At 46.7% G+C, this 144,179-nt stretch overlaps 1 protein-coding gene across 2 annotated transcripts; it reads left to right on the forward strand.

The window, feature by feature from the left end:
• The first annotated feature begins 22,308 nt into the window (after positions 1-22,308).
• Positions 22,309-105,685, forward strand: LOC141191654 (uncharacterized). 2 transcript variants are annotated; one of them, XM_073661594.1, is made up of 7 exons: positions 22,309-22,369; positions 43,534-43,678; positions 43,808-43,987; positions 44,061-44,184; positions 99,961-100,058; positions 100,256-100,346; positions 103,647-105,685. In XM_073661594.1, the coding sequence occupies exons 1-7, from the start codon at positions 22,344-22,346 to the stop codon at positions 105,230-105,232; spliced, it is 2,250 nt and encodes a 749-aa protein (XP_073517695.1). In that variant the 5' UTR covers positions 22,309-22,343; the 3' UTR covers positions 105,233-105,685. The 2 variants fall into 2 exon arrangements, with proteins under 2 accessions (XP_073517695.1, XP_073517696.1); XM_073661595.1 differs by lacking the exons at positions 22,309-22,369; positions 43,534-43,678; positions 43,808-43,987; positions 44,061-44,184 and adding exons at positions 75,539-75,629; positions 99,326-99,445; positions 99,575-99,679; positions 99,754-99,877.
• Positions 105,686-144,179: the final 38,494 nt, after the last annotated feature.

A 144,179-nucleotide genomic window follows, 5' to 3' on the forward strand; every position in this document is an offset into this window, starting at 1 on the left:
AATCTGGCCATAGACTCCCCGCCCGGAGCCTCGGGCCCCCTGAAGGCTCGGGGCCCCGGGCGGTCGCCCGGATTGCCCTCATTATAATCCGCCTATGGTCCCATTGCTCCAGTCCGGCCCTGGTTACAGTTCATGCTAGTCCAGACAACAGAGTCGATCGCACATGTATCCAGTCAGCAACTACAGTCCTCACATACATAGTTCATCACATACAGACGATGGATACCATGACCGTAGAACATCTATCTAACTCCAGCAACATATAGTACAGTCTCAACTGGGGTTCTCCAAACTTATTTGTGGGTTCAGTGTTGGGCAGAGGAGCAGACCTGTATTCCACCAGATGGAGCCATGGTGTTTTGGACTGTTACTGAAGAGACCCTCTGGAGTGGAAGTCGGAGACTTTATACCCACAGTTCCCATTCAGGACATTCCTCCACAGGATTGGAGAAGTTGGGGGGAGGTGATACTTCACTGTTCAACTAACCAGCATATTTATCCTAAATTGTGTAATTAGTAAACTGCAGTGGGCTGATGCAATATATACTCAGCAGGCATTTACAAATGAACATACCACAAGAGTGAACGTACAGTCTCATATGAAACAATGACTCAATTGAGGCCTCTGAGAGACTAACAAGAGTAATGGAACGATTGATTTACCTGATTACCAATTTTGTGTCTGGCCTTATGGATACATAAGATCCAGCTTGCATGTCTTTCTCTGCTTACTATTACTGAATGGAAACAGTGATTCGTGATGCTGAACGCTCTCCAGGAGAGACCCGTGCACCTCAATCTCATGAGCAAGCAAATCTCCAATAAAACTCAACAATAAGACCGACATAACCAGTGCTCCGTGCTTGAAAAAGTCTGTATCCCTTAGAGACCTGCACTCTGCTCTACGTCCATTGGTCCAATAGTCTTTAGTCCGTGGCCAGCTCCTCACACTGATGAAACTGGTGTAACACCTGTACAAGAGATAGCAGCCACAACACTTATTACTCACATCTTCATCTGTTTTACATAGAGGCAGAATCATTTTATATCCTGGTGGTGGTGCTTCACTTGTAAATTACTTTAAAGCAGTACAGTTGCTGGGCCTGAAAACTCCATTCCTTTTTTTCTGCCCTTCACTGACCACTGTTCTTCCAGTAATTCCCTTGCCCCAGCCTGGAAAGTCCAGTATTTACTCACTATGACTCCCAGGTGTAGCCTACACGTTACCTTCTCTTCAGTGGTACTGTCCATTGACAATATGGAAAGGAGTCTGCTGCTCACTGAGCAGCTGCTCACTGGGGTAGATGTGGGGGAGGGTGGTAGTAGGGAGCTGCAGGACAGTGAGGGGGGGTAGAGGGAAGAGTACCAGGTAGGCTAGTCCTGATCTGGCACACCCCAATAAGTTTGCAAAGTTGGTATATGAGGGGGGTGACGGTACAGGGGTAGCACTGCTGCAGCAAGACAAGTCCCCTGAAAGCCAGAGGAGTGTCAGCTCCAGTAAGGAGGGAAATAGGAGAGCAGGGCACGCCAGGCAGGTGCTGGTAGTGGGGGACTCAATTATTAGGGAAACAGATAGGGCAATCTGTCACAAAGACAGGGATCGTCGAACAGTGTGCTGCCTACCTGGCGCTCGAGTCCGGCACATCGCTGATCGGGTTGACAGATTACTGGGAGGGGCTGGTGCGGACCCAGTGGTCATGGTGCACATTGGAACAAATGACAAAGTTAGAGGTAGGTGGAAGGTCCTTGAAGATGATTTCAGGGAATTAGGCTGCAAGCTGAAAGCAAGGACCTCCAAGGTGGTATTCTCTGAAATACTACCGGTACCACGTGCCACGCCAAAGAGGCAACCGGAGATTAGGAAGATAAATAAGTGGCTCAAGAACTGGTGTAGGAAGAAGGGATTTGGGTTCCTGGAGAACTGGGCTGACTTCTCAGTTGGCTACAGACTATACCTCAATGGGTGCTGGGGGAGAAAATGGCTAGAAGGTTGGAGGAGTGTTTAAACTAGGGATTGGGGGGAGGGTATTCATTTTATAGGTGGGGAAGATAGTGCAGATAGTGACCTGGGCACAAATAAAGAAATTGGGGGTGGGGTTAGAACAGTCAATAAAGTAAGAAGGAATAGTGGTACAGAGAGATACATAAAATGCATGTACACTAATGCCAGAAGCCTCACCAACAAAATGGAGGAATTAGAATTAATTTTGTTGGAAAATAATTATGACATGGTGGGGATAAGTCTCCAAAAATAATGGAAGCAGCGGAGAATATCCTCGTAAAGCAAATAGATGAAGCAGCAACTCAAGGAGAAGTCATTATTATGGGGGACTTCAACTACCCTGAAATACATTGGGGGACAGAAACCTGTAGTTCAAGCAAAGGTAATAGGTTTTTGACAACTATGAGAGACAATTACCTTTCACAACTGGTTCAGGACCCAACAAGAAGGGGGGCACTGCAAGACCTAATATTAACCAAAAGGCCAGACCGCATATCAAATATACGAGTTGGGGGTCACTTGGGTAATAGTGATCACAAAATAATACATTTTCATGTAATCTTTAATAAGATGTGTAGTAGAGAGGTTTCAAGGACACTAAACTTCAGGAAGGCAAATTTCCAACGGTTGAGAGATGATCTTAGTGCAATAAACTGGGACGATATCCTGAGACATAAAGCTACACAAAGCAAATGGGAGACATTTATTAGCATCCTGAATAGGACCTGTGCACAATATATACCCTATGGGAATAAACATGCTAGAAATAGGAGGAAACCACTATAGCTAAATAGAGCTGTAAGGGGCGCAATATGTGACAAAAATAAAGCATTTAGAGAACTAAAGCAAGTAGATAGTGATGAGGCATTAAATAAATATAGAAAATTAAATTAATTCTGTAAAAATCAAATCAAGGCAGCAAAGATTGAGGCAGAGAGAATCATTGCCAGAGAAAGTAAAAATAACCCCAAAATATTCTTTAGCTACATAAATAGTAAAAAACTAAAAAATGATAGTGTTGGCCCCCTTAAAAATAGTCTGGGGGAAATGGTGGATGAGGATGAGGAAAAAGCCAATATGCTAAATGATTTTTTTCAACCGTATTTACACAAGAAAATCGCATGACAGAAAACATGATCAGTGATAACAAAAATTCTCCATTAAATGTCACTTGCTTAACCCAGCAGGAAGTACGGCGGCGTCTAAAAATCACTAAAGTTGACAAATCCCCGGGCCCGAATGGGATACACCCGCGAGTACTGCAGGAATTAAGTAACGTCATAGATAGACCATTATTTTTAATCTTTAAAGATTCCATAATAACAGGGTCTGTACCATAGGACTGGCATATAGCAAATGTGGTGCCAATATTCAAAAAAGGGACAAAAACTGAACTTGGAAATTATAGGCCAGTAAGCTTAACCTCTACTGTGGGTAAAATCCTGGAGGGTTTCCTAAGAGATGCTATACTAGAGTATCTGAAGAAGAATAACCTCATGACTAGTGTTGAGCATTCCGATACTGAAATATCGGGTATCGGCCGATATTCACTGTATCGGAATTCCGATACTTAATTCCGATACTTTTATAATATCGAATACCGGAATCGGAAGTTCCCATAATGCCTGCGCTCTGCAGTGTCTCTGAAGGATGACAAGCTGGATGGCAGCGCTCAGCTGCGATCCAGCTTGTCATCAGAATGCCATCCCAGCGTGGGAGAATTCTCCTGATTGTTTAAAAGCCGGCGCGCGGTAAAAAGCCGCCGGCTTTTAAACAATCACGCAGCCCCATACTGCTTCCCCGCAGCCTCCCACCCCGATCCTCCGCTCCCCTCGCCACCTCCCATCCCGATCGTAAATTAGGACCGGGCGGGGAGCGCAGCACCAAGGAGCGAAGGACCCGGGCGGGGAAGCCGGCAGTGAAAAGACTTCACCGCCGGCTTTCCCGTTCTGTGCTGCGCTTTCCCGCCGGTTATTTCAAATGAACAGCTGAGGTATCAGGTGATGCCGATCAGCTGTTCATTTGAAGTAGCCGCGGTGCCCTCAGAGGGTTCATGTGAGTTCATGCTTCACTGCATGAACTCACATCAACTTTCCCACGGCCGCACAGGTCAGCCTCACCTCCCGGACCCGTCATGATTAGTGTGTGCGGGGTGTGTGTGCGGGTGTGTGTGTGTGCGGGTGTGTGTGTGCGGGTGTGTGTGTGTGTGCGGGGTGTGTGTGTGTGTGCGGGGTGTGTGTGTGCGGGGTGTGTGTGCGGGGTGTGTGTGTGCGGGTGTGTGTGTGCGGGTGTGTGTGCGGGCAGACATAGGCCGATGTGACACTACTACTCCCATCGGCCTATGTCTGTCCCCCGTCCACTCCTGCCAGCAGGATCAGCTCGATGGGAGCAGTAGTTCCCATCAGCCTGATCCTGCTATTTAAATTGCCCTACTGTGTCCCCAATAAATGTTAAATACATGTCATTGGTGGCCAGTGGTTACCTAAAAGAAATTAGTTCATACATTACCTGTCCCCGCCGATCGCCACCTAAAATAAAGTAAAAAATAAAAAACTACACCTATACTCACCAAGACACCTAATTCCCCGAAGCCATCGATCTCCTGTAATAAAATATAAAATAATAAACCACAACCTTATCCTTACCCCTCCGTAGCAGTCCACGAGTGTCCCACGAAGATCTCCAGTTCAGAGCGGCCACATAGAATGTGACCGCTCTGAACCGCTGCCGCCGCTAGAATGACGGGGCCGTAAGGGTTCACCAGAGTTCAGGCAGCGCTGCTCCGGTTAGCTCCTTTACGGCACTGCTGTATCGTGAGAAATTCCCACGGTACAGCACTGCCGTAAAGGAGGTCTCCGGAGCTGCGCTGCCTGAATGCACTCCGGTGACCTCAGTCAGTGGCTCCCGCTGCCGGGAGCGGACGTGTTCCCGGCAGCGTGAGCTTACAGCAGCCATGCACAGCTGTCACCATCTCCAGATGTGACAGCTGTGCATGGGAGATCAGCGCAGGAACGTGGACAGGTAACTATTTTTTTTTTAGTAAACTAAGAATTAAATAAAATGGTGTTTTATTTCAAATAAATTATTTTTTTCTGGGTGTAGTGTGTTTTTTCTTTTTAACACTTTGTAGGTTAGTAATGGGGGTGTCATATAGACGGCCATCATTACTAACCTGGGCTTCATGGCAGCTGGCGCTGACATGAACCCCACCACTATTACCCCCTGCCACCGCACCAGGGCAGCGTGGAAGAGCGAGGCTAAGTGCCAGAATTGGCGCATCCTATGGATGCGCCATTTCTGGGGCGGCTGACGGCTGGTGTTTCTAGCCTGGGAGGGGGCCAATATTCATGGCACCCTTCCTGAGCTATTAATATCAGCCCCCAGCTGTCTGCCTAGCCTTTGCTAGCTATTAAAATAGAGGGGACCCCACGTCATTTTTTTTTGGGGGGTCCCCCATTTTAATAGCTAGTAAAGGCTAGGTATTCAGCTGGGGGCTGATATTAGTAGCCTGGGAAGCTCCGTGGGTTTTACCCCCTTCCCAGGCTTCAAACATCTGCCCCAGCCGTCTGCTTAACCTCCGCTAGAGACTAAAATTATGGGGGATCCCACGCCATTTTTTTTTTAAATAAATCCTTTATTTTAACACTAAATGACATTTGAGGACTTAATAAAGATGCAGTCCCTAAATTATTATTTATTTTTTAATAAATTTTTCCCAAAACTTTTGACGTGGGCTTCGCCATATTTTTGTATGCCAGCCAGGTACAGCATCCAGCTTCTATGAACGCGCCATTTTCCGGGGCGGCCGCGGACTGCAATTTTCAGCGGGGGGGGGGAGGGCAAAAAGCTTGGGCCTCCCTGCGCTGCAGATTCCATCCCCCAGCTGCCTAGTTGTACCTGGCTGGACACAAAAATAGGGAGAAGCTCCACGTTTTTTTTTTTTTAATTATTTCATGAAATTCATGGAATAATTAAGAAAAAAAGGGCTTCCCTATATTGTTGTGTCCGGCTAGGTACAAATAGGCAGCTGGTGGTTGGGGGCAGCCCGTTCCTGCCTGCTGTACCTGGCTGGACACAAATATAGTGTGAAGCCCCACGTCAATTTTTTTTTAATTATTTCAGGAAATTCATGAAATAATTAAAAAAAAATTATGTGGGGCTTCGCCCTATAATTGTGTCCAGCCAGGTACAGCAGGCAGGAACGGGCTGCCCCCAACCACCAGCTGCCTATTTGTACCTAGCCGGACACAACAATATAGGGAAGCCCTTTTTTTCTTAATTATTCCATGAATTTCATGAAATAATTAAAAAAAAAAATGTGTGGCGCTTCGCCCTATTTTTGTGTCCAGCCAGGTACAACTAGGCAGCTGGGGGCTGGAATCTGCAGCGCAGGGAGACCCAAGCTTTCTGGGTCCCACCCGCTGCAAATTGCAGTCCGCAGCCGCCCCGGAAAATGGCGCGTTCATAGAAGCGCCATCTTCTGGCGCTGTACCCAACTCATCCAGGGCCCTGGTGCGGTGGCTCACTGGGTAATAAAGGGGTTAAGGCCAGCTTGGCATTATCAGCTGGCCCTAAGCCCGAAATTCATGGGGTCACGCCAATATTAGACATGACCGCCATGAATTTCTAGTAAAGTATTTAAAAAAAACACAAACACCCAGAAAAAAGTCCTTTAATTGAAATAAAGACACAATTCTTTATTGTTCTAAATTAAACCATACTTACCGCCACACCCATTCCAGCTGAAGCCAACGATCTCCTGCAATAAAAGTAAAATAATAAAGCAACCTCATCCTTACCTTTCCATGGTTCCCAGGACAGCTTCAGCTCTGCTACATCGAGATGACAGGCTGGACCGCAGCAGAACGCTGCCATCCAGCCTGTCATCCCGCGGACACTGAGAAGCGCAGGCATGCTTGCGCTCCTCAGTGTCTTTCTGTGACGTCATCCAGATGAGCCGAGGTCATGTCCAATGAACTCAGCTCACCTCATGCACGTCACTGACAGCGTGGGAAAATTCTCCTGCACTCAGCGCTTCAGCGTGAGAATTCTCCCACGCTGTCAGTGACGTGCATGAGGTGCGCCGAGTTCATGGGACACGACCTCACCTCATGCACGTCACTGACAGCGTGGGAAAATTCTCACGCTGAAGCGCTGAGTGCAGGAGAATTCTCCCACGCTGTCAGTGACGTACATGAGGTGAGCCGAGTTCATTGTCGGCTCATCTGGATGCCGTCACAGCCAGACACTGAGGAGTGGAAGTATGCCTGCGCTTCTCAGTGTCTGCGGGATGACAGGCTGGATGGCAGCGTTCTGCTGCGGTCCAGCCTGTCATCTCGATGTAGCAGAGCTGGAGCCGTCGTGGGAGCCATGGAAAGGTAAGGATGAGGTTGCTTTATTATTTTTCTTTTATTGCAGGAGATCGTTGGCTTCAGCTGGAATGGGCGTGATGGTAAGTATGGTTTAATTTAGAACAATAAAGAATTGTGTGTTTATTTCAATTAAAGGACTTTTTTCTGGGTGTTTGTGTTTTTTTTAAATACTTTACTAGAAATTCATGGTGGTCATGTCTAATATTGGCGTGACCCCATGAATTTCGAGCTTAGGGCCAGCTGATAATGCCAAGCTGGCCTTAACCCCTTTATTACCCAGTGAGCCACCGCATCAGGGCCCTGGATGAGTTGGGTACAGCGCCAGAAGATGGCGCTTCTATGAACGCGCCATTTTCCGGGGCGGCTGCGGACTGCAATTTGCAGCGGGTGGGGCCCAGAAAGCTTGGGCCTCCCTGCGCTGCAGATTCCAGCCCCCAGCTGCCTAGTTGTACCTGGCTGGACACAAAAATAGGGCGAAGCTCCACGTTTTTTTTTTTTTAAATTCATGAAATTCATGGAATAATTCAGAAAAAAAGGGCTTCCCTATATTGTTGTGTCCGGCTAGGTACAAATAGGCTGCTGGTGGTTGGGGGCAGCCCGTTCCTGCCTGCTGTACCTGACTGGACACAAATATAGGGCGAAGCCCCACATCAATTTTTTTAAATTATTTCATGAATTTCCTGAAATGATTTAAAAAAAATTGACGTGGGGCTTCGCACTATATTTGTGTCCAGCCAGGTACAGCAGGCAGGAACGGGCTGCCCCCAACCACCAGCTGCCTATTTGTACCTGGTTGGACACAACAATATAGGGAAGCCCTTTTTTTCTTAATTATTTCATGAATTTCATGAAATAATTAAAAAAAAAAAATACGTGAAGCTTCTCCCTATTTTTGTGTCCAGCCAGGTACAACTAGGCAGCTGGGGGATGGAATCTGCAGCGCAGGGAGGCCCAAGCTTTCTGCCCCCCCCCCCTCCCCCCGCTGAAAATTGCAGTGCGCAGCCACCCCGGAAAATGGCGCGTTCATAGAAGCTGGATGCTGTACCTGGCTGGCATACAAAAATATGGCGAAGCCCACGTCAAAAGTTTTGGGAAAAATTAATTAAAAAATAAATAATAATTTAGGGACTGCATCTTTATTAACTCCTCAAATGTCATTTAGTGTTAAAATAAAGGACTTATTTTAAAAAAAATTGACGTGGGGCTTCGCCCTATATTTGTGTCCAGCCAGGTACAGCAGGCAGGAACAGGCTGCCCCCAACCACCAGCTGCCTATTTGTACCTGGCCGGACACAACAATATAGGGAAGCCCTTTTTTAAAAAAATTATTTCATGAAATAATTAAAAAAAAATTGACGTGGGGCTTCGCACTATATTTGTGTCCAGCCAGGTACAGCAGGCAGGAATGGGCTGCCCCCAACCACCAGCTGCCTATTTGTACCTGGTTGGACACAACAATATAGGGAAGCCCTTTTTTTCTTAATTATTCCATGAATTTCATGAAATAATTTTAAAAAAAAATGCGTGGGGCTTCGCCCTATTTCTGTGCCCAGCCAGATACAACTAGGCAGCTGGGGGCTGGAATCCGCAGCGCAGGGAGACCCAAGCTTTCTGGGCCACCCCCGCTGCAAATTGCAGTCCGCAGCCGCCCCAGAAAATGGCGCGTTCATAGAAGCGCCATCTTCTGGCGCTGTACCCAACTCATCCAGGGCCCTGGTGCGGTGGCTCACTGGGTAATAAAGGGGTTAAGGCCAGCTTGGCATTATCAGCTGGCCCTAAGCCCAAAATTCATGGGGTCACGCCAATATTAGACATGACCACCATGAATTTCTAGTAAAGTATTTAAAAAAACACAACACCCAGAAAAAAGTCCTTTAATTGAAATAAACACACAATTCTTTATTGTTCTAAATTAAACCATACTTACCACCACGCCCATTCCAGCTGAAGCCAACGATCTCCTGCAATAAAAGTAAAATAATAAAGCAACCTCATCCTTACCTTTCCATGGTTCCCACGACAGCTTCAGCTCTGCTACATCGAGATGACAGGCTGGACCGCAGCAGAACGCTGCCATCCATCCTGTCATCCCGCAGACACTGAGAAGCGCAGGCATACTTCCACTCCTCAGTGTCTGGCTGTGACGGCATCCAGATGAGCCGAGGTCATGTCCAATGAACTCCGCTCACTTCATGTACGTCACTGACAGCGTGGGAAAATTCTCCTGCACTCAGCACTTCAGCGTGAGAATTTTCCCACGCTGTCAGTGACGTGCATGAGGTGAGCTGAGTTCATTGGACATGACCTCACCTCATGTATGTCACTGACAGCGTGGGAGAATTCTCACGCTGAAGCGCTGAGTGCAGGAGAATTTTCCCACGCTGTCAGTGACGTGCATGAGGTGAGCTGAGTTCATTGGACATGAACTCGGCTCATCTGGATGACGTCACAGAGAGACACTGAGGAGCGCAAGCATGCCTGCGCTTCTCAGTGTCTGCGGGATGACAGGCTGGATGGCAGCTTTCTGCTGCGGTCCAGCCTGTCATCTCGATGTAGCAGAGCTGGAGCTGTCCTGGGAACCATCGAAAGGTAAGGATGAGGTTGCTTTATTATTTTTCTTTTATTGCAGGAGATCGTTGGCTTCAGCTGGAATGGGCGTGATGGTAAGTATGGTTTAATTTAGAACAATAAAGAATTGTGTCTTTATTTCAATTAAAGGACTTTACTCTGGGTGTTTGTGTTTTCTTTTAACTTTGACTATGGGGTTAGTAATGGGGGTGTCTTATAGACGCCTCTCCATTACTAACCTGGGCTTGATGTCAGCTGGCATTATAAGCTGACATCAACCCCAACCCTATTACCCCCTGCCACCGCACCAGGGCAGCGTGGAAGAGCGAGGCTAAGTGCCAGAATTGGCGCATCCTATGGATGCGCCATTTCTGGGGCGGCTGACGGCTGGTGTTTCTAGCCTGGGAGGGGGCCAATATTCATGGCACCCTTCCTGGGCTATTAATATCAGCCCCCAGCTGTCTGCCTAGCCTGTGCTAGCTATTAAATTAGGGGGGACCCCACGTCATTTTTTTGGGGGGGTCCCCCATTTTAATAGCTAGTAAAGGCTAGGTATTCAGCTGGGGGCTGATATTAGTAGCCTGGGAAGCTCCGTGGGTATTACCCCCTTCCCAGGCTTCAAACATTTGCCCCAGCTGTCTGCTTAACCTCCGCTAGAGCCTAAAATTAAGGGGAACCCCACGCCAATTTTTTTTTAAATAAATCCTTTATTTTAACACTAAATGACAAGTACAGTAATCAACACTGTCACTGTACTTCATATATATGTGACTGACATGTTTCTATCTATCTAATCTATGTGTGATTCTCTATTCCTTCTATTCTAAATTGTCGGGTACAGATGCTGAATTGCCGGCCGGCTTTCTTAAAGAGACGGTGCATGAAAACACTATTATTTTTTTAAATAAATCCTTTACACTAAATGACAAGTTCTGTAAGCAACACTGTCACTGTACTTCTTATATATGTGACTGACATGTTTCTATCTATCTAATCTATGTGTGAAGCTCTATTCTGTCTGTTATAAATTGTCGGGTACAGATGCTGAATTGCCGGCCGGCTTTTTTAAAGAGACGGTGCACGAAAACACTAATATTTTTTTTAATAAATCCTTTACACTAAATGACAAGTACAGTAAGCAACACTGTCACTGTACTTCATATATATGTGACTGACATGTTTCTATCTATCTAATCTATGTGTGAAGCTCTATTCTTTCTGTTGTAAATTGTCGGGTACCGGTGAATGCCGCTGATGAATTGCCGGCTTTTCATGTCATTCTACATTATTCTTAGTTGTTTTACTTCATGTAGAATTAACCTACAAGGAAAGAAAGGGTTTATTTTCATTCCGATATTTGTGTCCCATTGACTTGCATTGGTTTCCGGTATCGGAATCGGCGATATCCGATACTTTTTGGGTATCGGCCCGATCCAATCCGATACGATATTTCCTGATATCGGAAGGTATCGCTCAACACTACTCATGACTAGTGTTGAGCGATACCTTCCGATATCAGGAAATATCGTATCGGATTGGATCGGGCCGATACCCAAAAAGTATCGGATATCGCCGATTCCGATACCGGAAACCAATGCAAGTCAATGGGACACAAATATCGGAATGAAAATAAACCCTTTCTTTCCTTGTAGGTTAATTCTACATGAAGTAAAACAACTAAGAATAATGTAGAATGACATGAAAAGCCGGCAATTCATCAGCGGCATACACCGGTACCCGACAATTTACAACAGAAAGAATAGAGCATCACACATAGATTAGATAGATAGAAACATGTCAGTCACATATATATGAAGTACAGTGACAGTGTTGCTTACTGTACTTGTCATTTAGTGTAAAGGATTTATTAAAAAAAATATTAGTGTTTTCGTGCACCGTCTCTTTAAAAAAGCCGGCCGGCAATTCAGCAGCGGTACCCGACAATTTATAACAGAAAGAATAGAGCTTCACACATAGATTAGATAGATAGAAACATGTCAGTCACATATATATGAAGTACAGTGACAGTGTTGCTTACTGTACTTGTCATTTAGTGTAAAGGATTTATTAAAAAAAATATTAGTGTTTTCGTGCACCGTCTCTTTAAAAAAGCCGGCCGGCAATTCAGCAGCGGTACCCGACAATTTATAACAGAAAGAATAGAGCTTCACACATAGATTAGATAGATAGAAACATGTCAGTCACATATATATGAAGTACAGTGACAGTGTTGCTTACTGTACTTGTCATTTAGTGTAAAGGATTTATTTAAAAAAATATTAGTGTTTTCATGCACCGTCTCTTTAAGAAAGCCGGCCGGCAATTCAGCAGCGGTACCCGACAATTTAGAACAGAAAGAATAGAGAATCACACATAGATTAGATAGATAGAAACATGTCAGTCACATATATATGAAGTACAGTGACAGTGTTGATTACTGTACTTGTCATTTAGTGTTAAAATAAAGGATTTATTTAAAAAAAAAATTGGCGTGGGGTTCCCCTTAATTTTAGGCTCTAGCGGAGGTTAAGCAGACAGCTGGGGCAAATGTTTGAAGCCTGGGAAGGGGGTAATACCCACGGAGCTTCCCAGGCTACTAATATCAGCCCCCAGCTGAATACCTAGCCTTTACTAGCTATTAAAATGGGGGAACCCCCCCAAAAAAATAACGTGGGGTCCCCCCTAATTTAATAGCTAGCACAGGCTAGGCAGACAGCTGGGGGCTGATATTAATAGCCCAGGAAGGGTGCCATGAATATTGGCCCCCTCCCAGGCTAGAAACACCAGCCGTCAGCCGCCCCAGAAATGGCGCATCCATAGGATGCGCCAATTCTGGCACTTAGCCTCGCTCTTCCACGCTGCCCTGGTGCGGTGGCAGGGGGTAATAGGGTTGGGGTTGATGTCAGCTTATAATGCCAGCTGACATCAAGCCCAGGTTAGTAATGGAGAGGCGTCTATAAGACACCCCCATTACTAACCCCATAGTCAAAGTTAAAAGAAAACACAAACACCCAGAATAAAGTCCTTTAATTGAAATAAAGACACAATTCTTTATTGTTCTAAATTAAACCATACTTACCATCACGCCCATTCCAGCTGAAGCCAACGATCTCCTGCAATAAAAGTAAAATAATAAAGCAACCTCATCCTTACCTTTCCATGGTTCCCACGACAGCTTCAGCTCTGCTACATCGAGATGACAGGCTGGACCGCAGCAGAACGCTGCCATCCAGCCTGTCATCCCGCAGACACTGAGAAGCGCAGGCATGCTTGCGCTCCTCAGTGTCTCTCTGTGACGTCATCCAGATGAGCCGAGTTCATGTCCAATGAACTCAGCTCACCTCATGCACGTCACTGACAGCGTGGGAAAATTCTCCTGCACTCAGCGCTTCAGCGTGAGAATTCTCCCACGCTGTCAGTGACATACATGAGGTGAGGTCATGTCCAATGAACTCAGCTCACCTCATGCACGTCACTGACAGCGTGGGAAAATTCTCACGCTGAAGTGCTGAGTGCAGGAGAATTTTCCCACGCTGTCAGTGACGTACATGAGGTGAGCTGAGTTCATTGGACATGACCTCGGCTCATCTGGATGCCGTCACAGCCAGACACTGAGGAGTGGAAGTATGCCTGCGCTTCTCAGTGTCTGCGGGATGACAGGATGGATGGCAGCGTTCTGCTGCGGTCCAGCCTGTCATCTCGATGTAGCAGAGCTGAAGCTGTCGTGGGAACCATGGAAAGGTAAGGATGATGTTGCTTTATTATTTTACTTTTATTGCAGGAGATCGTTGGCTTCAGCTGGAATGGGCGTGATGGTAAGTATGGTTTAATTTAGAACAATAAAGAATTGTGTGTTTATTTCAATTAAAGGACTTTTTTCTGGGTGTTGTGTTTTTTTAAATACTTTACTAGAAATTCATGGTGGTCATGTCTAATATTGGCGTGACCCCATGAATTTCGGGCTTAGGGCCAGCTGATAATGCCAAGCTGGCCTTAACCCCTTTATTACCCAGTGAGCCACCGCACCAGGGCCCTGGATGAGTTGGGTACAGCGCCAGAAGATGGCGCTTCTATGAACGCGCCATTTTCTGGGGCGGCTGCGGACTGCAATTTGCAGCGGGGGTGGCCCAGAAAGCTTGGGTCTCCCTGCGCTGCGGATTCCAGCCCCCAGCTGCCTAGTTGTATCTGGCTGGGCACAAAAATAGGGCGAAGCCCCACGCATTTTTTTTTTAAATTATTTCATGAAATTCATGGAATAATTAAGAAAAAAAGGGCTTCCCTATATTGTTGTGTCCAACCAGGTACAAATAGGCAGCTGGTGGTTGGGGGCAGCCCATTCCTGCCTGCTGTACCTGGCTGGACACAAATATAGTGCGAAGCCCCACGTCAATTTTTTTTTAATTATTTCATGAAATAATTTTTTTAAAAAAGGGCTTCCCTATATTGTTGTGTCCGGCCAGGTACAAATAGGCAGCTGGTGGTTGGGGGCAGCCTGTTCCTGCCTGCTGTACCTGGCTGGACACAAATATAGGGCGAAGCCCCACGTCAATTTTTTTTAAAATAAATCCTTTATTTTAACACTAAATGACATTTGAGGAGTTAATAAAGATGCAGTCCCTAAATTATTATTTATTTTTTAATTAATTTTTCCCAAAACTTTTGACGTGGGCTTCGCCATATTTTTGTATGCCAGCCAGGTACAGCATCCAGCTTCTATGAACGCGCCATTTTCCGGGGTGGCTGCGGACTGCAATTTTCAGCGGGGGGGGGCGGGGGGGGGGGGGGGGCAGAAAGCTTGGGCCTCCCTGCGCTGCAGATTCCATCCCCCAGCTGCCTAGTTGTACCTGGCTGGACACAAAAATAGGGAGAAGCTTCACGTATTTTTTTTTTTAAATTATTTCATGAAATTCATGAAATAATTAAGAAAAAAAGGGCTTCCCTATATTGTTGTGTCCAACCAGGTACAAATAGGCAGCTGGTGGTTGGGGGCAGCCCGTTCCTGCCTGCTGTACCTGGCTGGACACAAATATAGTGCGAAGCCCCACGTCAATTTTTTTTAAATCATTTCAGGAAATTCATGAAATAATTAAAAAAAATTGACGTGGGGCTTCGCCCTATATTTGTGTCCAGTCAGGTACAGCAGGCAGGAACGGGCTGCCCCCAACCACCAGCTGCCTATTTGTACCTAGCCGGACACAACAATATAGGGAAGCCCTTTTTTTCTTAATTATTCCATGAATTTCATGAATTTAAAAAAAAAAAACGTGGAGCTTCGCCCTATTTTTGTGTCCAGCCAGGTACAACTAGGCAGCTGGGGGCTGGAATCTGCAGCGCAGGGAGGCCCAAGCTTTCTGGGCCCCACCCGCTGCAAATTGCAGTCCGCAGCCGCCCCGGAAAATGGCGCGTTCATAGAAGCGCCATCTTCTGGCGCTGTACCCAACTCATCCAGGGCCCTGGTGCGGTGGCTCACTGGGTAATAAAGGGGTTAAGGCCAGCTTGGCATTATCAGCTGGCCCTAAGCCCGAAATTCATGGGGTCACGCCAATATTAGACATGACCACCATGAATTTCTAGTAAAGTATTTAAAAAAAACACAAACACCCAGAAAAAAGTCCTTTAATTGAAATAAACACACAATTCTTTATTGTTCTAAATTAAACCATACTTACCATCACGCCCATTCCAGCTGAAGCCAACGATCTCCTGCAATAAAAGAAAAATAATAAAGCAACCTCATCCTTACCTTTCCATGGCTCCCACGACGGCTCCAGCTCTGCTACATCGAGATGACAGGCTGGACCGCAGCAGAACGCTGCCATCCAGCCTGTCATCCCGCAGACACTGAGAAGCGCAGGCATACTTCCACTCCTCAGTGTCTGGCTGTGACGGCATCCAGATGAGCCGACAATGAACTCGGCTCACCTCATGTACGTCACTGACAGCGTGGGAGAATTCTCCTGCACTCAGCGCTTCAGCGTGAGAATTTTCCCACGCTGTCAGTGACGTGTATGAGGTGAGGTCATGTCCAATGAACTCGGCGCACCTCATGCACGTCACTGACAGCGTGGGAAAATTCTCACGCTGAAGCGCTGAGTGCAGGAGAATTTTCCCACGCTGTCAGTGACGTGCATGAGGTGAGCTGAGTTCATTGGACATGACCTCGGCTCATCTGGATGCCGTCACAGCGAGACACTGAGGAGCGCAAGCATGCCTGCGCTTCTCAGTGTCTGCGGGATGACAGGCTGGATGGCAGCGTTCTGCTGCGGTCCAGCCTGTCATCTCGATGTAGCAGAGCTGAAGCTGTCCTGGGAACCATGGAAAGGTAAGGATGAGGTTGCTTTATTATTTTACTTTTATTGCAGGAGATCGTTGGCTTCAGCTGGAATGGGCGTGACTGTAAGTATGGTTTAATTTAGAACAATAAAGAATTGTGTGTTTATTTCAATTAAAGGACTTTTTTCTGGGTGTTGTGTTTTTTTAAATACTTTACTAGAAATTCATGGTGGTCATGTCTAATATTGGCGTGACCCCATGAATTTCGGGCTTAGGGCCAGCTGATAATGCCAAGCTGGCCTTAACCCCTTTATTACCCAGTGAGCCACCGCACCAGGGCCCTGGATGAGTTGGGTACAGCGCCAGAAGATGGCGCTTCTATGAACGCGCCATTTTCCGGGGCGGCTGCGGACTGCAATTTGCAGCGGGTGGGGCCCAGAAAGCTTGGGCCTCCCTGCGCTGCGGATTCCAGCCCCCAGCTGCCTTGTTGTACCTGGCTGGACACAAAAATAGGGCGAAGCCCCACGTATTTTTTTTTTTAATTATTTCATGAAATTCATGGAATAATTAAGAAAAAAAGGGCTTCCCTATATTGTTGTGTCCGGCTAGGTACAAATAGGCAGCTGGTGGTTGGGGGCAGCCCGTTCCTGCCTGCTGTACCTGACTGGACACAAATATAGGGCGAAGCCCCACATAATTTTTTTTTAATTATTTCATGAATTTCCTGAAATAATTAAAAAAAAATTGACGTGGGGCTTTGCACTATATTTGGGTCCAGCCAGGTACAGCAGGCAGGAACGGGCTGCCCCCAACCACCAGCTGCCTATTTGTACCTGGTTGGACACAACAATATAGGGAAGCCCTTTTTTTCTTAATTATTCCATGAATTTCATGAAATAATTAAAAAAAAAAAAACGTGGAGCTTCTCCCTATTTTTGTGTCCAGCCAGGTACAACTAGGCAGCTGGGGGATGGAATCTGCAGCGCAGGGAGGCCCAAGCTTTCTGCCCCCCGCTGAAAATTGCAGTCCGCAGCCGCCCCGGAAAATGGCGCGTTCATAGAAGCTGGATGCTGTACCTGGCTGGCATACAAAAATATGGCGAAGCTCACGTCAAAAGTTTTGGGAAAAATTAATTAAAAAATAAATAATAATTTAGGGACTGCATCTTTATTAACTCCTCAAATGTCATTTAGTGTTAAAATAATGGATTTATTTAAAAAAAAAATGGCGTGGGATCCCCCATAATTTTAGTCTCTAGCGGAGGTTAAGCAGACGGCTGGGGCAGATGTTTGAAGCCTGGGAAGGGGGTAAAACCCACGGAGCTTCCCAGGCTACTAATATCAGCCCCCAGCTGAATACCTAGCCTTTACTAGCTATTAAAATGGGGGACCCCCCCAAAAAAAATGACGTGGGGTCCCCCCTATTTTAATAGCTAGCAAAGGCTAGGCAGACAGCTGGGGGCTGATATTAATAGCCCAGGAAGGGTGCCATGAATATTGGCCCCCTCCCAGGCTAGAAACACCAGTCGTCAGCCGCCCCAGAAATGGCGCATCCATAGGATGCGCCAACTCTGGCACTTAGCCTCGCTCTTCCACGCTGCCCTGGTGCGGTGGCAGGGGGTAATAGTGGTGGGGTTCATGTCAGCGCCAGCTGCCATGAAGCCCAGGTTAGTAATGATGGGCGTCTATAAGACACCCCCATTACTAACCTACAAAGTGTTAAAAAGAAAAAACACACTACACCCAGAAAAAAATAATTTATTTGAAATAAAACACACAATTTTATTTAATTCTTAGTTTACTAAAAATAATAGTTACCTGTCCACGTTCCTGCGCTGATCTCCCATGCACAGCTGTCACATCTGGAGATGGTGACAGCTGTGCATGGCTGCTGTAAGCTCACGCTGCCGGGAACACGTCCGCTCCCGGCAGCGGGAGCCACTGACTGAGGTCACCGGAGTGCATTCAGGCAGCGCAGCTCCGGAGACCTCCTTTACGGCACTGCTGTACCGTGGGAATTTCTCACGATACAGCAGGGCCGTAAAGGAGCTAACCGGAGCAGCGCTGCCTGAACTCCGGTGAACCCTTACGGCCCCGTCATTCTAGCGGCGGCAGCGGTCCAGAGCGGTCACATTCTATGTGGCTGCTCTGAATTGGAGATCTTCGTGGGACACTCGTGGACTGCTACGGAGGGGTAAGGATAAGGTTGTGGTTTATTATTTTATATTTTATTACAGGAGATCGATGGCTTCGGGGAATTAGGTGTCTTGGTGAGTATAGGTGTAGTTTTTTATTTTTTACTTTATTTTAGGTGGCGATCGGCGGGGACAGGTAATGTATGAACTAATTTCTTTTAGGTAACCACTGGCCACCAATGACATGTATTTAAAATTTATTGGGGACACAGTAGGGCAATTTAAATAGCAGGATCAGTCTGATGGGAACTACTGCTCCCATCGAGCTGATCCTGCTGGCAGGAGTGGACGGGGGACAGACATAGGCCGATGGGAGTAGTAGTGTCACATCGGCCTATGTCTGCCTGCACGCACACACCCGCACACACCCGCACACATCGCACAGACACCGCGCACACCCGCACAAACATCGCGCACACACCCCGCACACACACTAATCATGACGGTCTGATCGTCTGGGAGGTGAGGCTGACCTGTGCGGCCGTGGGAAAGTTCATGTGAGTTCATGCAGTCAAGCGTGAACTCACATGAACCCTCTGAGGGCACCGCGGCTAATTCAAATGAACAGCTGATCGGCATCAGCTGATACCTCAGCTGTTCATTTGAAATAACCGGCGGGAAAGCGCAGCACAGAACGGGAAAGCCGGCGGTGAAGTCTTTTCACTGCCGGCTTCCCCGCCCGGGTCCTTCACTCCCCGCTCCTTGGAGCTGCGCTCCCCGCCCGGTCCTAACTTACGATCGGGATGGGAGGTGGCGAGGGGAGCGGAGGATCGGGGTGGGAGGCTGCGGGGAAGCAGTATGGGGCTGTGTGATTGTTTAAAAGCCGGCGGCTTTATACCGCCCGCCGGCTTTTAAACAATCAGGAGAATTCTCCCCCGCTGGGATGGTATTCTGATGACAGGCTGGATCGCGCTGCCATCCAACTTGTCATCCTTCACAGACACTGCAGAGCGCAGGCATTATGGGAACTTCCGATTCCGGTATCCGATATTGTAAAAGTATCGGAATTAAGTATCGGAATTCCGATACCGCGAATATCGTCCGATACCCGATATTACAGTATCGGAATGCTCAACACTAGTTATGAGAGCTAACCTTCTGAGACAAGGTATCACTGCGCTGTGTGAATTGTCACATTAAGCTTTGCTACATCTATACATAGTGAAGTTCAGGATCAAAATGCTGCAGGTCCCATCTCTTCTACAGAACAATCCCATGGAAATAAAGCTGATCATTTTATCAGATGGGATCATTAGAACTTAACTGGTTGGATCCTTTGTTTCTGGTGGTTTCTTTCCCAGGTCGTCATTAAGGCCCTTTACAATAAGCTCCAAAAACTCATCGGACTTTCTGAATCTTTCAAGCGTTTTCTCAATCACAGAAAGGACAGAAAGGAGGCGCTTATCTTGGCAGAAGAGAATCACAGATATATTGTTCTACATCTTCCAGATGTTTGGATTTATTTACAGACTAATGATTAATCTCGCATGAAGAATGATAATATTATAAGAAATCACAATTTTGGGGTAAAATTATTCAATTTTAAAAAAATATATATATATATCTAAAGCAATTACATTATTCTGACAAGACCAATTTTTTGTTTTTTTCTTCCCCTTTTTCCCAAAAAATATAACTTTGTTTTTTCATTCACATAGATGGAGGGCTTGTGTTTTGTGGGACTAGTTGTTGTTTGGAATGACAACATTCAATTTACCACATAAAGTATTGAAAAATGGGGAAAAAAATCAAAGTAAGGTTATTATTTATGTTTGTTTGGGTTTTTTTATGAACATTTAAAAAAATATATGGTTTGTGAGACCATTTTCATCTTGCGAAGACCTAATTTTATAAAGTGATCCCATTGATGGAGTTGTCGGCTTTTTCTTGTGGAGAGATCAGTAGTTACAAGTTTCTGATTGCATTTTTGGGAGAGAAGTGGAGAGACCCAAAAACCACAACCATGACACTTTACTGTCCTTTACAGCATTGACCCGACGTGTAATAGATTTATATATAATGAAAGATTGTACTTATGTCAATGCAGCAGCAACAAATATTGTTTTACGCTTTTTCTTTTTTATAGTTGGCCAGAAAACCGCAGAACCTTAAGCAGAAAATGACATGAATGAGAACATCTGCCCGGCTTGTACCGGATCCGGGGGTGTTATGTACAAGACGAAGTTCCCAGAATAAGGATTTGCTTCATTTTGGTGCAGAGTTTCTAGTAGTTTCTGGTTACTACTGTTACAGGCAGATGCCGTCTGCATAATACAGCCAGCACCGCCTCAACCCCCTCCATGCATGTGGACCCCGGCACAAACACTCAGGTACATCCTTTTATGCTAAGACATTAATAATTCTACAATTATCACACACAACTTATATACAGAAACCTCCCAACCGTCCCAGATCCAATGGGACTGTCCGGCTGTCGCTGGAGGTCGGGGCCATGTCCTGATGAGCTGTGTTCTGTCAGGACAGTCTGTGTAGTACAAGAAAGTATCATGCCGTGCTGCTGTGATCGCTCCTGGAGAGGGGCAGCATCCGCTCCGCACGCCTCGTACACGCCCGGCTCCGCTCCGCACGCCTCGTACACGCCCGGCTCCGCTCCGCACGCCTCGTACACGCGCGGCTCCGCTCCGCACGCCTCGTACAAGCGCGGCTCCGCTCCGCACGCCTCGTACACGCCCGGCTCCGCTCCGCACGCCTCGTACACGCCCGGCTTCGCTCCGTACGCCTCGTACACGCCCGGCTCCGCACGCCTCGTACACGCGCGGCTCCGCTCCGTACGCCTCGTACACGCGCGGCTCCGCTCCGTACGCCTCGTACACGCCCGGCTCCGCTCCGTACGCCTCGTACACGCGCGGCTCCGCTCCGTACGCCTCGTACACGCGCGGCTCCGCTCTGTATGCCTCGTACACGCGCGGCTCCGCTCGCCTCGTACACGCGCGGCTCCGCTCCGCACGCTTCGTACACGCGCGGCTCCGCTCCGCACGCCTCGTACACGCCCGGCTCCGCTCCGCACGCCTCGTACACGCCCGGCTCCGCTCCGCACGCCTCGTACACGCGCGGCTCCGCACGCCTCGTACACGCGCGGCTCCGCTCCGCACGCCTCGTACACGCGCGGCTCCGCTCCGTACGCCTCGTACACGCACGGCTCCGCTCCGTAGCCCTCGTACACGCGCGGCTCCGCTCCGTAGCCCTCGTACACGCGCGGCTCCGCTCCGTAGCCCTCGTACACGCGCGGCTCCGCTCCGTAGCCCTCGTACACGCGCGGCTCCGCTCCGTACGCCTCGTACACGCGCGGCTCCGCTCCGTACGCCTCGTACACGCGCGGCTCCGCTCCGTACGCCTCGTACACGCGCGGCTCCGCTCCGTACGCCTCGTACACGCGCGGCTCCGCTCAGTACGCCTCGTACACGCGCGGCTCCGCTCAGTACGCCTCGTACACGCGCGGCTCCGCTCCGTACGCCTCGTACACGCGCGGCTCCGCACGCCTCGTACACGCGCGGCTCTGCTCCGTACGCCTCGTACACGCGCGGCTCCGCTCCGTACACCTCGTACACGCGCGGCTCCGCTCCGTACACCTCGTACACGCGCGGCTCTGCTCCGTACACCTCGTACACGCGCGGCTCCGCTCCATACACCTCGTACACACGCGGCTCCGCTCCGTACACCTCGTACACACGCGGCTCCGCTCCGTACACCTCGTACACACGCGGCTCCGCTCCGTACACCTCGTACACACACGGCTCTGCTACATCCACACTGTAAACCCCTCCTGACCCCACACATAAACTTCAGCTCATCCAGCACCATGACAACCAGCACAGCAGAGTCCTGCATCCACTGAGGCCCCTGATCATGTGACCCCTGACTCCTCCCCTCCTGTGACCTCATCACAGCTCCTGTGCGCACAGAGCAGCCATATATGTGGTGGCGGCTCTGCAGGTGGAGGTATGTGGAGACCCCGTTGCTATTGGCTCGGCTCCTTCTGTGCACTGGGCTTTCGCTTTCTCACACACAGTCGCTATTTGCGCATGCGCAGTGGGACCTCGTCCTTTACCAGCCTTGTACTTCTCCTGCTGTATATAAGATGCTGACTCCCAGTAGACAGTGGACACTTATTGTCTGTAGATCTATATGAATCCAGTAATGTTATATTTCACAGTAATATTGAGCCGCAGACTAGATGTGATGTCTGATTACAGATATATATATACAGGTGACGTTTATACGCTGGATTCCCCCTGGTTGCCGTCTGTACAGTCTCCTGCGCTGATCTCATCCGCGTCCCGTCTCATTTGCTGGTGATCATTTTGTAGATCATTCGACCACAGATATTTTCCATGCTTGTAGTGTTTTAACCCTCGGGCGATTTTCCATTTTTTTCCTTCCCATAACGTTTTGATTTTCCATCCACATCGCCGTTGAGGGTTTTATTTATTTTGTTGGGGCGTTTTTACTGATACCATTTTGGGGTAGATCCGATGTTTTGATCACCTCTTATTCCATTTTATTGCAATGTTGCAGCGACCAAAAAACGTAATTCTGGCGTTTTGATTTTTTTCTCGTTACGCCGTTTACCAATCAGATTATATTTTGATTGATCAGACCTTTCTGAACACGTGAATTCCAAATTTGTGTATTTTTTTTTAATGGAGCAAAAGGGATATACAGTACAGACCAAAAGTTTGGACACACCTTCTCATTTAAAGATTTTTCTGTATTTTCATGACTATGAAAATTGTACATTCACACTGAAGGCATCAAAACTATGAATTACCACATGTGGAATTATATACTTAACAAAAAAGTGTGAAAGAACTGAAAATATGTCTTATATTCTAGGTTCTTCAAAGTAGCTACCTTTTGCTTTGATGACTGCTTTGCACACTGTTAGCTTTCTCGTGATGAGCTTCAAGAGGTAGTCACCGGAAATAGTCTTCCAACAATCTTTAAGGAGTTCCCAGAGATGCTTAGCACTTGTTGGCCCTTTTGCCTTCACTCTGCGGTCCACCTCACCCCAAACCATCTCTCGATTGGGTTCAGGTCTGGTGACTGTGGTGGCCAGGTCATCTGGCGTAGCACCCCATCACTCTCCTTCTTGGTCAAATAGCCCTTACACAGCCTGGAGGTGTGTTTTGGGTCATTGTCCTGTTGAAAAATAAATGATGGTCCAACTAAATGCAAACCGGATGGAATAGCATGCCGCTGCAAGATGCTTTGGTAACCATGCTGGCTCAGTATGCCTTAAATTTTGAACAAATCCCCAATAGTGTCACCAGCAAAGCACCCCCACACCATCACACCTCCTCCTCCATGCTTCACGGTGGGAACCAGGCATGTAGAGTCCTTCCGTTCACCTTTTCTGTGTCGCACAAAGACACGGTGGTTGGAACCAAAGATCTCAAATTTGGACTCATCAGACCAAAGCACAGATTTCCACTGGTCTAATGTCCATTCTTTGTGTTCTTTAGCCCAAACAAGTCTCTTCTGCTTGTTTCCTGTCCTTAGCAGTGGTTTCCTAGCAGCTATTTTACCATGAAGGCCTGCTGCACAAAGTCTCCTCTTAACAGTTGTTGAAGACACGTGTCTGCTGCTTGAACTCTGTGTGGCATTGACCTGGTCTCTAATCTGAGCTGCTGTTAACCTGCGATTTCTGAGGCTGGTGACTCGGATAAACTTATCCTCAGAAGCCGAGGTGACTCTTGGTCTTCCTTTCCTGGGGCCGTCTTCATGTGAGACAGTTTCTTTGTAGCGCTTGATGGTTTTTGCAACTGCACTTGGGGACACTTTCAAACTTTTCCCAATTTATCGCACTGACTGATCTTCATTTCTTAAAGTAATGATGGCCACTCGTTTTTCTTTACTTATCTGCTTTTTTCTTGCCATAATACAAATTCTAACAGTCTATTCAGTAGGACTATCAGCTCTGTATCCACCAGACTTCTGCACAACACAACTGATGGTCCCAACCCCATTTATAAGGCAAGAAATCCAATTTAATAAACCTGACAGGGCACACCTGTGAAGTGAAAACCATTTCCTGTCACTACCTCTTGAAGCTCATCAAGAGAATGCCTAGAGTGTGCAAAGCAGTCATCAAAGCAAAAGGTGGCTACTTTGAAGAACCTAGAATATAAGACATATTTTCAGTTGTTTCACACCTTTTTTGGCAAGTATATAATTCCACATGTGGTAATTCATAGTTTTGATGCCTTCAGTGTGAATGTACAATTTTCATATTCATGAAAATACAGAAAAACCTTTAAATGAGAAGGTGTGTCCAAACTTTTGGTCTGTACTGTATATATATATTTTTTGTTATATTTTTATGATATATGATGTAACTGCATCATGCGTTGTGAAGCGGTTAATACTATAATGGCCTAATGGACCAGGTCCTTCTGCCCACTTGGATTTAGCCTGCTCTCTATGAGAAAGCTAAATCCCAGTCGGCTAAAGGACCAGGTCCCTGTGAGTGTTGTAATACTAGACCTAGCAGGCTAAAGGACCAGGCCCTTCCTCCCACTTGGATTTAGCCTGCTTTATATAAGAAGGCTAAATCCCAGCCGTTGATTTCTTGGTGTCTTTATTTGAAGTAAATAGATTTTTCAAGTAAGTCAACATCCAAAGTTGTACATTCATTTTTAAGGCTGTGTGCCCACGATGCAGAAATGCTAAGGATTTTTTCCTGAGCGTTTCTGCATCTCCCTGGCAGAAAAAATACATGCAGATTGTACATGCGGATTGTACATGCAAATTGTACATGCGGATTATACATGCAAATGGCATGGATTTATATAGTGTGACCGTAAAGAATGTTAAAAAATAAATCTATACTTACCTTCCGATGGCCCCCGGAGTCTTGATTCCATGCGTCTCGGCTTGCCGGCAGCTCTACACTGAAGGACCTGCTGTCACATCACTAAATGACATCAGCGCAGGTCCTTCAGTCCACCGCGATCTGCCGGCAAGCCAAGACAAGCACACCGGGGGCCATCAGAAGGTAAGTATAATATTTTTTTTTTATTTTATTCTTTTTTTTTTACAGGTTCTATGGTACCCGAGTCCGGAGGAGAGTCTCCTCTTCTCCAGACCCGGGTACCATCCGCACATTGAAACGCATGGAATGCTCATGTACAGATCCAGTGATGCGGAATCCAAGCGTTCCCATGCAAGTCAATGGCGGCAAAAACGCAACGCTTCCGCAAATTAATTGGTAGTGCTGCGTTTTTTTCCACAATGATAATCCGCAGCGGAAATTTCCGCAGCATGTGCACAGCACATGCGGATTATCATTGGGGAACATGGCAGGCCTTGCCGCTGTGGAAACACTTAAAAAACGCATAGTGGGCACACCGCCTAATACCATTTTATATTTTTAATGTATTTCGATTCAGCCAAAAAAATTAGCAAAATTTATTATTTTGTGATAAATAAAACTAGCAATTTTATTATACAAATAATTACACTCAGTGCTGATTGTTCAGTTTGTCCAAAATTCAACTTTTTACGAATGTAGACCAGTGCTGACCGACAGCACCACCGTTTTTAATAGTGGACGGAGCTTTACAGGGAAAAGCGTAACGGAGCGCAGCCGACAATCATCAGAATTTACAACAGAAAAACAATGTAAGTTAGTACAGAAATGTACAGGGTTACGGGAGTATAAGGACGTCCTCCGTGCAACAACTCTATTCTAGCTGACTCACTACAGAAAACCAAGTAAATGAGCTGAAGTGTAAATTGATATATGTGGAAAGTGTAAGAACACGTTCACACTATGGCCAGTCCAGTGAGAAAACACAAGATAAAAAAAATTAAGCATATACCGTATTTAGTGACAAAAATGTTAAATTCTTGGATAAAGGTTGGACTTGATGGACCTAGGTCTTTTATCATCCTATGTAACTACAACCCCTGGCAAAAATGGTGGAATCACCGGGCTCGGAGGATGTTCATTCAGTTGTTTAGTGTTGTTGAAAAAAAGCCGATCACAGACATGGCACAAAACTAAAGAAATTTCAAATGGCAACTTTAGGGCTTTAAGAAACACTAAAAGAAATCAAGATAAAAAATGTGGTACTCAGTAAGGGTAATTTTTTTCACACCAAGTAGAGGGAAAAAATTATGGAATCATGAAAAACAAACACACAAAAGAATACTCAAATACATCACTAGTATTTTGTTGCATCACCTCTGGCTTTAATAACAGCTTCCAGTCTCTGAGGCATGGACTTAATGAGTGACAAACAGTACTCTTCATCAATCTGGCTCCAACTTTCTCTGATTGCTGTTGCCAGATCAGCTTTGCAAGTTGGAGCCTTGTCATGGACCATTTTCTTCAACTTTCACCAAAGATTTTCAATTGGATTGAGATCCGGACTATTTGCAGGCCATGACATTGACCTTATGTGTCTTCTTTCAAGGAATGTTTTCACAGTATTTGCTCTAGGATGCATTGTCATCTTGAAAAATGATGTCATCATCCCCAAACATCCTTTCAATTGACGGGATAAGAAAACTATCCAAAATATCAATGTAAACTTGGGCATTTATTGAAGATGTAATGACAACCATCTCCCCAGTGCCTTTACCTGACATGCAGCCCCATATCATCAATGACTGTGGAAATTTGCATGTTCTCTTCATGCAGTCATCTTTATAAATCTCATTGGAACGGCACCAAACAAAAGTTCCAGCATCATCACCTTGCCCAATGCAGATTCGCGATTCATCACTGAATATGACTTTCATCCAGTCATCCACAGTCCACGATTGCTTTTCCTTAGCCCATTGTAACCTTGTTTTTTTCTGTTTAGGTGTTAATGATGGCTTTTGTTTAGCTTTTCTTTATGTAAATCCTATTTCCTTTAGGCGGTTTCTTACAGTTCGGTCACAGACATTGACTCCAGTTTCCTCCCACACGTTCCTCATTTGTTTTGTTGTGCATTTCCTGTTTTGGAGACATAGTGCTTTAAGTTTCCGGTCTTGACGCTTTGATGTCTTCCTTGGTCTACCAGTATGTTTGCCTTTAACAACCTTTCCATGTTGTTTGTATTTGGTCCAGATTTTAGACACAGCTGACTGTGAACAACCAACATCTTTTGCAACATTGCGTGATGATTTACCTTCTTTTAATAGTTTGATAATCCTCTTATTTGTTTCAATTGACATCTCTCATGTTGGAGCCATGATTCATGTCAGTCCACTTGGTGCAACAGCTCTCCAAGGTGTGATCACTCCTTTTTAGATGCAGACTAATGAGCAGATCTAATTTGATGTAGGTGTTAGTTTTGGAAATGAAAATTTACAGGGTGATTCCATAATTTTTTCCTCTGCTTGCTGTGAAAAAAATTACCCTTACTGAGTACCACATTTTTTATCTTGATTTCTTTTAGTGTTTCTTAAAGCCCTAAAGTTGCCATTTAAAATGACTTTAGTTTTGTGCCATATCTGTGATCTGCTTTTTTTCAACAACATTAAACAACTGAATGAACATACTCCGAGCCCGGTGATTCCATAATTTTTGCCAGGGGCTGTATGTAAATAAATAGTGTGCTATTACAAATTATTTACTTACTATAGGCTCAACTTGTTTTTTTTTTTTTATTGAGATTTGTCTCACTACAGAGATGACTAGATTGGAGTTGCTGCACTGAGGTTCAAGATTTCTGGCACACAGAACAGAATAAGGATGTCCATTGTAGCGTTCTCACTACAGAGATGACTAGTTCAGAGTTTCTGCACTGAGGTTCATGATTTGTGTGCACACAGTACTGTCTATCATGGCTCATTCAGACATCCATACACATCTCGGAATGCAATGCATGTACTGGCCTCGGGTCTCCTGACCCAAGCATGAGGCTTCATGTATTTCTATGAGGCTGTCACACTCTGGGTGGCAGAGCCTTGGCAAGTCCATGCATTGCATTCTGAGGTCAGACCGAGATGCATGGACGTCTGAATCAGTCCTTATACAGATTACACTAAGGCTTCCATACACATAAAGCTAAAGTTGGGAGAAAGATTAGAACCGAAAAATAGGTTACCATACACATATATAAAGGAGATAACAAGTATCTCCATATTAGAACCTATTCAGAGGACTATGTATCTAGGGCCATTCGTATAAATAACATATATATATTCGTATAAATAACATATATCCCGAAGTGCCTAAGCAAGAAGAAATACGAATATACGGCCAAAAAATATACTAAAAAATATCTTTATTGGAAAAATATATATATAGATAAATAATCACAACATCATTACAGGTTATGGTGGCACGACATATGTCAAAAGACATTACACAGAGATAAATAAAACATACTTAAAAACAACCACCAGGTGTCACCACAGAATACAGGTATCGCATGCCTCATATATCATTATGGACTATAGCCATATCAATTAGGGTAATCATATCTGGAAACTGATGAATGGCTACCATAGTTATCACTAACACAACCACCTAAAGATATACACCTTCATTATATATATAAATTATAAGAAAATAACAAAAGAAGGAAATAACACATCAGAGATATGATTCACCTTTGTATTGGGATCGAGACTGCACGCTGTGTGGCTCCCCGACGCGCGTTTCGGCGCTCCTGCCTTTGTCAAGGATAACCCCTTGGTTGTGTTAGTGATAACTATGGTAGCCATTCATCAGTTTCCAGATATGATTACCCTAATTGATATGGCTATAGTCCATAATGATATATGAGGCATGCGATATCTGTATTCTGTGGTGACACCTGGTAGTTGTTTTTAAGTATGTTTTATTTATCTCTGTGTAATGTCTTTTGACATATGTCGTGCCACCATAACCTGTAATGATGTTGTGATTATTTATCTATATATATATTTTTCCAATAAAGATATTTTTTAGTATATTTTTTGGCCGTATATTCGTATTTCTTCTTGCTTAGTGTAACGGGTCTGGGAGGCGGAACCTCTGAGCTACTATACAAGGGGGCGGCCCTTGTAAGGGAGCGGGCGGCAGTCTCTGGATGAACGGACAGGGAGATACGGCAAGTGATCAGGGCAGTCTCTGGGTAAAGGGTAGGTACGACCTGTGATGGCAGAGCCTCCGGGTAGGCTAACAGGCAGATGGTAGATGTGTGCTCCCAGGTGAGCAAGCGAGAGTCTCTGGAATAACAGGTGGTCACGGCACGTGACGGCGGAACCTCCGGGCTGGCAAGCAGGCAGGTAACGGAGAAGCGCTCCCAGGTGAGCGGGCAAGAGTCTCTGAAGTAGCTGATGGTCACAGCACGTGACAACGGAGCCTCCGGGCTGGCAAGCAGGCAGGTAACGGAGAAGCGCTCCCAGGTGAGCGGACAAGAGTCTGAAGTAGCTGATGGTCACAGCACGTGACAACGGAGCCTCCGGGCTGGCAAGCAGGCAGGTAACGGAGAAGCGCTCCCAGGTGAGCGGGCAGGCTGGTCCTTTAGACAGACTGACAGGAGTAGTAAGGCAGACCGTCGGACCTCAGACTGGCAGACAGGTAACAAGTATTCAGGCAGGAATCAGGCAGGTAACTGGCAGAAAACTGGCAGGTAACTGGCAGGAAACTGGCAACGGGACCTGAGGGCTGAAGCACAGGTGAGACACAGGTGCAAACAACATTGCTCGGGCACCTCCATTTTGGAGGAGGTGCCTTATATATGATGAAGTCCTCCGGCCATTGGCCGGGGACTCCTTAGGACGGCGCGCGCGGCCCCTTTAAGAGGAGGGGAGCGCGCGCGCCCTAAGCACAGGGGCCGGGAAGGAGCGCGCGCTGAGAGCAGAGCGGGAGGAGGACGCCGGGAAGGAGCGCGCGCTGACAGCAGAGCGGGGAGAGGACGCCGGGCACGGAGCAGAGTGGTGAGGGGAGCAGCGTCCCTGCCTAGCAGAGGGCAGGGACGCCAGCGCTACAGTACCCCCCCCTTTAGGCCCCCCCTTTTTTAGGCCAGACAGAAATTTAGCTAGGATGAGAGGGGCATGGATGTTCTCCCGGGGCTCCCACGTTCTCTCCTCAGGACCAAACCCCTTCCAATCTACCAGAAAAAAGGTCTTTCCTCTTACCCTTTTGGTGGCAAGAATGTTCTCTACCTCAAACTCGTCCTCAGCAGAAACCGGAGCAGGAGGCGTACCTGTAGACTTGGAAAAAGAGTTAAGTACCACAGGTTTGAGGAGAGATACATGGAAGGAGTTAGGGATCCGTAAGTTGACCGGGAGTTTCAATTTATAGGCCACCGGGTTGATCTGACTGATGACCTCCAGTGGGCCGATGAACCGAGGCCCTAACTTATAGGAAGGGATCTTGAGCCGGACATATTTGGACGAGAGCCAGACTTTATCCCCAGGACGGAATTGAGGAGGGTCCAGACGTTTTTTGTTAGCGTGTCTTTTCATACGCTCGGAAGACTGAAGGAGTGCGGATCGGGTACTCTCCCAAATGGAGGAAAATTTGCTAACGAGAGATTCCGCAGCCGGGTTGTCCACCGAGGTGGAGACAGGAAAAGGAATCCGAGGATGCTGACCAAAGACTACAAAAAACGGGGATTTGGAGGAGGATTCGCTCTCGTGATTATTGTAAGAGAACTCGGCCCATGGTAGGAGATCCACCCAGTCAGAATGGTGGGCATTAACGAAGTGCCGGAGGTAACTGGTCAGGTTCTGATTGATCCGCTCCACTTGACCATTGGACTGTGGGTGGTAAGCGGAAGAGAAGTCCAGGGAGACGTCTAGTAGTTTACAAGTGGCTCTCCAGAAGCGTGAGGTGAACTGTACCCCACGATCCGACACGATGTGGAGGGGCAGGCCATGAAAACGGAAGATGTGACGAATAAAGTCTCTAGCTAGCTCGGGTGCAGACGGGAGGCCTGGCAGGGGAACGAAATGAGCCATCTTGGAGAAGCGGTCAGCGACCACCCAAATGACCGTACAACCGGCAGAGAGTGGGAGGTCAGTTATGAAGTCCATTGCAATATGCTGCCAGGGGGCAGCAGGTACTGGGAGCGGAAGGAGGCGACCGGCTGGCAGATGTCTCGGAACCTTGTTGCGGGCGCAGGACACACAGGCAGAAACAAAGTCTATTACATCCTTGTGCAGGGTAGGCCACCAGTAGTGCCGGGAAATAAGCTGGAGGGTCTTCTTCTGACCAGCGTGGCCAGCCAGTTTAGACGAGTGACCCCAGTGAAGGATCTTCTCCCGATCAGGTACTGATACGAACGTCTTTCCGGGAGGAAGACGATTTAGACTCACGGGAGCCACCTGCATTACTCTGGCGGGATCGATGATGTGTTTCGGATCTTCCTCGAGATCAGATACCAGAAAGGATCGAGACAAGGCGTCCGCCTTGACGTTTTTGTCAGCCGGGCGAAAATGAAGGACAAAATCAAAACGAGCAAAAAACAAGGACCACCGGGCTTGGCGCGGGTTAAGTCTCTGGGCATGCTGGAGATAAGCCAAGTTCTTGTGGTCAGTGTAAATTATTACCGGGTGAAGAGCCCCCTCAAGCAGGTAACGCCACTCCTCCAATGCCAGTTTGATGGCCAATAACTCTCGATCTCCTATGGAATAATTGCGCTCTGAGGAGGAGAAGAGTTTAGAGAAGAAGCCGCAAGTTACCATCCTCCCGGAAGAAGATTTTTGAGTAAGTACCGCTCCAGCTCCAGAGGAGGAGGCGTCCACTTCCAGGAAGAACTGCTTGTTGCCGTCCGGGCGATGCAGCACCGGGGCGGAAGAGAAGGCCTGTTTTAAGGAAAGAAAGGCTTCTTCTGCTTCGGGCGGCCACTCTTTGGGATTAGTACCCTTACGGGTGAGCGCGGAGATTGGGGCAGTCCGGGAAGAGAAGTGTGGTATGAAGAGGCGGTAGTAGTTGGCGAAGCCCAGGAACCGCTGAATGGCCTTCAGCCCCTCCGGTCGAGGCCATTTCTCGATGGCAGACAGTTTCTCTGGATCCATTCGTAGGCCGGTCTGAGAAATAATGTAGCCCAAAAACGGAAGCGAGGTCTGCTCAAAGAGGCACTTCTCGTATTTAGCGAAGAGGTGATTCTGCCTGAGCCTGAGCATGACCTGACGAACGTCCCTCCGGTGAGTCTGGAGATCCGGAGAGAAGACCAAGATGTCGTCCAGGTACACCACTACGCAGGAGTAGAGAAGGTCCCGGAAGATGTCATTGACCAACTCTTGAAAGACGGCAGGAGCGTTACAGAGACCAAAGGGCATTACCAGGTATTCATAGTGGCCGTCCCGGGTGTTGAATGCCGTCTTCCATTCATCCCCTTGACGGATACGAACCAGGTTGTACGCCCCACGGAGGTCTAGTTTGGTGAAGATTCTAGCCCCCCTCAGACGATCAAATAATTCTGGAATGAGCGGAAGGGGGTACTTATTCTTCACCGTGATCTGGTTTAGGCCTCTATAGTCTATACAGGGACGGAGAGAGCCGTCCTTCTTTTTAACGAAAAAGAAGCCTGCTCCCGCCGGGGAGGTAGATTTCCGGATGAATCCCCTGGCCAGATTCTCCTCAATATATTCGGACATCGACCGGGTCTCAGCAGCGGATAAAGGATAAATACGCCCACGGGGAGGAGTAGTACCGGGTAACAGGTCGATGGGACAGTCGTATGGTCTATGAGGGGGTAATGTCTCTGCCTCCTTTTTATTAAAGACATCAGCATAAGACCAATAAGGAATTGGAAGTCCAGGTAGATTAGCTGGGGTAGGAGAGGGACGGACGGGATGGACGGGAACCAGGCAGGTCTTATGACAGTCTTGTCCCCAGCGAAGGACTTCTCCGGTTTGCCAGTCAAGCACGGGTGCATGTCTCTGGAGCCAAGGCAGACCTAGCAAGAGGGCGTGAGAGAGTCCAGGCAGAACATGAAAGGAGATACTCTCAGAATGCAGCATTCCCACCTGCAGAGTAATGGATTCGGTGATGAGTTGGATGGGGCGTGGTAAGAGCCCCCCATCCACGGCAGCCACAGACAAGGGTACAGCCAGAGGTTTGGTGGGGATGCGGTATTTCTCTACCAGGGACTGTGAAATAAGATTCCCGGCTGCTCCAGAGTCCAGTTGGGCTAGTTCGAAATAACGGTTCTCCCCGTAGACGATTGAAACTGACAACAGCAGGGATGGAGAGGATTTATTCTTGTCTAGGTGGACCTCTCTGAGCGAACCTAGACACAGGCGTTTCCCGACCTTTCCGGGCAGGCACGGATCTGGTGCTCCTTACTGCCACAGTAGAAGCAGGTCCCCTCGGCACGGCGTAAGTCCTGTCGGGTCTTGACCATCTTGGTCTGGTCGACCTGCATAGGCTCAGGAGGGTGTACCTGGTTAGAGACAGAAGGAGTGACGGGTTTCTGAAAAGTAGGAGCTAGACGTGGTAACCTCCTCTCACGGGTGACCTCTCTGGCACGCTCCTGGAACCGTAGGTCAATCCGGGTGGCAAGAGTTATTAAGTCATCGAGAGTGGTAGGAGTGTCCCGACCGGCAAGTTCATCTTTAATACGGCCGGACAGACCCTCCCAGAAGACGGAAACCAGAGCGTCGTTATCCCAGGTCAGCTCCGAGGCAAGGGTACGGAACCGTATGGCATATTGGCCCACGGTGAGACTCCCCTGATGGAGGCGTAGCAACGATGATGCAGATGAGGTCTTCCGTCCGGGTTCGTCGAAGACTTTCCGGAAAGCCGTGAGAAAAGCAGGCAAGTTGGACACCAGGGGGTCTCCTCTCTCCCATAGAGGATTTAGCCAGGCCAGGGCCTCCCCGGTGAGATGGGACATGATGAAGGCAATTTTGGCCCGGTCGGAGTTAAACTGGTAGGACAAAAGTTCAAAATGCAGGGTGCACTGATTTAAGAAGCCCCGAGCCTGGACGGAGTCGCCTCCGAAGCGAGGAGGTGCAGAAAGCCGGGGTCCGGGGTAGGATACCATGGTATTAGTGGGCAGCGGAGCTGCCGGATTGCAAGATATGGCACTGGCGGAGGTTGTTGGTGGATCAGACAGAGTGTTCAGGCGAGTATTAACATTCCGCAGGTGACCCAGGATGGACTCCTGTTGGGACCTCTGACGGGACAGTTCAAGACAGAGGTCCGAGAGCGAGGGAGCTTGGGTGCCACCGGGTTCCATGGCCCGAGCAAACTGTAACGGGTCTGGGAGGCGGAACCTCTGAGCTACTATACAAGGGGGCGGCCCTTGTAAGGGAGCGGGCGGCAGTCTCTGGATGAACGGACAGGGAGATACGGCAAGTGATCAGGGCAGTCTCTGGGTAAAGGGTAGGTACGACCTGTGATGGCAGAGCCTCCGGGTAGGCTAACAGGCAGATGGTAGATGTGTGCTCCCAGGTGAGCAAGCGAGAGTCTCTGGAATAACAGGTGGTCACGGCACGTGACGGCGGAACCTCCGGGCTGGCAAGCAGGCAGGTAACGGAGAAGCGCTCCCAGGTGAGCGGGCAAGAGTCTCTGAAGTAGCTGATGGTCACAGCACGTGACAACGGAGCCTCCGGGCTGGCAAGCAGGCAGGTAACGGAGAAGCGCTCCCAGGTGAGCGGACAAGAGTCTGAAGTAGCTGATGGTCACAGCACGTGACAACGGAGCCTCCGGGCTGGCAAGCAGGCAGGTAACGGAGAAGCGCTCCCAGGTGAGCGGGCAGGCTGGTCCTTTAGACAGACTGACAGGAGTAGTAAGGCAGACCGTCGGACCTCAGACTGGCAGACAGGTAACAAGTATTCAGGCAGGAATCAGGCAGGTAACTGGCAGAAAACTGGCAGGTAACTGGCAGGAAACTGGCAACGGGACCTGAGGGCTGAAGCACAGGTGAGACACAGGTGCAAACAACATTGCTCGGGCACCTCCATTTTGGAGGAGGTGCCTTATATATGATGAAGTCCTCCGGCCATTGGCCGGGGACTCCTTAGGACGGCGCGCGCGGCCCCTTTAAGAGGAGGGGAGCGCGCGCGCGCGCGCCCTAAGCACAGGGGCCGGGAAGGAGCGCGCGCTGAGAGCAGAGCGGGAGGAGGACGCCGGGAAGGAGCGCGCGCTGACAGCAGAGCGGGGAGAGGACGCCGGGCACGGAGCAGAGCGGTGAGGGGAGCAGCGTCCCTGCCTAGCAGAGGGCAGGGACGCCAGCGCTACACTTAGGCACTTCGGGATAAAGCTAAAGTTGGCAGAATCAGCCAACAATCTGACGGGTATTGGGGCTTCCCGCCTCTTCCTTGATAATTGATGTCAGGGGAGAGAAAGATCCGGCGCGTTGGAATTCCAGTAGTTGAACTTCTTGTTCTCTCTGAAGATAAGCTGCCACCAGTGGAACTCGACACCTGCTCTCTAATAGAGAGCACAAGAACATTTGGCTAAGCACTCCTTATGATAGTCATGAGACAGCTTTCAACCATAGGATTGTAGGGATTGGGTGTTTATGGGCCTTAAACAGTTTGTGTAGTGAAAACAAGTTATCACCGATCCAAGAGACAGGTGATAACTTGCTGATCAGTGAATGTCCGACTCACACTGCTTGGAAAAATGGGGAATTTTTATCTCTGTTACAGAATTAGGCCTCTTTCACACGTCCGGATTAGTGATGAATGAGCACTAAAATGCTCGGGTCGAGCAAATTGGAATGCTCGAGCTTTCGGTCCGAGTAACGAGCCCAATGTAAGTCTATGGGAAACTTGAGCATTTTTCCGGCGCCCCTCCCCCCTTCCTGGAGGTCTGCAGAGGGCCTAAAAAGTGCTGAAATGACATGAGAATAGCATGGGGAAGACCCTGGAAGCATCTCTGACTCCTAGGTCACTGCTGTGAACAATTTTGTCAGAATATTAATGCCACTTTTGCGGGCTCACAATAAAACATACAAAAACGAAGCCAAAATGGATTTTCTTGGGAAAAATGTTAAAGAACATCTTTTCCAGGGTAATGACTTGTATATAAGGTAAAATAAATAACCAAAAACAAAAATGCTCTTCCACTCCTTTGGCTATGTTCACACGTAGCGTTTTTGCACTTTTGCATTGCTTTCAACTGTGAAAAATACATTTACTGGTAAATGTTATTGTGAAGAAACGGCAGCAGGGAGACCCCACAGAATCTCGCTGTTGCCACCACTTATAATGGATCCGCCACCCGCCTGATGTCACACTACGCCAGATGGAGCACGTCATACGGATCTACCCGTTGCACCTACATGACGTTCTGCACCCCCCTCAAGGATGCTTAAGGTCAGATTGGTACAGTTCTATACAGTCACCCCCTGTACACATGGGTACAGAGAGGCACCAGGGAGTGAGAAAAGGTGTTCCACTCAGCCACTGACATGGCACCACACTCGCTCAAGCCCCTGAGAGGCTCTTTCACTACTCCAGTGAAGTAGAGCCTTGTCGGCCTGGTAGAGCTGCCACAAGTTTCTATTTGATATTCTGTAACGGACTTATATCTGTCTAGAAACCAGCCCGGTAGCATGTTCATTGGACCGAACAACAGACGTAAGGTTCGTGGATCGAGATAAAAGAACAGCCCAAGTACAAAAGTATGGTACAACAAGTATAAGCAGAACTTGAGTCAATTACCAGTTTAGATGGAATGGCCTGGCTTGTGTGGGAGGGCTGCCACATGGAAGGCTGTGTGCCCTCGCTTAGTGGATGGACTTTTCCCACATGTCATGTCAGGGTTCCTGGAGTACTTAACCCCTCTGGCTGACTCCCAATCCGGCTTTGTGGCTACGCCCAAATCTCCTCCCCTGGTTGCTCTTAGCGAAGAGACTCCCAAAACCTCTTTACTGGATGGTCTTAAGGAATCGCTTCTGCTACTCGTGGAGACCAAACAAAGTGGTCCTAGGGGCTTCTGAAAGGCTGTGCTGCATATCTCCCTTTCCTTGCTTGCTGGGCGGTGAAGAAAGGAATGGTGAGATTCTCCATTCTTTTAGGTTTCCAAAAATCCATTTTGTGTATCACTCGGATGTATCGTCTTCCCATAATTCGCTGTTGATTTATGTTTCTTGAACAAAGAATCACATGGCGTGGGGGGAAGGGCCCGCCTCCTGCAGTTGCTGGGGGATTTCTCACGCTTGTCGGCCCCCTCCTTTGCAAGCTGCAGTGTCAAATTTCACTGTACATGGAGATCTCTGTAATCCTGCCAACAGTGCACAGTGATTGACATGGGATTACCTTGAATATCTTCAGTCATTTTAACATTTTACTACCTTATCTGGCCTTGTGGTTTGTGACACATGATCAGACACATCCTGTTTCATTTATGAAGGAGGGATTCTGAAAGTCACAAAGCCTATTTTTTATAGGGCCATCAGGCGGCCCTTACTATTGTTAAAGGGCCAGCAGTCAGCCCTCACTAATGTTAGAGGGCCAGCATCTGCCTATGCTTTGTTGTTCCCATTATTAAGGAGCGGTTCTCCTATACTGTTATGGCAAATGCAGTGACTTCAAGGGCTGCCAAAAATTAAGACACACTCCAATACCCCTTTGAAAAGACATAGAGGAAGACCTCAGTAACAAAATGTTCCCATTACAAAGGAGCGGTTCTGCTCTAAAGTTATTGCGTATGCAGTGACTGCAAGAGCTGAAAAAAAATTTGAACGCATCCCAATACCCATTTGAAGAGTCATAGAGGAGGGCCTCAGTAAAAAAAAATGTTCCCATTATTAGGAAGCGTGACAAAAACGCTAGCGGCAGGGCAGGCCAGGACCTCCAAGGCGTAGAGAGCCAGTTCATACCACGTGTCCAGCTTGGATAATAATTATAATTATAAGGCACGGAGGAATAACGGAGGACGTTGGTACGGTTGTCAAGTTACTCCTTCAGCATCTTCGAAAAATTATCCCTCATTGTGAGAGTACCCCGCGCATCAAGGCCTGTGAGATGAGTGGGTCTGAGAAAACTCTTCCAGACCTTCGACGGTGTTCCCCTGCCTCTGCTGAATCGTATTTACAGTGGGTACGGAAAGTATTCAGACCCCTTTAAATTTTTCACTCTTTGTTTCATTGCAGCCAGTTGGTAAATTCTAAAAAGTTAATTTTTTTCTCATTAAAGTCCACTCTGCACCCCATCTTGACTGAAAGAAAACAGAAATGTAGAAATTTTTGCAAATATATTAAAAAAGGAAAACTGAAATATCACATTATTATAAGTATTCAGACCCTTTCCTCAGGCACTCATATTTAAGTCGGTTATAGGAAGTTTCGCCCCCAGCAGTTCGCCCCATCTGTTCACCCCAGGTACATTTCGCCCTCGCACATTTCGCCCCCAGGAATATTCGCCCCCGTACATTTCGCCCCCCATGTTTTGCCCGCGGACGTTTTCAAACTGTTTTATTAAAACACTTGTATAAATAATTCTAACAAAAAGGAGACAGATATAAATATATTTATACAAACAAATGTAGAACAATGAACTTTACTAAACAATACGTAGAATAAAGCCAAGTTGTACATTAGGGCCAATGAAAACAAAAACCTTTTGTGCCCGAGTCCACAGCACTTTAATTGTAAAAATTGTTGAAAAATGTGTTTTCTGTATTTACCATAAAATTCCTTTCTGTTTGGATATATTAGCCGACACAAGAGCGTGAGTATACACCCGGCCACTAGAGGGCATTCCATCTTGTAACCCCGAGATATACCAGGATCAGGGCGGTGGTGTCCATATGAGCCATCCAGATCTCCCTGAAGGAGAGACGCCCCCCCCCCCCTAAGCTGAAATGACCACAGGAGGCTGCCTGTGGGGCTCTCTGCAAGATGACAGGGTGCCTGGAAAAACTGAAAATAGGCCCAGGAGGGCGCATATTGCTAACCAGAAAAGATTCTGGAGCTGTGAAACCACACGGTGTCCCCAAATGGCAATGGCGACAGAAGGCACCTGGGTCTTCTGTCTGGATGTTTGCAGAGGAAAGGAATAGTGCAAGGATAGGAAACAAGAGACTGCAAGAGAGCCCGCAGCAATGCCAGCACCGGCAGGAGCCCAGGAAAATAAACACTGTGAAAACTGCTTGAGGGGAGATAAATCCCACTCTCCAACCCCCATCACCCACTGACCCCAAGCTGGGTGGGGTAGGTTGGAGTATCATGGCACCCTATAGGCAGAACAAAATTTGCAATCTACAGGGTGGGCCATTTATATGGATACACCTAAATTAGATGGGAATGGTTGGTGATATCAACTTCCTGTTTGTGGCACATTAGTATATGGGAGGGGGAAAACTGTTCCAGATGGGTGGTGACCATGGTGGCCATTTTGAAGTAGGCCATTTTGGATCCAACTTTATTTTTTTTAATGGGAAGAGGGTCATGTGACACATAAAACTTATTGAGAATTTCATAAGAACAACAATGGTGTGCTTGGCTTTCCTTAATTTTTTTTACAAGTTTATGACCACTTATAAAATGTGTTCAAAGTGCTGCCCATTGTGTTGGATTGTCAATGCAACCCTCTTCTCCCACTCTTGACACACTGCTAGCAACAGCGCAGAAGAAATGCTAGCACAGGCTTCCAGTATCCGTTGCATATTGTATCCTCACAGCATAGACAGTTGCCCTCAGATGACCCCAAAGATAAGTCTAAGGGGGTCAGATCAGGAGACCTTGGTGGCCATTCAACTGGCCCACGATGACCAATCCACTTTCTAGGAAACTGTTCATCTAGGAATGCTCGGACCTGACACCCATAATGTGGTGGTGCACCATCTTGTTGGAAAAACTTAGGGAACGTGCCATCTTCAGTGCATAAAGAGGGCAACACATCATCAAGTAGCAATTTCAGATATCCAATGGCATTGAGGTTTACATTGATGAAGAATGGTCCCACTATCTTTGTACCCCATATACCACACCATACCATCAAGATACGAGATGTGCAGCATCTGAAACAACAGATACTGGAAGCCTGTGGTAGCATTTCTTCTGCAGTGTTGCTATCATTGTGTCAAGAGTGGGAGAAGAGGGTTGCATTGACAATCCAACACAACATGAAGTTGATATAACCAACCATTCCCATTTAATTTAGGTGTATCCCTATAAATGGCCCACTCTGTAGTTGCGATAAAAGCCTTATTGTGAGAGACTACCTGGAAACTACCTGCACCCCTGGAGCAGAAGCCAGTGGAGGTTGATCAGAGCCTAGAAAAAAAAAGGCAACTGGTCAGAAGTAAGGGAACGTGAGTGGGCCCCATAACACAGATAACGCCTCCTAGGATGGCGCAGAAAAAATCAATAGAAAAGCATCAAGAGAGTACAGAAAGAGAGGGGGGGAGACATGGCAAAGAAGGGGGGGAGACACGGCAAAGAAGGGGGGGGGACACGGCAAAGAAGGGGGGGACACGGCAAAGAAGAGGGGGGAAGACACGGCAAAGAAGAGGGGGGAAGACACAGCAAAGAAGGGGGGGAGACACGGCAAAGAAGGGGGGAGAGACACAGAAAAGAAGGGGAGGAAGACACGGCAAAGAAGGGGGGGAGACACGGCAAAGAAGGGGGGGAAGACTCGGCAAACAAGGGGGGCAGACACGGCAGAGAAGGGGGGTAGACACAGCAAAGAAGGGGGGGGAGACACGGCAAAGAAGGGGTGGAAATATGGCAAAGAAGGGGGGGGGAGACACGGCAAAGGGGGAGGGGGAAGACACGGGACCCCGAGCACCAAGCAAGTAACAGCGCTTCCTCCTTCCCCACACAGACCCCCAGCACGCAGCCCCATGCAAATAAAAGGATCCCCTCCTTTCCCAGGCAGATCCAAACCTACAAAATCCTCCTACAATGGAGCATGAGGCCCCGCCCCTTCTGGTGACATCATCAGATTGCATGCTCACATGGGTATGACGTCAGCAGAGGTCCTTTAGCCGACTTGGCTTTACTGTCTATCCTGCCTGTTTCCCAGGTGGCTCCTTCTGTTCCGGTGTGCGGCTCAGCAGGTGCAGGTCTGTGCAGACTCTGCGCTATTCTCTGTGGATTATTCCTCTTCCTTCTATATCGCCGCCATACTCCACAGCGCTGTACACATTATTATCGCTCTCACTATAGTCCTTATTCACACCTGCGATTCCTATCTGTGTCTGTCCAGTGATTGCTGTTTCCTCTTTGCCTCCAGACAGTAATGTCCTCCCCTCTGTACCGGCCACTGTAATAATTCTCCCTTCTCCCCCTGTGACCCCACAAGATAATATTCCCCTATTCACCTGCAGCGGCCAGAACTCCTTCTATGTGTCCGAAATAGTATTACTGCCCCCTGTGTGCCCCCATATATTAGTAATGTCGCCTGTGTGCCCCCATATATTAGTAATGTCCCCTGTGAGCCCCCATATATTAGTAATGTAGCCTGTGTGCCCCCATATATTAATAATGTTGCCTGTGTGCCCCCATATATTATTGTCCCCTGTGTGCCCCATATATTAGTAATGTCGCCTGTGTGCCCCCATATATTAGTAATGTTCCCTGTGTGCCCCCATATAATAGTAATGTTCCCTGTGTGCCTCCATATATTAGTAATGTCCCCTGTGTGTCCCCATATATTAGTAATGTCCCCTGTGTGCCCCCATATATTTGTAATGTCACGGGCCATATACCAGGATGCACTATATGGGACCATTATACTGTGGGTACTGTATGTGGCCATTATACTGTGGTGCACTATATGGGACCATTATGCTGGGTTGCTGCACTATATGGGGGGGCATTATACTGTGGGGCATTATATGGGGCCATTAGACTGTGGGGCACTGTATGGGGGGGCATTAGACAGTGGGGCACTGTATGGGGGGGCATTAGACACGGGGGCACTGTATGGGGGGCCATTAGACACTGGGGCACTGTATGGGGGGCCATTAGACACTGGGGCACTGTATGGGGTCATGATACTGTGGGGCACATTATAGTGTGGAGCACTGTATCGGGGGGCCATTACACTGTGGGGCACTGTATCGGGGGGCCATTAGACTGTGGGGCACATTATAGTGTGGGACACTGTATGGCGCCATTATACTGAGGACTCGGTGACTCTGAAGAGCGGTGTAGTTACTGAGGTCACTGCTCATCAGAGCCGCCAGGTCTTGTGGAACGCAGTGGGCCCCAGAGTGGCTGCTGCTACGGCCTATGGAGCGTCGTCCTCTGAACAAGGCTCCATAGCCTTTGGATGTTGGATTCAGGGATCAGCGTGGGAACGCCATGGACTACGTCGGACCTGCATTGTTTTTTTGTTTTTTTTTTCAAAAATAAATTGGTGAACCAGGAAGAGTGTCGGGGAGTCTTTCTTCAAATAATTTTTTTTTATGTCTGTGTATTTTTTTCTCCATTACTAACCCCAGGGCTTGATGCCAAATGTGTTTTTTGACAATTCACAGCTGACATCAACCTCAACTATCATTACCCCAATTGCCACCGCACCAGGGCAATAGAGAAGAGGTGGGCAAAGTGCGTATTTTCAGGCTGGATAGGGTCAATAACCAGGATCGTTCTGAGCCTGATATCAGCCCGCAGCTGTCTGCTTCACCTTGCCTGGTTGCGAAAAATAGTGGGGGACCCCACGTGGGTTTTTTTTCATTTATTTATTAGGGTAAACACCCTTTAGTGCCACATGAAAGGCACTAAAGGGTGCAAGTTTATTATATGTAGGGGCTTGTGAAATTATATATAAAAGCATCAAACTTCTGTGTGTGAATCAGACATGAGATCTAACGTGACATAAGATTACAGTCCGGGGAAGACGGGAAACATTCATATAGACGGCCGGTGGAGATGTAGTCAATGATGGACTCTGGCCGAATATTTTTCTAGAGCCGTAGTAGATGATGAACCTGTTGTCCTCCTCATGAAGTAGTTATTTCTTATGTTACATGTTATGAATATCTCCTGCAGTATTACTAATGCTGATTCCAGTGTCGGTAAATGGGACGAGAATTAGCTTTATGGAAGATGAGTTTATGAGAAACGTGTTCAGCTGCAGACTCTGAGGAAGAAACTACTTGTTGTCTGTGGCCTAAAATATATAGGTTTTATTACTAGATGTAAAGCAGAAAACTAAATACTGTAAAATAATAAATCTCCTCATGTTTCCCTTATTATCTCCAGTAATTGTAATATTACACAGGATTTTTATGATGTTCCATCGGCTCATTTTCTTCTTGTCAGGTCAATATCAGATCTTCTCAGTGAATATCTTCTATGTAAGAGAATTTTCCTGATTCTCCCATCAAAGATCGAGATGGACAGAGACAAGATGGCGGAGAGGATATTACACCTCACCCTAGAGATCCTCTTCCGGCTTACTGGAGAGGTGAGAGATTCTGATGACATCACATTACATCATTCTTATCTATGGGAATAACAGATGGACAGAACTGGAGAGGTGAGGACTCTGGAAATGTCTGTAGTGAGATTTATTAATGTGTCTCTCCATAATCAGGATTATACAGTAGTGAAGAAGACCTCTAGTGAGCGCTGTCAGGACCCTGTGTCTGAGGGATGGGGAAGACCCCTGAGCCCAATCACGGGGCCTCCACCACACTCCCTGATACATAAGGACATCAATGACCAGAAGATCCTAGAACTCACCTACAAGATGATTGAGCTGCTGTCTGGAGAGGTGACACTGCTGGGACATTATACAGTAACGCTATGAAGGGATTGGGGGATGACGGTATCATTGTATGTGTCAGGTTCCTATAAGGTGTCAGGATGTCGCTGTTTATTTCTCCATGGAGGAGTGGGAGTATATAGAAGAACACAAATATCTGTACAAGGACATCAAGATGGAGGTTCCCCAGCCCCTCACATCACCAGGTAATAGGACTAAATACACACGGCCTATAATTATCTGTATGTAAAGAATGAATTCAGTCCCTGTATGTGTTTCCTCCAGATCTATCCAGTAAGAGGACAACACTCCACGTCATAAATTCCATTATGTTTTCAATCCTAAGGAATTCAGATTAGTGCACAATCTCTCCTGAAATGGGGGCGCTAATACTTTCTCTTTTCTTCTGGTCAGGACTCATAGTAGCTCCAGTGGTCCACCATAAATGAATAAAGTCCGGTTTAGTGTTGGTGTTCTCCCCCCATACATAAAATTTTGTTGGAGATGTAACATTTTTTTATTCCATATCTTTCTTTACAGCTTAATTCTGTGTGATAGTTTGATTGTGGTGGGATCGGCCTGCCTCACTTATGTGAGTCTGTAACTCCCTGGTAGTCTTTAAAAAAAAAAAAAGGTCTCCATTTTCTCTTCCAAATGCCCTTACGATACTTTAGATAGCTAAGAGCCACCAAGCCCCATACTCTAATTACCCCTGAGAGGTTTCACCACTAGTTACTATTTACTGATGAAGACTGTTGAGTTTGATCATTTCAATAGATGTGTCATTGTCTATACTCACACTTTTTGACTCCACTAGTTAGTGTCCAAAATAGGGATTGCCTTGCCCATCACCCTTTACCCCTCTACATAGATCTGGACTTGCACCCCTAGGCTTGGGCCATGGTGTTACCTGCTGTTCTTTGGTGTGAGATGGGAAGAAGAATAGTCATGTAGCCGGGTCAGAGCCAAGGGCTGGAGAGAACCTCGATCTCCCAGAGCTTCTGGTTCTGATGTCTCCTCCATTACCAGCGCCGCCTGCAGAATGAATAAGGTGACAGAGGCAGATGTCGCAGGAGCAGATCCCAGAGAAAATGGGAGATGCCTTTTGCAGAAGCCCTAAAATAACAAAATTGCTGAAAACGAGAGCAGTAGAAATCCACATAAGTGACTCCATTTTGGAAATTATAACTCTCAGTGAATTAATCTATAGGAGTAGTGACTATTTTGACTCCACAGGCACTTTCCTGAAATTAGCACGCAGTGGATGTTGGAGAAAGAAAATTGCAAATATACCATTTTATTACCCAACACATAGTGCCCAGATTGTGCTCCAGGAGACACACACCGTAAATTAAGTGGGTTCTTCTCACTATAGTAATGCCGAATACATGGATGATAAATGTGGTTTGGGCGCACTGCAAGGCTCAGAAGCGAGGGGGAGATTTCAATTTGGGAGAGCGGATATTGCTGGATTGGGTTATGGAAGCCATGTTACCTTTCAAAAGCCTTTGAGCCACTAATGGTGTAGAAACCTTTTGGTTTTCCACTGACACATGATGGACCTGAGTGGGGGCTTGTTTTTTTTTGAGATGAGTAGAAGTTTTTATTGGTATTATTTTCGCCTACATAACATTGTTTGATGGCTTTTTATTCCATATTTGGGAGGCAAAATGAACAAACAGTTGAACACCTCGCTCTACTGGTTCATCCTATGAGGTTTTCTATTAGACTGTGAACTGTCATTGTCTTGATGAATAATTCAATATTTTACATAACTTGCCATTTTTACAGACAGTTTAAGTAGAAATGTTCAAAAATATACAATTCAAGGATATTTTATTCTAAAATAATAATTGGTTTTTTTCTTGGCAGATGACTGTACCAGGAGATCAGAGGGACAGCTGACATCTTCAATTTTTAAATCAGATGATCTTGAGATCCCACAGGATACAATTGAAGTGAATGCCATTACTCCAGATATACCATCATCCCTTCACAGCAAAGATCTGTCATCTGATCATTTGAAACATGTCCTGTCTTCTGATTCATTACCGACTACTAAGGAAAATCAAAGTCACAAAATAAGCATTAAAAAACAAACTGCTCCTAAAGCAAAGAAGCCATTTTCACATTCAGAATGTGGAAATAATTTTCCCCTCAAAAAATGTATTCTTAAACATCAAAAAATTCATACGACAGAGAATAGCTTTGCATGTTCCAAGTGTGGGAAATGTTTTAACCAGAAATCAGATTTCGTTAAGCACCAGAGAACTCACACAGGGGAGAAGCCTTTTTCCTGTTCAGAATGTGGGAAATATTTTAACCATAAATCAAGTCTTGTTACACACCAGAGACTTCACACAGGGGAGAAACCATTTTCCTGTTTAGAATGTGGAAAAAGTTTTGTGAGAAAATCATATCTTTTAAGTCACCAAATAATTCACACAGGGGAGAAGCCATTTTCATGTTCAGAATGTGGGAAATGTTTTAACCATAAATCAGATCTTGTTACGCACCAGAAAAGTCACACAGGAGAGAAGCCATTTTCATGTTTGGAATGTGGAAAATGTTTTAAACTGAAAGCGCATCTTAATAGACACCAGAGAATTCACACAGGGGAGAAGCCATTTTCATGTTCAGAATGTGGAAAATGTTTTGTGAAGAAAACAAGCCTTCTTAGTCACCAGACAACCCACACAGTGAAGAGGCCTTTTTCATGTAATTAATGTGGGAAATGTTTTACACGGAATCAACTTTTAATAAACATCAGAGAACTCACACAGGGGAGAAGCCTTTTTCATGTTCAGAATGTTGGAAATGTTTTAACTGAAAATTGTATCTTCTTAAAGCAGTTATCCACTACTACTGACAACTCCGGAACCAGGCAGTAAGAACTAACATTGGCATTACCTAAGTGTCACAGGTGAGTTTATATAGCAGTGGCCAACACTGAACAGCTGAGACAATCCAGGTAGGAAAGCTCCAGGTGCTTCAACTGAACAGATTAACCCTTGCACTGCTAGCAAGGAAAAAAACTGCACTTTTGAATATGATGGTGAAGTACTTTTAACCAGTGCAGAAGTACATGAAACCAGGCACCGCAGTCTTCTGGCCCCTCTCTGTTGCGGTAACCCAGGGACTCTAACTCTGAAATTGCAATCACTATTAAGCCTCAGCCCTAAAGTACACCACATATTTAAGTTCTGGTATTTTTTGGGGAAAAAGGTAACAATTTTAATGGAAGTGGTCATCAGAACGTGATACCTGACCAACCTAGGTGGGGGGATGTGTTAGGGGTCCTATTACCTTACCCTGGGCTGCAGAATTAAGAATCAACCTTGCTTCTTGTTTTAATAATAACACATGAAGATTTCCAAATTGTGGAGGGAACTTGACCTTTTTTATTCCAGCAAAACACTTCGGATCAGCATTATGATAATCATGCATGTGTCTTCTAAGTGGAGAAGCTCCCTTTCCAGTGATTATAGAGCGATAATGTTCTCTAAATCGGAAAAAGGTCATATAGTTTTACCTTTGTTATAGAATTTACATGGGGAGATGACGTATACCACATGCTTAGTTCTACATGACACAAAGTCCTTCACATGTCAGGTCAATGGTCCTAAGCAGAAGCTTTTATCTGATCTGCAGGTGGCAGAACGAGCAGCTGCCGCATCTGAAGGGTCTCTAGCCAGTTACCTGTATTGTGTTCAGTTCTGTTTCTGACTATTAAATCTCCCAATTTACTACTTCTACATGAAAATAGGAGTTTATTATTGGCTTCTCGTTTAGCTCTTTGTCGCTTTCTATCAGGTGTCCGTTTTGTCTTATAGCTGTATGGATCACCTTATCCATTGCTTTGTGTTTGACAGTTAAAGTTAACCTCTCTACGGTACTCTGCTTTTTCTTATCTTTCTGTTTTAATAAATCTTTTTGATTTTTTTTTACTGACTCTGTCTGTTCATTTAGTAGGGGTAATGGATATCATCGACTAAGAAAATTTATTTTTGAGTTCATTTGCTTGTCTGGAAAATGTGTCATCATTGTTATTGATCTTTCTTAATCTCAGGAATTGACTGTAAGGAGCCATCTCTTTGTGTGCTGTGGATGTGCACAGTTATAATGTAACAGCAAATTTGTTGCAGTGTTTTTTTTATACATTTCTGTAACTATTTTTCCTTCCTGTATGTTTATTTTGATATTGAAATATTCTAATGAGTTCCCCCACAATTTGCAGCAAATTTCATGTTTTGAACATTAATTTTAATTCAGATAGGGAACAAAAGAAAAAAAACCTGCATTAGTGCCCACCCATCCAATAAACACATCATCTACATACTGGAGATACGCACGAATGTGTCTAATACAGTGTTTCCCAAACCCAATCCTCACGTCCCCCCACAGGTCATGTTTTCAGGATCTCCTTAGTATTACACAGGTGATTGAAGTATCATCAAGGCATCAGGAATTCTCTCACCTGTGCAATACTAAGGAGATCCTGAAAACATGACCTGTGGGGGTCCGTGAGGATGGGGTTTGGGAAACACTGGTCTAATATATGGGTTTGAGGTAGTGGTGACATATTTATCTTCAAAAAAAGCCAAGAATAAGTTGGCAAAAACACATGCCACAGGGGTACCCATTGCGGTTCCAACCTGCTGAAGGAACCACTTGTCCAGAAATTTAAACGTTTTATGGGATAAAACAAAACCCAAAGCTTCACTTACAAAGTCACTATATTCCTTATTTTCACCTGCATTGTTTAACCCCTTTACCCCCGAGGGCAGTTTGCACGTTAATGACCAGGCCAATTTTTACAATTCTGACCACTGTCACTTTATGATGTAATAGCTCTGTAACGCTTCAACGGATCTCACTGATTCTGAGATTTATTTTTTCGTGACATATTGTACTTCATGATAGTGTTAAAATTTCTTGCTTTATTTGTGAAAAAATTGAATTTTGGCAAAAATTTTTGCAATTTTCAAAATTTGAATTATCATGGCCTTAAGTTAGAGAGAGATATTTATTAACTATTTTGTTTGACATAACATTTCCCACATGTCTACTTTATACTGTCTACTTTTTTTTGTTAAGAAGTTATAAGGGTTAAAATTTCACCAGCGATTTCTCATTTTTGCAGCAAAATTTACAAAACCATTTTTTTTAGGGACCACATCATTTTTGAAGCGACTTTAAGGGGCTTTTATGACAGAAAATACCCAAAAGTGCCACCATTCTAAAAACTGCACCCCTCAAGGTGCTCAAAACCACATTCAAGAAGTTTATTAACCCTTCAGGTGCCTCACAAGAGTTTTTGGAATGTGGAAGAAATATGAACATATAACTTTTTTCGCAAAAATGTTACTTTAGACTCCAATTTATTTTTTTTTTCGCAACGGTAACAGGCAAAAATGGACCCCAAAGTTTGTTGTTCAATTTCTCCTGAGCACGCAGATACCCCATATGTGGGGAAAAAAAAATGTTTGGGCACACAGCAGGGTTCGGTAGGGAAGGAGCGCTATTTGACTTTTTGAATGTAAAATTTGTTTGAATAATTAGCAGACGCCATGTCGCGTCCTGGGAGCCACTGATGTGCCTAAATAACTGACCCCATTTTGAAAACTAGACACCTCAGGGAACTTCTCTAGATGTGTGGTGAGCACCCTGAACCCCCAGGTGCTTCACCGAAGTTTATAACGTAAAGCCTTGAAAATAAAAAAATCTAACTTTTTCCACAAAAATGATCTTTTAGCCACAATTTTTTTATTTTTACAAGGGTAAGAGGAGAAAATGGACCCCAAACACTGTTGTGCAATTTCTCCTGAGTATGCCGATACTCCATATGTGGGGAAAATACAGTGTTTGGGCACTTGGCAGGGTTCAGTATGGAAGGAGCACTGTGTGACTTTTTGAACGCAAAATTGGCTGAAATCAAGAGCAGGCGCCATGTCGTGTTGGGGGAACCACTGATATGCCTAAACAGTGGAAACCCCCCAAAAGTGACCCCATTTTGGAAACTACACCCCTCATGGATTTTTATTAAGGGGTATAGTGAACATTTTGAACCCAGAGGTATGACACAGAATTTGATAACATTAGGTCATCATATTGAATTAGTTGTCATTAGTCTTGAGTGCAAGTGCTTGCTACTTGAGTTTGCATAGGGTAATCGGGTATGCACCATGTATCGCTGGTGCTCAAGTGATATGCTCGAGTCCCTGCCCCGCATGTTTCACGGTTATTGGACACCCAAAAAAAACATGCAAGGATCACTCGTGCATGGCAGGCAATCCCCGCGTGTTTTTTTGGCTGTATAACAGCTGCGGAGCATCTCACTCGAGCACCCACCATACTCGGAGCATACCCGAGCACCCGATGCAAACTCAAGTAGCGAGCACTTGTGCACAACACTAGTCGACATATCGTCATTTTTTTTTCTTTACTTTTGAAAAAATCCCAACCCTAATATAAGCTTTACCCAAGTACAACCCTAAAGTTTATTTTTTATGCTGTTTCTCATGCGGTATTTAGTCGTCTAAGTAATTAGACTACTTTATTTTATGGGTCGGTGCGATTACAGCGATACCAGATTCATATCGGGTTTTTATGTTTGGCAGCGGTCACACACTAAAAGAAGCTTTTATTGCAAAGACTAGTTTTTGCAATCATTTTTCCATATTTCGGCTGACAGTCATGTAAGGGCTTGTTTTTTGCAGGACGAGTTGACGTTTTTATTAAATGACCTTTTTTGTTCACTTTCTATTCCGATTTTTTGGAGGCAGAATAAACAGAAACCAACAATTCAGGATTTTTTTTTATGCCGTTCTGCGTGTGGTAAGATTGATAAGGTAGCTTTATTCTTCGGGTCAGTACATTTACAGTGATACTACATTTATATATATTTTTTTATGTTTTGGCGCCTTTACATAATTTTATAGAAAAATATTTTTTTTTGCATCGCTTTATTCTGAGAGCTATAACTTTTTTATTTTTCACCTGATGGAGCTGTATGGCAGCTTGTTTTTTTGTGGGACAAGATGAAGTTGTCAGCGGTACCATTTTTATTTACATTTGTCTTTTTGACCACGCTTTATTCTATTTTTTGTTTGGCGGAATGATGATAAAGCATTGTTTTTTGCTTCATTTTATTTTATTTTTTTTCCCGTGTTCACTAAAGGGGTTAACTTGTGGGACAGTTTTATAGCTCAGGTTGTTCCGGACGCGGCAATTCCAAATACGTGTGCTTATATTGTTGCTTTTCTTTTTTTCATAATAATATTTAATTTAAGGGTACAGTGTATATATATATATTTTTGGATTATTTTTTCATATATATTTTTACAATTTTTTTTTACTTATTTTTTCCCCACTTTTTGACACTCTTTTTCTTTTACACTTTGTCCCACTATGGGACTTTCACTTTTTTGCAGGCTGATCACTAGTATAACATAGAGATGCTGCAGCTGCATCTCTATGCTATACAGGCTCTCAGCCTGCATGCAGAAGTTACTTTGATTGAGCACTGCGCATGATCAAAGTACGTTCCTGATGCCTGGTGACTCAGACATCAAGTCACCATGGCAACTACCGGGAGCCAGCACAGACAGCGCGAGATGCCGGAGAGAAGATAAGAGGGACGTGCTTACCTCCCCTTGCTCCTGGAATGCCGTAATCGACTTCAATCGCAGCATTTCGGGGGTTAATGTGCCAAGAGCGGGTTGGCACCGCTCCTGGCACACAGCACCGGCAGCGATCGCCCTGCACAGCTTGTGTGCGTGCGTGATCACATGGTGCGTAATAGCAGTAGTCCAATAGGCTCAGGACACAGGGACGTACTATTGCTGACAATGTTAGAGAGGGGTTTTAATGTACATTCAATTGCCTTTTTTTGGGGGGAATTCTATCAATGTTAAAATAAAATTCTCCTGTCATTCAGTGTCATATAAAGTCTTCAGGAATTCACCAGAGTCTTTTAGATATGGTGGAATATTTGTTAACAATGGTCTCAGCAGCCAGTCGAGATATTTTGACAGTGGTTCCATTACAGAACCAATCCCAGAGATTATCGGACTGCCAGGAGGTGAGGTTAAGGATTTGTGCACTTTGAGTATATAGTACCAGTATTTTTCAACCTTTTTCTGAAAAACATACGGAGTTGAATTTTATATTTATTAGTAGGATCATCCGGCAAAGGAACATATGTGGAGTCATCCATTAATTGTCTGTGTGCCTCTGAGATATACCATATGATGCCCTGTTATGGGGGAGGTCTGCTGCTGACACTGTTATAGGGTTAATGTACCCCAATTCTATACTAATATCCCCCATCCTGATATATATGATTCCCATGTTGGTATATATGGTCCCCCATCCAGGTATACACACACAGCTCCGCTCCAGAGCTCCTCTTGCACACGTGGCTCTGCTCCGCACACCTCGTACACACGCGGCTCTGCTCCGCACACCTCGTACACACGCGGCTCTGCTCCGCACACCTCGTACACACGCAGCTCTGCTCCGTACACCTCGTACACACGCGGCTCTGCTCCGTACACCTCGTACACACGCGGCTCTGCTCCGTACACCTCGTACACACGCGGCTCTGCTCCGTACACCTCGTACACACGCGGCTCTGCTCCGTACACCTCGTACACACGCGGCTCTGCTTTGTACACCTCGTACACACGCGGCTCCGCTCCGCACACCTCGTACACACGCGGCTCCGCTCCGTACACCTCGTACACACGCGGCTCCGCTCCGTACACCTCGTACACATGCGGCTCCGCTCCGCACACCTCGTACACACGCGGCTGTGCTCCGTACACCTCGTACACACGCGGCTCTGCTCCGTACACCTCGTACACACGCGGCTCTGCTCCGTACACCTCGTACACACGCGGCTCTGCTCCGTACACCTCGTACACACGCGGCTCCGCTCCGTACACCTCGTACACACGCGGCTCCGCTCCGTACACCTCGTACACACGCGGCTCCGCTCCGTACACCTCGTACACACGCGGCTCCGCTCCGTACACCTCGTACACACGCGGCTCTGCTACATCCACACTGTAAACCCCTCCTGACCCCACACATAAACTTCAGCTCATCCAGCACCATGACAACCAGCACAGCAGAGTCCTGCATCCACTGAGGCCCCTGATCATGTGACCCCTGACTCCTCCCCTCCTGTGACCTCATCACAGCTCCTGTGCGCACAGAGCAGCCATATATGTGGTGGCGGCTCTGCAGGTGGAGGTATGTGGAGATCCCCCATTACTGGGCACAGGGGGCATTAACCCCTTCAGCACGGAGACTCTTTTGGGGTCTCTGTGTGGTGTGAACAGTGAGGTAACGGCTGAGGACAATGCAGCTTAGCTGGTTCCCGTCCACATTAGATCCATTCAGACGACTGCAGGATGAAGGACAGAAGCCCAGAGAAGTCCTCACACAACGCCATTATTCATCTCCTAGCCCCAGCACAGTAATGTAGATAGTAGTGATTATCTCTCCATTACTGGATCGAGTATCGCCGGTGCTCGAGCCTCATATGTTTCACAGCTGTCAGCCACTAAACACAAGGATTGGCCGCCATACACGGTAATGTGGTAGCCATGTTGGCTACTGGCATTACTGTGACTGGCCGGCCGCATTGGATCTTATAGAAGACCCGGGGGCGCGGTTGTTATAGGAGGGAGAGCTTAGATTAATGGCCCCCAGCCCTAAATATTATAGAGTTGTAACATTTAGTGCCTTTCATGTGAATTTAAAGGGGTTTTCCCACAAGCGAAAGTTCATTTAAAAAATTGTCTGTGTCTGACCGTGTATGGAGCATACCACATCTCCTGGGCGGGGGAGGAAGGAAAAGACTATACAGACATTACAGCAGGGGATCGCAGAGGATTCATTTTGTGAGGTAAAATATTGTTTAAAAACAGGCAGTGAAATGTTTTACCTTCCAAAATGAATCCTCTGCGATCCCCTGTTATAATGTCTGTATAGTCTTTCCTTCCTCCCCCGCCCAGGAGATGTGGTATGCTCCGTACAAGGTCAGACACAGACAATTTTTTAAATGAGCTTTTGTTCGTGGGAAAACCCCTTTAACCTTTTTTTTTTAAACCTATTAAATAAATAATGAATTTAGAAACATATTTTTGATAACCGGCCAAGGTAAAACAGACACCTGGGAGCTGATATTATCTGGCTAGGAAGGTCCATGAATATGATGGCCCTTCCCAGCACTTTGCCAGGCTCTTGCCGATTATCCTGGTGCATTGGCATTTGGCATAATATTTTTGGGGGTTTATGTCAGCTGGCCTCAATCCCAGGGGTTAGTATTGGAGAGACATCTATCCGACACCCCCATTACTAACCCAGTAAGCTAAAAAAAAAAAAAAACACACGAAAAACACTGCCTGGTTCACCAATTTATTAATTAAAAAAAAGCCTTGCTGGTCCGAGGTAGTCCAAGGATTCCGACATAGTCCACAAATGGCAACCTGAACGACATAAAAAGAGAGAATTCAATAAAGACAAGAGCCAGTCCCTCATTCACCAGTTATTATTATTATTATCCCCGCAGTTTCGATGTAGTCCACGATGTCCACCGATTCTATAGTACAAGCTATGGAGCCTCATCATAGAACGAAGTTTCAGAGGTCGCTCCCGGTCAGGCTGCGCTCTGTGGGAGCGGTGATTTTGGTTAAATTACTGACGTCTCGTATGTCTCGCTGAGTGCAGCCTGACCGGGAGCTGTACATCAGCTGTAGGCATAAGCAACGTTTCATAGAGACATCATGGAAAGAAAGTTGTGGGAAAACGCACCTGTTGCAATGTTTCGGGGTTGGACGCCTTTTAAAAGCTGGCGTCCTATCCCTTGGGTGTTCCTTATATAGTGATTGTCTCATTACAAGAAGATCCCGAATGTCAGAACCAATACACATATGTTCCATAAAGATAATACATGACACAAGAAACAAACAACCACCACCGTCCATTGATTTACAGGATTCTAACCTGTTAATACTAGAAATATATTGCACAGGAGATATCGCAGCCGATTCCCACAAGAATAATCCTGGGAACACAGAATTAGAGATGATTGTGTCTCAGCAGTTTCTATAGGACTTAATACATTCCTAATTCCGGAGAGTAATATAAATACAGCAGAGAACAGAGGAATAAAGTTCAGAGAAGAAGCTTCATAGAAAGACCATGAAGTTACAGATGTCATTTAACCCTTTGGGAGAAAGTGATTCCAGGGAGTAAATTCAGGACACGTCTCTGTAGAAGTTTACTGTGTTGTGACTGTGAATCTGCTGCGGTCATTTCTTCTAACACCGACCATTGGAGATCAGAACTTTTATCACCATCTCCGAGAAATGTCTGGCCACAGTGGTCTCACGAAACTTCTGCTCTTCTTCATTCTTTTTCTTGCAGGGGCCACAGTGGATTTCATCCAAGATTCATAGAGCCGAATAGAGGAGCGATGTTCGTTCAGTCTGATTTTAATTAATAGTTCTGTTTGCCCAACATCCACTTTACCACAAGGCACTTTATCGAGTAAATCACACCAGAACTGTAAAGGTATGTGCCCACGATCAGGAATAGCAGCGTTTTGGATGCAGCTCACCTGCGCTGCGTCCAAAACTCTGCGTTCTACATGTATTTGACGCTGCATAAGCTCACCCACGGCGCCGGTTTACAAGCATCAGCATGTCAATTTCTGTTGCAGAAACGCTCATCTCCGCAACAGAAATTTTCACAACAGAATGTATTGGATGTGTTAAATCCACATGGTTCACTGAACACATGCGGATTTAACTGCATGAGTACAACAGTGTTTTGGATGGAGCGAGTATACGCTACTTCCAAAACACTGCTATTTCCTGATCGTGGGCATATACCTTAGCAGGTAAAAAAACACCAATATCCACAGGTATCCCTTCTAATTGGTGGGAAAACTATTACCTTTAATCCTTGAACAGTTCTGGCATGACAAACATGAAAAAGTGTCCCTTTATGGATTTGAAAGAAAGTCTGTTTAGATACTTTAGCTTAATAGTATCTGCTATAATCAAATGGTTAGATAGCGATTTACCCTTAAGATTCACAAATTGTGAGGTTGTTTTAAAAATCTTATATTTAGGGTGTTTTTGTGTTGCCACCTTTATAAGAATCACAATGGTTTTGTTTTTGTTCCACTGATAGATACATACGACCCAACTATGAAAAACGTATTGCCCACATAGTATGCTGCCCTTTTTTTGGCCCCCACACACTGTAAAATGTTCCCAAAGTACCGCCATCCTCAATTTTGTTTTTGTAACATTCTATCATCTGTTTTTTTTGGTGTTTTTCATGTAATATATGGAAGCCTAAGGGAAAAGGCCCCAAAAAAAACATATCCAGAGGGAAAAAAACACTGCAAATGGAGACATTGGCATCAAATACCTCTTGTGTTGGTGTTCTTACAAACAAGCTTTCAAGCCCTGGTTTCATGGATTCACTCCACGTCATAAATTACATTATGTTTTCAATCCTAAGGAATTCAGATTACTGCACAATCTCTCCTGAAATGGGGAGCACTAATACTTTCTCTACTCTTCTGGTCAGGACTCATAGTAGCTCTCATGGTCCACCATAAACGAATGCAACTTCGGTTTAGTGTTGGAGCTCTCCCTTATATATACGTTGTTGTTGAGGATGTAACATATTTTTTTTATTCTATGTCTTTTTTACAGGTTTATTCTGTATGATAGGTTGATTGTTTTGGGATCGACCGCCCTCCCTTTTGTGAGTCTGTAACTCCCTTTTGGTATTTAAAAGAAGGTCTGGTCTCCATTGCCTCTTCCAAATGCTCAAAATCTAAATTTAAGACACCTCATCTCTGCACTATTAGAAAAAGTTCTCTTTGAATTTCTAATATTTCTTCTTCAATCTCAGCTGACAGAAAATATTGGCCCTTACGATAGTTTAGATTGCCAAGAGCCACCGAGCCACATACTCTAATTACCCCAGAGAGGTTTCTCCACTAGTTACTAATTTTTTACTGATAAAGACTGTTGATTTTGATTATTTCAGTAGATGTGTTATTGACTATACTCCACAGTTTTTGACTACAGCGGTTAGTGCCCAAAATACTCTGATTTAATCACTTCCCACAGCCAATTTTGTGTTCCTAATCAGCCCATTTTTCAGATCTGACTTGTGTCTCTTTTATGAGGTGATAACTTCACAAAGGATAATATGAAACAAATGGACCTTACAGATTATTTTCTAACTTCTCTTGAATCTGACAATACCCTATATACGGTTATACACTACTGTCTGGGCACATGGCAGGTTAAGAAGGGAAGGAGCGACATTTAACTATCTGAATGCAGATCTTGCTGAAATAGTTGGCAGACACAATGTATTGGGGCACTGTTCGTGGTCACCTGGCAGCTCAAAAGATGGCTACCACGAACAGGCTTGGCACTATCTACTCTGTTTTCCAGATCCCAGGGATTCCCTTGCTCATCACCCTTTAACCCCTCTACATGGATCTGGACTTACACAGAGACCTTTGGGCCACGGTGTTACTTGCTGTTCAGTGGTGTGAGATGAGAACAAGAATAGTCAGGTAGCCGGGCCAGAACCAGGAGGGGAGAGAAAATACAAAATCAGAAGACACAAAAGTAGTCAGTAAACAGGCCGCGGTCACAACAGAAAACAAATACTCAAGCTGAGCACAGAGGACTGAACCAGAGGAGAACAAGGCTGCATCTGCCAGCTCCCGTCAATATGCTTCCACCTTTAGTAGGGTGCGGTGCTCTCCAGTTGGCTGAAGTAGGGAGCAGATTACTCCAGCTGGACAGCACAAACACCCATACTGCCAGACTGGATGGTACTACTGGTTCCAGGCACCCTAATCTTAGTGGCTGGACAGAGCCTGCACTGTCCAGGGCTTCTGGTTCTGACATCTCCTCCATCACCAGCGCTGCCTGCAGAATGAATAAGGTGGCTCCTGGTGACAGAAGCAGACGTCGCAGGAGCAGATCCCAGAGGATATGGGACACAGTGAATTTATCTATGGGAGTAGTGACTATTTCGGCTCCACAGCCACTTTCCAGAAATTATCACGCAATGGATGTTGGAGAGTGAAAATTGCACATTTGCCATTTTATTCCCCAACACATAGTGCCCAGATTGTGCTCCAGGAGACACACTCTGTAAATTAAGTGGTGTCTTCTCACTATAGTAATGCTAAACACATGGATGCTAAATGTGGTCTCGGCACACTGCAAGGCTCAGAAGCGAGGGGGAGATTTAACTTTGGGAGAGCGGATAGTGCTGGATTAGTTTATGGAAGCCATGTTGCTTTTCAAGAGCCTTGGAGCCACTAATGATGTGGAAACCTCTGTTTTTCCACTGACAGATGATGGACCTGAGTAGGGACTTGCTTTTTGTGAGATGAGTAGAAGTGTTTATTGGTATTATTTTTGCCTACATAACATTGTTTTGTGGCTTTTTATTCCATATTTCGGAGGCAGAATGAACAAACAGTTGAACAAAACGCTTTACTGGTTCATGCTATTAAGTTTACTATTAGACTGCGAACTGTCATTGTCCTGGTGAATAATTCAATATTTTACATAACTTTCCATTTTTACGGACAGTTTAAGTAGAAATTAAAAAAAATTAAATTCAAGGATATTTTATTCAAAACTAATAATTTGTTTTATTCTTGACAGATGCCTGTACCAGGAGATCAGAGGGACAGCTGACATCTTCAATTTTTAAATCAGATGATCTTGAGATCCCACAGGATACAATTGAAATGAATGCCATTACTCCAGATTTACCATCATCCCTTCACAGCAAAGAGCTATCATCTGATCCTTTGAAACAGGTCCTGTCTTCTGATTCATTACTGACTACTAAGGAAAGTCAAAGTCACAAAATAAGCGTTAAAAAACACACTGATGTTAAAGCAAAGAAGCCATTTTCACTTTCAGAATATGGAGATAGTTTTTCCCTTGAAAAGTCTTTTTTTAAATATCAAAAAATTCACGCAGCAGAGAATGGATTTTCTTGTTCCAAGTGTGGGAAATATTCTAACCAGAAATCTAATCTTGATGGTCACCAGAGACTTCACACAGGGGAGAAGCCATTTTCCTGTTCAGAATGTGGGAAATATTTCACACAGAAATCAAGTTTTGTTAAGCACCAGAGAATTCACACAGGGGAGAAGCCTTTTTTCCTGTTTGGAATGTGAGAAATGTTTTAGCCAGAAATCAGATTTGGTTATCCACCAGAGAAGCCACACAGGGGAGAAACCTTTTCCCTGTTCCGAATGTGGGAAAAGTTTTAGCCTGAAATGGAATCTTGTTAGTCACCAAAGAACTCACACAGGGGAGAAGCCTTTTTCATGTTCAGAATGTGAGAAATGTTTTAACCAGAAATCAGCTCTGGTTAAGCACCAGAGAATTCACACAGGGGAGAAGCCTTTTTCCTGTTTAGAATGTGGGAAATGTTTTAACCAGAAATCAGATTTGGTTAAGCACCAGAGAACTCACACACAGGAGATGCCTTTTTCCTGTTCAGAATGTGGGAAATGTTTTACATGGAAATCAACTCTTAATAAACATCAGAGAACTCACAAAGGGAAGAAGCCTCTTTCTTGTTCAGAATGTTAGAAATGTTTTAGTTGAAATTTTTTTCTTGTTAAAGAGGTTGAGCACTACTAGGACAACCCCTTGTCATTTCTCATGTTTGTCCTTATTAAAAATAAAAGCACTCGGGGCGTGGCGATGCTGAGGAGCTGAGAGGACGCAGGAGATCTGAGCTCCCGCTATCCGGCTCATAATCCTATACTCACCAGACCCTGATTTTCATTTCTGTGCCCTGCAGCATAGCTCCGGAGAAGCGGGGAGCGGCTGGGCTTCTGAGGAACTGCTACAGAGAGGGCTCCGGTCCGGCGTGCTCTGTGGACCCCGACAGAGTAAACTCTCTGAGGAGCGGCAGCCATCTTGAGGGTTCTGCACGTGGTGCAGCTCACAGGCGCCACTGAAAATATATGCTGGCAGTCGGTCTCCCTCTGAAAGGCCTGAGGAGCGACGGGCTTCTGGAGAGGTGCAGCGGTGAGTGTACCAGACAACCCCCGATCCCGCGGCCTGTCTAGGGGCCATTGGAATATCTGAAGGAGGGAAACACAGCAGCCACATCGTAACTCTGCAAGGGGAAGCGTAAGCCCTGGGGCATGAGACACTCAGCCTATATTTAGTCCCTTGCATTCATATATGGTACACAGAGTGACTGAAACAATATACAAAGCAACCAGAAACCACTATTTCCTCCAACTTTTATTATTGGAAAGAACATATGTTTTCTACTGAAACCGGCATATAATTTATAAAAGATATTACTGAGGCCCCGCTGCAGTAAAGATACCAGGTGGCAGCATTGTCCAGACGCTGACCTCTACATAATAAATCTGCATAATATACAACTGGAGTAAACATAATACAATATATTCTGCCTATAACGTTACAAAATGATCCGAGGGAAAAACTCTGGTATAGCAGATAAATTGAAAGACTTTGCCAGAGGTGACCCCCAGGAAAATTCTCGATTGAGGAAGGGGCCAACATCCTTGTCAAATAAAACAACGGATCAACGTAAGAGTCATGTATTTGATGAGGAGGAGAGGGAGTGACACGAAGAAATGACTTTGAAGCAAGTTGCTGACCAACTTTTAGAAGCTATATCCACTTGCAAGAACTCTCTGACCGGAAAGATAGAGGAGGTTCTTTCAGATCTGGGCCTACTCCGCCAAGACATGCAAACTATGAAGAAACGTGTCACTGAGGCTGGGACAAGGGTATCAGAACTGAAAGATAAACTGCCACCTATTGTTAGTAAGTTGACCAAAGTGGCTGGATCCATAAACGCCTGGCGCCAAAAAGCTGATGACCTAGAAAATCGAATGCGAAGAAATAATATACAAATTATTGGCCTACCAGAACGAACAGAGGGTCAGCATCCTGAAATCTATTTGGAAAATCTACCCTAGGAGATGAATACTCCCCGGTCTTTGCTGTGGAAAGGGCCCACAGAGTTCCAGCAACCCCCCCCTCCCCCTCCTAGACCCCTTGTTGCTAGACTGTTGAATTCTAAGGACAGAGATACCATCCTGAGATTAGCATAACAAAAAGGCTCTATTAAATACAACAATTCTGCAATTTCTATTTTCCCTGAATTTTCTGTGGAACTACAAAAACAGAGAGCCCAATTTATGGATGTAAAGAAGAAACTTTTAAAGACAAAGGAATTATCTATGCAATGGCTTATCCTGCTCATCTCCGAATTGTTTCTGGAAACTCTACTACTTTCTTTGCTACCCCGGAGGAAGCGTTGGAGTGGCTCCAATTGCACCCAGAGCCTGGAAAAGGGTGACCGACACCCTTTGTGCCGCTGTTCCTATATTGAATATTGGGTTTGATGTAATTTGATACACCTTTTACATATGAGGGAGTTCAGACTTTGCATCATCAAAGACAACATAATACCTCACACTGGGATCAGTGTTGGTATTCCTGGAAAGGAAGCGGCATAAGAAATGTTTAAGTTTACTTCTTGTTTTGGTTGTGTTTAGGATTGTTGTTTACAAGTTGAATGCTGTCAAAGTGATCAGTTCTTTTTGCTTTGTCTCCATGCAATATGATCTGTTGGCTCTTACAGAGGCGATAAATCAACCTGGTGAGCCCCATAAATATTTAAATTGGGTGGAAATGATTAGATACGTCATAAGGGAAATAATGATTATGAGCAGTAATAATTCAATGGCCTCTTGTTTCTACCTCTCATAACTATTTTCATCTTTCTTATATTAGATACATGGCATCACAACTGAAATGTATGACATGGAATATAAGAGGTCTTAAATCCCTTAAGAAGAGGGTTAAAGTATTCTCGCAAATTAAAAATTACCAGCCACATATACTGGCTTTAGTCGAAACAGACCTCACTAGAGAGTCAGCTAGTTGGCTAAATAAACCCTGGCTGCAATGGTCAATACACTCTTACCATACAAGCTATTCAAAAGGAGTTTCGCTTTTAATCCACAAGGCCATTAGTTGGGAGGTTAGGGAGGCCCGCAGAGATTCAGAGGGATGATTAGTTTTTATAAATCCTATAATTGATTCCAGAGAGTATGTAATACTATGTATATGAAACACACCTCTTGCTAGTCTAATAGTTGTCCAAAAGTCAGTAAGCTTCGCACTAAACTACCCGGATGCTCAGGTATTGTGTATGGGGGATTTCAACCTGATTATGGACGAAAATTTACATAGATTGAGAATTGGTGACAACACCAGAACGACAATAACACCATCTTCTAATTTGTTTTCAACCTATATGGAGAGTATTGGTTGGATAGACTTGTGGAGATTACATCACCCCGGAACTAAAGAATACACATGTCATTCCTCAACCAAATCTATGTTATCACGATTAGATTATATTTTCAGTTCTAGTAATACCGCAATGTGGGTACATAGTATTGAGCATGGGGTAAAAGGGATCTCAGACCATAGTCTGGTGATACTAACGCTTAAATTTGACCAGGTACGAGACAGACCCACATGGGCACTTAATCCCTTTTGGTTAAAATTAATTGGTCCTGATGATAGAATACCGGATCAAATAGACTGTTTGGTGGAAGTACATCCTTTGCCAAGGAACATTAAGATTTTTTGGGATACACTGAAGGCATACCTTAGAGGATGCCTCTCCTCCGCTATCTCTTACATCAAGAGAACGACTTCACAGGTTGATACCGAGTTTGAACATAGGTTAAAGGAAGCTGAAAAGACTTATGTTTCAGACCTGTCTGATGTGAATAGAGTAAACTGGCTACACTCCTATAGGTTGGATACACAAAACGTTGACACTAAATCTAAATGTAAACTATTCTTCACTAGACAATCATATTTTGAATTGGGGAACCAATCAAGTAAGTTGTTGGCCTTTATGGTCCGCAAACATAAAGACTCTAGCGCTATTCTTAGGATTTGAACATTAGGGGGCCAGATAGTCACTGCGGCAGAAGATATTCTAAGTGGCTTTCATAACTTTTATAAATCATTATATAAATCCCAAAGTGCCCATAATAAATTGGAATGTCTCACTTATTTGGCAGATCTTGATTTTCCCAAATTAAGTGTCACACAGCAATCCCTTTTAGATCCAGATATCACTTTAGATGAAATAAATGCAGCCCTGGCAGATATGGCTTTGAGTAAAGCTCCGGGTCCTGATGGCCTACCACTAGAACTCTACCATAGATACCAAAAGGTCTTGATGCCGCACCTTTTAAAGACTTTCTCAGAGGCGATGCAACGTGGTTCCTTGCCTGAATCCTTTTATGATGCCAATATTATTGTTCTTAAAAAGGAGGGGAAGGATCCTCTGATGTGTGGATCATATCGCCCTATTTCACTATTAAATGTGGATTACAAAATTCTTACAAAAATTCTAGCTTTGAGACTTAATAAGGTGATACTATCAGTTGTCCACCCAGACCAAACAGGCTTTATGCCAGGAAAAAATACTTCTATTAACATTAGAAGGGTACAATCAATAACTCAATATAGCTCTCTGATACCAGGAAATGATTGGGCCTTGGCTTCACTGGATGCCACCAAGGCTTTTGACTTGTTGGAGTGGCCATTTTTAATTGCTTGTCTAGAGAAATTTGGTTTTGGCCCTAAATTTCGGGCCTGGATTCAAATATTGTATGCGGCCCCCAAAGCTAAAATAGTGATAAATAATTTATCCTCCACATCTTTTTCATTGGAAAGGGGAACCCGCCAGGGATGCCCTTTGTCTCCGGCTCTATTCGCTCAGGCAACTGAAGCATTGGCAATTAGAATACGATCATCTGAAGATATTAGTGGAATTACAATTGCAGACAGAACTGATAAAATTGGTTTATATGCAGATGACATGATAATTTTTATGGACAAGGTTAAAGATACTCTTCCATATGTTATATCTACTATTGATAAATTTAGTAAATATTCGGGTCTCTTTATAAATTGGGATAAGTCTTCTGTTATGTCTCTGTTGCCCACTCTGAATACTGATTTGGAAGTGTTATCTCCTTTACCTGTAGTGTCATGTTTCAAATACTTGGGAATTATGATTGTTAGAAATGATAGAGAGGACCTCGCGAGTAATACTCTCCCTTTATTAGAATACGCTAAATGTAAATTTTCCTTGTGGGGGAGATTACCTCTATAAGTGTCAGGAAGGATTAACTTAATTAAGATGATCTTCCTCCCTAAATTTAATTATATATTACAACATAGTGCAGTACCGGTCCCTAAAAAATTCTTCACATCTCTTAACTCTTTGATGTCCACATTTATTTGGGGGAACTCCAGACCTAAACTCAGGTTATCTACCCTTCAAAGGCCTAAAGATATGGGAGGTGCAGCTCTGCCTGACTTCCATCTATATTATTTAGCAGGTCAAGTAAAAGCGATGCGTAGTTGGATGCCTGACTCCCAGTTACCGAATTCTGAGAACCACTTGCCACATGTTTTAGGCACAGGTTGTTTACTGGGTTTTTTAGAATTTAATAAATCGACTACCATTAAGTTGTTACCCCTACATACTGTAGCATCGGCGTCTCTGCCCCGTTCTAGGCAGAGACGCCGTCCCTCTCACCTCCCCGCTCCTGGCACGGCGTCCTCCAGCGCCGCTCTCCCCGCTGCTTCCGGCGCGCGCTCCTTCCCCGGCAGTGTGCTTAGGGCGCGCGCGCGCGCGCGCTCCCCCTCTCTTAAAGGGACCGCGCGCGCCGTCCTAAGGAGTCCCCGGCCAATTGCCGGAGGACCTCCCATATAAAAGGCACCTCCTCCAAAATGGAGGTGCCCGAGCAATGTTGTTTGCACTGTGTCTCACCTGTGCTTCAGCCCTCAGGTCCCGTTGCCAGTTACCTGCCAGATTCCTGCCAGCTTGCTGTCTTTGTCCTGCCTGAGATCCAGTCACCTGCCTGCCAGCCTGAGGTCCGACGGTCTGCCTTCCAACTCCAGTCAGTCTGTCTAAGGACCAGCTTGCCCGCTCACCCGGGAGCGCACGTCTGCTACCTGCCTGCTAGCCTGAGGTCCGACGGTCTGCCTTCCAACTCCTGTCAGTCTGTCTATGGACCAGCTTGCCCGCTCACCTGGGAGCGCACATCAGTTACCTGCCTGCTTGCCTACCTGGAGGCTCCGCCGTCACGTGCTGTGACCATCTGCCTTTCCAGAGACTCCTGCCCGCTCACCTGGGAGCGCCCACCTGTTACCTGCCTGCTAGCCTACCTGGAGGCTTTGCCGTCACGTGTTGTGACCACCTACCATTCCAGAGACTCTCGCTTGCTCACCTGGGAGCACACATCTACCACCTGCCTGCTAGCCTACCCGGAGGCTCTGCCATCACAGGTCGTACCTACCCTTTACCCAGAGACTGCCCCGGTCGCTTGCCGTAACTCCCTGCCCGTTCTTCCAGAGACTGCCCCGATCACTTGCCGTGACCCCCTGCCCGTTCATCTAGAGACTGCCCGGTCACTTGCCGTGACCTCCAGCCCGTTCTCGCAGAGACTGTCCCAGTCACCTGCTGTGACTGCCTGCCCGTCATCCCTGGTTGCCACCCGCTCCCTTACAAGGTCCGCCCCCTTGTATAGTAGCTCAGAGGTTCCGCCTCCCAGACCCGTTACAGTTTGCTCGGGCCATGGAACCCGGTGGCACCCAAGCCCCCTCGCTCTCGGACCTGTGTCATGAACTGTCCCGTCAAAGGTCCCAACAGGAGTCACCTGCGGAATGTCAATACTCGCCTGGACACTCTGACTGCTCCACCAGCAACCTCCGCCAGTGCCATGTCTCGCAATCCGGCAGCTCCGCTGCCCACTAATACCATGATATCCTACCCCGGACCCCGGCTTTCTGCACCTCCTCGCTTCGGAGGCGACTCCGCCCAGGCTCGGGGCTTCATAAATCAGTGCACCCTGCACTTTGAACTATTGTCCCACCAGTTTAACTCCGACCGAGCCAAAATTGCATTCATCATGTCCCATCTCACCGGGGAGGCCCTGGCCTGGCTAAATCCTCTATGGGAGAGAGGAGACCCCCTGGTGTCCAACTTGCCTGCTTTTCTCACGGCTTTCCGGAAAGTCTTCGACGAACCCGGACGGAAGACCTCATCCGCATCGTCACTGCTACGCCTCCGTCAGGGAAGCCTCACCGTGGGCCAATATGCCATACGGTTCCGTACCCTTGCCTCGGAGCTGGCCTGGGATAATGACGCTCTGGTTTCCGTCTTCTGGGAGGGTCTGTCCGGCCGTATTAAAGATGAACTTGCCGGTCGGGACATTCCTACCACCCTCGATGACCTGATAACTCTTGCCACCCGGATTGACCTGCGGTTCCAGGAGCGTGCCCATGAGGTCACCCGTGAGAGGAGGTTTCCACGCCTAGCTCCTACTTTTCAGCAACCCGTCGCTCCCTCCGTCTCTCCTGAGCCTATGCAGGTCGACCAGACCAAGATGGTCGGTTCTCGCCAAGAATCTCGCCGAGCCGAGGGAAGCTGTTTCTATTGTGGCAGTAAGAAGCACTTCATCCGTTCCTGCCCGGAAAAGCCGGGAAACGCCAGTGTCTAGGACCACTCGGAGAGGTCGTCCTAGACAAAAGTAAGTCCTCTCCGTCTCTGACCTTACCGGTCTCTATTGCTTGGGGAGAAAACCGTCTCTTTGAACTCGCCCATCTGGATTCTGGAGCTGCTGGAAACCTCATCGCCCAGTCTCTGGTAGAGAGATACCATATTCCCACCAAGTCCCTGGCTGAGCCATTGTCAGTTGCCTCCGTGGATGGAAGACTTCTCTCGGAGACCATCCTGCTCGTCACCGAACCTATAACCCTACAGGTGGGAATGCTGCACTCTGAGGAGATCTCATTCCATGTGCTGTCCGGACTTTCTCACTCCTTGTTGCTAGGTCTACCTTGGCTCCAGACACATGAACCCGTATTGAACTGGCGGTCCGGTGAAGTACTCCGATGGGGCCCTGACTGCCATAGGACCTGCCTGGTTCCAGTCCGTCCACTTCGCCCTCAGCCTACTCCAGCTAACTTACCTGGTCTCCCGGCTCCCTACTGGCCCTATGCGGATGTCTTCGGTAAGAAGGAAGCTGAGACGTTGCCACCCCATAGGCCATACGATTGCCCGATCGACCTGGTACCTGGCACCACTCCTCCCCGTGGGCGTATCTACCCGTTATCTGCAGCCGAGACCCGAGCCATGTCTGAGTACATTGAAGAGAATCTGGCTAGGGGATTTATCCGAAAATCTACCTCCCCGGCTGGAGCCGGATTCTTCTTTGTCAAAAAGAAAGACGGCTCGCTACGTCCCTGTATTGACTACAGAGGACTCAATCTCATCACGGTAAAAAACAAATATCCCCTGCCACTCATCTCCGAATTGTTTGACCGGCTCAAGGGCGCCAGGATCTTCTCCAAGCTGGATCTTCGAGGAGCGTATAATCTGGTCCGTATCCGTCAAGGAGACGAGTGGAAGACGGCATTCAATACCCGGGACGGTCACTACGAGTACCTTGTGATGCCCTTCGGTCTCTGTAATGCTCCCGCGGTCTTTCAGGAACTAGTCAATGACATCTTCCGTGACCTCCTGTACTCCTGCGTAGTGGTATACCTGGACGATATCTTGGTCTTCTCTCCGGATCTCCCCACACACCGGAGGGATGTTCGTCAGGTCCTGCTTAGGCTTCGGCAGAACCACCTTTACGCCAAATACGAGAAGTGCCTCTTCGATCAGACCTCCCTTCCGTTCTTGGGCTATGTCATCTCCCAAACAGGTCTGCAAATGGATCCCGAGAAGCTCTCTTCCGTTCTAAAATGGCCTCGTCCTGAAGGTTTGAAGGCGATACAGCGATTCCTGGGCTTCGCTAATTATTATCGTCTTTTCATCCCACACTTCTTGTCTCGGACTGCTCCCATATCTGCACTTACCCGTAAGGGGGCTAACCCCAGGATATGGTCGCCTGAAGCCGAGGAGGCCTTCCTTTCCCTAAAAAAAGCCTTCGCCTCTGCTCCCGTCCTGCACCGTCCGGACTGTAATAAACAATTCTACCTGGAGGTTGATGCTTCCTCCTCCGGAGCCGGAGCGGTGCTCACCCAGAAGTCTTCTACCGGGAGAATGGTAACGTGCGGCTTCTTCTCCAAAATCTTCTCCTCGTCGGAGCGCAACTACTCCATTGGAGACCGGGAATTGCTAGCCATCAAATTGGCACTAGGAGAGTGGCGCTATCTGCTTGAAGGGGCTCTTTACCCGGTAATTATCTACACGGATCACAAAAACCTGGCATATCTCCAAAATGCCCAGAGGCTCAATCCTCGCCAGGCCCGGTGGTTGTTGTTTTTTGCCCGCTTCGACTTCACTCTTCATTTCTGTCCGGCGGACAAGAACGTCAAAGCTGATGCCTTGTCTCGGTCCTTCCTGTCCTCCGATCAAGAGGAGGAACCTACGCACATCATCGACTCCTCCAAGGTGATGAATGTGGCCCCCTTGGATCTAACTCGTCTTCCACCCGGTAAGACGTTCATAGCTGTGCCAGATCGGGAGAGGGTTCTTCGCTGGGGACATTCTTCTAAACTAGCTGGCCATGCTGGCCAAAAGAAGACCTTTCAACTTATTGCCCGGCATTACTGGTGGCCTACCCTACGTAAGGACGTGGTAGACTTCGTCGCGGCCTGTTCATCCTGTGCCCGTAACAAAGTTCCCCGACATCTACCTGCCGGCCATCTCCTGCCCCTTCCCGTACCTGCTGCTCCTTGGCAACACATCGCTATGGACTTTATCACCGATCTTCCAGTTTATGCCGGTTGTACCGTCATTTGGGTTGTCGCTGACCGTTTTTCTAAGATGGCCCACTTTATTCCCCTGCCTGGTCTTCCGTCTGCACCCGAGTTGGCTAAAGACTTTATCCGCCACATCTTCCGTCTCCATGGTCTGCCCCTCCACATCGTGTCGGATCGTGGGGTTCAGTTCACCTCTCGTTTCTGGAGAGCCACTTGTAAGCTGCTGGACATTACCCTGGATTTCTCCTCCGCTTACCACCCTCAGTCCAATGGTCAAGTGGAGCGGATCAATCAGATCTTGTCCAGCTACCTCCGGCACTTCGTGGATGCTCACCACTCGGACTGGGTGGATCTCCTACCGTGGGCCGAGTTCTCTTATAACAACCATGAGAGCGAGTCCTCTTCCAAATCCCCGTTCTTTATAGTTGGTGGCCAACATCCCCGGATTCCACTTCCTGTCTCCGTTTCTGTGGACAACCCTGCTGCGGAGTCTCTAGTCAGCGAATTTTCTACTATTTGGGAGAGCACCAGGTCCGCTCTTCTTCTCTCCTCTGAGCGGATGAAAAGATATGCTGATAAGAGACGTCTGGATCCGCCCCAATTCCGTCCGGGAGACAAGGTTTGGCTCTCATCCAAACATGTGCGGCTCAAAATACCCTCCTACAAGTTGGGTCCTCGATTCATCGGTCCCTTCGAAGTCCTCAGGCAAATTAACCCTGTGGCCTACAAATTAAAACTCCCGGCCACCCTACGGATCCCCAACTCCTTCCACGTGTCTCTCCTCAAACCCGTTGTCTTTAACTCTTTTTCCAAAAATCCAGGTGTCCCTCCTGCTCCGGTTTCCGCTGATGACATCTTTGAGGTAGAGAGTATTCTGGCCTCCAAGAGGGTAAGAGGAAAAACCTTTTTTCTGGTAGATTGGAGGGGGTTTGGTCCTGAGGAGAGAACTTGGGAACCCAGGGAGAACATCAACGCCCCGCTTCTCCTTGAAAAATTTCTTTCTGGCCAAAAAAAGAGGGGGCCTAAAGGGGGGGGTACTGTAGCATCGGCGTCTCTGCCTAGAACGGGGCCTCTCACCTCCCCGCTCCTGGCACGGCGTCCTCCAGCGCCGCTCTCCCCGCTGCTTCCGGCGCGCGCTCCTTTCCCGGCAGTGTGCTTAGGGCGCGCGCGCGCGCGCTCCCCCTCTCTTAAAGGGACCGCGCGCGCCGTCCTAAGGAGTCCCCGGCCAATTGCCGGAGGACCTCCCATATAAAAGGTACCTCCTCCAAAATGGAGGTGCCCGAGCAATGTTGTTTGCACTGTGTCTCACCTGTGCTTCAGCCCTCAGGTCCCGTTGCCAGTTACCTGCCAGATTCCTGCCAGCTTGCTGTCTTTGTCCTGCCTGAGATCCAGTCACCTGCCTGCCAGCCTGAGGTCCGACGGTCTGCCTTCCAACTCCAGTCAGTCTGTCTAAGGACCAGCTTGCCCGCTCACCCGGGAGCGCACGTCTGCTACCTGCCTGCTAGCCTGAGGTCCGACGGTCTGCCTTCCAACTCCTGTCAGTCTGTCTATGGACCAGCTTGCCCGCTCACCTGGGAGCGCACATCAGTTACCTGCCTGCTTGCCTACCTGGAGGCTCCGCCGTCACGTGCTGTGACCATCTGCCTTTCCAGAGACTCCTGCCCGCTCACCTGGGAGCGCCCACCTGTTACCTGCCTGCTAGCCTACCTGGAGGCTTCGCCGTCACGTGTTGTGACCACCTACCATTCCAGAGACTCTCGCTTGCTCACCTGGGAGCACACATCTACCACCTGCCTGCTAGCCTACCCGGAGGCTCTGCCATCACAGGTCGTACCTACCCTTTACCCAGAGACTTGCCGTAACTCCCTGCCCGTTCTTCCAGAGACTGCCCCGATCACTTGCCGTGACCCCCTGCCCGTTCATCTAGAGACTGCCCGGTCACTTGCCGTGACCTCCAGCCCGTTCTCGCAGAGACTGTCCCGGTCACCTGCTGTGACTGCCTGCCCGTCATCCCTGGTTGCCACCCGCTCCCTTACAAGGTCCGCCCCCTTGTATAGTAGCTCAGAGGTTCCGCCTCCCAGACCCGTTACACATACATTGGCGAGAACGGTATGGAAACAGGCAAAGAAAAGAATTGACTTTACACATGTTATAGCTGAAATACCTATATGGGTGAATCCGTACTTTGCGACATTAGTGGAACATCCATCTGCCCCCTTTTGGAAAGCTAGTGGGGTCTGATGTCATTTGAACAGGTGCAAAATAAATTCAAGGTTCCAAGATCTCAATTCTTCAGGTACCAATAACTTAGAACTGGGCTCAGATCTCACTTACAAAATTTAGAAATCAAACTATTTCCTCATTTCCCTTAATAGTAATACTTAAATCTCAAGGTCCACAAGGTCTTATATCCAGCTTGTATACATACTTGCTATCAACAGGCTTAGATCAGAACCCTTTACAAAAAATAAGTGGAGACTTCTAATTCCGAATATGGGGGAGGAGGAATAGGAGGTAGTTTTGGAGTTCCTGTCCTTTGTCTCCCGTCAATAAGAAGCTGATTCAGCTGTATATTACTCATCAGTCATACCTCACACCCCTCAGACTATATCAAATGGGGCGTTCCTCTTATTCAGAATGTTTACGATGTCATATCATAGATGCTGACTTTGTTCATTTAATTTGGGATTGCTCCATTATTAGGTCCTTCTGGCAGGAAGTAACCTCTTTATTATCTTCCTTAGTATCCATCCCAATTCCATGTGATTGATTGATTTGCCTTTTGGGTGTAATGGAGGATGATGCCTGGGATCATTATAGTAAGATTTTTTTGAGAGAAGCCTTATTTTTGGCACTGAGATGGATGGGCAATACACAGCCAACATCGCCATCTTGGATCGCACTGGTTAACTCCATCATCCCATTCGAAAAGATAGTATACCAAAACAGAGGTTGTCCATTAAAATTTTCCAAAATATGGGACTATTGGAATTCTTCATGTCTTACGGTCTCTACTTAGGCAAAGGGTTTGAGCTGGGAGAGTAAATTTGAAATGGATGTGAGAACAAATAGAAAACTACAAGTTATAAGTGACAAAGAGGTTGCTTATAGGGGCAGACATTTAGATCCATATATATTATGATGAGAGTCAATTTGAGCAGGGAAAGGATAAAGACAGCACAAGTTTGATAAGTTGTGGTTGAGGGTTCAAAGTTTGGATTGTGTCCTAATTAGGAAAATACCCTTTTTTTTCTCCTTTTTATATAAATCCAGAAGATGCGACATCCACAGGGCAAAGAAATTATTTATATGCATGCGATAACCCATCCGACCAGTTTATTTTAATGTGTTCTCATCGATGTAAGAGATGTAAATCTGTGTTGATGTGATGTCTCTGGATGTTTTCTATTACCAAATGCAATGTGTAATTGTTTATAAAATTGTTTAATAAAACAAATTAAATTAAAAAAAATAAATAAAAGCACTCAATCTCACGTTCCATGCCTCTGCTGTTCCAGTGGTGTCAGCACTTACGTTCCCGGGGATCACATAGGCTTGTTACATCACACGAGCCCTGTGCCCAATCAGCTTCACTCTCCCCATCTTTGAATTGATTGAACATCAACAGGAAGCCAGGGCTGCGGCTGCTTTCTGACTTACTCGGGATGTTCGATTAGTGTGAAGGTGGGGACAGTGATATATTAAATTGAACCCGGAACATGAGCGGTCCATGTAGCCAATCCAAAACCCCGAGGCCAAGTCATCCGAGGGGCTGGTGTAGATGACGTGAGTGTGTTCACGACCTCATGATGAGTCACATGATCGGGAGCCAGTCACGTGATCCGCTCCAGGCTCAGATAGATGCAAGTGACACCGCCAGTGGGTCCGAAAGACTCCTGCGCACAGTCCCAGGAACGTGCAGATAATATAAAGAAAGGTCCGGGGTCAGAAAAAGGATGGTAAATAAACCAACAAATATATACATGGAGACATAATGAATTAAGAACAATTGTTTTACAGAGGTTATGAAAATTATAAATACAAGAATTCCCATATACACATATACAATAACACATACGTTGTGTAGAAAGTGAATCGTAAAACAAAAAAGTGTTAAAGTTATGTGAAAGGTTATAATTTTGTGAGTGAATGTGTAAATGTATGGAAAACATGATTAGTGTACATACATGAAATACCTATACAAATAAAATGCATTCAGAATTGTCTCTATATAGAATACAAATGTACATATATACACAAAAGCACATATGACAGAATTAGTTGTCTATGAATAAGGTGCATGAAAAATAAAGTGCAATGTGAAATATAATAACTGTACACATATATATAGAATATGTACCTAAAGTTACACATGCAAACATATATTAAGTGTGTACCCAAGAACAATTCTTATATGCATAAAAAACAATAGAATAAGAGGGATAAGTAGATTAATGTGTATACGGGTCCGCTTCAGTGGTCTTAAATATCCAGGAAAATCAGACTGAAATATTATTTATTTATATAGCACCATTGATTCCAAGGTGCTGTACATGAGAAAGGGTTACACACAAAATACAGATATCACTTACAGTAAATGATCTAACAATGATAGACTGGTACAGAGGGAAGAGGACCCTGCCCTTGCGGGCTTACATTTATAGGATGGTGGGGAAGGAGGCAGTAGGTTGGGGGGTTGCAGCAGCTCTAGTGGTGGTGAGGCAGCAGCGTGGTCATTGCAGGTTGTAAGATTTCTTGAAGAGATGGGTCTTCAGGTTCCATCTGAAGGATCCGAATGTGGCAGATAATCGGACGTGTCGAGGCACAGAATTCCAGAAGATGGGGGATATTCGGGAGAAGTCTTGGAGGCGATTGGGTGAGGAACGAGTAAGTGTGGAGGAGAAAAGGAGGTCTTGGGAGGACCGGAGATTACGTGAGGGAATATATTCGGAGATTAGTTCAGAGATGAACGGAGGAGAAAGGTTATGAATGGCTTTGTAGGTCAGTGATAGTAGATTGAACTGGATACGCTGAGCAATTGGGAGCCAGTGAAGGGATTTGCAAAGAGAGATGAACTATAAAGAATAGGTTTTAGCTTACAAATTTTTATTGTAAAATACTGACCAAATACTGAACATGTGAATGTGGCCTTAATCTTTGTATAGGGATTTTCAGTAACAGCGCGGTCATCTGCGGAGGTTTCCCTATACCTATGATTAGGCTGTGCCACCGTAATTGTACACACGGTTACTTGGTGTAACGCTGGTGGATGTTGACCCACAGGGCCACGGGCCGGGCTTACCCTGGAGGGGCATAACCAGGTGTCTACCAGGTCTTCACTAGAGCCTCTGGTGGAGAGGATAGGATGGGCTGCTGGTAGACATCGGGTACTACTCAATGGTAGTCCCCAGGACCACAGCAGCTAGTGGAAGAGTCAGAGACACGAGTCCGAGGTATAACAGGAGCAACAAACTGGACACTAGCAGAGTGAACTGCCCAGGAACCAACATTCAGCAGAGAGCGGTGGGTGGAGCTGCCTAATATAGGACCTGCCGGCATGGTGGGTGAACAAATGTAATATTATTGTCACACCGCCAAATGGTAAAGATATGAGAGGAAAAACCTCGTGCACACATGGCTCCACTCCGTACACCTCGTACACGCGCGAATCTGCTCCATACACCTCGTACACACACGGCTCTGCTCCATACACCTTGCACACACGCGGATCTGCTCCGTACACCTCGTACACGCACGGCTCCACTCCGTACACCTAGTACACACACGGCTCTGCTCCATACACCTCGTACACACGCGGATCTGCTCCGTACACCTCGTAGACGCACGACTCCGCTCCGTACACCTCGTAGACACACGGCTCCGCTCCGTACACCTCGTACATGCACGGCTCCGCTCCGTACACCTCGTACATGCACGACTCCGCTCCGTACGCCTCGTACACGCGCGGCTCCGCTCCGTACACCTCGTACACATGCGGCTCTGCTCCGTACACCTCGTACACACGCGGCTCTGCTCCGTACACTTCGTACACACACGGCTTCGCTCCGTACACCTCGTACACACGCGGCTCCGCTCCGTACCCCTCGTACACACGCGGCTCCGCTCCGTACACCTCGTACACACGCGGCTCCTCTCCGTACACCTCGTACACACGCGGCTCTGCTTCGTACACCTCGTACACACGCGGCTCCGCTCCGTACACCTCGTACACACGCGGCTCCGCTCCGTACGCCTCGTACACACACGGCTCCGCTCCGTACACCTCGTACACACGCGGCTCTGCTCCGTACGCCTCGTACACACACGGCTCCGCTCCGTACACACACGGCTCTGCTCCGAACACCTCGTACACACACGGCTCTGCTCCGTACACCTCGTACACACGCGGCTCTGCTCCGTACACCTCGTACACGCGCGGCTCCGCTCCGTACACACACGGCTCTGCTCCGTACACCTCGTACACACACGGCTCTGCTCCGTACACCTCGTACACACGCGGCTCTGCTCCGTACACCTCGTACACACGCGGCTCTGCTACATCCACACTGTAAACCCCTCCTGACCCCACACATAAACTTCAGCTCATCCAGCACCATGACAACCAGCACAGCAGAGTCCTGCATCCACTGAGGCCCCTGATCATGTGACCCCTGACTCCTCCCCTCCTGTGACCTCATCACAGCTCCTGTGCGCACAGAGCAGCCATATATGTGGTGGCGGCTCTGCAGGTGGAGGTATGTGGAGACCCCATTACTGGGCGCAGGGGGCATTAACCCCTTCAGCACGGAGACTCTTTGGGGTTCTTGTGTTGTCCCTTTATAAGAATCATAAGGTTTTTGTTCTGTTTCCTGTAATAGATACATACGACCCAACTATGGAGACAGGAAGGGAGGAAACGTATTGTTCTCATAGTACAGGACCCCTTTACTGACCCCACAGTGTAATGCCCCCATTATGCCCCTTATGCAGGATGTATGATGCCCCCACACAGTGTAATGCCCCCATTATGCATGATGCCCCACACAGTGTAATGCCCCCATTATGCCCCTTATGCAGTATGTATGATGCCCCCACACAGTGTAATGCCCCCATTATGCCCCTTATGCAGGATGTATGATGCCCCACACAGTGTAATGCCCCCATTATGCCCCTTATGTAGTATGTATGATGCCCCACACAGTGTAATGCCCCCATTATGCCCCTTATGCAGGATGTATGATGCCCCCACACAGTGTAATGCCCCCATTATGCCCCTTATGCAGGATGTATGATGCCCCCACACAGGGTAATGCCCCTTATGCAGTATGTATGATGCCCCGACACAGTATAAAGCCCCCATTATGCCCCTTATGCAGTTTGTATGATGCCCCCACACAGTGTAATGCCCCCATTATGCCCCTTATGCAGTTTGTATGATGCCCCCACCCGCTACATCATAGGGATTCAGCTTAGCCTTACTGTAGGGACAGCTTTCCCCTATCTTTCCTTAGTTTATGTTGCAGATCCTAGCAGGAGGAAGGAGCATGCATAACATTTGGGGATTGACAGAAAATTTCCTATCGGATATGGTCAATGTTTTCTTTGAAATAATTGGCCAGATCGTCAGTGCTGAGGTTGGTGGTTGGGGACTGTGCTGTTTGATTAAGGAGAGAGTGAAAAGTGTCAAACAGGTGTTTAGGATTATTGGACCATGAGATGATGAGGTTGTTAAAGTAGGTTTGTTTGGAGAGGTGAAGGGCGGAGTTATAGGTTTTAAGCATAAATTTATAATGGAGGAAATCTTCGGCCAGATTAGATTTTGTCCACAGCCGTTCGGCACACCTGGAGCCCCACTGGAGAAAACGTGTTTGCACCGTGTTCCAGGGTTGTCGCCGTCTGTGCCGAGTTGTTCTCTGTGTAGGAGGTGCGCCTTCATCCAGGGCTCATTGCAATGTTTCGTTATAATGTTTCAGTGCTGAGTCAGGGCATGAGAGGGAGGAGATTGGGGCCAATGATGATTGCAACATTTTCATAAATTTCTGGGCGTTAATGGCATGTATATTTCTATAAGTGTGGAAAGTGGGGGTGTCTTGAGCAGGGTGACAGTTCTTGACAGAGAATGAAAGAAAGTTGTGATCACAGAGCGGAAGAGAAGAGTTAGTAAAGTCATGTATTGAACAGAGCCGGGCGAAGATCAGGTCAAGAGTATTTCCATCTTCATGTGTAGGAGAATTAGTAAGCTGTGAAAGGCCGAAGAAGCAAGTTAGCGATAAAAAATGAGTGGCAGATGGGGAGAGGGAATCGCCTATTGGGATGTTAAAGTCTCCCATGATGAGGGTGGGGATGTCATAGGATAGAAAGTTTGGAAGCCAAGTGGCAAAGTGATCCACAAACTGACGGGAGGGGCCCGGAGGGCGATACACAACCGCCACTCGCAGGGAGAAGGGGTGGTAGAGTCTGACTGTGTGGGCCTCAAAAGAAGGGAAGAAAAGTGAGGGTACTGAGGATCTAACCTGAAAAGTACATTTTGTTTAAAGGAGCAGACCAACACCAATTATTACCAGTTGCCTTTCCTGTATGTACTGATCAAGAAAGATTGTAATGGGACCCTCATCTACCATAACCTTCAAGCACTAATAAACTATTGAAGTGGGATAACCACCACCCCCATCCCCATAAAAAGAGGAAAACCCAAGGGCCAATTTTTATGGTTGAGAAGGTACTGCTCGATTGTCACAGATTTTAATATACAGGCAATAGACCTGAACAACAGATTAAGGGATGAAGGGTACTTGTGGTACATTTTGGATTCCACATCATCGTTTGCAGAAAAATGGGAGAGACAGACACTCCCCCATACCAATCCAAGAGACCAAGAAAAAGATTGGACAACACGAATAAGAAAAACTTACGACAATCAAAGTTACTGTATCTTTCATATCCTCAGAAAACACTGGGATATACTTGTGGTTGACTCTGACCTGAGGGGTGCAGTGGGATCTACTACCACAATAACTTTCAAAAAGGGTTGGTCAGAAAGAGTTGCACACCTGCACCCAAGGGGACTTGGCTAGATAGAAGAATCTGTGGTTTCATTAGATCTGGAGAATGTTGAACATGTAATTGGATGAGACCATGTAAATCTTTCTCAAGTTCCTCCATGGTTAAAACATTTTTCCAGTGGGATTATTCCCACTGTAAAACCTCAGAACTTGTATATATGGCCACATGCACCCGCCCCCTTGAATATGTAGACAAGATCAAGAGGGTGTCTAGGAGGAGAGTAGGGGAGCATTTGGGCGATATACGCCATGGTCGGTAGATCCCATTAGTGAGATACAAGAACAGTGTATATTGTGGTGAAACCGGAGACATCTCCTTTTGTATCATTGTGGTGGTTAAATCCAATGTGAGAGAGGGTGATATCAATAGATGTATCCTCAAAAAAGAAAGTGGATTTTTAGGCTTGATTCACTGGCCCCTAAGGGAATCAATGAGCAAATTTCCTATACCTGTTTAGTGTGAATACAGTCCCATTCTGGATTATATTTTTAGATTGTATGCTCTACCCATTGCTAGTCAGTTCACTGTGAATGGGGTTCACATATTGTGTCTGAGCTTATTCCACTTATACTATTTCATAATTAACAAGTGTGGTGTTCCTTGTGCATCTCTAATTGTGCAATAGAGGTCAAATTTGACCATTTAGGAATATACTGTGGGCCATCATCCCATATTTTTTGTAGTGATAAAGTACATCTACATGCCTATTGCATGATTGAAGGGTGTGCAATACTTGTTTTTAGTCTCCCATGACTCTGATCTCAGAGATAGGATTTTTCTATGTTGGTTGTAGCGCCGGCGTCCCTGCCCTCTGCTAGGCAGGGACGCTGTTCCCCTCACCTCCCTGCTCCGTGCCCGGCGTCCTCCTCCCGCTCTGCTGGCAGCGCGCGCTCCTTCCCGGTCACTGTGCTTAGGGCGCGCGCGCGCTCTCCCTCCCTCTTAAAGGGGCCGCGCGCGCCGTCCTAAGGAGTCCCCGGCCAATGGCCGGAGGACTTCACCATATATAAGGCACCTCCTCCAAAATGGAGGTGCCCGAGCAATGTTGTTGCACTGTTCACTACTCTGCTTCAGCCCTCAGGTCCCGTTGCCAGTTACCTGCCAGTTACCTGCCTGATTCCTGCCAGTTTGCTGTCTGTTTCCTGCCTGATATTCCTGCTACCTGCTTGCTAGCCTGAGGTCCGACGGTCTGCCTTCCTACTCCTGTCAGTCTGTCTATGGATCAGCTTGCCCGCTCACCTGGGAGCGCTCCTCTGCTACCTGCCTGCTAGCCTGCCTGGAGGCTCCGCCGTCACGTGCTGTGATCACCTGCTATTCCAGAGACTCTTGCCCGTTCACCTGGGAGCGCTCCTCTGCTACCTGCCTGCTAGCCTGCCTGGAGGCTCCGCCGTCACGTGCTGTGACCACCTGCTATTCCAGAGACTCTTGCCCGCTCACCCGGGAGCGCTCCTCCGCTACCTGCCTGCTTGCCTACCAGGAGGCTCCGCCGTCACGTGCTGTGACCACCTGCTATTCCAGAGAGTCTTGCCCGCTCACCTGGGAGCGCTCCTCCGCTACCTGCCTGCCTGCCTACCTGGAGGCTCTGACGTCACGTGCTGTGACCACCTGCTTTTCCAGAGACTCTCGCCTGCTCACCTGGGAGCACTCATCTGTCATCCGCCTGCTAGCCTACCTGGAGGCTCAGCCGTCACAGGTCGTACCTACCCTATACTCAGAGACTGTCCCGGTCACTTGCTGTGACCTCCTGCCCGTTCACCCAGAGACTGCCCCGGTCACTTGCTGTGACCTCCTGCCCGTTCACCCAGAGACTGCCCCGGTCACTTGCTGTGACCTCCTGCCCGTTCACCCAGAGACTGCCCCGGTCACTTGCTGTGACCTCCTGCCCGTTCACCCAGAGACTGCCCCGGTCACTTGCTGTGACCTCCTGCCCGTTTACCCAGAGACTGTCCCGGTCACTTGCCGTGACCTCCTGCCCGTTCACCCAGAGACTGTCCCGGTCACCTGCTGTGATTGCCTACCCGTCTTCCCTGGTCGCCACCCGCTCCCTTACAAGGACCGCCCCCTTGTATAGTAGCTCAGAGGTTCCGCCTCCCAGACCCGTTACAGTTTGCTCGGGCCATGGAACCCGGTGGCACCCAAGCTCCCTCGCTCTCGGACCTCTGTCATGAACTGTCCCGTCAGAGGTCCCAACAGGAGTCCATCCTGGGTCACCTGCGGAATGTCAATTCTCGCCTGGACACTCTGACTGCTCCACCAGCAACCACCGCCAGTGCCATGACTCGCAACCCGGCAGCTCCGCTGCCCACCAATACCATGGTATCCTACCCCGGACCCCGGCTTTCTGCACCTCCTCGCTTCGGAGGCGACTCCGCCCAGGCTCGGGGCTTCATTAATCAGTGCACCCTGCACTTTGAACTATTGTCCCACCAGTTTAACTCCGACCGGGCCAAAATTGCCTTCATCATGTCCCATCTCACCGGGGAGGCCCTGGCCTGGCTAAATCCTCTATGGGAGAGAGGAGACCCCCTGGTGTCCGACTTGCCTGCCTTCCTCACGGCTTTCCGGAAAGTCTTCGACGAACCCGGACGGAAGACCTCATCCGCATCATCTCTGCTACGCCTCCGTCAGGGAAGTCTCACCGTGGGCCAATATGCCATACGGTTCCGTACCCTTGCCTCGGAGCTGGCCTGGGATAACGACGCTCTGGTATCCGTCTTCTGGGAGGGTCTGTCCGGCCGTATTAAAGATGAACTTGCCGGTCAGGACGTTCCTACCACTCTCGATGACCTAATATCTCTTGCCACCCGGATTGACCTACGGTTCCAGGAGCGTGCCAAAGAGGTCACCCGTGAGAGGAGGTTTCCACGTCTAGCTCCTACTTTTCAGAAACCCGTCACTCCCTCCGTCTCTCCCCAGGTACACTCTCCTGAGCCTATGCAGGTCGACCAGACCAAGATGGTCAAAACCCGTCAGGACTTACGCCGTGCCGAGGGGAGCTGCTTCTACTGTGGCAGTAAGGAGCACCGGATCCGTGCCTGCCCAGAGAGGTCGGGAAACGCCTGTGTCTAGGTTCGCTCAGAGAGGTCGACCTAGACAAGAATAAATCCTCTCCATCTCTGCTGCTGTCAGTTTCAATCGTCTGCGGGGAGAACCGTTATTTCGAACTAGCCCAACTGGACTCTGGAGCAGCCGGGAATCTTATTTCACAGTCCCTGGTAGAGAAATACCGCATCCCCACCAAACCTCTGGCTGTACCCTTGTCTGTTGCTGCCGTGGATGGGGGCCTCTTACCACGCCCCATCCAACTCATCACCGAATCCATTACTCTGCAGGTGGGAATGCTGCATTCTGAGAGTATCTCCTTTCATGTTCTGCCTGGACTCTCTCATGCCCTCTTGCTAGGTCTACCTTGGCTCCAGAGACATGCACCCGTGCTTGACTGGCAGACTGGAGAAGTCCTTCGCTGGGGACAGGACTGCCATAAGACCTGTCTGGTTCCCGTCCATCCCGTCCGTCCTTCTCCTACCCCAGCTAATCTACCTGGACTTCTGATTCCTTATTGGTCTCATGCTGATGTCTTTAATAAGAAGGAAGCAGAGACACTACCCCCTCATAGACCATACGACTGCCCTATCGACTTGTTACCCGGTACTACTCCTCCCCGTGGGCATATTTATCCATTATCCGCTGCTGAGACCCGGTCGATGTCCGAATATATTGAGGAGAATCTGGCCAGGGGATTCATCCGGAAATCTACCTCCCCGGCGGGAGCAGGCTTCTTCTTCGTAAAAAAGAAGGACGGCTCTCTCCGTCCCTGTATAGACTATAGAGGCCTTAACCAGATCACGGTGAAGAATAAGTACCCCCTTCCGCTCATTCCGGAGTTATTTGATTGTCTGAGAGGGGCTAGAATCTTCACCAAACTGGACCTCCGTGGGGCGTACAACCTGGTTCGTATCCGTCAGGGGGATGAATGGAAGACGGCATTCAACACCCGGGACGGCCACTATGAATATCTGGTAATGCCCTTTGGTCTCTGTAACGCTCCTGCTGTCTTTCAAGAGTTGGTCAATGACATCTTCCGGGACCTTCTCTACTCCTGCGTAGTGGTGTACCTGGACGACATCTTGGTCTTCTCTCCGGATCTCCAGACTCACCCGAGGGACGTTCGTCAGGTCCTGCTCAGGCAGAATCACCTCTTCGCTAAATACGAGAAGTGCCTCTTTGAGCAGACCTCGCTTCCGTTTTTGGGCTATATTATTTCTCAGACCGGCCTACGAATGGATCCAGAGAAACTGTCTGCCATCGAGAAATGGCCTCGACCGGAGGGGTTGAAGGCCATTCAGCGGTTCCTGGGCTTCGCCAACTACTACCGCCTCTTCATACCACACTTCTCTTCCCGGACTGCCCCAATTTCCGCGCTCACCCGTAAGGGTACTAATCCCAAAGAGTGGCCGCCCGAAGCAGAGGAGGCCTTTCTTTCCTTAAAACAGGCCTTCTCTTCCGCCCCGGTGCTGCATCGCCCGGACGGCAACAAGCAGTTCTTCCTGGAAGTTGACGCCTCCTCCTCTGGAGCCGGAGCGGTACTTACTCAAAAATCATCTTCCGGGAGGATGGTAACTTGCGGCTTCTTCTCTAAACTCTTCTCCTCCTCAGAGCGCAATTATTCCATAGGAGACCGAGAGTTATTGGCCATCAAACTGGCATTGGAGGAGTGGCGTTACCTGCTCGAGGGGGCTCTTCACCCGGTAATAATTTACACTGACCACAAGAACTTGGCTTACCTCCAGCATGCCCAGAGACTTAACCCGCGCCAAGCCCGGTGGTCCTTGTTTTTTGCTCGCTTTGATTTTGTTCTTCATTTTCGCCTGGCTGACAAAAACGTCAAGGCGGACGCCCTGTCTCGATCCTTTCTGGTGTCTGATCTCGAGGAAGATCCGAAACACATCATCGATCCCGCCAGAGTAATGCAGGTGGCTCCCGTGAGTCTAAATCGTCTCCCTCCCGGAAAGACGTTCGTATCAGTACCTGATCGGGAGAAGATCCTTCACTGGGGTCACTCGTCTAAACTGGCTGGCCATGCTGGTCAGAAAAAGACCCTCCAGCTTATTACCCGGCACTACTGGTGGCCTACCCTGCACAAGGACGTAATAGACTTTGTTTCTGCCTGTGTGTCCTGCGCCCGCAACAAGGTTCCGAGACATCTGCCAGCCGGTCGCCTCCTTCCGCTCCCAGTACCTGCTGCCCCCTGGCAGCATATAGCTATGGACTTTATAACTGACCTCCCAGTCTCTGCCGGTTGTACGGTCATTTGGGTGGTTGCTGACCGCTTCTCCAAGATGGCTCATTTCGTTCCCCTGCCAGGCCTCCCGTCTGCACCCGAGCTAGCTAAAGACTTTATTCATCACATCTTTCGTCTTCATGGCCTGCCCCTCCATATCGTGTCGGATCGTGGGGTACAGTTCACCTCACGCTTCTGGAGAGCCACTTGTAAACTGCTAGATGTCACCCTGGACTTCTCTTCCGCTTACCACCCACAGTCCAATGGTCAAGTGGAGCGGATCAATCAGAACCTGACCAGTTACCTCCGGCACTTCGTTAATGCCCACCATTCTGACTGGGTGGATCTCCTACCATGGGCCGAGTTCTCTTATAACAATCACGAGAGCGAATCCTCCTCCAAATCCCCGTTTTTTGTAGTCTTCGGTCAGCATCCTCGGATTCCTTTTCCTGTCTCCACCTCTGTGGACAACCCGGCTGCGGAATCTCTCGTTAGCAAATTTTCCTCCATTTGGGAGAGTACCCGATCCGCACTCCTTCAGTCGTCCGAACGGATGAAAAGACACGCTGACAAAAAACGCCTGGATCCTCCACAATTTCGTCCTGGAGATAAAGTCTGGCTCTCATCTAAATATGTCCGACTCAAGATACCTTCTTACAAGTTAGGGCCTCGGTTCATCGGCCCCCTGGAGGTCATCAGCCAGATCAACCCGGTGGCCTATAAATTGAAACTTTCGGCCAACTTACGGATCCCTAACTCTTTCCATGTATCTCTCCTCAAACCTGTGGTACTTAACTCTTTTTCCAAGTCTACAGGTACGCCTCCTGCTCCGGTTTCTGCTGAGGACGAGTTTGAGGTAGAGAACATTCTTGCCACCAAAAGGGTAAGAGGAAAGACCTTTTTTCTAGTAGATTGGAAGGGGTTTGGTCCTGAGGAGAGAACGTGGGAGCCCCGGGAGAACATCCATGCCCCTCTTATCCTTGCTAAATTTCTGTCTGGCCTAAAAAAGGGGGGGCCTAAAGGGGGGGGTACTGTAGCGCCGGCGTCCCTGCCCTCTGCTAGGCAGGGACGCTGTTCCCCTCACCTCCCTGCTCCGTGCCCGGCGTCCTCCTCCCGCTCTGCTGGCAGCGCGCGCTCCTTCCCGGCCACTGTGCTTAGGGCGCGCGCGCTCTCCCTCCCTCTTAAAGGGGCCGCGCGCGCCGTCCTAAGGAGTCCCCGGCCAATGGCCGGAGGACTTCACCATATATAAGGCACCTCCTCCAAAATGGAGGTGCCCGAGCAATGTTGTTGCACTGTTCACTACTCTGCTTCAGCCCTCAGGTCCCGTTGCCAGTTACCTGCCAGTTACCTGCCAGAGTCCTGCCAGTTTGCTGTCTGTTTCCTGCCTGATATTCCTGCTACCTGCTTGCTAGCCTGAGGTCCGACGGTCTGCCTTCCTACTCCTGTCAGTCTGTCTATGGACCAGCTTGCCCGCTCACCTGGGAGCGCTCCTCTGCTACCTGCCTGCTAGCCTGCCTGGAGGCTCCGCCGTCACGTGCTGTGATCACCTGCTATTCCAGAGACTCTTGCCCGTTCACCTGGGAGCGCTCCTCTGCTACCTGCCTGCTAGCCTGCCTGGAGGCTCCGCCGTCACGTGCTGTGACCACCTGCTATTCCAGAGACTCTTGCCCGCTCACCTGAGAGCGCTCCTCCGCTACCTGCCTGCTTGCCTACCAGGAGGCTCCGCCGTCACGTGCTGTGACCACCTGCTATTCCAGAGACTCTTGCCCGCTCACCTGGTAGCGCTCCTCCGCTACCTGCCTGCCTGCCTACCTGGAGGCTCTGCCGTCACGTGCTGTGACCACCTGCTTTTCCAGAGACTCTCGCCTGCTCACCTGGGAGCACTCATCTGTCATCCGCCTGCTAGCCTACCTGGAGGCTCAGCCGTCACAGGTCGTACCTACCCTATACTCAGAGACTGTCCCGGTCACTTGCTGTGACCTCCTGCCCGTTCACCCAGAGACTGCCCCAGTCACTTGCTGTGACCTCCTGCCCGTTCACCCAGAGACTGCCCCAGTCACTTGCTGTGACCTCCTGCCCGTTCACCCAGAGACTGCCCCAGTCACTTGCTGTGACCTCCTGCCCGTTCACCCAGAGACTGCCCCAGTCACTTGCTGTGACCTCCTGCCCGTTCACCCAGAGACTGCCCCAGTCACTTGCTGTGACCTCCTGCCCGTTCACCCAGAGACTGCCCCGGTCACTTGCCGTGACCTCCTGCCCGTTTACCCAGAGACTGTCCCGGTCACCTGCTGTGACTGCCTACCCGTCTTCCCTGGTCGCCACCCGCTCCCTTACAAGGACCGCCCCCTTGTATAGTAGCTCAGAGGTTCCGCCTCCCAGACCCGTTACATTGGTGAAATGCAATCCAATACCATATGCGCTCCGGTGTGGAACGCATGCTTCCGGACATGCGCATTCGCAGATAGGAGACCGTGATGCTCTCCAGCATGGAACGCACATGTCCCGGCACGTTTGTGCTTTCTTCCCCCCCTCTCCGTTGTTTTGTGCTGAATTTTGGGGAGTACTTGAGAATTTATTTTTGTTCCATCTGTCTTTAGTTGATCCCACTGATGCATCAGATTAGTCCTCAGAGAATTATAATTAGAGGAACCCATGGACACATTGGGATTTGTGAAGCTGACCTCCGCTCTCCTCTATTTCCTTTGAATTTATTGTGTGACTTGTATTTCAAAACAGTAGCTCTTGGTTTGTTTAATTTCCATGTGTAAATTGAATTTGACTCGTAGTCTTTGATATCTCTTTCAAACTTAGTTTTTTTGATTTTTTTTTTGCATATTTTGTTTGAGTTTTGTATCCCAAAAGTCTTCTACACTAGGCGGAAAACTTTCACTGAGTTTTTTTCAAGAAACAAATATCAAACGCAATGTAACTTGGTTATCCTATAAGGCTATGTGCCCACTATGCGCATTTTTAGCATTTCCGTAGCGGCAGTTCCGCTGCAGAAACGCTTAAAAAACGCTTGGTATAAGGTCTGCCATGTTCCCCGAAGATAATCCGCATGTGCTGTGCACATGCTGCGGAAATTTCCGCTGCGGATTATCATTGCGGAAAAATCCGCAGCCCTACCAATTATTTTGCGGAATCGCTGCGTTTTCGCCGCCATTGACTTACATTGGACCGCATGACATCCGCATCACTGCATCTGCGGATGCGAATACCATGCGGTTCAATGTGCGGATGGTACCCGTGTTTGGAGAAGAGGAGACTCTCCTCCAGACCTGGGTACCATAGTACCTGTAAAAAAAAGAATAAAATAAAAAATATACATTATATTTACCTTCTGATGGCCCCCGGTCTCCATAGCAATCCGTCCTGGCTTGCCGGCAGCTCGCGATGGTCTAAAAAGGTCCTGCCATGACGTCATTTAGTCATGTGACATCGGCAGACGTGTGACCCGTCACATGACTAAATGACGTCATGGCAGGTCCTTTTAGTCCACCGTGAGCTGCCGGCAAGCCAAGACTGATCGGATAAGGAGACCGGGGGCCATCAGAAGGTAAGTATATTATTTATTTTTTACCACTCTTTTACTGTCATACTGTTATTATTATTATTTATTTATTTATTATTATAGTGCCATTTATTCCATGGCGCTTTACATGTGAAAAAGGGGGTATAATACAAGAACAATTACAATAATCTTGAACACAATGTGACAGCGACTGGTACAGGAGGAGCGAGGACCCTGCCCGCGAGGGCTCACAATCTACGAGGGATGGGTGAGGATACAGTAGGTGAGGGTAGAGCTGGTCGTGCAGCGGTATGGTGGAGCGGTGGTTACTGCAGGTGGTAGGCTTGTCGGAAGAGGTGGGTCTTCAGGTTCCTTTTGAAGGTTTCCATGGTAGGCCAGAGTCTGATACGTTGGGGTAGAGAGTTCCAGAGTAGGGCGGAAGCACAGGAGAAATCTTGTATACGGTTGTGAGAGGAGGAGATAATAGGGGAGTAGAGAAGGAGATCTTGTGAGGATCGGAGGTTGCGTGCAGGTATGTAACGGGAGACTAGGTCGGAGATATATGGAGGAGACAGGTTGTGAATGGCTTTGTATGTCATGGTTAGGGTTTTGAACTGGAGTCTCTGAGCAATGGGGAGCCAGTGAAGAGATTGACAGAGAGGAGAGGCCGGGGAATAGCGGGGGGATAGGTGGATTAGTCGAGCAGCAGAGTTTATGATAGATTGGAGGGGTGCGAGAGTGTTAGAGGGGAGGCCACAGAGCAGGAGGTTGCAGTAGTCAAGGCGGGAGATGATGAGGGCGTGCACTAGTGTTTTTGCAGATTCATGGTCTAGGAATGTGCGGATCCGGGAGATATTTTTGAGTTGGAGTCGGCAGGAAGTGGAAAGGGCTTGGATATGTGGTTTGAAGGAGAGTTCCGAGTCCAGGGTTACCCCAAGGCAGCGAGCTTGAGGGACTGGGGAGAGTGGGCAGCCATTGACGTTGATAGATAGGTCAGTTGGGAGGGTTGAATGAGATGGCGGAAAGATGATGAATTCTGTTTTGTCCATGTTAAGTTTTAGAAATCTGGCTGAGAAGAAGGATGAAATAGCAGACAGACATTGTGGGATTTTGGTTAATAAGGAGGTGATATCGGGTCCAGAGAGGTAGATCTGTGTGTCATCGGCATAGAGGTGATAATGCAACCCATGAGACTCTATGAGCTGTCCCAGCCCTAAGGTGTAGATGGAGAAGAGCAGGGGTCCTAGAACTGAACCTTGGGGGACACCGACAGATAGGGGGCGAGATGAAGAGGTGGTGTGTGAGTGGGAGACACTGAATGTCCGGTACTATATAAAACCATGCCCTTTGCAAGTTGTCAAGCACTTTCCAAATGATGCTAAAATCGCTTGGAAAGCGCTTGATAACCCGCATGCAGAAATGCATGCAAAAATGCTTCACTTCTGCTTGTCCCTGGCCGGAAAAACACATGTACAATCCTCATGCGTTTTTTCTGCCACGGAGATGCAGAAACGCTTAGGAAAAATCTGGAGCTTTTCTGCATCGTGGGCACATAGCCAAAGGGTATGTGCCCACGATGCAGAAATGAAGCAGAACATTTCTGCAGCATTTCTGCATGGTCTTGGCAGTCAAAAATGCTTGCTGATTTTACACGCATTTTTGCAGAGTTTTTACATGCGGATTTGACTTGCGTTTTTCAAGTGCATTGGGACATCAAATCCGCAAGCAGAAATGCACAAATAATGGACATGCTGCGGATTAGTCCGCAAGGAAAATCCACTGTGGAAAATTCTGCAGCATGGGCACAAAACATGCAGATTTTCATTGGGGATCATGGGGCACGGATTAACAAGTGTTTTGCAAGCGTTCACGCTGCCGAAAATCCACATCAAAAGCGCTTGAAAAACGCATAGTGGGCACACAGCCTAAGGATTTTTTAAAATGTGGATATATATCCTGTAAAGCATGCAACTATCTTAAGAAAGCCGACATATTTGAAGAAAACCTAACGGGACAGCAATTTGCAATACACAATTTCATCAATTGTAGCACTATAGGGGTCATCTATTTAATAGAGAGTTAACTACAATACGTGGGATGCACGTCAGATCCGCTATATGTATAAACATGTATTAGAAGACATTTATCTGACGTAATCAATCCCACAACATTAAACCTGTCTGTGGTTTCAACATGCTTTTCACAAAAACATAAAGGGGATATCAGATCCTTCAGATATTAGGAATAGAAAAGGCTTATAAACCATTAAGAGGTGGAGATATGAAAAGAAAAATCTTAAATAGAAAGTCATATTGGATATTTAAATTACACACTTGAGCCCCACAGGGAATTAACATCAGACAGGATTAATATTACAGTACAATTAATTGTATTTGTCTTTAATTTCCAGTGATTTTATTGAATGTCTGATGCACGAGTTGTATTTGTGTATTGTAGAGATCTGAGGTTGTGGGTTGTAAGTAATCACCTAGGCAGGATAACGATGCAACAATATTTTATTAATCACAGCCATGGTAATGCAGCAATTCCAGGTAAATGGCCCAAAATACAGTTCTCTCAGTCCTGAAGTTCTCAACCTGGGATCAGTAGTTCCCCTGGCTTTGTATCAGGCGATGCCCACTGTCTCCCATCTTTTGGTTGGCCCACAGATTTCGTATCTCCAGCCAGTATAGTCTGTAGCCACAGTCCATGATCCTCTAGACGACAGATGAAAGCACAGATATCCAGTAGCAGCAGTTCTTCAATGAAGTTTAAATCCTAATGTCATATCCACAACTGAAGCACGTTTATCCACTTTAGTTGATAACAGATCTTCAACACTCCGTAAGCCATCCATCAGCTCCAGGTCCACAGCCACAAATCCTAACCCTCCGGCATCCTTCCACCAACTCCCAAAACTAAAACATGTCTCTCCTCTCCTTCTCTGGGGTCAGCCCCCTCCCAGCTCAGAAGTGATGACACCCTTTCCCTTAAGCATTTACTGTTCGCTAAAGCAATGAAGAATATTCTAGAAGCTGTAACGGGTCTGGGAGGCGGAACCTCTGAGCTACTATACAAGGGGGCGGTCCTTGTAAGGGAGCGGGTGGCGACCAGGCAGGCAGTCACAGTAGGTGACCGGGACAGTCTCTGGAAGAACGGGCTGGGGATCACGGCAAGTGACCGGGGCAGTCTCTGGGTGAACGGGCTGGAGGTCACGGCAAGTGACCGGGGCAGTCTCTAGGTAATGGGTAGGTACGACCTGTGATGGCTGAACCTCCAGGTAGGCAAGCAGGCAGGTAGCGGAGAAGCGCTCCCAGGTGAGCGGGCAAGAGTCTCTGGAATAGCTGGTGGTCACAGCACGTGACGGCGGAGCCTCCGGGCAGGCAGGTAGCGGAGAAGCGCTCCCAGGTGAGCGGGCAAGAGTCTCTGGAATGGCTGGTGGTCACAGCACGTGACGACGGAGCCTCCGGGCAGGCAAGCAGGCAGGTAGCGGAGAAGCGCTCCCAGGTGAGCGGGCAAGAGTCTCTGGAATAGCTGGTGGTCACAGCACGTGACGGCGGAGCCTCCGGGCAGGCAAGCAGGCAGGTAGCGGAGAAGCGCTCCCAGGTGAGCGGGCAAGTTGGTCCTTAGACAGACTGACTGGAGTTGTAAGGCAGACCGTCGGACCTCTGGCAGGCAGTCAGGTAGCTGATGTGCGCTCCCAGGTGAGCGGGCAAGTTGGTCCTTAGACAGACTGACCGGAGTTGTAAGGCAGACCGTCGGACCTCAGGCTGGCAAGCAGGTAGCAGGAATAACAAGCAGGAAACAGACAGCAAACTGGCAGGAATCAGGCAGGTAACTGGCAGGTAACTGGCAACGGGACCTGAGGGCTGAAGCAGAGTAGAACAGTGCAACAACATTGCTCGGGCACCTCCATTTTGGAGGAGGTGCCTTATATATGGTAAAGTCCTCCGGCCATTGGCCGGGGACTCCTTAGGACGGCGCGTGCGGCCCCTTTAAGAGGAAGGGAGAGCGCGCGCGCGCGCCCTAAGCACAGTGGCCGGGAAGGAGCGCGCGCTGCCAGCAGAGCGGGAGAGGGACGCCGGGCACGGAGCAGAGTGGTGAGGGGAACAGCGTCCCTGCCTAGCAGAGGGCAGGGACGCCGGCACTACAGTACCCCCCCCTTTAGGCCCCCCTTTTTTAGGCCAGATAGAAATTTAGCTAGGATGAGAGGGGCATGGATGTTCTCCCGGGGCTCCCACGTTCTCTCCTCAGGACCAAACCCCTTCCAATCTACCAGAAAAAAGGTCTTTCCTCTTACCCTTTTGGTGGCAAGAATGTTCTCTACCTCAAACTCGTCCTCAGCAGAAACCGGAGCAGGAGGCGTACCTGTAGACTTGGAAAAAGAGTTAAGCACCACGGGTTTGAGGAGAGATACATGGAAGGAGTTAGGGATCCGTAAGTTGGCCGGGAGTTTCAATTTATAGGCCACCGGGTTGATCTGACTGATGACCTCCAGAGGACCGATGAACCGAGGCCCTAACTTGTAAGAAGGTATCTTGAGTCGAACATATTTAGATGAGAGCCAGACTTTATCTCCTGGACGAAATTGTGGAGGATCCAGGCGTTTTTTGTCAGCGTGTCTTTTCATACGCTCGGATGACAGAAGGAGTGCGGACCGGGTACTCTCCCATATGGAGGAAAATTTGCTAACGAGAGATTCCGCAGCCGGGTTGTCCACAGAGGTGGAGACAGGAAAAGGAATCCGAGGATGCTGACCAAAGACTACAAAAAACGGGGATTTGGAGGAGGATTCGCTCTCGTGATTATTATAAGAGAACTCGGCCCATGGTAGGAGATCCACCCAGTCAGAATGGTGGGCATTAACGAAGTGCCGGAGGTAACTGGTCAGGTTCTGATTGATCCGCTCCACTTGACCATTGGACTGTGGGTGGTAAGCGGAAGAGAAGTCCAGGGTGACGTCTAGTAGTTTACAAGTGGCTCTCCAGAAACGTGAGGTGAACTGTACCCCACGATCCGACACGATGTGGAGGGGCAGGCCATGAAGACGGAAGATGTGGCGGATAAAGTCTTTAGCCAGCTCGGGTGCAGACGGAAGGCCTGGCAGGGGAATAAAGTGAGCCATCTTGGAAAAGCGGTCAGCGACCACCCAAATGACCGTACAACCGGCAGAGACGGGGAGATCAGTTATAAAGTCCATTGCTATATGCTGCCAGGGGGCAGCAGGTACAGGAAGCGGAAGGAGGCGTCCGGCTGGCAGATGTCTCGGGACTTTGTTGCGGGCGCAGGACACACAGGCAGAAACAAAGTCTATTATGTCCTTGTGCAGGGTAGGCCACCAATAGTGCCGGGCAATAAGCTGGAGGGTCTTTTTCTGACCGGCGTGGCCAGCTAGTTTAGACGAATGGCCCCAGTGTAGGATCTTCTCCCGATCAGGTACTGAAACAAACGTCTTACCGGGAGGGAGACGATTTAGACTCACGGGAGCCACCTGCATTACTCTGGCGGGATCGATGATATGTTTAGGTTCTTCCTCGAGATCGGACACCAGAAAGGATCGGGACAAGGCGTCTGCTTTGACGTTTTTGTCAGCCGGGCGAAAATGAAGAACAAAATCAAAGCGAGCAAAAAACAAGGACCACCGGGCTTGGCGCGGGTTAAGTCTCTGGGCATGCTGGAGGTAAGCCAAGTTCTTGTGGTCAGTGTAAATTATTACCGGATGAAGAGCCCCCTCGAGTAGGTAACGCCACTCCTCCAACTCCAGCTTGATGGGCAATAACTCTCGGTCTCCTATGGAATAGTTGCGCTCAGAAGAGGAGAAGAGTTTGGAGAAGAAGCCACAAGTTACCATTCTCCCGGAAGATGATTTTTGAGTAAGTACCGCTCCGGCTCCAGAGGAGGAGGCGTCAACTTCCAGGAAGAACTGCTTGTTGCCGTCCGGGCGATGCAGCACCGGGGCGGAAGAGAAGGCCTGTTTTAGGGAAAGAAAGGCCTCCTCTGCTTCGGGCGGCCACTCTTTGGGATTTGTACCCTTACGGGTGAGCGCGGAAATTGGGGCAGTCCGGGAAGAGAAGTGCGGGATGAAGAGGCGGTAATAGTTGGCGAAGCCCAGGAACCGTTGAATAGCCTTCAACCCCTCTGGTCGGGGCCATTTCTCGATGGCAGACAGTTTCTCAGGATCCATTTGTAGGCCGGTCTGAGAGATAATGTAGCCCAGAAACGGAAGCGAGGTCTGCTCAAAGAGGCACTTCTCATATTTAGCGTAGAGATGGTTCTGCCTGAGCCTGAGCAGGACCTGACGAACATCCCTCCGGTGAGTCTGGAGATCCGGAGAGAAGACCAAGATGTCGTCCAGGTACACCACTACGCAGGAGTAGAGAAGGTCCCGGAAGATGTCATTGACCAACTCTTGAAAGACGGCAGGAGCGTTACAGAGGCCAAAGGGCATTACCAGATATTCATAGTGGCCGTCCCGAGTGTTGAATGCCGTCTTCCATTCATCCCCCTGACGGATACGAACCAGATTGTACGCCCCACGGAGGTCCAGTTTGGTGAAGATTCTAGCCCCCCTCAGACGATCAAATAACTCCGGAATGAGCGGAAGGGGGTACTTATTCTTCACCGTGATCTGGTTAAGGTCTCTATAGTCTATGCAGGGACGGAGAGAGCCGTCCTTCTTTTTGACGAAAAAGAAGCCTGCTCCCGCCGGGGAGGTAGATTTCCGGATGAATCCCCTGGCCAGATTCTCCTCAATATATTCGGACATCGACCGGGTCTCAGCAGCGGATAATGGATAAATACGCCCACGGGGAGGAGAAGTACCAGGTAACAGGTCGATAGGGCAGTCGTATGGTCTATGAGGGGGTAGTGTCTCTGCCTCCTTTTTATTAAAGACATCAGCATAAGACCAATAAGGAATCGGAAGTCCAGGTAGATTAGCTGGGGTAGGAGAAGGACGGACGGGATGAACGGGAACCAGACAGGTCTTATGGCAGCCCTGTCCCCAGCGAAGGACTTCTCCGGTCTGCCAGTCAAGAACGGGTGCATGTCTCTGGAGCCAAGGCAGGCCCAGCAAGAGGGCGTGAGAGAGTCCAGGCAGAACATGGAAGGAGATACTTTCAGAATGCAGCATTCCCACCTGCAGAGTAATGGATTCGGTGATGAATTGGATGGGGCGTGGTAAGAGCCCCCCATCCACGGCAGCAACAGACAAGGGTACAGCCAGAGGTTTGGTGGGGATGCGGTATTTCTCTACCAGGGACTGTGAAATAAGATTCCCGGCTGCTCCAGAGTCCAGTTGGGCTAGTTCGAAATAACGGTTCTCCCCGTAGACGATTGAAACTGACATCAGCAGGGATGGAGAGGATTTATTCTTGTCTAGGTGGACCTCTCTGAGCGAACCTAGACACAGGCGTTTCCCGACCTCTCCGGGCAGGCACGGATCCGGTGCTCCTTACTGCCACAGTAGAAGCAGGTCCCCTCGGCACGGCGTAAGTCCTGACGGGTCTTGACCATCTTGGTCTGATCGACCTGCATAGGCTCAGGAGGGTGTACCTGGTTAGAGACAGAAGGAGTGACGGGTTTCTGAAAAGTAGGAGCTAGACGTGGTAGCCTCCTCTCACGGGTGACCTCTCTGGCACGCTCCTGGAACCGTAGGTCAATCCGGGTGGCAAGAGTTATTAAGTCATTGAGAGTGGTAGGAATGTCCCGACCGGCAAGTTCATCTTTAATACGGCCGGACAGACCCTCCCAGAAGACGGAAACCAGAGCGTCGTTTTCCCAGGCCAGCTCCGAGGCAAGGGTACGGAACCGTATGGCATATTGGCCCACGGTGAGACTTTCCTGACGGAGGCGTAGCAACGATGATGCGGATGAGGTCTTCCGTCCGGTTTCGTCGAAGACTTTCCGGAAAGCCGTGAGAAAAGCAGGCAAGTTGGACACCAGGGGGTCTCCTCTCTCCCATAGAGGATTTAGCCAGGCCAGGGCCTCCCCGGTGAGATGGGACATGATGAATGCAATTTTGGCTCGGTCGGAGTTAAACTGGTGGGACAATAGTTCAAAGTGCAGGCTGCACTGATTTATGAAGCCCCGAGCCTGGGCTGAGTCGCCTCCGAAGCGAGGAGGTGCAGAAAGCCGAGGTCCGGGGTAGGATATCATGGTGTTAGTGGACAGCGGAGCTGCCGGATTGCGAGACATGGCACTGGCGGAGGATGTTGGTGGAGCAGTCAGAGTGTCCAGGCGAGTATTGACATTCCGCAGGTGACCCAGGATGGACTCCTGTTGGGACCTTTGACGGGACAGTTCATGACACAGGTCCGAGAGCGAGGGAGCTTGGGTGCCACCGGGTTCCATGGCCCGAGCAAACTGTAACGGGTCTGGGAGGCGGAACCTCTGAGCTACTATACAAGGGGGCGGTCCTTGTAAGGGAGCGGGTGGCGACCAGGCAGGCAGTCACAGTAGGTGACCGGGACAGTCTCTGGAAGAACGGGCTGGGGATCACGGCAAGTGACCGGGGCAGTCTCTGGGTGAACGGGCTGGAGGTCACGGCAAGTGACCGGGGCAGTCTCTAGGTAATGGGTAGGTACGACCTGTGATGGCTGAACCTCCAGGTAGGCAAGCAGGCAGGTAGCGGAGAAGCGCTCCCAGGTGAGCGGGCAAGAGTCTCTGGAATAGCTGGTGGTCACAGCACGTGACGGCGGAGCCTCCGGGCAGGCAAGCAGGCGGGTAGCGGAGAAGCGCTCCCAGGTGAGCGGGCAAGAGTCTCTGGAATGGCTGGTGGTCACAGCACGTGACGACGGAGCCTCCGGGCAGGCAAGCAGGCAGGTAGCGGAGAAGCGCTCCCAGGTGAGCGGGCAAGAGTCTCTGGAATAGCTGGTGGTCACAGCACGTGACGGCGGAGCCTCCGGGCAGGCAAGCAGGCAGGTAGCGGAGAAGCGCTCCCAGGTGAGCGGGCAAGTTGGTCCTTAGACAGACTGACTGGAGTTGTAAGGCAGACCGTCGGACCTCTGGCAGGCAGGCAGGTAGCTGATGTGCGCTACCAGGTGAGCGGGCAAGTTGGTCCTTAGACAGACTGACCGGAGTTGTAAGGCAGACCGTCGGACCTCAGGCTGGCAAGCAGGTAGCAGGAATAACAGGCAGGAAACAGACAGCAAACTGGCAGGACTCTGGCAGGAATCAGGCAGGTAACTGGCAGGTAACTGGCAACGGGACCTGAGGGCTGAAGCAGAGTAGAACAGTGCAACAACATTGCTCGGGCACCTCCATTTTGGAGGAGGTGCCTTATATATGGTAAAGTCCTCCGGCCATTGGCCGGGGACTCCTTAGGACGGCGCGCGCGGCCCCTTTAAGAGGAAGGGAGAGCGCGCGCGCGCGCCCTAAGCACAGTGGCCGGGAAGGAGCGCGCGCTGCCAGCAGAGCGGGAGAGGGACGCCGGGCACGGAGCAGAGCGGTGAGGGGAACAGCGTCCCTGCCTAGCAGAGGGCAGGGACGCCGGCACTACAGAAGCCTTCATCTGAGACTGCTTGTAAGACCCCTGTGGTGACGGCTCCACTGTGTCTACAATCTACACTCCCCTAATGAGATTATTGGTTGCTGAAACAATGGACTCCTGAGATTAGTGAAATGCTGGACATTTTGCCAGGACATTTTACAAGTGAATCCTACATACTGACAAGTATGCAGAACTATATAAAACATAACAAGTAAATCACTAATAACACACAATAATAATATTGACGAAAATGGTGGTCCGTGCTGGAAAAGTATCATAGTCTTTAGTAAGTGGGCAGCTCCTCACATGTATTATCATTTTCTTCCATACAATACAGGGTTAAATTGTCTGAGAAGTACTCTGTAATCAACAGAAACTCAGGCGTTCCAAATGGATGGATATAAAAGTATCACAGAGACTCACATGTTGCAAATCAGGAGTAAGCATTGGTTTGGTATGTGGGCACTTGGTGGTATGCCATCACAACAGTTTTTATGAATTTGCAAAAAAATGTGAGGTTTTAACAATATAGACAATGCTGGAGAATCGATCTCTCCTCCTTTCTCTACTTGAAATGTCCCTGTGAAGATACAGAATAAAATCTTAATAAGCCAGACGATTAGATTTGTTAAGTCAAGAGAAATACACTATCGTGTTGTGTTGACTTACAAATGTATTTGTATTTCTCTTGCTGATCAAAAAAGGTCATAGTATTTGTATAACCCTGAATGCTGAATTCTATTCGTTTGGAAACAATCATGTTTACTATGCTAATGACAAATTGTACTAAGTCAGCTGAAAGTTTAGTTACAACAGCCCCTGTGATACCAACTATGTAAATAGATTAGCTCAAACAATGATAGGTGATCCCTGCACCTTTACCTCTTTTACCTGGGCCTGATGACCTCACACAGATGTGAATATAAACAAAGATGTCGGTAGTGCTGTAGACAGAATGAGACTTGGGACAGAGAATCAAGGAACATCAGAAGGAGAATGGGAGACATCCTTCAGGAAAGTAGATGGATTGCATGTCATCTAAAGAGACACAGATTTGCATTCTACATGATTCTAGTCTAAGGGTATTGGCCCTGACTAGAAAGATTCAGATCTGCTCCATTAACCATCAGAGAGACCATGGATACTTTTGGGGAGTCCAGGAGAGGACGAAAAAGTCACTTGGCCTCATGGATATGTTGTTTTGGGGTTGCTAGGAGGGACCCACCAGTCGCCTGGCCCCATAAAAACTCTCGGAGAGGCCAGGATGGGACCATCGGGTCTCCTGGTCTTGTACCTCGATGGACTGTTGGCTTCCTAAGCTTGCCGCTACCTTCTCTCTGTGGGGGCCCGCCAGAAGTGGGGGGCCACTGGTGGAGGTAGTCAGCCTGGAAGTCTCCAAAGTCACAGCTCTTCTGTCCCAGGTGGGTGGAGAATTAAGGGTGAGACTATGTAATGTTGTACCATCTTGGGTATTTGCTGGGACTATTCTGTGTCTTTATTGTCCGCTTTGTGGTTCAATAAAGTATTGCCACGCTGTTTTACCCTCACCCTGTGTTGTTTGAGTAACGTTACGCCCACGGAAGACCCCGGGTCTTCACAATCCCTGACCAGGTCGGCTCCATGCGGTGATCTTCAGACAAGGTACATTGAATAAACAGTGAGCTGACCTTCGACTGCATTTTACCATTATATGATGTTTTCCCTATAGTGACAAATATTTATTTTTGCTAAAACTGTGATATTTTCACTTTAAAGCTTTTTTTTAAACCTTTTTTGTAAACACAGAAGCCTCTGATTGCTCCGGTAATGCACTGTACTACTGTAGTGACGTGTATTATCCCTGCCTGTCAGTGTAATACCAACGGCCCCATACACATGAGATAAGTGTTGGCTGAACTGTCATTTGGCAGACGGCTATCTCTCCAGAGACTCCCCCATACATAAATATTCCAGCCTTCCTGTGATTTGTATGACTGACTGCATCGGTAGGGAGGCCCTCAAATACATTATATAGTCGACAAAAATCTGTGCTTCCATGCAACTTTAGTCTAATGTTTATGGAGGCGTTAAAAGGTAACTTATGGAATGCTGCCTCTGGCCCGGCCTAATAGACTTTTGTACATTGCAGGCCCAGAAACCATTATTAGGCATTTAAGTATTGTAGGAACGAGTCAGCCCCATACTATCGAGTACTTGGGGGGAGGAGGGGCATTCAGCCGAACTCTGTCACACCTTCTTAGATGCCATGTTTGCTTTTTGCAGGAGCTAGTGGTTAAACTGCCAGGGATTTTATTGCAGCCACACCTGTGCCATCCCTGCGGTGTACATCTATGTTCTGGTGCCCAAAAGAATTCACATAAAACCAAAAACAAATGTTTAACTTGTTAAAAAAATGACAACATGGGTCTTCTGCTTTTTGCATGTTTTTTCTTTTTACAAGAATTGTTTCTGACAATTTTCTTTTGAAACATTTTAATATCTGCTTTTTTTCTGGGGGTTTTCTTGTAATATAGGAAAGCCTAAGGCCAGAAATAAACCCCATAATACACTATACATGTAGACTTTAGTATCAAATCATTTCTGTCCGCGGTGTTTGTGCAAACAAAACAGCTTTTATAAAAGCCTCAAACTTCTGTGTGTGAATCAGATATGAGATCTAACGTGATAGAAGATTACAGTTCGGGGAAGACGGGAAACATTCATATAGACGGCCGGTGGTGATGTAGTCAGTGATGGACTGTGGCCAAATATGGTTTTAGATCCGTAGTAGAAGATGTTGCCTCATCATAAAGTAGTTATTTCTCATGTCACGTGAAATAAATTTCTCCTGCAGTATTGCGAATTCCAATTCCAGTGTCGGAAAATGAGACGAGAATTAGCATTATGGAAGATGAGTCTATGAGAAACGTGTTCAGCTGCAGTCTCCGAGGAAGAAACTGTTTGTTGTCTGTGGCCTAAAATATATAGGTTTTATTATTAGATGTAAAGAAAAAACTAAATGCTGGAAAATAATAAATCTCCTCATATGTTTCCCCTTATTATCTCCAGCAATTGTATTATTACACAGGATTTTTATGATGTTCCATCAGCTTATCTTTTTCTTATTCAGATCTCTAAAATACCGGATCCTCTCAGTGAAGATCGTGATTTATCCAGGAAAATGATGGACAAGATTGGGGAGACTATATTACACCTCACCCTAGAGATCCTCTTCCGTCTTACTGGAGAGGTGAGAGATTCTGATGACGTCACATTACATCATTCTTATCTATGGGAATATCAGATGGACAGAACTGGAGAGGTGAGGACTCTGGAAATGTCTGGAGTGAGATTTATTAATGTGTCTCTCCATAACCAGAGATTAATCACGGGACCTCCATCTCACCCCTTCATACATGAGGACATCAATGACCAGAAGATCCTAGAACTCACCTACAAGATGATTGAGCTGCTGACTGGAGAGGTGACACTGCTGGGACATTATACAGTAACACTATGAAGGGATCGGGGATATGATGGTATCATTGTATGTGTCAGGTTCCTATAAGGTGTCAGGATGTCGCCGTCTATTTCTCCATGGAGGAGTGGGAGTATTTAGAAGGACACAAAGATCTGTACAAGGACGTCATGATGGAGGTTCACCAGCCCCTCACATCTCCAGGTAATAGACAGGACTAAATACACACGGCCTATAATTATCTGTATGTAAAGAATGAATTCAGTCCCTGCATGTGTTTCCTCCAGATCTATCCAGTAAGAGGACAACACCAGAGAGATGTCCCCGTCCTCTTCTTCCACAGGACTGTAAACAAGAAGGTCCCAATGTTCCTCAGGATCATCAGGTAGATGGATAGAAGGTGTCATGAGATCTCCCCTATGATGTGTAGACGGCTGTGAAGGTCTTGTGCTCAGTCTTGTTTTATCCACCTGTATTATATGTTTTATACTTGTGTAATGAGAAAGGTGGAGATGGCAGGATAGAGCTGATCATAGAGGTGACTTTTCCATCTGTCTGTGACTTTTACAATATTTGTTTCAGGGTGAAGATCTGACCCATATTAATACGACAGAGACATATGTGAGGGGTGATGAGCGGTGTAAAGAGGAGATTCCTACATATGACTACCCAGGTGAGTAGTAACCACTAAATTCTGAGAAGTCACAGACTCTTCTCGGTCACTGGCTGTGGCTGCTTTATCAGTCATGTAGTCCGGCCGTATCACAATCGTGTGATCACCATTTTGCCGCTAGACCACAACATTCTCCTCCGTGCGAAAATGTTCAAATTACGTTGTGTAATTGTGAAAGCCCTTTTCTATAGAATTTACAAACTGGAGGATCCACCTATCCCCTGGGATTAGGAGACGCTGACCGTTACTTGCCCAGATCTGTAAACTACAAATCCAAATGACAGTGTACGTAGAATGTGCTGACAAATAAGAAAATCAGTTGAAGAAAAATATTATGTTGGGTCTGTAAGAGAAAGCGGAGGGTAATGATGCTGTTGGCTTCCTAGATTCCTGATATCTTATTGGATGAATCCACCTTCTCTCCCTTCTGTGCTCCTGAATGTCCTCATATGGTCCCTACAAGACCAGGTCCAGTCTTTCTGGCCAAACTTCACTTTTATGATCTACAACATTAAATGTGCAGTGAGGCCAAGTGTGAATTTCTGTACAATAACACCAGAGTTTCCCTTTATCCTGACTGTTCTGTTTCTTTTAAAACCAACTAACTTCAAACAGGATTGTGATAAACTATACAAAAAACATTACACCTGTGCCATGATATATCTCTAAGCTGTGCGTGGCTGATGGCTGTAATATACATTTATTCACGCCTGCAGGAGATGTGTTGGCTCCAGCCCTGGTTTCATGGATTCACTCCACATCATAAATAGTATTGAGCGAATTTGTTCGGCATTTCAAATTTGGGTTTGTTTTCGGGGTTCCGGCCTGTTCACGCCAAAAAATCAGACGCGCCCGAACACGAACCCGAATTTGAAATGCCGAACAAATTCGCTCAACACTAATCAGAAACTATATTATGTTTTCAATCCTAAGAAATTCAGATAACTGCACAATCTCTCCTGAAATGGGGGCGCTAATACTTTCTCTACTCTGGTCAGGACTCACAGTAGCTCCAATGGTCCGCCATAAACAAGTTCAACTCCAGTTTAGTGTTGGATTTCTCCCCTCATACACACGTTGTTGTTGGGGATGTTACATCTCATGTATATAATCGTCTTATCCTGTCTGTCTGTCCTTCTGTCCAGGAAATCCTGCGTCGCTGATTGGTCCGGCCTCGGGATATAGAAATTTATCGGTAGCTGCTGCATTTCCCACCCTAGGCTTATACTCAAGTCAATAAATTTTCCCAGTTTTTTGTTGTAAAATTCGGGGTCTCTGCTTATACTCGGGTCACCGCGCACAGGCAGCATGTGACCCCCGGCTGCAGCCGGCTCTTGCTTCCGCTTATGTCACGACTATTTGCAGCTGCCGCCAAGCAGTCTCCTGTTTCGCGTTCCACGATGAGTGATGGGCTGTGGCCGGGGTTATCCCCCATCCCGTCACACCCGGCATTCACCGCACGAGCATTCATTGACAAAGCGCGCAGTGGATGCTGGGTGTGACACGATGGGGGACAACCCCGCCCACACCCCATCATTCACCGTGGTACGCGGAACAGGAGACCCCTGGCTACAGCCCCAAATAGTCGTGATGTAAGCGGAAGCAAGAGCCGGCTGCAGCCGGAGGAATTACGTTCTGGCTGTGCGTGGTCAGCGATGTTGTCACAAGCAGTATTGACAACATGACGTAATGACAAAATTCATTAAGGGCCCTGGAGGGATACATTTGGGGGTTAATTTAAAGTAGTGCACAACCCATTTAAATGCTGCTTCGCTTATTAGTCGCGCCCGGTCGGCCACATACATATTCTAGAATACCCAATGCGTTTGAATCGGGCCACCATCTAGTGTTTATATATTCTTTCCTTTTTTTCACAAGTTCATTCTGTATGATAGTTTCATTGTGGTGGGATCGGCCGGCCTCACTTATGTGACTCTGTAACTCCCTGGTAGTCTTTCAAAAAGGTCTCCATTGCCTCTTCCAAATGCCCGAGATCTAAATTTAAGACCCCTCAGCTCTGCACTATTATAAAAAAGTTCACTTTAAATGTCTAATATTTCTTCTTGACACTCATCTGACAGAAAATATTGTCCCTTACGATAGTTTAGATTGCCAAAAGCCACCGAGCCCCATACTCTAATTACCCCAGAGAGGTTTCACCACTAGTTACTCATTTTTCTCTGATGAAGACTGTTGAGTTTGATCATTTCAGTAGATGTTTTATTGTGTATAATCACAGTTTTTGACTTCAGTAATCCTCTGATTTAACCCCTTCCTGCAGCCAGTATTATGTTTATAATCAGGCCCCATTTTTTAAATCTGACGTGTGTCACTTTATGCGGTGATAACTTTGGAATTCTTCACAAAGGATAATAGGAAACAAATGGATCTTACAAATTATTTTCCAACTTCTCTTGAATCTGACAATCCCCTATATACGGTTGTACACTACTGTCTGGGCACATGGCAGGATAAGAAGGGACGAAGCGCCTTTAAGCTATTAGGAATGCAGATTTTGCTGGAATAGTTTGCAGACACAATGTATTGGGGGAGCTGGTCTTGGTCACCTGGAAGCTCAAAAGATGGCCACCACGAACAGGCTTGTTTTATCTACCCCTTTTATAGATTTCATAAATTACTTTGCTCATCACCCTTTAACCCCTCTACATGGATCTGAACCTACACAGAGATCCCTAGGCTTGGGCCACGGTGTTACCTGCTATTCGGTGGAGTGACATGGGAAGAAGAATAGTCAGGTAGCCGGGTCAGAACCAGGAGGGCAGAGAAAATACAAAATCAGAAGACACAAGAGTAGTCAGTAAACAGGCCGAGGTCACAACAGAAACAAATACACAAGCCGGGAGCTGATCACAGAGGACTGAACCAGAGGAGAACAAGGCTGTATCTGGCAGCTTCCGGCAATATGCTTCCAGCTTTAGTAGGGTGCGGTGCTTTCCAAATGGCTGAAGCAAGGAGCAGATTACTCCAGCTGGACAGCACACACACCCATACTGCCAGACTCGATGGTACTACAGGTACCAGCAACCCTAATCTTAGTGGCTGGACAGAGCCTGCGCCTTTAACTCCATATTTGGGAGGCAGAATGAACAAACAGTTGAACACCACGCTCCACTGGTTCATGCAATGAGGTTTTCCATTAGATAGTCATTGTCCTGGTGAATAAGTGATTTTTTTTTATATAGTTTGCATTTTTTACAGACAGTTTAAGTAGTAATGTTCAAAAATATAAAATTCAAAAAAATTTTATTAAAAAATAATAATTGGTTTTATTCTTGACAGATGACTGTACCAGGAGATCAGAGGGACAGCTGACACCTTCAATTTTCAAATCAGATAATTTTCAGATCCCACAGGATAAAATTGAAGTGAATGACATTTCTCCAGATTTACCATCATCCCTTCACAGCAAAGATCTGTCATCTGATCCTTTGAAACAGGTCCTGTCTTCTGATACATTACCAACTACTAAGGAAAATCAAAGTCACAAAATAAGCATTAAAAAACAAACTGCTTCTAATGCAAAGAAGACATTTTCACATTCAGAATATAGAAATAGTTTTCCTCTCAAAAAGTCTTTTCTTAAACATCAAAAAATTCACACAGCGAAGAATAGATTTTCCTGCTCCAAGTATGGGAGATGTTTTAATCAAAAATCAAGTATTGTTAGGCACCAGATAACTCACACAGGAGAGAAGCCTTTTTCCTGTTCAGAATGTGGGAAATGTTTTACAGAGAAATCAACTCTTATCAAACAACAGAGAACTCACACAGGGGAGAAGCCATTTTCATGTTCAGAATGTGGGAAATTTTTTAACCACAAATCAAATTTTTTTAAGCACCAGAGAACTCAAACAGGTGAGAAGCCTTATTCATGTTCAGAATGTGGGAAGTGTTTTAACCAGAAAGGGCATCTTGATAGCCACTGGAGAACCCACACAGGCGAGAAGCCTTTTTCCTGTTCAGATTGTGGGAAATGTTTTAACAACAAATCATGTCTTGTTGTGCACCAGCGAACTCACACAATGGAGAAGCCTTTTTCATGTTCAGATTGTGGGAAATGTTTTGTACAGAAATCAAATCTTTTCAAACATCAGAGAACCCATACAGGGGACAAGCCTTTTCCATGTTCGGAATGTGGAAAATGTTTTACAGAGAAATCAACTCTTATCAACCATCAGAGAACTCACACAGGAGAGAAGCCATTTTCATGTTCAGAATGTGGGAAATGTTTTGCAAAGAAATCAAATCTTTTCCAACATCAGAGAACTCACACAGGGGACAAGCCTTTTCCATGTTCAGAATGTGGGAAATGTTTTACAGAGAAATCAACTCTTATCAACCATCAGAGAACTCACACAGGAGAGAAGCCATTTTCATGTTCAGAATGTGGTAAATATTTTACAGTGAAATCAAATCTTATCAAACATCAGAGAACTCACACAGGGGACAAGCCTTTTCCATGTTCAGAATGTGGGAAATGTTTTACTGAGAAATCTACTCTTATCAAACATCAGACAACTCACACAGGGGAAAAGCCTTTTCCATGTTCAGAATGTGGAAAATGTTTTAACCTGAAATCTAGTTTTCTTAAGCACCAGAGAACGCACACAGTGGAGAAGCCTTTTCCATGTTCAGAATGTGGAAAATGTTTTACAGTGAAATCAACTCTTATCAACCATCAGAGAACTCACACAGGAGAGAAGCCATTTTCATGTTCAGAATGTGGGAAATGTTTTGCAAAGAAATCAAATCTTTTCCAACATCAGAGAACTCACACAGGGGAGAAGCCATTTTCATGTTCAGAATGTGGGAAATATTTTACAGCAAAATCAAATCTTATCAAACATCACAAAACTCACACATAATTCAGAATGTGGGAAATGTTTTACAGAGAAATCAACTCTTATCAAACATCTGAGAACTCACACAGGGGAGAAGAATTTTCCATGTTCAGAATATGGAAAATGTCTTAACCAGAAATCTGATATTGATTAGCTCCAGAGAACCCAAACAGGGGCGAAGTCTTTTTCATGTTCAGATTGTGGGAAATGTTTTAACCAGAAAGCGCCACAACAGCGTACTAATTATCTAGTTTACCCTTGTTGAAGAGATTTTTTCTGTTTTCTCCATGCTTAGTGTGGCACACATATGCACACAATGCAAAGATTGAGTCAGCTTCTCCCTTTTTTAATTGATTTTAGTTATGATTTTCATGTTGCCCACACCTGTTACTTGCCACAATTGTGTTTGAACAAGCTTCACATGCTTGAAATAAAGTTGTTTACCCACAATTTTGGCAAGGTGTCAACAATTTTGTCCGGCCTATTTTGTGTGAAATTATGTTCAATTTGCCTTTTTTTCTCTGTTTTCTTGTGTTGTTCCAATACATGCAAAGGAAATAAACGAGTATAACAAAACGTGTAATTTCAATAATTTTCTGGGAGAATTACTTCATTTTCTGGAACAATTTCAAGGGATCCAACACTTTGACCATGACTTGTTTTTGTTGCCTTTTTAATATGTTGCAGCATATCATCCTCTACGTGTTCAGCTATATTAGGAGGCTTGTAGCAAAGTCCAGTTAGCAGCTTTCCATTATTGCCATTTCCATGTACATTACCCAAACTGATTTTACATCAGGGATGTAAAGCTCAAAACATGCAGAGGGACAAAATGAAAAACTTTGACAAAGTCGTGGGCCGACCAGTATACAGTATAATGGGCCCTACATAGTCCTCCATACAGTATAATGGGCCCTACATAGTCCTCCATACAGTATAATGGGCCTCACATAGTCCTCCATACATAAGAAACAAGAGGAAAAAACTTCAAGTCAGAGTCCCATATAATAGTGAAAAAATTACAAAATTGTATTAATTATAATTTATACAGGAAAAAATATTAACTGCAGAAACACTTAATAGTAAAACAATGGAGGAGCACTAATGAGGAGCATGAGACAAATTAACATGATTCTTTTCTGATGTAAATACATAATTGGGCTGCCAAAAAATAAGATTATATTGTTAAAATGCAGTGAAGCATTCAATAAAAGTGCAGGTGCTTATGAGGTAGGTCAGAAGCAGTTGCTATATAAGAGGTTAGTCATACCGCTGTCTATATATAGGTACTAATATAGATAGCTCATACCGGGGCGAGCAGATCTTTATAAGTGGTATCAGTGCCCTGACCCCTTAGGCTACAGGGTAAAAGTATATCCTAATACATATTAAAGCCTAGAAAATGCACCTAAGTAGGAAAAAAGATTAAAAAACGGCAGCAAAAAGAGCGTAGCATGAATCCTATAGAATACTTACAGCCACAGTGGATGTGAACACGCTCCTCAATGGCACTCACCCTAATGCGCGTTTCGGCACGGCTGCCTTCGTCAGGAGGTGGCGTCAGTGAAGGTGGGTAGGGTTTAAAAAGGGCCCTTGAGCCAATAGAAAAGGGGGTGTGTAGTCTCTCCGCCACTGGGTGTGGGGAGGGTGTGGCATGACGCATGGCAATCACCGCGGCATCCACGGCAACCGCGTCATATGATCCATGATGCCGCAAGCATGTGGGGAACCACGTGACCGCGCGTCATGGAGCAAATATTGATACGACCAGTGAGGACACCACAGAGAACAGTGAAGCCATGCGTACTGTCGAGTCCACAGACATATATAGTCAAATACAACCGGAGAGAAAAAGAAACTAACATAATGGGGTAAACTGTCAATAATAGCATAGCCCAAATGTATATATATATCTAAGGGGTACAGGCGATAGCCAATTATATATAAGTCAGAGAAGTTAATTGGTCATGACAAAACAAATAAAGTATATCTTTAAGAAAAGCATGAACTATAACATGATTATATGAGATCATAGTATAAATGCATAATAAGATATAAGAAAATATCGATCTATAAATGCAAAAGATATACAATAATAACTGTATGGACAAAAAATGCACATACAGAAAAAAGTTACAGATCTTGAGAGACAATACAGCGCCAGCAATTATGTCCATGTTATCCAATAGCAGAATGGAAGTCCTCAACGTCATTGACGGATAGAATTGGAGATATCACGTATACAAGCATGCCAATCACCATGTAATGCCTTTATGAATATTTGGTAGAAAAAGACAACGAACTCTCATGGAGGAACAGTAAAGAAATAGAAAAAAGTTAAAACAATGTGGATATAGGTGATCAGAGAAATGGGGCATAAGTAATATTTTCGTTCAAGCCCAATGGATAGAGTGTTTTTAAAGTCCAAATCCATCTGCTCTCTTTCTGGGCTAATAGTTGGCTCACTCTACCGTCCCTAATATTAGTGGTGATCATGTCAATACCCTGAACTTTAAGTTTAGATGCGTCACACTTATGGTGTATTCTAAAATGCTTGGGAATAGTTTTTAACGTATAAATATCAGTTTCATTTACCGCCGCTTCAATACCTAGGACATGTTCACGTATTGTTGTCTTAAGTTGTCTAATTGTGAGCCTTACATAGATTTTAGGACACAGGCATATCGCATAATAGACCACCGCTTTAGAGGTACAAGTTATCGGTTTGGTGATGTAATAGGTCCTAGAGCCCTGGGAATCTGTGAAAGTGTTAGCATGTTCGACATTAGGACACGCCACACATCTACCACATGGTACACATACATTTACTGGAGGTGATCTTTTCAAAAACTTAGGGGGAGTGGTAGGATAATAGAGTCTTTTCATAAGGTGATCACACAGATTTTTTGCCTTTCTGAAGGTGATTTGCTGTCTCTCTGGTAGATATTTTGCCAATATGGGGTCAGCCATTAAGATGGGCCATGATTTGATAAGACAGTCACGTAATTCTGTCGCTTTAGAGTGGAATGTTGTAATGAACCGTTACTAGTGATGAGCGAGCATGCTCGCTACTGCTCGGTGCTCACCCGAGCATCTCACTGCTCTTGTGACACTTTCCAGGGTTGCTCGGCGGGAGCTCAGGTCCCCTCCCTGCATGTTTGGCGCACTTTAGACCGCCAATCAACATGCATGGATTTTCTGCCACACACTGTAATGCCGCAGCCATGTTGGTTGTGGCATTACAGTGATTGGCTGGCCGCACAGCGTCATCAGGTCTATATCAGACTTGGCGCCACCATGCTAAGCAGGCAGGCAGGGTATATAGCAGACTGCAGTGCACATAGCAAGAGGGTCCATTCCAGTTCTGTCTGCTATTTGTAGAAATAGGCCCAGGTATCAGGGGCCAGGAATAATTTATTTTTTATCTTAATCCTGATTATTTGCTTAAAAAGCAATCCAGAGAACACCGTTTATCTGCCCCATTTGCTTGTTGGCACTGCAGAATACAGCCAGGTCCTTTCCATATTAAAGCACTAAAAATCCAGCTATTTAAAACTGTGGTTTGTCCGTCACATGGATCACATATAATTGCACTGAAAATACTGCCATTTCTGGCCTCCATTGAAATTTTGTTGCAGCGTCAGTGAACTTATTGACACGAGGTCAACGCTTTTAAAAATAGTTACCTACAGGCCAGCTATTTATAACTGTGGTTTGTCCGTCACACTTATCACATATAAGTTTGCTCCAAATTCAGCTATTTGTAGTGAGCGTGGAAGATATTGTCCTCCATTTAAAATGGGCAAGGCACGTGACAAGGGACAGGGAACTGGACGTGATGGTGCATGCCGAGGCCGTGGGCAAGCTGAAATTGTGCCACAACAAATGCCCACATCTTCTCGCTCGACCTTCCTGTCCCAATTAATAGGGGACCGCAATACACCACTATTGAACACAGGGCAGTGTGAAAAGGCTCTTGGTTGGATAGCAGATAATGCTTCCGTCACTTAGCCACCACCACCACCCTGTCTTCCACACGGTGAAATCTCAGTAGCTGTGAGTCTGGACCGCATATTCCTCACCATGAACCTCCTTCCTCCCACCATGCCGAGTGCCCGGAGCCAACTGATCCCACACTTGGACAATCTGAAGAGCTGTTCACTTTTCCATTTATAAATTCGGGCATCTCGCCTGGTCCACTTGAAGCGGGGCAAGAGGAGATCACATGTAGCGATGCCCAAATATTTGAGCAGCCACGGTCGTATGAAGGTGACGGTGGGAAAGTGTCACAAGAGGTGGACGATGATGAGACACAATTGCCAGAAAGTCAGAAGGAAGACCGGGGTGAGGAAGTGGAAGACAAGGTGGTGAATGATATAGTAACTGACCTAACCTGGCAGGAGGACATGCAGAGCAAGGACAGCAGTACACAGGAGGAGAGAGGCAGAGCACCCCAACAGGCAGGAAGAAGCAGTGTGGTGACCACAGACAGAAGGCGGGCAACCGTTCCCAGTAACACCAACACGACTGAAGTTGCCAGTACAACTGTTAAGTCTTCCCGAGTCTGGTTGTTTTTTAAATACTCTGCCGATAACCCCAAAAAGGCCATTTGCACCACCTGCCTGGCCAGCATCAGCAGGGGTAGCAAAACTACCAGCCTGACCACCACCAGCATGATCAGGCACATGGCAGCAAAGCACCCGACTTTGTGGACCGAATCCCAGGGTCCAGGAACAGTGTCTGCGGGTGACACCACTGCTTCTTCTGCTGTTGTGCGTGCAAGCCAATCCCCTGCCCATGGCGCATGCCATGCGAAGATGCCTCCTGCCCTGCACCTGTCGTTGCACACTCTCAACTAGCACCATCAGCAAGCATGTCCTTGTCCCAGCGCAGTGTTCAGTTGTCCATACCCCAGTCCTTGGAATGTAAGCGCAAATACGCAGTTGACGCCCCACAGGCCACACTACTAAATTCCCACATTTCACGACTGCTTGCGCTCGAAATGTTGCCTTTTAGGCTCATGGAGAAGGAAGCTTTGCGCAACCTGATTGCAGTGGCCGTCCCTCGGTACTCGGTCCCCAGCCGCCACTATTTTTCCCGGTGTGCCGTCCCCACAAGCATGTGTCCCACAACATTAGCAGTGCCCTCAACAATGCAGATACAGGGAAAGTTCACCTAACCACGGACACGTGGAAAAGTGCTTGTGGGCAGGGACAGTACATGTCGCTGACGGCACACTGGGTTAACATAGTGGAAGCCGGGACCCAGCCAGACCTTAGGACGGAACACATCCTCCCGACGCCGAGGATTTTGGGCCCTAGGTCAATCGGGGTTGCCCCCACAGTCTACAACTCCTGCACCTCAGCCTCCTCCTACTCTTCAGCCTCTATCTCCGAAATGACCACATCAGTCACAAGCTAGAAGCACTGCCTCGGCCAAGCGGCAACAGGCTATTCTGAAACTAATATGCTTAGGTGACAAACCGCACAATGCTGAAGAGTTGTGGAGCGCTCTGAAAGAGCAGGCAGATCTGTGGCTGACACTGCTGAACCTACAGCCAGGCATGATCATGTGTGACAATGGCCGGAACCTGGTGGCGGCTCTGAGGCGAGCTCACACGTGTACCATTCCTGGTCCATGTGCTTAACCTCGTGTTTCAGTGGTTTCTCAAAAGCTACCCGGAACTGCCGGATCTGCTTGTCAAAGTACGCCGCCTGTGTGCCCATTTTAGAAAGTCAGCTACAGCTTCCGCCGCCCTTGCCGTGCTTCAGCAGCGTTTGCAGCTTCCGGCTCACTGATTGGTGTGTGATGTCCCAACGTGTTGGAACTCTACACTGCAGATGTTGGGAAGGATTTGTGAGGAGAAGAGGGCAGTTGTTGACTACTTGCATCAACAAGGCCGTTGGTATTCAGTTCAGACTCCACGCATAAGACCTCAGGAGTGGACATGGATGTCAGACATCTGTACCATCCTCCAAAACTTTGAGGACTCCACCAAGATAGTGAGCGCAATGATACCATAATTAGCTTCACCATCCCACTTCTCTGTCTTCTGAAACACTCTCTGCTCACAATCAAAGAGGATGCATTGCAGGCGGAGCACGATAAGATGGAGCAAGGAACCATACAGCGTGATTACACAGAGCCCAGCCTCATCTCGTCCCAACGTAGATTGGGTGACAATGAGGAAGAGGAGGAGGAAGAACAGGAGCTAGTTTCATGCGCTATAGATGGTACTACCTGTACAACTGTCATACCGTCTGTTCAGCGTGGATGGCCTGAGGACAGGGAGGAGGAGGAGGAGAGCATAGTCAGTCGTCCTCTTGGTGAGGACATGGAAGTCTTGCCTGTTAGCAATCTGGCATGCATGGCTGAGTTTATGTTATGCTGCCTTTCCCGTGACCCTCGCGTTCTCAAAATTTTTGGTGACAGTCATTACTGGTTGGTGACACTTCTAGACCCACGCTACAAGGAGAACTTTATATCTCTTATTCCTGAGGCGGACAGGTCTACAAAAATGGGGCAGTACCAGAAGGCCCTTGTCGCGTAACTATTAAAAAAATTCCCATCTGAAAACGCTGGCAGCAGAGGTCACAGTTCGTTGGGCAACCAAGGAGTACAGTCGAGAGAGACACAACTCCAACAGAGGCAGGGGAACACTGTGAAAGTTCTGGGCGAGTTTTCTCAGCCCCTCCCATCGCACAGGCCCTGAGGCGCTGGTTAGAAGGAGTGCAAAGTTTGGGAAGATGCTGAGGAAGTACCTTGCCGACCGTACCAACGTCCTCCGTGATTCCTCTGTGCCTTATACTTATTGGGTATCCAAGCTGGACACGTGGAATGAACTGTCTCTCTACGCCTTGGAGGTCCTGGCCTGCCTTCCACTAGCGTTTTATCAGAGCGGGTTTTTAGTGCCTCTGGTGGAATTATAACTGATAAGCGCTTCCGCCTGTCAACTGAAAATGCTGACAGGCTGATTCTTATAAAAATGAACAAGGGCTGGATTGGGCCAGACTTCTCAACACCATCGAATGATAGCAGCGTAACATAAACTCAAATCCAGTGTCTTTTTTTGGGAGGTGTATTCCCATGCACCTTTTCACACCCACACATGGGTATACGCTTCCTGATTTTGGCTATTTGCTCTTGTCCTCCTCCTCCACCACTTATCACCTGGGTGACCATGGTCCATGATGCAACACCCACCCAATTTTTTTAAAGGGTGTTTATGATGCCCGTAAAAAATTTTTTTATACAGTATGTTCATGTATAGCCCCCAGGGGTAAATGTTTGTCATCACATACACTCATACACTTAGTGCATGGGCATTACAAGTATAGAAGACCCGCTCCATTCTAAAGGGAATATTTTTTTATGAGGCCCTCCTCCGCGTCTCTTCCAAGAGGCAATGGAGTGCCTCCCAATTTTTGGCAGCCCTTGCATTCACTGCATAGACAAACACAATGGGAAACCCACTTTTTAATAATGGGAACATTGTTTTGAGGAGGCCTTCTGACCTCCGCGTCTCTTCCAAGGGGCATTGGAGTGCCTTCAAATTTTTGACAACCCTTGCATTCACTGCATAGGTAAACAGTATGGAGACACACTTCCTAATAATGGGAACATTGTTTTCAGGAGGCCCTCCTCTAATTCGCTTCAAAGGGGTATTGGGGTGCGTCCACATTTTCAAAGGGGTATTGGGGTGCTTCCAAATTTTGGGCAGCCCTGCCACTCACTGCATACCTAATAACAGTATAGGAGACCCACTCTTTAGTAATGGGAACAACAAAGCATAGCCGGCTGATGGCTCTCTAAGAATAGTGAGGGCCGATTGCTGGCCCTTTAAGAATAGTAAAGGCCGCCTGATGGCCCTATAAAAATAGGCTTTGTGACTTTTAGAGTCTCTCCTTTATAAATGAAACAGGATGTGTCTGATCATGTCTCACACACCACCTGGCCAGATAATGTTGTAAAATGTTAAAATGACATTTTCTGTTGAATGCATATGTCAAGGTTGAAAGCAATACAAAAGTGCAAAAGCGCATCAAAAACACTTCGTGTGAACATAGCCTATGGTGTGGAGGAGTATTTTTGTTTATGGTTATTTATTTTGCCTTATATACAAGTCATTACCCTGGAAAGGATGTTCCTTAACATATTTCCCAGGAAAATCCATTTTGGCTTTGTTTTTATATATTTTATTGTGAGTCCGTAAAAGTGGCGTAATACCTCGACAACATTGTTGACAGCAGTGACCTGGGAGTCAGGAATGCCTCCAGGGGTCTTCTCCATGCTGTTCCCATGTTATTTGAGCACTGTTCCCATCGATTTGGGCAATTTTTAGGCCCTCTGCAGACCGCTGGGGGGAGCAGCCTAAAAAATGCTCAAGTTTGCCATAGACTTACATTGGGCTCGTTGCTCAGGTCGAGAACCCGAGTATTCCAATGTGCTCAACCCAAGCAACAAGCACCCGAGCATTTTAGTGCTCGCTCATCACTAATATTCATGTCTATTAATTTCCAAGAAATTTTAACTTTAAAGGGAACCGGCCAGGATCTCCAATCTGTAACCACGTATTTATTGATCCCTTTATACCCTTCTTACTAGGCTTTTTTGGGGCTTATTAATTGCTGCCTATGCATAAAATCAGTTTTATAACAGGGCTTGCAATTTGCTAAGTAGTGGGGGACTAGTTGTGGGGGTGTTGTTTTCCCAGACTAATTGTCCCACTAATCACGTTATACCCCTGTGACCATGAGTCACATTATTTACAAGAGTGTTGTTACCACTGGCTCTTTGACATTGCGCAGTCAGCCAGGCGTATGCACCCCAACTTTATCAGGGCACAGTGTATTAACTGCAGGCAATGATGACAGGACACAGCCAGCCTTCACAGACGGTTCTCTGCAAATTCCGCAGCTGGCTGTGTCCTGCGTCCATGCTGCATACCCGGCATGATCAGTGTCCGATGAAGCCAAGGTGCACACCTGGCTTACTGTGCAATATCAGAGATGCTGAAATTTATAAAGAGCTGTTGGTGGCACCGCTCTTGCAAATAATGTCACTTAAACCCACAGGGCATGATAACATGATTAGTGGGACTGTGGAACAATTAGTCTAAGGAAAACAATGCCCACCAGACCAGTCACCCATTAGTTATCATATTTCAAGTCCAGTTACAAAACTGATTTCTTGGGTATGCAGCTGCAGATAAAATATATAAAGGTGTCATTGGATTTAGGTTTCAAGGACCTGCATGCCTATATATGTGGTTTGGGCCAGGTTCATATTATTAAACGATTCCCTTTAAAGAGGAACTAGTTACTTCACATTCAAGTGTCTGAAGATATGAATAAAACACGGTTTCTTTTATTTCTCATCTCCATTGCAGAGATATTAACTTGTAAACTTTACGCCAATTTCCCCTTCAACTAAGGGGGCGTTTACTTTTCCCCTGTATGACGTTGTCCAATAATATGCAGGAGGTGTCATGCAGAGGATAAGGAGCACACCCCCAGAGAATATCAGAACTGGCTTTCTCTGTATCTGATATAATACAAGTCTAACTAGTTTAAAAAAAATCTCACTTCCAGCGATTACTATGCAGAGATGTGAGATTCCATATACTGCTCCGCATCCGTCCCAGGCTTTGGGGAATAACTTCCCGGTACCTGGGATAAATGCTGATCGCACATTACAGCTCTAGTCTCACAGCAGCAGGACAGGACTGAGATGAGAGCTGCAGTGTCCGATCAGCACGTGTCACATACAGCACTCAGCGCTTACGCCAGGTCCCAGGACATTATTCCACACAGCCTGGGATAGATGCAGAGCAGTACATGGAATCACACACCTCCGCTCTCCTCCCCTGCACAGTAATCACCGCTAGTGAGAGTTTTGTGACCTGGTTAAAGCTACGGTCTAGTGTTTTGGTTTTTTTTTTATTTCAGTGCTGGAATGATGCAACTAAACGAAGTTCCTGGAGTAGTGCTTCAAACACGAGTCTTCTATTACACAGGAAAGGTCAGGTCTTACCTAATCTGGGGGTGTTTTTTTTTTTTCCCTCCATGTTGCCTCCAGTTTATGATTGGTCAGCATCATACAGGGGAAAAGGGTAACGCTTCCAGAGACAAATCTCTACTAAGTCCCCTTGGTTGAAGGTCAAATTAACCTATAAAATGTAACAAGTAACAAACCCCAAACTATCTGGTGTGCTTGAGCTTAGTGAGAGGACACTTTCTACAGTTTATGGTCCTGGCAGCTTTATGAAATATATATACACTAGCTTTTACCCGCTGCTTCGCTTGCGTGGAATTTGGTCTGCCACATTAAGTTTCGTGACAGATCATTTTAATAGTAAAAAAAAATAATCTTATTTAGTTACTCGTACATCCAAAATTTTAGATGTCTAACTTCAAAACTGACGGATTCCATACAATCTTTGAACCCCTATAATATTAAGAGGGAAACTCTTGAGGGTGGAATTATCAAAATTCCTTTCTTAGTGCTCATTTAAGCTATAATAGAATCTATCTGCAAATTTCAAGATGCTAAGTTCAGTGGTTTCGGCTGTGCGTTGACCGCTAGGTGTGTCTGTCAATCAGGTTTACAGTTTTATATAATCTTCGCCTGTATGGTGTGTTTATAAAAAGTAGCCCTATGTCCTTCCCCAGGCTTGAAATTATCCATATCAAATTTCATCACAAACGGATTACTAAACACTGATTAATAAACAGGACGGACTGAAGTTACTTGCGTTTAATATTGTTCGTGTTAGTAAAGAATTAGTATGTAATTGGAATAATGGACATCTGCAGGTAATTTATCTATGTGTTTTTACTGCAATATACTCCTGTAAACTATGTTATTTGATTTCTTTCGTTCAGCGAAAATATGTAGATTTTGCGATTTAGAAACACGTGAGCAAGCTACGTATAGCTGACCGTGGGAAAAACAGGGCGTGCCTAAATGTATCCCCGCTACCTTCAAAGTTTGCCCTTGCGATTTATTGATGGTCATTGAAAATGCAACTTTAAGTGGGAACTGCAAACGTTTGAAATTAAAGGGTAAGTTATTGGGTATTATTGGGATGCGTGGTATAAGAATATTTTCACCCTTAGCTTCTCCAGTTAAAATTGTGGCCTTTACAATGTGCCTGCCTAGTTCAGTGACTCGCAATCTAGTGCCATTATATAATCTCGGGGCGTCCAAGTTGCGCATTAACAAAACGGGTATACCGACCTTTACTTCGAGCTTATGAGATGGGACCCCGGATAGCTCCAAAGAGTTAAGAAACTCCACGGTGTAGCTCGTACAGTCTTCAGATGACTTGACTGTGTCGATGGAGTTGTAGGTTGTTGCATCGCTGGTTACTTGGTCCAAGATAATTTTATTGATTTTCGCAACTGTTTCATTTCTTGGTGCTAGTATAGTTCTTTCACATAGCCAATTTTCATCGTGGATGTTTTGTTGCAAATTTGGAAAAACTTGAGCAATAAGTGCGTCTTCCGAATCCACCACATGACAAAATTGGTTAGTGAATAGAACCATACCTTCTTCGTCAGTTTCGATTCGACCTTCACCAATCTCGAGCAGTTTCTCAGCGTACGCGCCCGACTCTAGATCACTGAATAACTGGACACGCATGTTGGTGGTGAGGTGCAGCTTTTCAACTTTGGTCCATAAATATGAGGATTTCAGACATGCGTTAATTTCGTCTGCTGCAGTGCCTCGCTCGATGACAAGCAAAGTTTGCCTAAAGTCCCCAGCCAATAAAACAACCATACCACCCATTATTGTTTGTTTACTGTGTAAGTCTTGTAGACAACGATCAAGAGCTTCGATGGCGCGTTTGTGTGACATTGTGCACTCGTCCCACACGATTAGTTTGCACTGTTGCAACAGGAGGCCACGGGCGCTGCTCTTGCTAATATTACACGATGGGGTTTCTTCGTTCACCAGATTAAGAGGTAATTTAAAGACTGAATGTGCCGTCCGTCCACCACTTAGCAATGTTGAAGCAATTCCAGAGGAAGCCACAGCTAATGCAACGTTATGACCGCTACGAATTTTTGCTAAAAGTAAATTAAGCAAGAAAGTTATTCCTGTACCACCCGGGGCATCAAGGAAAAAAAATCCGCCTTCACCATTCTCAACTCGTCCTACTATTTTGTGATAAATCTCTCTTTGATCAGGTAGCAAACGTGGCTCAGTTTCACAAACGTGAGCGTCTAACTGGTTGGTATCATAGCTTAGCTCTTTTATCAACTCGTTCGACAGCTCTCCTCTACGCCGCGGTGAGGGTAGACCAAAATCGGACAATTTCTTTCCAGAAATTATTAATATTTTGTCCTCGATAAGCCCCAACGCCTCAGTGAAACAGAGATCATCGTTAACGTGATCCATTCTTTCAAATCTGTGCATGATATCCTCTGATAACGCAGTTTTATACTTGTGCCAGAGTTGTAGAGGATTGGATAAACCGCAAGTGCATATCAATATGGCAAACAGCTCTCTTATTTGCGCCGGGGAGCGACATAGCACGGCCTCTTCTAAGGTGGTATCCCAGTGGTTATCATCTTCCAACAACCCCATCTTCTCACACACCTGCCGAAAAGTTGCAAGTTCTTGACCTTCAAATGTTTTTAAATCCGAGAAGTTGGTTGGACCCCTTATTACATTCAGCAGCATACGCAAGCAATAACATTCAAAATTGCTAACGTGCACCGTGTAAATACGACCTAGAGCGTCTCCTGCCTTCACACCTGGCCAGCCATCGACAGGTGTTCCTTGTAAACGACGTTTCCATTGCTTCCGTGCCACATTCCAAGTATAGTAGCGAGGCACGTCAATGTAAAGTAATGTTTTTGCAAACGTATCACTTTGGCACAACAGGAAAAATGCAGTTAGTGTAGGTTTAGGTGGTGCTTCTAATCTCTCTCTAAAATAATTTTCCGTAAAGTAAACCCTCTCGCCATTGGGTAAATGAATTGCGAGATGAGTGACGGTTGGGTGTCTCTCGTGCAGAGGCAGACCTAAGATCCGCCACGCTGCTTCATTACTACTAACGTATCGGCCGGTTCTAAAGGTCTGCACCTCATCTCTTGGGTCAATGTTAACATTCCCTTGCTGGCGGATGTTAAAAATAGCCTGGTCGCTACCCTTATTAATATATTTACAAATATATTTTATCGCCTGTACCGTATTACAGAACTCTACATTTAAATGAGAATTAAAAAATTTTGATAAGAGTGGAGAATATGGGATCACCCAGCTATTGTCCACCAATATTTCCTGTGTTCCTCTACGGGTTTTTATAATCGTCGTGCGTCCACCATTCTCTGGTGCTCTGCGCCTGTACAAAGGATAACCTTTGTCATTGGTTTGAGTATCTTTTAAAAGCTTCCTCGGATATTTTTTGGTACATTTTCCTTCCTTCATGCATGGCGATGAAGAGTTGAATGTACCACATGGCCCGTGAATCATATTCTTTGTCACTGTATCATAGAGCTTTTGTTGGGTTTCTGGGTTTGGTATCTCAGCACATATGATTTTGTCAATTTGGTTCGGATGCAATTTTTCCTTTAACCACAGCAGTAAGCGCACATGAGGCAAACCTCGCTTTTGCCACTCGATCGAGTACATGAAGCATTGCATATCACCAAATATGTTACCTTTTGTAAGTAGAGCTACCAACTTCTGTACTTTTATTCTAAATACTCGAGCTGTTAAGTCATGTCTGTCCGTCGAATTTTGACCAGCCATAAGCTCTTTGGTGATTTCTGGCCAAGCGGGGTTGCAAGTCATTGTAATAAATAAATCAGGCCTCCCATAATTACGTGCGTATGTGAACGCATCTTGTGTGTATTCGTGTAGGTATCTCGGGCTATTTACAAATGATGACGGGAGAATCACCATCTGACCTAAGTTATTTGGATCCAAATCCGCATCATTTCTTATTGCATCTTGCAAGTGAATATAATTTTCTGCGCGCAGTTTTTTTTGATTTAAAGAAATGAACCTTAAGCGCTCACTTTCATACATGTCGACCAGAAACTGATGAAGTAGGAGCCTACACTTAAGCATCAAATTAAAATCGCTGCGACGGACCATCAAGTAAAAGGCATAAAAATCTTTGCAGGACACCTTTTTGCTTGGCATTGCTTGTTTGGTAATTGGATTTATCTGAGGAATATCAATGCTGTACCCCTCTTGTCCTTTCCAAAAAATTATTGGGTACTCGAGAGCGTCATAGAATCTCTGTATCGGGAACCCTAGTGAGCATGCCATCGCGCGGCTGCACAACGATGTCCCGAGACATAGTTTGTTCGCTACTAACTATTACAGCAGCTATTTCATTTGTAATAGGGGCATTGAATCGTCTCTCATGTTGACCACGTGGTACACGGTCTGGGTGAATCACTACTTTGAAATGATCGTCATTGATCATTCTGTCTCTAGCCATTTTAAATTCATGCACCAAAATGTTGTGGTCGTGAAGTACTCGTTGTAATTTTTTAACTATGTTTCTATCTACGCTTTGCACGCACTCAGTATGCCTGTTGATTTGTTCTTCTTCGTCACCTATGAAATAAACTTGTAAAAATTGTGGTTGCGAAATGGACGTAGGAATTAAAGAACCGATGCGGTGGTATACTTGTCCTTGTATTGTAAAGGTCGGGCAAAACCCTGGCATTGAGACAATTTGATCTGCTCCAAAAGACATCATATGAAAGCACATGTTGTATTTTCTTATATTATTTAGAAAAAGGCGAGATTCATCAGTTTCATTAGAGAAAAGCTCTTTTAAAGGTTGAACTGGCTCTATGTGAAGAGCTACTTTCCCGCCCAAACAACACATACCTGCTGCTTCCTCTTTCCACTTAAGAGCTCCGCAATATTTGCAATCTATGGTCATTGCTTCTATTTTTATAAGCTTGTGAGTTTCATAATCAAGAGTCTCGTCATACTCAAATGCAGCTTTATTAAACAATATCCATGTATTTCTTGTAAATGTTTGACGTCGCTGTGCTGCCCTTTCAGCAACAGTGCGTCTGCGAGATTCAGCCATTTCATAAGTTTCAGTGGCTCTTTGGGACGCCATGTAAGTCGCTTGCTGCTGACGTCGAGCTTGGGACTGTTCTGGAGTTTCAGCAGCCCGTTGAGACGCCAGATACTCCGCATGCTGTTCACGTCGGGCTTGGGACTGTTCTGGAGTTTCAGCAGCCCGTTGAGACGCCAGATACTCCGCATGCTGTTCACGTCGGGCTTGGGACTGTTCTTGAGTTTCAGCAGCCCGTTGAGACGCCAGATACTCCGCATGCTGTTCACGTCGGGCTTGGGACTGTTCTTGAGTTTCAGCAGCCCGTTGAGACGCCAGATACTCCGCATTCCGTTCACGTCGGGCTTGGGATTGTTCTGGAGTCTCTTCAGCTCTATGTGCCGCACAACGCACCGCCTGCTCAAGCCTTCGTTGCTCGGCTTGTTGAGACGTCTCATCACGTCTAATTATTTTCATAGCTCGGGCTTTATTAGAGCTTTGCGAAATATTAGACTTACGCTTTCGCGGCATTTTTATAAGTACTAATTGCAAAATAGGTACTTAGTAAAGTTCAAACAAAATACTAAAACAATCTAATTAGTTATATTACGATCGCTGTACAGACGATATCAGTTGTATATGACTGGTCTATGAGGAGCAGCTGTGGCGCGGTTACCCATAGCAACCATTCCCAGTGCTCTGTGGGAGCTGAGAGCAGCCTGCTGGTGCTGTGGGTGACATGCTGCGCTGCACACACACAGGGCTGTGCTGCACACAGGAGGGGAGGATGCCATTTGTGTAGCGCTGCTGCCGGTGCTGTCAGGCTGCAGTGTGTGCATCCTCCATGGAGCCGCGCTCAGGTTACTGCCCCTCCCCGTGTGTGAGTCACTTCCCCTCCGCCCAGGTGAGGCGCTCGGAACTTTCCCGGCTGCAGCAGCTGGCGCAGGTGAGCGCATGTTTTATTATACGGTGTTATGTGGAGGGACAATGGCGACGGGGACCCCCTGTGTGAGGACAATGACGGCCCGGTGCCCCCGGGCAACCTGCAGGAGGAAGCCTCACACTCCGCCCGGGCTGTGGGCGCGGGCAGGCCGTGCTGGGACGTGTAGTTCCCTAGTAATCTGTTCCTGACATATGGGCTGTTTTCTTTGTTTGTTTGTTTGTTTTTTTTAGTCTGAGAAAATGTCATAAATTATCCTTCTCCCTTCAGCTGTTTCCAGAGTGTAATGTATCAGGGTGAGCTCATGGCTGACAGCTGCCAAAGTTTCTAGGAAATGTCAGTTCCTGGGGGTCGTGTGTGAACCCCCTGTGCCACACTTGTACCTGGCCACGGTATATGATCACCCCTGTATTCTAACTGTGGACAGGCGGCAACTGTGACCTCACTATACAATGATCCACTATGGGCAAATTATTGTATTATCAATCTCTTCTGACTGCTGTAAATCAGCCATTTAAATATCACCTGTGTATGTGTGTATATAAGATAGCTCTCAGAGGCCAGATTTTTTTCCGACTTAATTGACATGTATCGTTATATTACGACCAAAATTACATAAAATCATTACAAATTGTAGCCTATATGTTATTCCGATGTATAATCTATATTACTGTAAAGTTTCATGCAAATCCGTCCAGTCGTTTTTTCGTGAAAGAGTAACAAACATACATACTCACAATCTTAAGCATATATAATATTAGTAGGATTTTCTAAATATATTCCAACCCGATCTGATCTTAGTAGGGATTTCAACGTCATCTAGTTGCTGTTTCCAATATTTAAAGAAGACATCAGGGTGTATCTTTAATAAATTAGATTTCATAGCCGAGTAAAGACTAGAAATTGAGGGAGTACCAGTTGGAGATAGTAAAATTATATCTAGTTCGTTTTGAAAGGTCTCGAAGGTGACATCCTTTAAGTTTGACATAATGGATAATCTAATTTGTTCAAATTGGAGGCCATGCTGCAGAGGTAGATCATATTTATCTATACATTCTGGGAACGTCAACCATCTCCGATCGGTTGGGTGGAGTAGGTGGGATATGTTATGAATACCTGCTTGCTGCCATTTCATAAATAATATATTTTCACTGCCCTGTGGAAATTCCGGATTCCGCCATAGCAGCAGGTGTTTAGAAACTCTGAAAGAAAGGCCATATTTCTTTCTAACCGCTTTCCAAGCGGAAATGGTGTCTTTAAGAGTCACAGATTTTTTGATTGCTGGGGGTAGGGAAGAGTAGCGACAGTGTAGAAGAGCAGTTAAATTAAAGGGGTAAGCATAGTCTGATTCCAAAGAGTAATCAGGGTATGTATGTCTTTTGTGGAGCCAGTCAATTATGTAGCGAAAAAGACTAGCCAGGTTATAATTTCTTATACTTGGAAAATTGATGCCTCCATCATCCTTGGACGACATAAGTTTGTCAAGGCTAATCCTAGGAGGTTTTCCTCTCCATATAAAATGACTGAATGCCTTATTAAGTGTGATTACGTCGGAGTGTTTCAATAGTACTGGCAGAGTTTGGAGCTGATACATAATTTTCGAGGTGCTTATCATCTTAACGAGATGCGCCCTACCCAAGAAAGACAAGGGCAAATCCTGCCACGACTTCAACTGATCAGTAATTTTTTTGATGAGGGGGGGATAATTTAATGTATATAGAGAAGAAGGTAGCCGTCCTATTTTTATACCCAGATAGGTAATATGGGATGTAGTTATGTTAATATCACAAAAAGTTTTCTTTGGGTAGAGTTTCATACCCTTTTCAGTTAATGGTAGCAATTCACATTTTTTAGTGTTTATTTTGAAACCAGAATATGAGCCAAAATTCTTAAGTAGATCCAACACCAGAGGTAAATGTAGGAAGGGATCTGACATGAACAGAATGATGTCATCTGCAAAAAAAGCCGCCTGAACTGATTTTTTGTTAAATTGGATGCCCGAAAAAGTTCTAGGTTCTGACAAAATACGGACTAAGGGTTCTAGAGCCAGATTAAAAAGTAAGGGGGATAGAGGACATCCTTGTCTCGTTCCCTTTTCAAGAGGGAAGGGAGAGGATAGAAAACCCGGGGTATATACCTGGGCTTTAGGAGACGTATATAAATTACGAATATGATTAAAAAAGGGGCCTGACAATGACATTTTAGTCAAAACCATGTATAACCAATCCCAATTTATATTATCAAAGGCCTTTTCGGCGTCAAGGGAGATAATTGCTGAGGATCCCTTTAGATCAGGAGTAGAAAGACCTTTATCGAGCGCCAACAATACTTTCCTAATATTTAGTGTGGCTGAGCGACCCTTAACAAAGCCTGCTTGTGCAGGAGATATAAGGTGAGGTAGAAGGGAGGCCAGTCTATCAGCCATTATTATGGATAAAAGCTTAATGTCGATATTTGTAAGTGAAATTGGTCTGTATGAATTGGGGGATAATGGATCTTTGTCTGGTTTTAGTAATAACTTGACATAAGCCATATTTGCGGATGGGAGAATGGGATTGCCACAGATTATCCTGTTGAAGATCGGTACTAATAGTGGGGACACCTCGTTCCATTAAGGATTTAAAGAAATCAGAAGTGTATCCATCAGGTCCAGGAGCTTTGTTTGGTTTCAAATTTTTAATTGTAGTGGCAATCTCTTCCAATGAAATAGGTTTATTTAATATAGATTTATGTTCCTCCGAAAAAAATGGTAATTTGACTTTATCCAAGAGTGTATTAGAAAGGGGCAAGGTTTGTTTTGGTTTTTTATATAGGTCCTTATAGAATGAGCCTAAAATCTCATTCATTCATTTAGGGTCCGTGAGAATAACTCCATTTTTATTTCTTAGTTGAAAGATTCCCTGTGGCTTTCTCATCCCTTTAGCTAAATTGGCCATCATCCTCCCCGATTTGTTACCAAATCTATAAAAGAATGCTTCTGTTTGAGATAAATGAAATTTTTCTCTCATATCTGCATATTGATTGAATTCAGATTGTTTTTGGGACCAATGTGTTTTATTAAGAGGGGAAGGATCAAGAAGAAATGTAGAATAGGCTTGTTGCAGTTCAGAGGACAGTTCACTATATTTTTTCATAACCCTCTTTTTGTGAGAAAAGGTATATGCCAAAATCCTACCTCTAAGTACCGCCTTGGCCGACTCCCATAATAATGTGGGGTTATCTTGGTGTGCCGAGTTGTCAGATAAGAACTCGTTCCACCAAATCTTGAGAGAAGAAACGAAAGAGTCGTCTTTGCAAAAATAATCTGGAAATCTCCACAAGAAGTCTGGGCCCCAAGGGAAATCCCTCGACAGTTCCAATCTCACCGGAGCATGATCAGAAATAACAATATCATCAATTTGCACCATTACCAATTTAGCCAACAGAGGAGAAGATACAAAAAAGTAGTCAATACGAGACCAAGAGTCGTTGGCGTGTGAGAAGTGTGTATATTCTCTATTACTGGGGTTCAAAAACCTCCATGAATCAGTTAATTGGCAACTAGAAAAAAAAGGTGCCAGTGCTTTGTCATGCGAGGTAACCGATTGCGGAGTACCAGTAGTGTTTTTCCTATCCTCATGAACCGAGACTACCGAGTTAAAGTCTCCACCTATTATTTTGTTATGGTTGGAATCAAATAGGAGTCTAGTCTCCAATTGTTTAAAAAAAAGTTTGTTGCTTATATTAGGCGCGTATATATTGTAGATAGAGAAGGTTCCACAAGACGTAGATAATGTTAATTGAATCAACCTCCCTTCTTCATCCTGCTGCTAACTTATGACCTGATGTATAAACTGCTTATTAATAAGGATTAAGACACCAGCCTTTCTATCTACGGACGGTGAACCATAAATACCCCCAACCCAAAACTTCTTCATCCGGGGGAAATCTGTTTCAGGCAAATGCGTTTCTTGTAGCAGGGCTATGTCAGGCTTTAAACGTTTTAAATGTCTAAGGACTTTCATCCGTTTTTGGGGAGAAGGCAAACCCTTAACATTCCAAGATACAATATACATATTCAAAGACTGCAATGATAGACATGTTTGGTGAACAACTTGTAAAATAATGATGACATGTAGTTAAATTCCGTAATAACGAGCGAAGCTCAAACATGTGAAACAAATTCAAGAAACAATATATAAAAGTTTTAAAGAACTGACCTAGCAAGAGCGTAAACATTTTTAACCGCTCGCTAGGGAAAAACTATCTCCTGGGCTTCACTTCTGCCCGACCATGTGTGTAATATAACAGATTACATTTAAATTTAAAGTAAGATTCAAATTCAAACCTAACCCCCCCCTTAATTGAGGTAATTTATCAAGATTTTCTAAACCAATTGCCTCCATAAACGGCTTTCACTCCAGGGCCATCAGGTTTATAAAAGGAGAGACTCCTTTAGTCAGCATTTGTTGTAGCTCTGGTCTCCTTTGTCTCCTCGTTTTGTGGGTCTCCCAGGGGACCGTGAACTAGAGCACTTGCCCCTGGCTAGCGAAGAGTCCTGTCAGGGGAGTGCACTAGGAGCGGAGGCGGGCTCCGACGGTGCGATTTCACGGATCCAAGATGGCGGGCGCATGCAGGCCTTCCTGACCTTTTATGGGTGCACCGCAGAGCGGGAAAACATACCAGCCGGCCAGTGGGCAGAAGTGGTGGCTCAGTTTCTGGTTGGCGATGCCCAAAAGGCCTACTTCGACCTCAGTCGGGAGGACGCCCAGGAGTACTAGAGGCTCAAAGGTGAGATCCTTGCCCGGCTGGGGGTCAATACATACGTGAGGGCTCAGCGTGTGTTTTCGTGGACCTATGTGGAGACCCGACCCACCCGGTCTCAGGCTTATGACCTCCTACAGCTGGTAAAGAGGTGGCTCCAGCCTGATACTTTGTCTCCAGCCCAGATGGTGGAGAGGGTGGTGGTTGACCAGCTGGTTAGGACTCTGCCAGCCTCTATCCAACGTTGGGTGGGGCAAGGGGACCCCGGCACCCTCGACCAGGTGGTCAGTTTGATCGAGCGCTACTCGGCCACTCAGGACTTCATTCGAGACTCCGCCCCCTCTCGGCTGTCACGCCGATCTCTGCCAATCCAGGAATCGGGAAAGGGGTCGCGTCCCTCTGCTGAAGACAGTCAGCACCGTGCCCGTACTGAAGGGGTACCGCGGAGTGAGAGTGGCAGGAGACCGGTTCCCTCCCAAACTGTCATAAGACCTAACAGTACCTCCACCCTTAGGTGCTGGTGGCGGTGTCAGGGGCCGGGACATGTGGTTGCTAATTTTCCCCTGACTACGGAACCCATGGACTGCGGATATAGCCGCCGGGTCTCAATGTATGCCCAGACCGTCTGCACGGCGAGCGCCGACCCCCGGGACAGTGAACTCCAACTATTCCAGGTACTGGTTAATGGGTACCCCACGGAGGCCCTCCTGGACTCAGGGAGCCTCGTGACTTTGGTACATGGGTCGCTGGTGGCAGGAGACAAGCCCAGTGGACGGCCAGTCGGGGTTGTGTGTATCCATGGGGACCTCCGAGAGTACCCAACTGCGGAGGTAGTTTTGTCCACGCCATGTGGAGATATAAAACATGTGGTGGGGGTGGTAAAAACTCTTCCCTATGGGACTGTGTTGGGAAGAGACTTGCCCCTGTTCTGGACTCTGTGGAAAAACAAAATCCACTCTCCCCCGGTAAAATGTATTACAGGCGCTGTACCCGACGAACCCGAGTCAGGGGAACCTGCCTTAGGGGTGTCCAACCTAGGGACAGAGTGTGACCCCGATAGTTTTCCCTTAGAGGTGCTGGCAGGAGAGGTCGAGGAAACCACATCAATCCCCGAGCTGGAAGTGTCCCGGGACACTTTAGGGACGGCTCAGCTACAGGATCCCACCCTGACTCGGGCGCGGGAAAGGTTGTTAGAGGTAAATGGCGTAGCCCAACAGCCCTGTGCAGATACTGAATTTCCACGGATGGTAGTCCACGGTGAGTTGCTATATAGGATAGATAAGATCAGGGACGAGGTCGTGGAACAGTTTGTGGTACCTCAGTCGTACCGTCGGGTGGTTCTAGATTTGGCACACACACATCTGCTGGGTGGACACTTTGGGGTAAAAAAAAATGCAAGAACGTATTTTGCAGCGGTTCTTTTGGCCTGGGGCTTACGCGGAGGTCAGAAGGTACTGCGAATCCTGCCCCGAATGTCAGTTGACCACACCCATCGCAAGTTTCCGTAGACCTTTGGTACCCCTGCCAGTGATAGAGGTACCTTTTGAACGGATTGCAATGGACTTGGTAGGGCCCATTGTAAAACCCGCCCGTGGCCACCAGCATATACTGGTGGTCGTCGACTATGCCACCCGGCACCCGGAGGCTATACTGCTACGCCACACCTCGGCAAAATTGATTGCACGGGAGCTGTTTGCCATGTTCTGTCGCCTTGGACTACCTAAGGAGATCCTGACGGATCAGGGGACCCCTTTTAAGTCCAAAGTGACAAGGGAACTGTGCAAATTGCTAAAAATTAAACAATTGCGCACCTCGGTGTACCACCCTCAAACAGACGGGCTAGTAGTACCCCAGGCTTCCACAGGGTTCTTTCCCTTTGAGTTATTGTACGACAGACACCCTAGGGGTCTGTTGGACGTAGCAAAGAGACATGGGAACAAGACTCCACATAGGAGTATAATTTAACACGTATCTAGTATGCAGGACCGGATCGCGGCGGTCCTGCCCATCGTGAAAGAACATCTGTTAGATGCCCAAGCAGCCCAGAGGCGCACATATAATAAATGAGCCAGAGTCAGGTCTTTTAACAAGGGCGATCGTGTGTTAGTACTGGTACCCACAGCCGAGAGTAAGCTCATGGCCAAGTGGCAAGGGCCATATGAGGTTCGAGAAAAGGTGGGGGAGGTAAATTACCGGGTATATCAGCCCGGAAGGAGGAAACCTGAGCAGCTTTACCATGTAAACCTGCTAAAGCCTTGGAAAGATCGAGAGTGTTTAGTTACAGACATCACTCCGGGCATATCGCCAGAGAGTTCTCTACCTTAAGCCAGGGAAGCGTCCGATGGGGAGGTCAGGATAAATGATGCCCTCACTAAACAGCAGCAATGGGAGCCTCGCTCGCTGGTGCAGCACAATACCGACGTGTTCTCAGAGCTACCGGGTAGGACTACGGTTATCCAACATGACATTGTCACCGAACCTGGGGTAAGGGTGTGAATGAGACCGTACCGGGTACCCGAAGCCCCGAGGCAAGCCATCACTGCTGAGGTCAAACAAATGCTTCAGTTAGGCGTTATAGAGGAATCACGGAGTAAGTGGGCTAGCCCCATCGTACTGATTCCGAAACCAGACGGATCTTTACGCTTCTGTAACGATTTCCGGAAATTGAATGAAGTGTCGAAGTTTGACCTTTATCCAATGCCCCGGGTGGATGAGCTGATTGAGAGACTGGGGCAGGCCCAGTACTTTACCATGCTCGATCTCACCAAGGGTTACTGGGAGGTACCTCTCACAAAATCGGGGAAGGAAAAGACTGCCTTCATAACTCCGGAGGGGCTATATCACTATGTGGTCTTACCTTTTGGGTTACATGGGGCCCCGGCTACATTCCAGAGGTAGATGGACATAGTGCTCAAGCCTCATCAGGAGTACGCATCCGCGTATCTAGATGATATTATCATCTTTAGCATCCAATGGCATACGCACCTATCACAGGTACAAGCGGTGCTGATTTCTCTCAGAGCCGCGGGGTTAACGACAAACCCCAAAAAATGTACGATAAGGCTAGAGGAAGCCTGATATTTGTGGTATTTGATAAGCCGAGGAGCTATCAAGCCCCAAATCAATAAAGTTGAGGCCATAAAAAAATGGCCTAAACCGTCAAGTACAAAGCAGGTGAGGGCGTTCCTTGGCATCCTTGGGTATTACCGCCGGTTTATACCTAATTTTGCTGGGCGAACGGCGGCCCTGACCGATCTCTTGAAAGGAAAAAAAAAATCGGTAATGGTCCGGTGGAACCCTCAGGCAGAAGAAGCTTTTCAGTCTCTGAAATTGGCCCTGTGTGGACAGCCGGTCCTCATCAGCCCCAACTTCAAGGAAACCTTCATTGTACAGACAGATGCCTCGGAGGTAGGCCTAGGGGCGGTATTGTCACAAAAAGTGAATGGTGAAGAGCACCCGGTCACCTACTTAAGTAGAAAACTTGTCCCGGTAGAGAAAAACTATAGCTTGGTAGAGAAGGAGTGTTTGGCTATTAAGTGGGCCTTGGAATCGCTACGTTATTATTTACTCGGGCGTCAATTCCGCTTGGTGATGGACCACTCACCTTTGGTATGGGTGAGAAATGCCAAGGAGAGGAATGCGCGAGTCACCAGGTGGTTCCTATCACTGCAAAATTTCAGTTTCTCTGTAGAACATCGCCCCGGGAAGTCACAGGGAAACGCGGATGCCCTGTCCCGGGCACCGTGTATGATGGCAAATGTTCAACCCCACAAGTTATGTGAGGCAGTGACCGGGATCGTATACGAGGGACATTATATCTCCCCCAGAATGTGTACAGAGACCAATTAAATCCATTGGAGTGCATTGCAGTCACAGACACAGCTGCAATGCAGGAATGAAGGTGAGCACTCACCTGGTCAGACTACCTGGCTAAGGCAGATTAAGTAAAACCCGGCAGGGCCTTCATTTCTTGAAGGAGGTCACAGGAGACAGTGGGGCGGCCTCCTCCCTCCAACCCGGGTTTTCCAGTGGCTCTTGCCACAGGTCCTTTAAAACCCCTGCACTAAGGATTAGTGTTGTTCTATGTTGGAACCTGCTCAGCAGAATTGAGGGTGGCTGAACCCACTCCTGGGAAGCCTCTGCACCTGTCAGGCTCTGAGCGGCCCGGCGCGGCCGTTGCCCCCGGCAACGGTTGTTTATGGACTCATGTTAACCCGGCTGCGAACCGGAGGACTTTGTGTTTACCCGTGAGTTGCTGAATAAAAGCTGTTTATGTTGGACTTGCTTGTGTCACTGCCTCAGTTACTGCACGGTGTGAACACCGCCGCCTTACAATACGTAGGCTAGTGCAATGCCTGCACATGAGGTAAGTGACATAGCTAATTAGGAGAACTATACTAAATTTCTAATTTTAGGTATTTGCTAATATTACTTTACTTACTACATATTGGGATAGGATCTTAGAGATGGCAATACCCCTTTAATTACATAATGTCCTCCTCTCTATACAACACCATCCCTAATTACATAGCATCCTCTCTAGCTATGTATAGCATTGTCCCTTATTACATAGCATCCTCTCTAGCTATGTATAGCATTGTCCCTTATTACATAGCATCCTCTCTAGCTATGTATAGCCCCATCCCTTATTATGTAGCATCCTCTCTACCTATGTATAGCATTGTCCCTTATTATATAGCATCCTCTATAGCTATGTATGGTGCCTTCCCTTATTACGCAGCACCCTCTCTAGCTATGTATGGCGCCGTCCCTTATTACATAGCATCCTCTCCAGCTATGTATAGCATTGTCCCTAATTACATAGCATCCTCTCTAGCTATGTATAGCATTGTCCCTTATTACATAGCATCCTCTTTAGCTATGTATAGCACCATCCCTTATTATGTAGCATCCTCTCTAGCTATGTATGGCGCCGTCCCTTATTACATAGCATCCTCTCTAGCTATGTATGGTGCTGTCCCTTATTATGTAGCACCCTCTCTTGCTATGTATGGTGCCATCCCTTATTTAGTAGCACCCTCTCTAGCTATGTATGGCGCTGTCACTTATTACATAGCACCCTCTCTAGCTATGTATGGTGCTGTCCCTTATTATGTAGCACCCTCTCTAGCTATGTATGGTGCTGTCCCTTATTATGTAGCACCCTCTCTTGCTATGTATGGTGCCATCCCTTATTTCATAGCTTCCTCTCTACCTATGTATGTCGCCTTCCCTTATTACGTAGCATCCTCTCTAGGTACGTATTGCGCTGTCCCTGATTACGTAGCATCTTCTCTAGGTATGTATGGTGCTTACACATATTACATAGCATTCGCTCTATGTATGGCGCCGTCCCTTATTACTTAGTACCCTCAATAGCTATGTATGTCGCCTTCCCTTATTATGTAGCATCCTCTCTAGGTATATATGGGGCCGTCCCTTATTACGTAGCACCCTCTCTAGGTATGTATGGCTTCGTCCCTTATTACGTAGCACCCTCTCTAGGTATGTATGGCGCTGTCACTTATTATGTAGCAACCTCTCTAGCTATGTATGGGGCCGTCCCTTATTACGTAACATCCTCTCTAGCTATGTATGGTGCTGTCCCTTATAACGCAGCTTTCTCTCTAGCAATGTATGTCGCCGTCCCTTATTACGTAGCACCCTCTCTAGCTATGTGTGGTGCATTCCCTTATTACGTAGCACCCTCTCTAGGTATGTATGGCGCTGTAACTTATTACGTAGCATCTTCTCTAGGTATGTATGGTGCTGAAACATATTACGCAGCTTTTACTCTATGTATGGCGCCGTCCCTTATTATGTAGCATCCTCTCTAGTTATGTATAGCGCCGTCCCTTATTACGTAGCATCCTCCCTAGCTATGTATGACGCTATCACTTATTACGTAGCACCCTCTCTAGCTATGTATGACCCTGTCACTTATTACTTAGCACCCTCTCTAGCTATGTATAGCGCCTTCCCTTATTATGTAGCATCCTCTCTAGGTAGGTATGGCGCTGTCACTGATTACGTAGCATCTTCTCTAGGTATGTATGGTGCTTACACATATTACGTAGCATTCGCTCTATGTATGGCGCCGTCCCTTATTGCGTAGTACCCTCTCTAGGTATATATGGCGCCGTCCCTTATTATGTAGCATTCTCTCTACCGATGTATGATGCCTTCTCTTATTACGTAGCACCCTCTCTAGGTATGTATGGCGCTGTCACTTATTATGTAGCATCCTCTCTAGCTATGCATGGCGCTGTCCCTTATTACGTAACATCCTCTCTAGCAATGAATAGCGCCACCCCTTATTACGTACCATCCTCTCTAGGTATGTTTGACGCTGTCAATTCTTACGTAGCATCCTCTCTAGCTATGTATGGTGCCGTCCCTTATTACATAACATCCTTTCTAGCTATGTATGATGCAACCCATTTTTATGTAGCATCCTCTCTAGCTATCTAGGGCGCCGTCCCTTATTAGGTAGAACTCTCTCTAGGTATGTATGGTGCCTTCCCTTATTACGTAGCACCCTCTCTAGCTATGAATGGCGCCATCCCTTATTACGTAGCACCCTCTCTAGGTATGTTTGGCACTGTCTCTTATTACGTAGCATCCTCTCTAGCTATGTATGGTGCCTTCCCTTATTACGTAACATCCTCTCTAGGTATGTATAGTGCTGTCCCTTATTTCGTATCATCCTCTCTATCTATGTAGGGCGCCTTCCCTTATTACGTAGCATCCTCTCTAGCTATGTATGGCGCCGTCCCTTATTACGTAGCACCCTCTCTAGTTATGTATGGCGCCATCCCTTATTATGTAGCATCCTCTCTAGGTATGTATGGCGCTGTCACTTATTATGTAGCACCCTCTCTAGCTATGTATGGTGCCTTCCCTTATTACATAGCATCCTCTCTAGCTATGCATGGTGCCATCCCTTATTACGTAGCACCCTCTCTAGTTATATATGTGTTATGATCTGCTACAGGGACTAAGGAAAGACAGGAGAACTGTCCCTACAATAGAACTTAACTAGATCCCTACGATGTAACGGGGAACCTGATCCTGCGATCAGACCCGCTAAAGTCCTCGGCTAGTCTGAACGAAGACCTATAGATGTGAGGGAGGGATCCCTACAAGAACTAGGGACTGGGATAAGTTGGACACCTCCTAGCAGAAATAGTAGCATTCAAAGACAAACACACAACAAAAAGCATAGAGGTCAGAAGACCTAGCAAAACTAACAGAGAATGGCAACAGAGCACCAAGCTAGCTCAAGAGTAGTAAATACAATGAAGTCCAGCAAGACCAGGAGGGTGGAGCCGGATTAAATAGGCAAAAATGGTCATGTGACCAGCAAACTAAAAAAAAACTAACAGGAGAGTTCTAACAGTACCCCCTCTTCTAAGAGGATCCTCCGGATCCCCTAGGCCCAGGCTTACCAGGAAACCTCCTGTGAAACTCTCTGACAAGTCTGGAAGCAGAAACATCATCCGCCCTCACCCATGAGTTATCCTCAGGTCCGAAACCCTTCCAAGCGACGAGATACTGCAAACTCCCTCTATACCGTCTAGAATTTAGGATGCGGGAAATTTCATATTCCCCATCCTCCACCACCGGAGGAACAGTGGCAGAGGCGTCACCATCAGACACATCAGCTTTTTTCAACAGAGAAACATGAAACACTGGGTTAATCTTCCAGGACGTAGGAACCTCCAACCTAACAGCAGATTGGTTAACTATCTGAAGCACCTTAAAGGGCCCTACGAACTTGGGACCCAATTTTTTAGAAGGAATCCTCAATCGCAGATTCTTAGAGGACAACCAAACCATGTCACCAACAGCAAACAAAACCTCTTGCCGTTTCCTATCAAAGTACCTCTTAGATTTTTTGTTAGCCTCCTGAAGATTACCACGCACATCCGTCCAAACTCTCTCCAAATCACCGGAAAAACTCTCCTCCTCAGGCACAGCCGAAACCAATTTGGAGAATAACCCAAAAGACGGATGTCTCCCAGAACAACAAAAAAAAGGCAAACACCCCGCAGAAGAGGATGCATGGTTGTTAAGAGCAAATTCAGCAAGTGGCAGAAACTCAGACCACCCCTCTTGATTGTCTGCCACAAAACAACGCAAGAACTGCTCAACATCCTGGTTCTTCCTTTCTGTCTGGCCATTAGACTCAGGATGATATCCAGATGAAAACGACAAATGAACTCCCAACCTGTCACAAAAGGCACGCCAAAAACGAGCCACGAACTGAGGTCCCCTATCAGAAACAATGTCAGTAGGAACACCATGTAGTCTGACAATTTCCTTGACAAAGGCCTTAGCGAGTGTCTTAGCGCAAGGCAGTTTGATGAAGGGAACCAAGTGACACATCTTGCTAAAACGGTCCACGACCACCCAGATGACCGTGAAACCTTCAGAGGGGGGAAGGTCAGTAATAAAGTCCATAGCCAGATGTGTCCAAGGTGCACTAGGAACCTCCAGAGGGCAAAGCAACCCCGCAGCAGGAGCATGCGAAGACTTGGATCTAGCACACACAGTACATTGGCGCACCCACTTAATGACTTCCTTCTGCCATCCAGGCCACCAAAAACTGCGACCCACAAGTCTCTTGGTCTCAGAAATTCCTGGGTGACCTGCCAACCGAGACTCATGACACTCAACAAACAAATCTCTCCTAAAGGTCCTAGGCACAAACAACCTCCCATGGGGAGTGTTAGATGGGGCATTCTCCTGAGCTTTAAGAATCTCATCTTCCAAAACGGAGTCCAAAGCAGCAATCACAACACCTTCTTGTAAAATGCTCTCCTCTTCCTCCTCAACACCGACCATGGGAGAAAAGCTGCGAGACAAAGCATCCGCTTTAACATTCTTGGTACCTGGGATGTAAGTAATGGAAAAATTAAACCGCGAGAAAAAAAGTGCCCACCTAGCCTGACGGGTATTCAAGTGCTTGGCAGCATCAAGATAGATCAGATTTTTATGATCAGTGAAAACCTGAATGGGAAATTCAGCACCTTCCAAGAGGTGACGCCAGTGTTCAAATGCGAGTTTAATCGCCAGCAATTCCCGATTACCAATATCGTAATTAAGTTCAGTCTCAGAAAATTTTTTTGAAAAAAAGGCACAGGGATGTACTCCATCCTTGTTTTCCTGAGACAACACCGCACCGACCCCCACCGAAGAAGCATCAACCTCAACCAAAAACGGCTTAGTCACATCAGGCTGCATAAGGATGGGAGCAGAGGTGAACCTCTCCTTTAGAAACACAAAAGCTTCAATGGCCTCAGAAGTCCACTGAACCGCATTAGCACCTTTCCTGGTGAGATCGGTCAGCGGTTTGACAATAATAGAAAAATTTTTTATGAATTTTCTGTAATAATTGGCGAAACCCAAAAACCTCTGTATCGATTTCAAACCAATAGGCCTAGGCCATTCCTGCACAGCTTGAACTTTAACCGGGTCCATCTCAAAACCTTCACTGGAGATAATGTAGCCCAAAAAACTAATTCTCTGTACAGCGAACTCACATTTCTCCAGCTTAGCAAAAAGCGAATTGTCCATTAATAACTGTAATACCTCACGTACGCTCCGCCAATGAGACTCCAGATCAGGCGAATAAATCAGAATGTCATCCAAATACACAACCACATTTTTGCCGATTAAAGGTCTAAGGATGTCATTAATAAGATTCTGAAAAAATGCTGGAGCATTGGTAAGACCAAAAGGCATAACCAGATTCTCAAAATGACCCACAGGAGTGTTAAAAGCATTCTTCCATTCATCACCCTCCTTCATGCGCAACAAATTGTATGCCCCCCGGAGATCAATTTTAGAGAACCACTTGGCCCCCACTAACTGGTTAAATAAATCAGGAATCAATGGCAGTGGGTAAGGATTGTGTACAGTAATTTTATTAATCTCACGAAAGTCCAGACAAGGACGTAAACCGCCATCTTTTTTTTTTACAAAAAAAAATCCAACAGCCACAGGAGACTTGGAAGGCCTAATGTGACCAGCGGCCAAGCTTGTCTGTATGTATTCCTCCAAAGCCTTTCTCTCAGGAATAGTAAGATTAAATAAACGACTTTTAGGAAGAGTCGCTCCAGGGACAAATTCAATGGTACAATCATAGTCTCTATGGGGAGGCAAAATTTGTGACTCCTCCTCAGAAACAACTCTCCAAAAATCCTGAATAGGTACAGGCAATTCCCCTTTATCCACAGCAGCAATACGTCCGTTACAACACTTGTCATAACACTTAGGGCTCCAGGACTTAATTTCATTGGTAGACCAATCCAGTACAGGATTGTGCAATTTTAACCAGGGTAACCCCAATATTACTGGAGAAGGCAAATTATCCAATACCACCAAATCCAAATTTTCTTGGTGAATACCATTAATAGTGAGGGGAAATTCACAGACCTTATGAGTAACACTCTTCAAGGGAGAGCCATCAACAGAAACCACAGCAATAGGGGATGACAAAGTTTTAGGTTCTAATCTAAGTTTTTCCAAGAATCCCCCATCAATCACATTCAGAGTAGAACCACAATCCACAAATACCCGAAATTCAATTAATTCATCCTGAGCAGCAGTAGTGGCAGATAGGAATACTCTCTTAGAATTTAAACAGGCAATACGGGCATAACTGACCATTTTTTTTTCTTTCTTCAAACGAAGCACACAGTTCTTAATAAAATGACCAGAATTTCCGCAATAGAAGCACAAGCCTTCAGAAAGCCTGCGATCTTTTTCCTGAGAGCGGGGTGGCATCGCCCCAATCTCCATCGGCTCTCCATTGTCAGCACAGACCCTCTCAAGACTCGGAGCTGACATAGCAGAGGATTTGCTCTCATTAACCCTTGCACGCAGTCTCCTGTCCACCCGTATAGCTAATTGCATAGCCTCCTGCAAGTTTCCAGGTGTGGGATAAGCAATCAGTAAATCCTTAACCCTTTCACCTAGCCCTGCAAGAAACAAGCTTTTCAAAGCTGAATCGTTCCACCCCACCTGGGCAGACCACCGACGGAAGTGAGAACAATATTTTTCCACATTACCTGATCCCTGCCTCAAACGTCTCAATTCAGACTCAGCAGATGAGACACGATCAGGATCATCATACAACAAACCCAAAGCAGAAAAAAAACTATCCACTGATCTAAAGCATGGATCACTAGGTTGGAGAGAGAAGGCCCATCCCTGAGGATCTTTGCGCAAAAGTGACATTATGAACCCTATGCGCTGTGATTCATCACCAGAGGATCCGGGTCTCAAACGAAAATACAATAAACAAGCATTTTTAAAAGAAAAACAATCTTGTTGTTCGCCAAAAAATAAATCAGGCAGACGTACTTTTGGTTCCACAAAATGTGCTCCAGAACAGCTACTCACGTGTTGTTGGAGCTTGGCCACCTCCAGAGAGAGTCCCTGCAAGCGTTGAGCCAAATCTTGAACCGAGACCATGATGGAAAACTGGAGGTCTTTCCTTAGAGAAATTTTTTTTTTTTCTTTTAGGGCTGGACTTACTGTTATGATCTGCTACAGGGACTAAGGAAAGACAGGAGAACTGTCCCTACAATAGAACTAAACTAGATCCCTACGATGTAACGGGGAACCTGATCCTGCGATCAGACCCGCTAAAGTCCTCGGCTAGTCTGAACGAAGACCTATAGATGTGAGGAAGGGATCCCTACAAGAACTAGGGACTGGGATAAGTTGGACACCTCCTAGCAGAAATAGTAGCAGTCAAAGACAAACACACAACAAAAAGCATAAAGGTCAGAAGACCCAGCAAAACTAACAGAGAACGGCAACAGAGCACCAAGCTAGCTCAAGAGTAGTAAATACAATGAAGTCCAGCAAGACCAGGAGGGCGGAGCCGGATTAAATAGGCAAAAATGGTCATGTGACCAGCAAACTAAAAAAAACCTAACAGGAGAGTTCTAACAGTATGGTGCCGTCCCTTATTACATAGAACCCTCTCTAGTTATGTATGGCGCTATCCCTTATTATGTAGCATCCTCTCTAGGTATGTATGGCGCTGTCACTTATTATGTAGCATCCTCTCTAGCTATGTATGGTGCCATCCCTTATTACGTAACATCCTATCTAGCTATGTATGGCGCCGTCCCTTATTATGTTGCATCCTCTCTAGTTATGTATAGCGCCGTCCCTTATTACGTAGTATCCTCTCTAGGTATGTATGGTGCCTTCCCTTATTACATAGCATCCTCTCTAGTTATGTATGGTGCCATCCCTTATTATGTAGCATCCTCTCTTGCTATGTATGGCGCCGTCCCTTATTATGTAGCATCCTCTCTAGTTATGTATAGCGCCGTCCCTTATTACGTAGCATCCTCTCTAGGTATGTATGGTGCTGTCACTTATTAAGTAGCATCTTCTCTAGGTATGTATGGTGCTGATACATATTACGTAGCATTCGCTCTATGTATGGCGCCGTCCCATATTACATAGCACCCTCTCTAGCTATGTATGGCGCTGTCACTTATTACGTAGCACTCTCTCTGGCTATGTATGGGGCCGTCCCTTATAACGTAGCATCCTCTCTAGGTATGTATGGTGACTCGCCCCCTGGGCCTGTGCTGTGTGTGCACATGTGTGCGGGGAATACCCGGAGCCGGATCGCTGGGGGTTGTAGTCTCCGTGTCGATGACCCGGTCCGTGCCCAGGGTGGTCAAATCAGTGGCAGGGTTATTGGTATGATAATGGTCCGACTACGCCACCCGTGGATTGCTGTCAGTGGGGGCCGCCGCTGCAAGGCAGACCGCTGAGGCCGGTGTTGTGTGTGCAGCTAAGAATGGGATGACTCCCCACGGGAGAAGTATAGCCTCAGGGCAGTTGGTGTGGATGATGGGAGTGATGGTGCACGAGCGTAGCAGGAACAACTCAGAGTCAGTGCAGTGCAGTTCAGGGTCTTTACTGGTGTTATAAAGCAGACCCTTCCGGGAGTACTGGTTAGCAGTAGAGGCCTGGTCAGTCTGTGAGCAAGCGGGATCTCCCCTGGCCCGGTGGAGTTGTAGGCCTCCCCGTCTATCTGTACTCTTCCTGGCTACCTTGCTGTATACGGGTAGAAGTAGCCCACGTCCCTGAGTGTACCGTGTGGTGCTCACCCGTATGGCCGGTGACTTGGGGCCTTCGGTTAGCCTCCGCTCCACGATGGCGGTGCTGGTCCCTTGCTTGTGACCGTGCCTCTGGGCTTCTATGGCCAGAGGACCTGGAATCCCCTGCCGTTTGGATTCTGCTGCTGGACCTGGATGTCCCCACAGCCTCGGACTCCGTGTCCGGTCTAAGTGTCTTCAGCCAGGGCGAGCTATCTAGCTTCCAGCCCCTGGCACTCGCTCCTGCTCCTACAGAGCTCCTGCTGTAACTTTCCCTCTCCAGGCTCTGACTGACCTAATCCCGCCCCAGACCCAGTTTATAAGGGCAGATTCCTCCCCTCCCAGGTCTGGGCGGGCGGTGTTGCATGCTTAGGGCTCCTGACCAGAGAAACCTCCCACTTGCTCTCAGACGTAATATTCCTATTACTGTGGCAACCAGATCCCTGGGGTGCCACATTTGGCGCTGTCACTTATTACGTAGCATCTTCTCTAGGTATGTATGGTGCTGATACATATTACGTAGCATTCACTCTATGTACGGCGCCGTCCCTTATTACTTAGCACCCTCTCTACCTATGTATGGCACCTTCCCTTATTACATAGCATCCTCTCTACCTATGTATGGCGCCTTCTCTTATTACGCAGCACCCTCTCTAGGTATGTTTGGGCTGTCAATTCTTACGTAGCACCCTCTCTAGCTATGCATGGTGCCGTCCATTATTACATAACATCCTTTCTAGCTATGTATGATGCTCCCCGTTTTTATGTAGCATCCTCTCTAGCTATCTAGGGCGCCGTCCCTTATTAGGTAGAACTCTCTTTAGGTATGTATGGTGCCTTCCCTTATTACGTAGCATCCTCTCTAGCTATGAATGGCGCCATCCCTTATTACGTAACACCCTCTCTAGGTATGTTTGGCACTGTCTCTTATTACGTAGCATCCTCTCTAGCTATGTATGGTGTCTTCCCTTATTACGTATCATCCTCTCTAGGTATGTATGGTGCTGTCCCTTATTACGTAGCATCCTCTCTATCTATGTAGGGCGCCTTCCCTTATTACGTAGCATCCTCTCTAGCTATGTAGGGCGCCTTCCCTTATTACGTATCCTCCTCTCTAGCTATGTATGGCGCCGTCCCTTATTACGTAGAACCCTCTCTAGTTATGTATGGCGCTATCCCTCATTACGTAGCACCCTCTCTAGGTATGTTTGGCACTGTCTCTTATTAGGTAGCATCCTCTCTAGCTATGTATGGTGCCTTCCTTTATTACGTATCATCCTCTCTAGGTATGTATGGTGCTGTCCCTTATTACTTAGCATCCTCTCTAGTTATGTAAAAAGCCGTCCCTTATTACACAGCATCCTCTCTAGGTATGTATGGCGCTGTCACTTATTACGTAGCATCTTCTCTAGGTATGTATGGTGCTGATACATATTACGTAGCATTCGCTCTATGTATGGCGCTGTCCCTTATTACATAGTACCCTCTCTAGCTATGTATGGTGCCTTCCCTTATTACATAGCACCCTCCCTAGCTATGTATGGCGCTGTCACTTATTGCTTAGCACACTCTCTGGCTATGTATGGGGCCGTGCCTTATTACGTAGCACCCTCTCTACCTATGTGTGGCGCCTTCCCTTATTACGTAGCATCTTCTCTATGAATGTATGGTGCTGATACATATTACGTAGCATTCGCTCTATGTATGGCGCCGTCCCTTATTACATAGCATCCTCTCTAGCTATGTATGGCGCCGTCCCTTATTACATAGTACCCTCTCTAGCTATGTATGGCGCCTTCCCTTATTACGTAGTATCCTCTCTAGCTATGTATGGTGCCGTCCCTTATTACATAGAACCCTCTCTAGCTATGTATGGTGCCGTCCCTTATTATGTAGCATGCTCTCTAGGTATGTATGGCGCCGTCCATTATTATGTAGCATCCTCTCTAGATATGTATGATGCCTTCCCTTATTACGTAGCATCCTCTCTAGCTATGTATGGCGCTGTGCCTTAATATGTAGCACCCTCTCTAGCTATGTATGGTGCCATCCCTTATTACATAACATCCTTTCTAGCTATGTATGATGCTGCCCGTTTTGATGTGGCATCCTCTCTAACTATCTAAGGCGCCGTGCCTTATTAGGTAGAACTCTCTCTAGGTATGTATGGTGCCTTCCCTTATTACGTAGCACCCTCTCTAGCTATGAATGGTGCCATCCCTTATTACGTATCATCCTCTCTAGCTATGTATGGTGCCTTCCCTTATTACTTATCATCCTCTCTTGGTATGTATGGTGCTGTCCCTTGTTACGTAGCATCCTCTCTAGCTATGTAGGGCGCCTTCCCTTATTACGTAGCATCCTCTCTAGCTATGTATGGCGCCATCCCTTATTATGTAGCATCCTCTCTACTTATGTTTGGCGCTGTCACTTATTACGTAGCACCCTCTCTTGTTATGTATGGCGCCGTCCCTTATTATGTAGCACCCTCTCTAGCTATGTATGGTGCCTTCCCTTATTACATAGCATCCTCTCTAGCTATGTATGGAGCTGTCACTTATTACGTAGCACCCTCTCTAGCTATGTATGGCGCCATCCCTTAGTACATAGCATCCTCTCTAGGTATGTATGGCGCTTTCACTTATTACGTAGCACCCTCTCTAGCTATGTATGGTGCCTTCCCTTATTATATAGCATCCTCTCTAGTTATTTATGGCGCCGTCCCTTATTATGTAGCATCCTCTCTAGTTATTTATAGCGCTGTCCCTTATTACGTAGCATCCTCTCTAGCTATGTATGGTGCCGTCCCTTATTACGTAGCATCCTCTCTACCTATGTATGGCACCTTCCCTTCTTACACAGCACCCTCTCTAGCTATGGATGGTGCCGTCCCTTATTATATAACATCATTTCTAACTATGTATGGCGCCATCCCTTATCAGGTAGCATCATCTCTAGGTATGTATGGCGCTGTTACTTATTACGTAGCATCCTCTCTATGTATAGCGCCGTCCCTTATTACGTAGTACCCTCTCTAGCTATGTATGGTGCCTTCCCTTATTACATAGCATCCTCTCTATTTATGTATAGCGCCGTCACTTATTACGTAGCACCCTCTCTAGCTATGTGTGGCGCCTTACCTTATTACATAGCATCCTCTCTAGGTATGTATGGCGCCGTCCCTTATTACTTAGTACCCTCTCTAGCTATGTATGGTTCTGACACATATTAGCATTCGCTCTGACTACGTATGGCGCCGTCCCTTATTACGTAACACCCTCTCAAGCTATGTATAGCGCCGTCCCTTATTACGTAGCACCCTCTCTAGCTATGTATGGTTCTGACTCATATTACATAGCATTCGCTCCGACTACGTATGGCGCCGTCCCTTATTACGTAACACCCTCTCTAGCTATGTATAGCGCTGTCCCTTATTACATAGCACCCTCTCTAGCTATGTATGGTTCTGACACATATTACGTAGCATTCGCTCTGACTACGTATGGCACCGTCCCGTATTACGTAACACCCTCTCTAGCTATGTATGGTGCCGCCCCTTATTATGTAGCATCCTCTCTAGGTATGTATGGTGCTGTCCCTTATTACATAGCACCCTCTCTAGCTATGTATGGTTCTGACACATATTACGTAGCATTCGCTCTGACTACGTATGGCGCCGTCCCTTATTACGTAACACCCTCTCTAGCTATGTATAGCGCAGTCCCTTATTACGTAGCACCCTCTCTAGCTATGTATGGCGCTGTCACTTATTACGTAGCACCCTCTCTAGCTATGTATGGTGCCTTCTCTTATTACGCAGCATCCTCTCTAGTTATGTAAAACGCCGTCCCTTATTACGTACCATCCTCTCTAGGTATGTATGGCGCTGTCACTTATTATGTAGCACCCTCTCTAGCTATGTATGGTTCTGACACATATTACTTAGCATTCGCTCTGACTACGTATGGCGCCGTCCCTTATTACGTACCATCCTCTCTAGCTATGTATGGCGCCATCCCTTATTACGTACCATCCTCTCTAGGTATGTTTAGCGCTGCCACTTATTACGTAGCACCCTCTCTAGCTATGTATGGTGCCTTCTCTTATTACGCAGCACCCTCTCTAGGTATGTATGGCGCTGTCACTTATTATGTAGCAAACTCTCTAGCTATGTATGGTGCCGTTCCTTATTACATAACATCCTTTCTAGCTATGTATGGCGCCGTCCCTAATTACGTAGCACCCTCTCTAGCTATGTATGGTGCCTTCTCTTATTACGCAGCATCCTCTCTAGTTATGTAAAACGCCGTCCCTTATTACGTACCATCCTCTCTAGGTATGTATGGCGCTGTCACTTATTATGTAGCACCCTCTCTAGCTATGTATGGTTCTGACACATATTACTTAGCATTCGCTCTGACTACGTATGGCGCCGTCCCTTATTACGTACCATCCTCTCTAGCTATGTATGGCGCCATCCCTTATTACGTACCATCCTCTCTAGGTATGTTTAGCGCTGCCACTTATTACGTAGCACCCTCTCTAGCTATGTATGGTGCCTTCTCTTATTACGCAGCACCCTCTCTAGGTATGTATGGCGCTGTCACTTATTATGTAGCAAACTCTCTAGCTATGTATGGTGCCGTTCCTTATTACATAACATCCTTTCTAGCTATGTATGGCGCCGTCCCTAATTACGTAGCACCCTCTCTAGCTATGTATGGTGCCTTCTCTTATTACGTAGCACCCTATCTAAGTATGTATGGCATACACTGTCACTGGCGTCGTCCCTTATTACGTAACATCCTTTCTAGCTATGTATAGTGCTGTCCCTTATTACGTAGCATCCTCTCTAGCTATGTAGGGCGCCTTCCCTTATTACGTAGCACCCTCTCTAGGTAAGTATGGTGCCGTCCTTTATTACATAGCATCCTCTCTAGCAATCTAGGGCGCTGTCCCTTATTAGATAGCACTCTCCCTAAGTATGCATGGTGCCTTCCCTTATTACGTAGCACCCTCTCTAGCTATGAATGGCGCCATCCCTTATTACGTACCATGCTCTCTAGGTATGTATGGCGCTGTCACTTATTATGTAGCATCCTCTCTAGCTATGTG

The sequence above is a fragment of the Phyllobates terribilis genome, unplaced genomic scaffold (genome assembly GCF_046119375.1).
Source record: "Phyllobates terribilis strain yellow unplaced genomic scaffold, ASM4611937v1 Scaffold_49__1_contigs__length_9717188, whole genome shotgun sequence".
Classification (NCBI taxonomy): domain Eukaryota; kingdom Metazoa; phylum Chordata; class Amphibia; order Anura; family Dendrobatidae; genus Phyllobates; species Phyllobates terribilis.

Excerpts from the sequence above, each read along its gene's own strand:
- LOC141191654 (XM_073661594.1), top strand. The coding sequence starts at position 22,344 with ATGTGGTGGCGGCTCTGCAGGTGGAG. Across the intron at positions 22,370-43,533 it reads TGGCGGCTCTGCAGGTGGAG|GTCAATATCAGATCTTCTCA; the intron begins GTATGTGGAGAC and ends TCTTCTTGTCAG. Across the intron at positions 100,347-103,646 it reads TCCTACATATGACTACCCAG|ATGACTGTACCAGGAGATCA; the intron begins GTGAGTAGTAAC and ends TATTCTTGACAG.